The sequence below is a fragment of the Myxocyprinus asiaticus genome, chromosome 2 (genome assembly GCF_019703515.2).
Source record: "Myxocyprinus asiaticus isolate MX2 ecotype Aquarium Trade chromosome 2, UBuf_Myxa_2, whole genome shotgun sequence".
In the NCBI taxonomy this organism is placed as follows: Eukaryota; Metazoa; Chordata; class Actinopteri; order Cypriniformes; family Catostomidae; genus Myxocyprinus; species Myxocyprinus asiaticus.
This window is the reverse complement of record NC_059345.1, coordinates 26,910,010-27,025,903: the sequence shown is the minus strand read 5'-3', so window position 1 is coordinate 27,025,903 and position 115,894 is coordinate 26,910,010. Positions and strand designations below refer to the sequence as shown.

Genomic DNA, 115,894 nt, shown 5'->3' with positions numbered 1-115,894 from the left:
GAAGGGTTGGCAGAGTACCTGTGTCTTATTGTAGCCTATCTATCTTATGTTGGTACAAGGGGGCAAAAGGCACCTTCTGGAAAATGTGCTTTTTTTCTGGTCACAAAGTGTAACAAGACTGAAAAAAAAAAAAAAAAAAAAAACATTTCTTTTTATCAAATATTGATGGAGCAACATAATTTGTGTGGAAAGAAATAATAACAGAAGGTTGTTTTGATTAAAATTCTTTAAAAACAAAAAGGTGGTGAGGTTGCCTTTTACCCCACATTCATCCATGCAGAAAAGGCTTATATGTTATTTTGCCCCTGAAACATGGAATAATATACACCATAAGATGGATATTTATTTACAGTGGCAAGAAAAAGTATACCCTTTGGAATTAGCTGGTTTTCTGCATTAATTGGTCATAAAATGTGATCTCATCTTCATCAAAGTCACAAGTATAGACAAACAAACATAATGTGCTTGAGCTAACTCACAAACAATTATAATCTTTCATGTCTTTATTGAACATATCCCATACTGAACAAACATTCACAGTGCTTTGGAAAAAGTAAGTGAACCCTTGGATTTAATAACTGGGCGATCCTCCTTTGGCAGAAATAACCTCAATCAAGCGTTTCCGGTAGCTGCGGATAAGACCTGCACAATGTTTAGAAGGAATTTTGGACCATTCTTCCATACAGAACTGCTTCAGCTCAGCCATATTCTTAGGATGCCTGGTGTGAACGGCTCTCTTGAGGTCATTTTATAGCCTCTCTACTGGGATACGGTCTGGGCTTTGACTGGGCCACTAAAAAAGGTGGATTTTCTTCTTTTTTTTTAAAAGTAATTCTGTAGTGGATTTACTTCAATATTTTGGGTCATTATCCTGCTAAATCACCCAACTTTTACTGAGCTTCAGCTGGCGCACAGCCATCCAGACATTATCCTGTAGGATATCTTGATAAACTTGGGAATTCATTTTTCTCTCGATGATGGCAAGCGGTCCATGCCCCAAAGCAGCCCCAAATCATGATGCTCCCTCCAACGTACTTCACCACTGGGATGATGTTTTCATGTTGGTGTGCGGTGTTCCAATGATTCCTTCAAGTCTTTTCCGCATTCTGCGGTGTGCCCTTTGAGTCATCTTGGCTGGATGGCCACTTATAGGGAGAGTAGCCACAGTACTAAATCATTTCCATTTTTAGACAGTTTGTCTAACTGTGGACAGATGAATATCTAAGCTCTTCGAGATAACTTTGTAACCAGGATTGGGAAGGTTACTTTTAAAAAGTATTCTGCTACAGATTACAGAATACATGCTGTAAAATGTAATTTGTAACATATTCCATTAGGTGTAATGTAATCTAAATTCTGTGGATTACTTCTTTAGCACTGGCAAATGTTTTCACTTGTTTTGACTAAACAAGTAAATAAAGTAAGAAAAAAAAAACTTATATGAAAAAAACATTATCTGAAAACAAGCAGTTTATGATATGACAAATATCATATGCAGTTTTGCAACTCAAGTAAATGTATCTTGTTTTAAGGATTTTTAGAATTTTACACAAGGTTAACTATTTTTGCTGCTCCAGACTTCAAAACCCCGCAGCGTGTACACAGTGACATCCTTTTCTGATTGTATGTGGAGTCTGTTCATAGAATGAGGTAGGGCTGGGCGATTAATCTAATTATGAAACAAGATAATCGAGATAAAATGATTATTGTGCCACATTCCATTTCGCAATGAAACACCCCGGCATTTTATCTTTAAAGCATCCTTTATTAAAGTTTAAATAATAAGGAAGCGTGTTATGAAAATAAACTCCGAAACTGGCATTTCTCTGTGCGGTCAGCGCCGCGTCTATGAGTTGCGTGAAGTTACTGAGGTAGAGATTGAATCTTCTCCCAGCTGATGCAAACTCTGGTGCGGGGACGCTCATCACTCACATGCATTTGATGCAGCTAGATTATAACGTGATGGCTCGCGATCTAGTGAATCATAATATATGTGTCATGTTCATTGTGTGTACTTATCATGAAGAAAACTACTCTATTAAGAAGAGAACCTTTGTTTTCTTGTGAGTTAATGATGGATCGAAGTGAACATAAATGTGAGATAGTGTAGTCTTAGCCCATTATACAGTGGAACGTAAAACAACGTACATTTACTTTAGGAGCTATACTGCAGAAGAAAAATTGTTATTGGAGAATGTTGAATATAATATCTAATCAGGGCTCGACATTAACGGTTGTCCGGGACAAGTGGATATTTGAAAGTGCAAATGAAAGAGAATTTTACTTGCACGACCGGACAAGCAGACTGATTAAAATGTCAATAACGAAAAATTAACCGGCTATATTTGTGATAGCCTAGGCCTGTATCACTTATTAGAAAGTTCATATTCTTATTCTGCTGTTGAACGTAATCAAGAGCACGTAATTTTATACTTTGCTAGCGATCTATCTATTAGCGCCCTGTTTGATTGACAGGCGGCGTATGTGCGTGTGCTGAAAATGTGCATGTGTTCCGAAAATACTCGCACTAATGCACACCTGAACGGCCAAATACATTTCAAAATTCTGCCAAAATACCCGTCTTGGTGAGGTATTCGTGTAAACACAGAGAGTGATGTCTAAAGTGAACGTAAACAGCGGAGAAAAAAAGCAGATTTGTATAAAAATTTTGAACTTGTAAGTGTAAATGTAAGCTAATAGTGTGTCATTATAATAATCAAACAGCCACAACAAGAAAACGAGAAAACACTCACTGCTCTTGACTGGGTAACTTTAGTAGCTTTAAAAAGTATTGATGTATCATACAGTAAGGACCAGTAGTAGTTTTATGTTGCATTTCATTCTGAATGTTTACTTGAATACTTGATAGCCTCATGCTGTTAAAAACTTTTAAAGCTGTTAAAAAAGCACTGAATTTTCTTAATTTGTATTTTTCTTCTTTTATTTTTTTTTTTATCTATTTCTGTTCATTGCTGTTTATAATTGTTATTTTATTACTGACTGTTTACTAGTCTTTACTAATTACTTAATAACTTGAAACCATTCTTCCATAATTAACATTTTAGGTAGTATTGTGGCTTTGAAGCTGGTATTGAGAATCGTCAAATTTCATCTGTCCAAACTCTACGTGATTTACTTAACTATCCCAGTGACTACAGCATCGGCTGAGAGAAGCTTTTCTTCTTTGCGGCAACTGAAAACTTACCTGAGGATGACAATGACAGATGCTCATGTTTCTAACCTGGAAATACTACAGATTGAAAAAGGACATGCTGTTAACATACTGGACGTTGTAACGTTGTAAGGTTTGTAAGCAAAAAGGACCGACGCCTACAACTCTTTTGACAAGGAAAGGTTTTTAAAGCATGTATATTTATTATTGAATTTGTTATTGTCATTTACATTTGTTATTTTTAGCTAATGGTTAGTTGTCACAAAAATAGGATTAGGTAATATGTTTGTTAAAGCATTTCGTATTGGGAGCCGCAAGGTGGCTTGGCTATGTTTATTATTGTGTGTATGTGTTCTGTGTATGTTCCTACGCCACAACCCAGGAAGTCGCTCTGTTTTCTTTCTGATTAAGAACACCCACTAGTCATCTCATTACTGTGGTGCAGTCGTCGCTGTGTTATTTATTGGAAAACTTGCTATGTGGTTAACAAATATTCGAGAGATTTGGGGTAATTAAAACTACTTTGTCTACTGACCCTGAACACTGCATACCACCAGGAACTTTAAATTGTGCCCCCCCACTATCAACAGTTACGCGTTACCACTGTGCACACAGATGTTATACACACCCCAAAACGGGTTTTAGTCAGAACAAGAAGATGAAATATGAAGATTTGGTTTACTGCATTACCGTTTTTGTCTAGCTGGCAGGGCAGAAAAGGGATTTTTGAGAGTACTGGTCTGTTCACTTATAGTGCTTGTTATAATGTTGTGCAGTGTTTGGAGTGAATGGAACCATTGTTTATATTGAAATGCTCCCTCACCTGACTTTATCAAGCCTGCTTCACAGGTGCGCTTCAGTGGTCGCGTTCACATGGATATGAAATGCTGCACAACGTATAGTACACGTTCAAGCCATATTTAATTTCAGATGACTATATTCACTGTTCCGCGAGTCCACCTAATTACCTGTCATTTCTTGACACTGCTTCAGATCTCGCTCCATTTGAAACCAACTAGGTTCTGTCTGGTGGTATTGAAAGCCCAGCTCCGACTTTGCAACTGGCCAATCATAGTGAAGATTTTGGGGTGGCACCTGGGATGGCCAATGGAGTGAACTTTTGGACAGCACTTATTTAAAGGTAATTGAAGTACGCATATACATTTAAAAATTTAATTTATACTCTCTACTTTTCAAATAAGATATAGTTTTGGTAATGCAAAAATAAAACAAAAAATGTTAAAACAAAAAGATTAATTAAAAACGAAGAGCTACATCAATGCCATATTTTTTTCAATTTTTTCTCCTCTTGTCATCTATGGCAAGGCAGCCAAATCAAAGGTCATAACAGGCCAACTTTGGCCCGCAGGCCCTAGTTTGGGCACCTCTGCTCTAGCCTGACAGAAGACTAGACCAGTAACATGGACCCAGTGGGACACAACCCCACTCATTCACCATAATCCCTCAAGGACACTCTGAGGCAGTTACAGAGCTCCTTGGCTGTCTTGTTGCAAGCACTGCCCGCTGCTTTGCCAAATTCTCCTCCCACTCCATATTTCTCTGATCCCTAGACCAGTGGTCCCAGTGCCACAACGGGAGGTAATAATGATTCAAGTGCTTTTGTGGGTTCCTCTCACTTTCTTCCATCTCCTCCTCCCTCTTCACATCAGTCCTGTTCCCTGGCAACACCAGCCAGCTATTCTGGCTCTGCAGAGGAATGTAGGGAATTCCTACTGCCATGTTCGTTGGTGCTGGAGATGCAGCCTCAACATTTCCTTACTGAGCATGAGAAGATAGCATACATCATCTCCTTACTGACAGGACGAGCTTTGCAGTGGGCCTCCACCATCTGGAAGCAGGAAGGACCTGTCACTCAGTCAGTTGACGCCTTCACTACTCACTTCAGGGAAGACTTCGAGCACCCAGCCGGTGATTCCCACGCTAGCAAGCAGCTGACACGATTAAGACAAGGTGATCAATCCGTTTCTGAGAATGCTTACACGTTCCGCACGCTCGCTGCTGCCAGCCGCTGGAACTAGGCTGCGCTCATCACCAACTATCGCCAAGGGCTGAAGAAGGCTCTGCAATTACAGCTCGCCGGGATTGACAACACTGTGGGTCTCGAGCAGCTCATCCAGCATTCCATTAGGGTGGATCATCGGCTTCAATCATGCCAGTGCGACCGGCATCTGCCTGTTCGCTCCAACTCCCAGCCGCATCATCTACCACCCAGCCATGCATTCCAGCCCACTGGTGAGGAACCTATGCAAATTGGCTCCACCCGTCTGACACTGGCGGAGCGAAAGAGGAGAAAGGAGCACCACCTATGTTTATATTGTGGAGCATCGGATCATCTCCTACCATCCTATCCCATCCGACCTCTGAGATTGATGGTGAGTTGACTCAAGGTCGGCAGTTAACTTCATCACACGCTCCCTCTCCAACCAACTCCACCTCTGAGATCCAATGCCCCACTCCACTACCCATCCACATAGCTGGGAAGCCCATTGGATCTGGCTACGTCACTCATCAAACTGAGCCTATTACTCTCCAAGTTGGAGCTCTGCTCTCAGAATCTCTACCATTACTAATCCTCGACAACTCCACCGCAGCAATTGTCCTGGGACTACCACGGTTAGTTCACCACAATCCCATAATCATGTGGGCTAATTGCGAGGTGTGTGCCTGGAGTGATCAGTGCTTTGTCAAGTGTCTTTCCCTTCCTCACTTTTGCAGTTTTGCTCCTCCACCAGAACCATCTCTTCCAACCATCACACAAACCATTGAAATCCTGCCTGAATATGAGGAGTTTTATGAGGTATTTAGTCCAGAGAAGGCCTCCCAACTACCACCTCATTGATCCTGGGATTGTGCCATTGAGCTACTACCCAGCGCTCCTCTTCCCCCTGGATGTGTGTACCCTCTCTCACTTCTAGAGCAGCAGGCGATGGAAGAGTACATCAAGGCATTTTGCCAGGGATACATTTGTCCATCCACTTCTCCCGTGGCATCCAGTTTCTTCTTTGTGGCCAAAAACGATGGAGGTCTGTGGCCCTGTATGGACTACCGTGCGTTAAATTACATCACAGTCAAATTCAAGGATCCCCTACCAAATGTTCCTGTGGCATTCGAGCTTCTGAGAGGGGCCAACATCTTTTCCAAGCTGGATCTCTGCAGTGCCTATAACCTTATCCGCACTTGCAAAGTGGACAAATGGAAGACTTCATCACACCCAGTGGCCACAATGAATATCACGTGACCCAATATGGTTTGGCTAACACCCCCTCAGTGTTCCAAATGTATATGAATAAAGTCCTTCGAGATTACCTACATTGTTTCATCATAGTATGCTGTATATTGACGACATCCTTATCTACTCAACCAATCTCCAAGAACATATCCGCTATGTGAAACTGCTCCTGCAATGCCTCCAGGAGCATCACCTATATCTTAAGGCCAAAAAGTGTCAGTTCCACCAGACCTCCATCCACTTCCTAGGATACATCATCAGCCCCGACGGAGCGCAGATGTATACCACGAAGATACAGGCCATCTGCTCCTGGCCACAACCATCCTCTGTAAAGCAGTTGCAGGGCTTCCTTAGTTTCGTCAATTTCTATGGCCGGTTCATCTGGAACTTCAGCACGGTAGTCGCCCCCCTCACAAACCTCCTGAAAAACAAGCCCAAGTTTCTCCTCTGGTCCCCTGAAGCCACCACGACTTTCCAATTGCTCAAGGAAGCATTTACCACAGTGCCTATCCTCAGACATCCTAACCCAGAACTCTCTTTATTGTCGAAGAAGACGCCTCCACCACCGCCATCAGGGCAGTTTTGTCACAACGACAGGGCACTCCCCCTAAGCTCCATCCATGTGCCTTCTCCAAGAAGCTGTCCCAAGCGGAACAAAACTATGACATAGGAAACAGAGAGTTGCTGGCTATTAAATGGCCCTAGAGGAATGGTGTCACTGTCAATTCAAGTCAAGTCAACCTTTATTTATAGAGCACATTTAAAAACAACAGAAGTTGACACTGGCTCGAGGGGGCACGCTTCACATTCCAAGCCATTATGGATCATCGCAACCTTGAGTATCTTTGTACCACAGAAAGATTGAACCCCTATCAAGCCTGTTGGGCATTATTCTTCACCCGTTTCTCCTTCACTGTTACTTACTGACCCAGGACCAAAAATCTCAAAGCCAATGCTCTGTCCCATCTGCATTCACCTGACCAGGCTCCTTCTTCTCCTGAGCCTATTCTCCCTCCTTTGGTCTTGGTCTGCCCCATCCAGTGGGACTTGGACCAACAGATCACCCAAGTCACCTCCAACAATCCTGTCCCTGCCTTCCTGCTGTCTTACGGCACAGACTCACGGACTTGCTCCACTCCTCTCCTGGAACTGGACACCCAGGAGTCTCCCAGACCCTTGCGCTTGTTCGTAATCATTACTGGTGGCCCCAGCTCACTTAAGATGTCATTAATTATGTGCGTGCCTGCCCGGACTGCGCCAGATCCAAAGTTCCCTGTCGACTCCCAGCAGGTAAACTAATCCCGCTACCTGTGCCTCAAAGGCAGTGGTCCTATCTGGGAGTAGACTTCATCACTTATCTTCCCTCCTCCAGAGGTTATACATGTGTGTTGGTGGCGGTGGACCACTTTTCTAAGGCCTGTTGACTGGTGCCATTCAAGGGGTTACCTACCGCCCTAGAAACTGCCAAGGCACTATTCCTGCATGTCTTCCAGAACTATGGCCTCCCAGAAGACATAGTGTTTGATCACAGCCGTCAGCTCACCTCCAGGGTTTGGAAGGCCTTCTTCAATCTCCGGGGTGTCACCGTCAGCCTCTTCTTTGGCTATCATCATCAAACCAATGGCCAAATGGAGAGAAAGATCCAGGAGATAGGACAGTTCCTAAGAACATTCTGCCACAACAGTCAACTGGAGTGGAGCCGTTACCTTCCTTGGGCCGAATATGCACAAATCTCCCTCCGTCATCCTTCCACCAGCTTGACTTCATTCCAACAATCAGCTTCCAACCCCCTTTGTTCCCCTGGTCTGGTGAGCCCTTGGACATTCCAGCGGTAGACCACTGGTTCAAAACAAGCTAAAGAGCCTGGAAGACTGCTCACGTCAACTTACAGCGAGCAATCCGCCACCAGAAGACTCAAGAAGATGCCCGATGCTCCATGATAACATCCAGGTCAGAAACTGTGGCTCAAGGGACATCTGGTTTCATCTACCATGCAAGAAGTTAAGTCCATGTTACATAGGCCCCTTCACTATTTCACAGCAGATCAATTAAGTCATTTATAGGTTACAACTTCCTCCTCAGTATTGTATAGCTCCTACCTTTCATGTTTTCCTTTTGAAACAATACATACCTTCTCTCTCTCCCTCTCTTCCAGAGGCTGATGAGGGTCATGATCCACCTCCGCTGCTGCTCCTGGAGGATGGTCTGGCCTACATCGTCCGGACCATTGTGGATTCCCGGCATCGAAGAAGAAGTACCTCATTGACTGGGAGGGTTATGGTCCAGAAGAGCGGTCATGGGTTCCCTGAAACAATATCCTCGATCTGACTCTCCTTACCACCTTTTATTGTGACCATCCAGACCGTCCTGCTCCTCGTGGACGGGGTCAACCTTGAATTCGGGGGTTCCATGCCTCTGGAGCAGCCCATGGAGGGAGGTACTGTCACACCCACATCGGCCTCTTCAGCACCAGCTATCATCCGATCTAGTTCTCCCACATTCTAATCATGTCATTAAGTCATTATCATCTGTGCCTGCCTCCAATCCCATGGCAATCAAGGACTCCATATAAACCCTCAGGTTTCAACACTCGGTGTCTACTCACTGCACTACTCATTCCTGTAGTGTTTATTTGTGTTCTCTCCTTGCCAGTGTTCTTCTCTAATATAGTGTCATGATCCTGCCATTGTGGTCTGGTTTTATTCATTATGTGGCAGGATTGTGACAGTTTCCTCCAACTCTCTCTCAGGTTGTTCATGTGTTTTTGTTTTCCTCCTTCCCTTGTGTTTCCCACAGCTGCTGCTCAGCAGCGCAATCAGCATTGTCATGGCAGCGCTGATTCGCACTGCTTATGATTATTGGCAGCACCTGTGTTCAGTCTTCCCTTCCTCTTTATATTCTCACCTTTGTCTTGTCTTCCCCGTCAGATCGTTGTGTTTTGTTCTAGTCTCCAGTTCAGTTGTGTTGTTCTTATCCTGTCCAGTTCTCTTGTCGGTTCGATTCTTAGTTCCTTTTTTCTTGTTTTGTTTCTCACTTGTGAGAGTTTTGTTTTCTGTTTAGTTCCGTTTTCTTATTCAGTTTTTTTTCTGTTCTATTTTTTGACTTGCTTTGGTTTTGTTTCTCCCTCATGAGAGTTTTGTTTTTATTTTGTTGGTTTTGTTTTGTTTCAATGAAAAACATTTAATTGCCATCCTGCATCTTGGGCCCTACCTCATATATACTGTGACAGAATGATCTGACCAAACTTTTGATGTCTTTGCTGAGGAGTCGCACAAGGCGGCCTCCGGACAGGGTATTGATGAGACTATCCTCAAGCTATTTTTTGCCAGATCTGGACAAGCCTGTCTGTCCAGAGGAGCTGGGTTCGACATTTCATTTTTCCTTTTGGGATTTGGTGGACCACCTCTGCCTGTTGGCAGAGATGGAACGTCTGCTGCGAGGGTAGAACACCAAATCCCAAAATCCCCCTCTGTCAGTGTCTTTGGAGAGGTGCACTGAGCCTGTTATTGTCCACCAGGAGGCGGCCAAGTCAACTGCAGCTCCTTTGGGCATCTCTTAAGCTTCTCGATGCTGTCTCCAGAGGAAGCATGCTACCGACCGCCTGGAGGAGGCGGCCGTTCCCATTGCTGACCATCTGGAGGCGGCGGCCATTCCCGTTGCTGACCATCTGGAGGTGGTGGCTGTTTCCGAACACCAGGAGGCGGCGGCCATTCCCACTGCCGACCACTGACCGCCTACTCTGCAGGCGCTGGCAGCGTCCACAGCCATGGAGGCTGTTCCCCAGTCTCTGCCAGTGTTCATGGCCATGGAGGCCATTCCCCAGTATGTTGAAAATACTAGAAAAGGTAGTGTCTTCCCAACTATGTTCATTTCTACAGAGAAATGGAATATATGAACAATTTCAGTCAGGATTTAGGCCCCATCACAGCACAGAGACTGCACTTTTTAGAGTTACAAATGACTTGTTCTTATCATCTGATCGCGTCTGCATGGTTTAAGTCCTATTTAGCAGACCGCTACCACTTTGTATGTGTAAACGAGGAACTGTCAAATCAAACAAAAGTATGGAGTGCCTCAGGGATCAGTTTTAGGGCCTCTGATTTTGACCTTATACATGCTTCCCCTGGCAGAGATTTTCAGGAATCATGGAAAAAGTTTCCACTTGTATGCCGACGATACTCAACTTTATATTTCTTTTAAACCCAACGAAAATGTGCAATTCTCACAATTAGCAGAGTGTATCAATGAAATCAAAGATTGGATGGCCAGAAATGTCCTTCTACTCAATTCCGACAATACAGAGGTACTAATTATTGGACCAAAAACCTCTACTAATAAGCCGCTAAAATATAATTTGACTCTCGATGGATGTACTGTTACATCATCTTCTACAGCAAAGAAATTAGGTGTTATATTTGATACCAATCTGTCCTTGGAATATCATATTTCCAGTGTTTGTAAAACAGCATTCTTCCACCTAAGAAATATTGCTAAGTTACGACACATGCTCTCTGTTGCTAATGCCGAAAAACTAATTAATGCATTCATGATCTCAAGACTAGATTATTGTAATGCATTACTGGGAGGATGTCCAGCAAGTTCAATAAATAAACTTCAATTGGTTTAAAATTCAGCTGCCAGAGTGCTGACTACAACCAAGAAATATGATCATATTAGCCCAATTTTATCGTCGGTACTTTGGCTACCTGTTACATTTCATATTAATTTTAAAATTCTGTTAACTACATTCAAAGCTTTGAATGGTCTAGCTCCACAGTACTTAAGGGACCTTCTGACATGCTATATTCTGTCATGTTCATTACGATCACAAAATTCTGGCTTGTTAATAATCCCAAGAATATCAAAATCCACAAAAGGAGGTAGATCCTTTTCATATTTGGCTCCTAAACTATGGAATAGTCTCCCTAATACTGTTCAGGATGCAGACAGACTCATTCAGTTTAAGTCTAGACTAAAGACATGCCTATTTAGCCAGGCATACACCTAATTTATCCATCAGCTCACAATTAGGCTGCTTTAGTTAGGTCTGCCGGAACCAGAAACATCTATCATGATCTATAATGCTGCATAAAATTGAATGGCATCTATGCTAATATTATTCTATTTGTTTCCTTATCCAGAGGTTACCAGAGCCAGCCAGATCCAGCTCCGTTCCTGCTTGGTGTCGGACTCCACTGCTACATGTCGCTGAGTGATGACGACAAACTACAGCCAGACTGCTAGCCAGACATCACTTTAGTCTTTTGACTTCAGAGGATGAACTGATGCCAACTCCAACTGTAAGACATCGGATACTTCTGCTGCCTGAACCTTGGACTTAGGTTGGACCCCAACGAACCTCACCGAAATGACCTGCTAGTTGAACTGTGATGCACCTCACTGATCTCTGCCTGCACTGTCTATTGATGGACTACACTCTTGAAATGGAATACATAGTCTATCATTTAATTGCCAACAAAAGCCTTCATCAGCCAACTAACAAAGGACAATGCATCTATGTGAACTTCTGCAGTTAATCCAGGATGGACTTCAAAGACATTAGTCATTAATCTTAAAGTTCATAAATGTTTTTTTCTTTTTTTCTTTTTTAAACACTGGACCTTAACGCTTACTTAATGTACAAATTTTAAACCATGACTTGCACTGCACACAAATAACTAATATTGGCATTATATTCATGTTGTTTAGCCCGAGGGGAATTGGCCCCCACAGTGAGCCTGGTTTCTCCCAAGGTTATTTTTCTCCATTAACCAACATCTTATGGAGTTTTGTGTTCCTTGCCACAGTCGCCTTCAGCTTCCTCATAGGGGTTCTAAATAAAATTATTATTTCATTATTTAGATTTTATACACAATTTACAATCATATTTAATCAAACTACACAATGATCACTCTAAGACTTTATATATATTACAGTTTAATTTATAATTATTTCCTGTAAAGCTGCTTTGAAACTATGTGTGTTGTGAAAAGCGCTATACGAATAAAAATGACTTGACTTGACTCCGAGTCATCCTCTAGCCTGACAGCAACAATTCTTGATTATACTTCTTCTGAGATCTTTTTTTTTTTTTTTTTTTTTTTGCAAGGCATGGTCCATGTCAGCAGATGCTTCTTGTGAATAGCAAACTCAAAATGTTTGAGTCCTTTTTATAAGTCAAAATAGCTCTAACCCACATCTCCAATCTCATTTCATTCATTTGATGCCAGGTTTGCCAACTTCAGACTCAAATTAGCTTTTGTTGTCATCATTAGCCTAGGATTTCACATACTTTTTCCAACCTACACTGTGAATGTTTGAATGATGTATTCAATATGTACAATAACAATACAAGTATTTGTGTGTTATTGGTTAAAACAGATTGTGTTTGTTCATTATTGTAACTTAGATGAAGATCAAACCAGATTTTAAGACAAATTTAAACATAAATGCATGTCATTCCAAAGGGTTCACATACTTTTTCTTGCCACTGTATATTTATACATGCATACAGTTATAAAAATGATAAATCAACCCACAGGTCAAAAGAGGTGTCTGCACCTGGAAAGGCTTTTTCATAAAATAATAATAATAATACAGTCATGTATCATCATAGAAGTGCTGGAGCATAATTTATAAATTATGAAACTAAGGTTGGACTTTGTTTAATATGTAAGATTCAGTTTCTTGTTTGTGCCTACCCTTTTAGGTTTGGAGTGAGGTAGAATTCATTAATACAAGTGTTTTTGGCCAGAGGGAGGGAAGTGAATATAACCTGTGGGCGTATAGCCTGTGAGACTAAATTTCTTGTGCACAAGACCACAGTTGTTATTTTATATTGTTGTTAAATATTTGTGTTTTATCAGTTCACAGTTGGATCACATTTTCTGCAGTAATGCAACTCTGATAAAAGATAGTTCATTGGCCCCTAATTAACTGTGACCCTCAACAATTGTGGGCTGTAATCAGTCTGCCTCTCTGAACTGTGTGTTTGTAGCCTGACCTACACACACTTAGGAGACAAGAATTATCTTAATGGTAACTCATGAATGATGACTGAATCTGCTTGATCTCATCCAAATGGGTCATCTGATACTAAATAAATAGACTGTATACATAAAAATACTGCCTGTCGGATGCTCTATTAAACTGTTATGTTGAAGACAGGACCTCAGTCAGAATCTAGCCATGTCTGAATTGGTGGTAATAGAGTGTTATACCAAAGAGGAAAATGCTCAGCCACTCCCCTGTTATTATATACTTCCCATGACACTTCTAATGGATCATGATTATGGCTTGAGATGTACAAAATGATCAGAAGGGAAGAACCATCTTTCCACAGAATAGGAAAGTAAACCACAGATTATAAGTTCAGACAGCTAATTGTTTTACAAAGTATATTACAAATCCTTTTTAATACAGTCATCACTCCTACAAATCCAGATAATGGCAGTGTTATGACACTTCAGAGAGAAAAAGCTTTGACCTTTAGTTTGTTTTCTTCTGTTCAGTTTAATGTATCCAATGTCTAATAATGTCACTCTCCTAATTTTTGGCATAGACAGCTTTCCATAAAATAACAAAATGAGGTTATGAAATAAAATATTTTTTGCTCTGTTTTAAAGACCTTTGCGAAACAATCTGTTAAGTTCTAGGAACTCATGAATCTGTCAATTGGAGTTTATGTCAAATATTAAAGAAAAAAAACCCTCTGAGATAAAAAAGTAAATACTGGAATCAGATTACTGGTGCTCACATTGGTGCGTGTACATTATTTTCAGGTGTAAATGGCTCGTATTATAAACAGAGGCATGCAGGCAGGCTATATGTGAACTCCAGCTAAGAGGCATAAGTGGGAGTTTTTCACCCTGCTGGAAAGACCAGTTAAAACCAAATTAAGGTGGTAACTGATTTACAATGCTTGTCTACGATGCTCATTAGCTGGTCCAAGGTTAAGGTTGTTGACCTGGTTGAACTGGTAGGCCATCTTGGTCAAGTTGTTTAAACTGATAGGCCATCTTGGACCAGCATCAAACCAACTTTTATGAAATGTGAGACAAACTGAAAGCAGACTTTACTATTCTGGAACAATTATTACAGTATAATAACACAGTAGAAATTGGATTATTGCAACACCCCACAAAAGGCTGATAGAGTGAGCTAAAACTGTGTGACAAAAACCGACCATAGTTTATTGACAGGAAATTTTCATAATTTATACATGAAAGAACTGGAAAACGTCATTTTTGATCAAAGATGCGCAAAAATGCAAGGACACTTTAATGGACCCAATTTAATGCATTTAAGTGCATTGCTTATAATTAACCAAAGATATCTCCATGGCAACAGAAACTCTTACAGTGCAGTTGTGGTCAGATGGGATGACAACCAAAACATAGTTGTCATCCATAACATAAGGACAACAAACAAGTAGATGCAGGGGTGAAGGTGATATTTTTATTCATTTACTGTCATAATAAACCTCATCAAACCTCATCATTCTTTCTAGACATTTTGTCCTATCTGTGCATATGTTTGTCCTAAGCCAATGGACTTTCAGCATATATGAAGACCAATTTCTTCAGGGCTAATAAGGTACCTGTAACAGCACAATTACCCCCAGTTCTGCACTTGTTAATTTGTTATTATTATTTTTTTTATTATGTATGATAAACAAATATTAAACACACATTGCTTATACCCAAAAAGTCATGTCTAAGCTTTGCTTAAAATTGTTAATGTACTTCACAAAAGCACTTTTTTACAATAAAACAAAATATGAAATCGATGTAATTTGAATCCTCCCAATAACATTTTTTTGTGATAAACATGCATGGTGAAGGGTGAAATCCTTCTTGAATTCGTGCTCTGGTAGGGAGTGAGAGAAAATGGTCCACCTCATGTTACAATCCAGAGGGAAAGCATACCCACCGCTGAGAGATAAAATTACCTCAAGTAGAGTGTGTTGAGACTTTGGGACTTTGTGTCTAATTTCCAAATCTTAAAGGAAATTTTACCCTTTTTATTGAACAAAGGCAAATGTGTGCATATCTAAACACAATTCCACCTTAATTGGGTTTGAGAATGTTATATCTCAGATGGTGTCTATTTGCAAGACATGGAATCACATAGATTTACCTCGCCTTCCTTGTTTAGGAGGGATGAAATTCTGTTGGGAAACAAGATACTGATGCAGTCTTTTTCAATTTTGTCTTTTATGTGAAGGTTCAGTGACAACAAATCCATTTTGCCTGGTAAATCCAAACATGACACTAATAATATTAATTAGGAATTGGCAACTGGCAGCCTGCGGGCAGTATACATCCTTCAGTATCTTTGAATTGGTTACTTGCATATGACGGCCATGTTTGATTTCTTATTTAGCGAGTGTGTTCATAGCCACTTCTGGTTTCGCCAGGCTCTTGTCCAGGGACAGCAGAAAATGGCATTTTACATGAGGTGTAAACTTACAGAAAAGGGATTTAAAATGTATTGTAGCATCCCAATGAAGACTCATGATGCCGATCTCATAAACAGTGTGTTTATTTAAGGCTGTTGTTGGCCACAGCTACGCCATACACTCTGTAACTGTTTGGAGAAAAACACTTGAAATAGCTCATATAAGCTTTTGTGAAAATGAATAAAAAATGCTAGGCTTGGATACAGATTTGGTAAGATATATACAAAGGCACTTTTTGATGGGAAATAAATTATATAAAGCATGTAAATATAAATATCTCTGAAAATGTTCCTCTTTACTTATGTCTTATAATATATTTTTCAAAAGTGTCAATAAACCTGCCCTTCGGCACAGTTGAAGTTTGTATTCGAGACACCGTTATTTCAAGATGACCAGAGCAACATTTAAGATGCGATGATTGGTCCATTGGTTAGTCCAGTTCGAGTCATTCCGTCACATGACTTTTTTTTATTCGCATCTTGTATTCCTAATAAATTCAATAGGAGTTTATTTGGTACATGTGTTTCCATCATAGTTTATGTGCATTTCTTCTTAACGAAAAAAAGAAATATTTATCTTAAGCGAGCATATACGTTTTTTATTTTATTGTTTATTTTTTGTTTATATTATTCGCATCTTGGTGTTTCCATCCAGTAATATTTATGCGATATCCCAAAATGCGCATAAAAATAAAAATATGTGGATCGAAAGCCAGCTGTTTTTGTCAGATTTTACTGCTGATTTCAAATAAGTTCTTTGATCATTATCTTGACCAACCATATTGGAGATTCAGGTCTTTCTCCATTTAAGTATTTTGGAGCTGTACTTTTACGCTGCATGTTTACATAGGCTGAGTTCGGAATGGCATACTAACCATACTACTCTTACTACTTCTGCCATATATGTCTATGGCAGAAATAGTAGGACTAGTATGATAGTATGCAATTCAGAACTCGGCCATAGAAAATTGAGAGCAACAGTACCCGCCCAATTTTTCAGTTATCTGGGTTCTGGAAGTATTTTGCCCTTTAATTTTTTTCATAGACTTTTCATAAAATCCTCCATAAAATAGTTTTGAGTTGAATCAAAACATCACAAACTTTATTTTGAGCCAAAAAAGTATTTGAAAATCGGACAAAAAGACAAAGGTACAAAACTGTTTACTTATTGTCTTTCACGAGGGCATGAACTACAATCACATGAATCATTGTGAATGATGTAATTGCATAAAAAAACTATGGGAAGTTGTTGATTATAAGTATACAAACAATATATTTTACATTTATTGCTAAATATTCTGATATGTATGCATAGATAAGTAGTTTAAGGGTGAAGGGAAACCGATTTGATTACGTCATTCACGTTGCTTCGGGGAAGTGAGCGGTCGCTCCTAGGCACTAAACTAAACACGAACATTGTAATAGAAGAATCCGAAACGTGAGTCACTTGAAGCTTGCTCGCCTGCGAGATACAAGCTACGAACTACGTAACTAAATGAAACCCTGCTATTAGATGTAATAAGAAACCCCCGCCTTCAAATCGTGAAATTTACAAATATTGAAACATAAATGGGAATGATGGTTAAGCACTGAACTCACATTTGAAAGGTGTTTTCTCCACAGAAGTGTCACTGGCTTCCACTCCGTCAGCCATCTTGTTTGTTTTTTATCAGGCCAGTATCGCAGCCAGTTAGCCCCCACCCTTCCACTACGTAGAGCAAGCCGAGACTGCTGAATGCAGTGGGCAATTTCCAATCGAAAGTGATTATCCCTATGCCCTACTCACTATGAAGGACAGAGCTGTTGAGGTGGGCACTCTGAATGGAGCATGGCATTACAGTTTGAATGTATATTTCACTAAAAGTTTTGTGAAACAGCCCTTTGTGAAAAAAATAATTTTCTTACTTTTGTTTGGAACGACCCTGAAGTCACACTTAATTTTGACGGTTGTCAAAATTAAATGTATAATCCAGGTATTTGTAGTACCAAAATGAATAATAAACAAGAAAATTGACTACGAAAACCATGTTTTCCAGTCGAAATGGGGAACAGTTTTTCTGTTCACTGAGTTCACGAGGAAACCCATGTGTTTGGAGACTAAATATGTCATGAAAGATTTAAATCTGAATCACCATTACACCACTGCTCATAAAGAGAAGTATGAGAGAGAAGCAGCCCTCATCACATATTTAAAAGGTAAAATACATTAGCAGCAAAACTTTTATCAAATCCTATGAGATGGCCTGTCAGAATATTGAAAAGTCTTGTGAACAGTGAGATGTGTTTTGTGGTGTGGTGCGGAAATGTTTTGTATTATTTATGCACTGAAATGTTATGTTCTTTTTTCAGTATTGTTACTGATTATAATATTTGAATTTAGGTGATAATATTTGGATTTTAACTTTGAATGATTTTTTTAAAGCACCCAAAAATCTTTCTGAGGTTGGTTGAAAGGGTCTTTGTTGTACATGTACAGACAATACATATGAGAATTTTCTTGATAGCTATTGCTTGTCAATTGAACATGAATTTGTCCATTTTAACTACTGTATATATTTATATTTTTTAAAAGTTTTTATTGTTAATAAAACTTTTAAAACACATAGCATTAATCATATATAGATTGCCCACAATATTGAAAAATATGAGTAAGGGTCTGAACAATGTGAGAGAGCAGATTTGTAATCAGCCCATTGGAAGAAAGGAGAAAAAATACTGGCCCTCGTCACCATTGTAGTTGTCCATCCTTGATATACACTACCGTTCAAAAGTTTAGGGTCACTTACTCATTCTTTATTTTTATTTATTTTTTTATATATATATTTTTGTTTTCACATTTTAGAATAATAGTAAAGTCATCACAACTATGGAATAATGGAAATGGAACTATGGGAATTATGTTGTGACTAAAATAATCCAAAATAAATCAAAACTGTGTTATAGTTTAGCATCTCCAAAGTGGCCACACTTTGCCTAGAATTTGCAGACATGTACTCTTGACATTTTCTCAACCAACTTCTTGAGGTATCACCCTGGGATGCCATCTATGTTGGGCACTTAGTGGCTGCTTTACTTAATTATTCGGTCCAAGTCATCCATTTTAAAAACTATATATATATATATATATATATATATATATATATATATATATATATATATAAATAACATTTTAGTTTTGTAATGAAATAAATTAATATGGTGGCACAATTATATTTTTGTCTACAAAACTAATTTCAAACATTTAAGCATACGCCTTCAGATCAAAAGATTTTTAAGATCATGAGAAACATTTCAGGCAAGTGACCCCAAACTTTTGAAAGGTAGTGTACATCCTGAACTAGAGTCCAAAGGTGCTATGACTGTAGTATAAATGTTCAATAACAAAACAGCTCCACCAAGTGGATATGACTGATGTTTTTGTTTTGTTTTTCTTTGTTGGGACCTGTCTTTAGCGTGATTTTGACATAAATTTTACTCATGATAATCTCAGCCATGACTGTTTGACATTCTGTAATGTTGATCTTATAAACTGTCTGCAAGTGTTTGTCTGTCTGCAATGCATATAAATAGAATAACAAAAAAGAGCTATAACAAAATCCCCAAATACTAAGCCATAAAACAAACTGTTGTCGCTCTGAGGACCTCTACAAAGTTCCAGCAATCAAATGACAAAATACAACTAATTTCTCACAAATGAAATGTATATCATTTCAAGTATTGAAAACTGTTAAATAAGAATATGACATGTGTTGGACAATGGCAGTGCAATTGAAATTTTACTGTAACAGGGTTTAAAATGGGCAAGGAGGAGGCGGGAATCGGCTGACCAGTCAAAATAATGTTTAATGAAAACTTAAAAAGACACAAAAATAAACACACACAGCAGCTGGGTATGGCTCTCTCTCTCTCGAACTGCCGCATCCGGCTCGTCTGATTAGCCCGACTGGGGGCCGGCCCCGCCCTCCTCCTCGTCACATTTACATATCTTTATGAATTGTACACCAAACCTAAAGGTCTTTGAACAAAGTATTTACACTTATCTTACTCATTTTACTTATCATTTTAAAGCACAAATGCTGTACTTTAGAAAGTTCTGATCTCATAAAACTAGTTACAGTGAAGACAACATTCAGCTAATATTTCTGTTCTGTTAAGATTTTGGGCCATCAAAATGGGTCATGTGCTATCTGAAGAAAGATTGATGATATCCTTAATGATTTTTGTGTGTTATTATTTAAGCTCATTACTTAATAAAATGGACAGGCCAACATAAAAATAAAAATAATGACTCCTTAATATTCTCAAAAAAGTTCAAGCCTTCCATTGATTTCTACTTGGCTTGATCGACTTAAGTTCTTTTACACACATTTAATTCAATTTATACCAGCAATATTTAGCTTTTTTTAAAAAAAAATAAAATAAAAATAACAGGACAAGCCAGTTCAATTACATGACTTGATATCTGGCCATTTTTCCACTTAGTTCTGGTCAAGAGAGACAAAAAATAAACAGAAGACAACTTCATTGCGACCGGCTATGTTCAGAAAGGAATGCCAGCATACTAATTTTTGCATACTGTAGAGTATGCACAAAATAAATTGCCTACTATTTTATTTTAAATAGAATGTAAAAAGAATGCATTATGCAACGTTAAAGGTTTTAAACATTGTTGTCACATAACCTCATTCTGCATGTTTAATTTAGCGGGTGACCAAGTTATTATCTTGAAAATTAAGAAATGGGTAGTCTACTTTGCATTTGCATTGTCTTTTTGTGTAAAAATGTCTAAAAATGTGAGTACAATCAAATAATGAATCAATAAGTTGTTAAAAATCACAGCTAGTATTATTTCTGGTTAATTTGTCACATGGTAATGAAAAGTCAAGTCAATTGCATTGAATTGTATGTATACAGTATTTTATGCAGCGTGCCCTGTTGTACACTACACATTTTGGCAAATGTAGTAGGTCATCTGAATATTTGATGCTTACAGAAAATCGACATACAATATGTACAATATGCATACTGCAGAAATAGTAGTATTCCAATATGCTTTTCAAAACATAGTCAAAGTGAGGAAATACAAAATCAGTATAATGCATTTCAAAGGGCTAAACTATTCAGTCATTCATCCTTACATTATCCTTTCAACTAAAGCTACTCTCCTTGACTTTTATCAAGCAACCTCCAGCTGCACCTATCAGAGGAAAAACCATATGGATCCAGTGCTTAAATTATAACTACTAAGCAGTGCCGGCCCTACATAATAAGCGGCTGCATAGGGCCCCATGATCACTGGTTCGGTATAGACTAATTATTTGCACTTAGTGTCAATAGCACTGGCCACACAGCCCGGCTATATGCAATAGTTTATTTGCTAATAGTCCGATAGAACCACAAACTATGAAAAAATATGAAAGAACCGTTGAAGAAAAGGCATGGAGACATAAGTTTATTATTTTGACATTTGCATATCTGAGAACTAGTGTGGCAATGTTCAGTGTGGGCAACCTAAGTTCGAGCCTTTTGCCAATTTCCCTTCTCCCAACATCTATCCCATGCAAGCAAAGATAGACAATGGCTGTATGCCACTAGCCATCATTTATTTGTAATAAAATTGAACACAAAAGGTGTAAATAAAGTGTCGAAGGAGAGTGTGATATAATTGAAAGTAAACGAGGTGTCTTCGCCAGGTTCAGGGGGCTTACTGAAGGTTGGGCAGTGCAGAAAAGGGTTTGGTTCAGATAGGGAGGGAATAAACTACACTTGATAGTTTTGTATTTTTAAGATTTATACTTTTGAATAAATTGACTTGATTACTTGCACAATTTTACACTTGCCTAGTTATTGATGTTGGGTGTATTTGGTTAGGCGTACCTGAAGGAGGGCCCCATTTGAAAATCTGCTTAAGGCCCTCAAAATAGGGCAAAAAATATGTTCTAAACTGGATTGTGCTCTCTGGAAAAAGCTGAAGTACACAAGAAAGTACTCAGTTATCACAAAGAACCATCTTGAATTGGGTCCATATGACTCGGTTATAACTCGCTAATAAAAATGTACAATACAGCATGTACTAGACCAATATAAACATACAAACACACAATCTTCAGTACACATCTATTTGAAATTCTTAATTGAGAAGTGCATTAGTTTTTCATTAACATACATTAAAAACATCACAATTTAGACTAAAAACACTTAGCACTAAAAACAACCTAGCTATTAAAGTTAAAAATGTCAGTAAATGAATTAAAATAGATTAGCTTTTTTGGCTTAAAGATCAGCTTTACTTTTCCAAACTTGGTTTGAGAGTAATCTGCTGTTGTCACAAACTGAAAGCAGAAAAACAGACATTTGTGAAAGGGCTTTAATAATCAGCAAAACATGCAGGAACCACATGGTTTCACACGATTCTCATTACGATGAATAAATACAAAAAATATTTGTATTATCTTGGTCTTCTGTCCATTATGTTAACAATATGTAATACAATCTGTACACAAAGACCACATACACTACCGTGTTTTTCACATTTTAGAATAATAGTAAAGTCATTAAAACTATGGAATAACATAAATGGAACTATGGGAATTATGTTGTGACTAAACAAATCCAAAATAAATCAAAGCTGTGTTATATTTTAGCATCTTCAAAGTAGTCACCCTTTGCCTAGAATTTGCAGACATGTACTCTTGACATTTTCTCAACCAACTTCTTGAGGTATCACCCGGGGATGCTTTTTAAACAGTATTGAAGGAGTTCCCATCTATGTTGGGCACTTAATGGCTACTTTTCTTAATTATTTGGTCCAAGTCATCCATTAAAAAAAAATAAAACAAATTTTTTTTAGTTTTATAATGAAATAAATTAATATAGTTGCACAATTATATTTTTGTCTACAAAACTAATTTCAAACATTTAAGCATACGCCTTCAGATCAAAAGATTTTTAAGATCATGAGAAACATTTCAAGCAAGTGACCCCAAACTTTTGAACAGTAGTGTAGGTAAGCACCATTTTTACTTAAAGGATTAGTTCACAAAAATATAAAAGAATTCTGTCAGTATTTACTCCTTAGAACAAAAAAATGATACTTTTTGAAGAATCTTCATGGAGCTCATTCACAAACAACAGTTAGTGACCAGGTCTATCCGGCTCCAAATACAAAATGAAAATGGACAAAATAAATGAATAAAATCCAGTTTCAGAGATTCTGCAGGGGGGAACATTTCCTGCGAGTAACTTAAATTTCAGCATGTTCCTTGGACAAATTTATCGTATGGCAGACTTGGAATATAGGAAATGAGTTGTATAGAGAACATTTACAGTATGGTGCTTTTACTGTGATTATTTTCTCTTTATGGGGCTTGACAGACATGGCCTCCATAAATCGTCCAATAAATTGTATGGAAAAGAGCTACGTGAAGATTCTTTAAACATTATCCTCACTGTATTCCACAGAAAAATTAATAGCATACAGATTTGGAACAACGTGTGGTTAAGTAAATATTTACATTTTTTTTTTTTTTTGAGAGAAATCTTCCTCTACTTAAATATAAAATGATTTATTAACATTTCATTTAAAATGTTGTCACTGCAGTTTAAGGTCCTCAGTGTGTTCCTTGGCAGTCTGAAAGAGAAACATATAGTAGTAAATATTAAACAAGTCAGTAAGATACCATAAAACATTAGAATATGTGGTTTTACTCCATTTAACTATATCCATTATATGGGTGGATATTTGGCCATTCCTTTACCTTAAAACACCTTAAAAATACCTTAATTCAAACAAAAAAATAAACTTAAAAATGTTCCTTTAGTTCAAGATTAACTACTTTCAGGTTAACTTACAGGCTTTGCATTACAACATGGTATTCAAGTTTTAATGATAGTCAAATGTGGGTTTCGTGTTTTGCAATGTAGTAGCAATTTGCAATACTCTTCCCTAGGACATGCTAAAACTGCTATACTAAAGACAAAATAATACATACAAAGACAAAGTGCAATAACGTACGCTTAAAGACCCCATGAAATCAAAATTGGAATTTCGTGGCTTTTACTTAATGTCTGTTACCTCTGAGGCCATCTATAAGCTACAACAGCTTACTCTTAAACATTGACAAAATTCACTTTTAGCAGATTAAGCATTTAATATGTATAGTTTCTCTCTTATGGGAATATGGATATGTTTACCAAAAGTCTTTGCTAAACTAAGGAAATATTGCCATGGTCAGTCAATCCAATATTATTTAAATAATGCCTTAGTTAAAAAAGGTACCAATTAATGTGTTTCCTTAAGTACTGTGCCACAGTGAATTTATGTGCAGGCATATGCATCCAAATGTGATTTCAAATGCATATTCTGTAAAATTAAAAAGTGAAAAATTAAAAGTGTTCTCTGAATTGAAACTGGAATACCTTGGAAGACAGGCATGTTAAAAGTAGAAATAGCTCCACATACACTTACTAAGATGGTGTTGGCCATTGACTTTAAGCTGTTCCAGAGGTCTCAGTGACTTTGATCTCCTCCTCAATCTCCTCCACACCTGCCTGAGTCATGAGGTCAGAGATGTTCTTTTCCAGGTCATCGATTCGCGTGCTCATCTCATCAAGTATTTGGATTAAGGAGAAAATGAAATGAAATTGTCCATTTAGAATAAACCATCTCCTTATCCACCTTATTCCTACGCCCCGTGATGCTTTGTGCGAAATGTGGGAGGTACTTCCGCTAAGAAGTAAACACAGTTGTAGTTGCATCATACGTTCATTTATTTTTTCGTTGCGGTGTTGATCTTTCATTCACACATCCAGATGTGTGAGCACAGCCTTACGGAGCTTAATAAGGACAATATATGGATAGCCGTTCCATCTTTAATAGAGGTTTGGGAGGACGATTTAAAGAAGTGGCCTTAGGATGTATGTAGATCCACGAACTGCACGTTATCCCATAAGGACATCGTAAAATTTTCTAGCCGAAACGACTTGAGCAAAACATAATACAATACTCACTAAGACCTTGTTTATAGCTGGTATTTGTTTTGTTCAATGATTCAAAATAAAATGACTCACTTTTTGTCTCACATCTCAACATGAATCTGTTTATTGACTGATCGCACATTACATGTTGGTCTTGTATGTCTGTTTCTCAAACCAATTGTAACATTTGCTGTAACACTGCCATCTACTGGATTCTTGAAGAACAACATGTATTGTAATTAATGCACATCATCACAGTATTAAGATGTATCTCGGGTGATCCGATCACATGTGTTCAGACGAGACACATCGCTGTTTGTCACACAAATGCATCTCCTGTGAGCACTTGTGACATATAGCATCACAACATCATAAATTAATAAACCGGAAAAATGTCACAAAAGGTACCAATGAATGTGTTTCCTTAAGTACTGTTCTTCAAGAATCCATTGCTTGGAAAAATTGCGCACCAGGTACAGCTCTAATTTCTTCTACTGTAAGTGCACACGAAGACACTGAAGATCTGTAAAGATCTCGTACATGTCAATTTTTCATCTCTTTTTCAATTTTTTTCCGACCGGACAGTTATTTCCTTTTAAAGCCATGTGTCACCAGAATCATGAACAGTTTAAACTCTTGATTTAGCGCAGCGGTTGATTGACAGATAAGGAGTGGCACTTCGCTGCATCCCGGACAGTGTTTACAGTGTTTCAAATGCGTTTTTGACTACCTCCGTATGTGTTTTTTGTGAATCGATCACAAAACGTTTTGCACACCATTTACACCTGTATATAGTGCTGATCACCAGAGCAGTAGCTAGTAGGGTGGAAGTTGGTATCGATTCTAGGGGCCCAAAGGTCCAGGGTGGACCATAACAAATTAAAAACTGTATTATTTTAATAGGTAAGGGGTCCAGAGCAATATATATTCATGGGGCCCAGAATTCCTTGCTACAGCCCTGCTGATCACTTGTCATCGTATCATCAGAATCACATCCTAATACCAGCTGAAAACAGGGTCTAAATGACTGCTGCCTACATTAGCAAATGCTACAGAACGACTTTTGGCGGAAGTTCATCCCACATCCATTTCCCCAGAAAGACCCCCAAGAATAAGGTGGATAATCAGTCTGTGAGTTTGAACTGTGTACATTCTACCAAGAAACAGCTAGTGGATTTCAATCAATTGTAATGGTTACAAAATTAGGTAATTGATATAAACAGATTCTGATCAAAATAAACAAACATGCATAAGGATATTTCTCCCAATAATCTGGTCTGACATAGTCTGGAATTTGTCGTGCATATGCTGCAGTAAGGCCTGTACCTGAATTGAACAGAAAATACACTTTTTAGAGTTAAACAAGCAATCTGATTAAAAGTTCACAAATGTAATAATTTTTTGTATTTTTTTATTTTTATTAATAGCACCATATAACATATCTATTCTAAAATAAATATTTCTAGAAACATGTGGGCTGCCCACACATGAGTAAAACAGCAGTTTAAGGGCATGATCCCCGCCCACGCGCGGAACTGAAACCATAGTAACAAGGGAACCCTCTCAACACTGTGAAGTCACGCCAGTTACATAGTACTGCAGCTAACACTGAACTGCAGAAACCACAATTAGTTCCATCTGTATTGTAATCTAATCTGTCATTTAATATTCGAATCACATTCTATATTCTAAATAAATCTGTTTTGGGAATTGTTAAGAGTTCAAGAAAAAGCTTACTGAATGATGCCTGATGAAAGGCATATCAAACACTAAACAAACACACACAAATATAAATATAATTCACTTTGATTAGTGAAGTGAGCGAGATTCAATAGCATACAAGAGCAAGATCTAGCTAGCATTATACCTCAGTGGAAATCAATTACTCACCACAACAGTCAGGTTCTGAGATGATTTAGGGTCCTTCTCGGACATATCTTCTTCAAGACCTCTTACTCTTGTTAGCCTTGTGCTTGTTGGTTATATCAGTGCAGTGCCTTGTCAAGGCAGTACAGTATACACACTGTGATGCAATTCAAGGTGGAAACTGCCGTGGATCTAGCGTTGTTCAGGGTTTGGTCAAATAACTTAAATCAATAGAGTGGCCTTTTAGTCTTCATTATATGATGATTAAAAAATGATCTCCTAAGGGGGCGCTTGTTGGCTCAGAAAGCTAACTCTAACATTGAGCATCATCTCCAAATTATATTTGGAAACTACCTAAGATTTAAAAGTGTATTTGTTCTGTATTCAAAAATCAAAACATATCAATTTTATGAGCAAAGGCCACGTCTACACAGCCGTCTTCTTTTGTTAACTCTACTACTCTGGTTTTTAACAGTGCTTATGAACGCTAGGTAGGAATTCAACTGCGCTATCATACAGTACCTGTTACTTTTGTCATCGCAGATGAGAATGAACCAATCACACGCGTTTTTGGTTGGATAATAAGGCGCGGGTTTTTACACTGTCCCTTTCACGACACTCTGTCTTTGGGTCATCTTGGACTTACACTGACACCTAGCGGATTGGATGCACCAAATGCCATTGTAGAAACTTAGTGTTCACACTCAGCCATGATTACTTTAATCAATGAGTGAAAGTGTCAAATAACAAGACGGTTACGGAGATTAAGCGAGTAGTATTCGGCAGGTCATGTGACTCTAACATGGAAGCCCCCATATGCAGACCCTCTCCATGTAGAATAAAACAGCTTTTATAAGGTTACTGATATGACTGGAGTATTTATTTTAATGTGAGTGGTCACGAATTCCTACATATATTGCAAAATTACAATTCACGTCTTTAGGAGTTAAACTTTTTTAATGGAGAAAAAAATTACTGAGTGCACCTTTAATGGAATATTCCAGCATTTCTGGGTTCAATACTAGTTACACTCAATCAACAGCATTTGTGGCATAATGTTGATTACTACAAACAATTATTCCGACTTGTCCCTCCTTTTCTGGGGTGGGGGGAGGGGGGGCAGGGGTAAGGGAATGAAATATGGGGGCATTCATCAAAAAAAGGTTGAGAACCACTGAAATAATGCATGAGTTTTAACAGAAGAAGAATTAGAAGAATTAAAGTGCTTTTATAAACTTATAATCTTCACATTTCTGCCTTTTAACCCTCAAAAAAGGGCACCATTCACTTCCATTGTAAGTGCCTTACTCCAACACAGATAATGTTTTTTTTTTTTTTTTTTTTTTTTTTTTTTTAAAGAAAAAAGAAAGAAAGAAAGGGCAAGTCAAAATAAACTTTTGTGGTAATCAGGATTAGTCCACATATGCTGTCAGTTAAGCTTAACTTGTATTGAACCCGGAATATTCCTTGAACTGATTACTGAGTGGAGGTTGTCTCTAAGTCAGAGACCAACTGGTAGAGTTTTGCAGATATAAATAAAAGTTTTTATTTAGTTGGCCAGTTTCTCCAGTGAGCCAAAATATTCTGGGATTTAACAGAGCAATAGATTTTTTGAGGCACTTTTCATCTATTTGCAAAAGCTATTTTGGCCTTCCACTGGTTTCGGTTCAATGGTAAAACGTCACTGGCAACCGAAATGAATAGTAAAACTGCTCTTATTGATTAATTGTTGATTATTGAGTTGTTATTAAAATGCATAGAAAGATTACAGTTCAAAAATGTTGATTCGTTTTGTAAATGCGCAAGCATTAGGAGATTAAACTGATAAACTCAATTTCCCATGAACACAGCGGACCACCGATCAGCGCAATGAGTCATGGGATTTGTTGTTTATTTGTTACTTTTTGTCAATGCCGACCTGCCCGCTGATCTCATAAGCTGAACTACATGTACCATGAACCCTTAATAAACTACTTGTACGTAACAGCGGCAATTTGACCACTAGGGGGTTCTTGAGGCAGTTTGACATCGACGACTTTACAGAGGCGACACGCAGGCGTCTTCTTTTTTTTTTTTTTGTGAACTTTGGCCGTTTTTTTAAATTAGTATAATTGCGCAGCCGTACAATTTATGCAACTATTATTCTTTTTAAACGAAAATAATAATAAAAATGCTGGATCCGGGGTTTTACCGTTGGCTGTCTTTTACTTGGTGGTTCGTTAGGTAATTGAACTGCCAGCTGGATTGTTTTCGCAACGCTATTTGCTGGCCAAATGTAAGTTTATTAATCTTTCCAGAGACTTCGAACCCAGCTTCATTTTCTTCGACCAGTTAGTAAATCATATAAACGTAAGAACACGAAGTTCATTCGTCGTTTATATCTTTCTGATGCCCAGCTAACTAGACTTCAACTAGTCAGCCGAGGCTTGCTGAGCCCTAGCCGGGCGAACATAGACGCTGCTCAGTGTCATCGCAAGTGAAGAGGACTGAGTTTATTAGGCGACAATGCTTGAAATAATGTCCGAGCACCAAGGTAAGGAAACCCCTAAGGCCAATAAATAAAACATTCCAACTTTAAACCTGTTGTGATAGGCAACACCCATCATCGTTCCGATTTAGCAGAGTCAGCTAGCCTGCTAAGAGCTTTATTTCTGCAGCAACTCGAGATACTTTGTGGTTCAGCACACTTATTTCTTTAATAACCTTGATTTATTGCCAGTCACTTTGTGATTTTGTTTGTGGCGATGAAGAAGTACTCGTGATTTTAGAAGACCGCGTTGATTATGCTAGCTTCTCTACACTAGATCATATACGGATTAGCTGAGAAGCTTTGTGTAATGAAGTGAAATTGTTAATCTTGATGCCGGCCGGGCCAAAATATGTTCGATTGTGGTCATTCCAATTTCAGCAACTCGTTAAAATGATTAAAAAGGAGTTCGACCACCGTCATTAGTTCAAATGATTTAACGCCCGAATGGACGAAACCGCAGTTACGCAGCGTTGCGCATTGTCGAAGTTCACCAGTGATCATTTTAACCAGTTGCCTGCGTAAAGTATTTTAAATGAATATACATTTCAGCTGCACTACGGTAGTTTTAATACCCTGCTTTAAAGCAAATATGTTGCTGTTTTAAAGCGGGTAACTGCTTAGCGTGGAAGCATTTCTCTGCCTGACTGCAAGTCTTTGTTATACGCTTGTTATGCCGCGGTAAGTAGATTACCAAAATGTTGAGTGTCCATTCCTCGAACACTTCTTCGCCTGTCTTGTCGTCAGCTTTTAAAATGTAATCAACCAGAAATGCTTTGGACGAGATTTCAAGGCAGTGAAGTCAACCTGATCAGTGTCGACGTCGAGAATAATCCATAAACCACATGCGGCGGTGCCTTCTCGCCTTTATCGCTATTTTAACATCCCGCTCTTATTTAATTAGTTTAGTTTTCTCCACAGTTAAAGTCGGTCGAGGTGTGTGTGTGTGTGTGGATGTAAAATGGTGCCCCTGCGCAATTGAATTGTATGCTTCAAACAGCAGGGTGTCGGGAGTGATAGCATAGTTAGCGCGTCAGCATACTGTCGAAAACGACCTTTCTGTATGGTTTGTACGACAGAAAACAAGGAAAAGACTCGAAGTGCAGCGTTTATCTGACCAGAGCAATTGAACCAGTTGTAAATCCACACAAAAATGTCATTCTTTCCCCCCTTTTTCTCCTACAGATTCATTACTGAAGTGCAAAGCAGAGGCTCTGGTAAGTCAAACAAGGAAATACGACCTTTACCCTACAGATGGCAGTGTTTGTCATAATGCCTGCTAATTCATTATGTTCATGTTTAGCCATCAGAGCGAAGAAAGAGGACAGTAGAGGACTTCAACAAATTTTGCAGTTTTGTTCTTGCATATGCAGGTTACATCCCTTCTCCAAAGGAGGTAAGAACGGTGTCTTGTTTTTACATTTACATGTGGTTTTATATTTAAATAAACATTTACGTTTCCATCTAAGTTTTCACTGTGATGATTTACATATTTTCCTTGATGGATTAGTGCTGATGTTCATTTACCTCTGAATATCCTCCTTAGCCCTGGGTTAGTCTTAAGCCCAAAGTATACTTTGGTCAGACAGGACGCATGATGCAAATCTCGTCATCAGCAGAGTGCACGAGTACCCTTTGAAAAGGCAGAATGCACATGCGCCTGGCATTATTTGCACTAATTAGTTGGTTCACAAGGTTGCAACGCTCACATTTGAGCCATTGCTGTCACGAAGAAGCGCTAGAAGATGAAATCGCTACTAAACATCAGTGCCTATGTCACAAAGCAAGATTAAGCAGCTAGCTAGATAAGTTTAAAGAACACCTATTATGATTTTCAAATATTACCTTTCATGTAGTGTGTTATATAGCTGTTTGTGAATGTAAAACAGTCTGCAAAGTAAAAAAAATCAAAGTGCACGACAAATGGGGTTATTGACTCCCAAAAGAAAGAAAAAATAAGTCTTTATTAGTGCATACCATCAGTCATTTTCCAATTGCTCACATTTTTATTATTCAATAGTGTATTAATGTCTATAGTATTAAAAGATATTAAGTTAGTAAATTAATACTAAAGCTTTTAATTTAAATTTTTTACATTTCAAATCAAGATATGAAACTTAAAATGACTAGCCTGAATGTTCTTGTTGTGTGAGAATGTATTATAGTTATTCATGATATAGTCATCATTCGTGTTGTGTGAATGTGATTTGATTGATCATATTTTTTTAACATCATCTTGTGCTGTGTTATAACTTTAAATTTGTATAATTTATCATAATTTTCATAAACATCTTCAGTGGAGAAGTAAATCTCGCCGACTTTCTCGCAAGACGTGACTCACGCTGTCTCGCTCGCAATTGGCTGTTCACTTCATTCATGTGAGCGCGCCTGTGAACTAATAACCTTGGGATCAAACTCTGAATCGATGAAGTTGGTAATGAGCGTCTTGATACCACTTAACCCTAATGAAGTCTGATTGGATTTGGTGAGTTTTATCAAACTAAAACCAATCCTGGAATCCAGAATTTGTTCAGCTTTTTTTGTGATACATGGTACAGGAGATGAAGGTAAAAACAACAGCTGATGTTCAAGTCAAGAGCGCATATCTGAGGAGGTCTGGAGATACCTGCATTTGTATAACACGAGTCTGAACGAATATAAAGACATCTTTATGGGTCTAAACTCCTGAAGAGAAAGTCTGGTGGCTCATAACAGTTGTAGCATGCATGCACCAACCACCTGTGTATGCACGCACAGTTATATGTAGTATACTTTGACAGGCTCACGTTCGACTGTACGCAGACGCTGACAGTTGCCGTCAAAATGAAAGTATACCTAGGGCTTTAAACCCAAAGTATACTTTGGTTTTGATGCGAACCCTTAACGTATGTTTACAGTCTAATAGCCTTTCAAGTATACTCCATTTGACTGTGAACGCATACACGGCGGTTGGTGCATGCGCACTATGACTGCTATGAGATACTGGACTATTTCTCTTCAGGAGTTTAGATCCATAAAGATGTCTTTATAGTTGTTCAGACTTGAGGTATACAAATGCAGGTATCTCCAGACCTCCTCACATACGCGCAATTGACGTTCACATCCACTGTTATTGTTTGCATCTTCATCTCTTGTTGTTTACCAGCAATTACATCATCATGCACTTCCTGGTGAAAGCAATGGTTCAGTTGTGAGTATTGCCACCCTGTGGACCCACTAATTAGTGCAAATAATTACAAACGCATGCACATACTGCTCATTCAGAGTACGCACATTTAGAAAAATTGGGCCGTACGCGTTAAGTGCCTGAGCACCCTGCTGATGACAAAATTAGCATTTGCGTCTAACCGAAGTATAGTTTGGGCTTTAATGTAGTATTCCTAAATGTCAGTAATAGCTTTGTTGTTGACCAAAAATTGTCAGATCTGTCCAGAGTGAGATTTTGTGCCTGCCTCTGTCTATAGGAAAGACCATGGTCGCCAGCATCGTCCAGTTCTCCAAACAGCTCTGGTGCTTCAGGTGAAGGAAGCATTTTAGGTGAAGCAAGTTCTAACATGACTGCCACCTGGAGTCATGGCACATCGAACTTGCATACCATCCACACCTTTGTTCACAAGGCCCGTGCCAATAAGAGTAACAAGGGCATGCGCCGATTACCTTCTGACAGCACCATGGTTGACAAAATGTGTTTAAAAGACTCTATCTATGAGAGCCAGGTATCCAACAAAGCTGAGCGCAAAAAGGACAAGAAGCTGAAGCGCCTTTCTCTAGGTTTGGGTGTTGGTGACCACTGTAGCAGTGGTGGCGAGAAACGTGCGAGGATCAAGCGCAGTAAAAACCCCAAACAGCCCAAAGCACTAAAGAAGCTTAAGAGCTCTGCCCACAGCGAGTCAGACTCTGAGACTGGTCTCGGCCATGGTGAGGAGCACTCGAGCCAGGGAGCAGGGGCTGAGCACAGGCTACAAGCCCAGGGTACAGCACTGTTGAAAGAAGAGACGGAGGAGGCCACCAGAGAAGCAGAAATGAGCTCCAGTGAAGGAGAGACTTGGATAGCGGATGAAGATATAATGGTGGAGTCAGGTGAGTGGCTTTATTTAGATTGCGATCTGATGAAGATGTGAACAGGTGTGCTTAAAGGAATAATTTATGAAAAAATGAAAATACTGTAATTATTTAATCAACCTAATGTCGCTCCAAACATGTATGACTTTCTTTTAAATGTGGAACACAAAAGGAAACATTTAAAAAAAGACTTTAACACGGCTTGTTGTCATATAATTAAAATAAATAGAGACTCTGCAGTAAACCACAATAAAGGTATCAAAACAGACCAAAATTTAATTTGCTATTCTTTCAGAAGTCAAATCATTGATGAGCTGAGTATGTGGCACCCAAATCAAATTTAGGGACTACGGCACAAGTTTGATATCACGATACAAGGAGGAACCAATGAGGTTTAAAGTTATTGATGTTCTTGCTTGTCTCTTGACCAAACTTCATGATGTCAAATCTGAGCTGTAGTCACCATATTTGGTATGGATGTGGCTAGGGCTGGGCAAAAAATAATATCACTGTCATGGAAACCGGCAATGAGGCCAGATGAAGCTCTGTAGCAGCTAGTTATCCGGCTGATATGATTTCGTTGTGTACCAAACAAGACAGCACTGACAATGCAATACAGATATCAATTTAACACAACGACATCTCCAACATCAACACAATTGCTGTTTATGTACTATTTAGTTAGTTTTTTTTTATGATCCATAGCTGTCACAGGCAAGAAAGGATTTGTTCTTATCCTTGTGATGTTTATTGGTGGTTGGCAATCCAGTTTATGGTGCATTACTGCCCCCTGCTGAGCTGGATTGTGGAGTGAAAGAAAGTGTTTCTGTGGAGTCAAACATCTGCTGAAGATGATGAAATTGTCTAAATTGAATCGAAAAGAGGTCACACACCTTATGTAAGATTAAATCCTAATCTGATTGTACTTTAAAAGGTAGCTTACCCTCTGGAGTTTACTTGTTTCTTGAGGTCTAACAAACCAGTGGAATGCAGTTCTGCCCCCATTAATGGTATGTGTAACAGATAAACAGATGGGCGGGAACCGGCTGGACAGTCAACATAAAGGTTTAATGATATAAATGGCCACGCCCTCCTCGTCACACTCCTCCCCTGCCCGATTCAGGGACAGGGGCACCACAGGTCTGACTAGCTCCTCCCCCCATCTCCAGAGGGGAGACGCTGCCCTTCCGGCCGTTCTGTCAGCCGGTGGTCCACCCCGCCTCCTGCGAACCTGGAGGGAGAGACGAGTGGAGGCGTAGGGAGAGGAAAAGGGCGAGCGGAGACACAGAGAGGAGAGAGAGAGAGAGAAGAACTTGCTCACCAGCTCCCAGATGTGCTGTCGCCTGGTCCTCAACCGCTCCTCTGCCCTCTGGTGGACGCCAGCTTGCTCCTCCCCCAGCGGACGGAAGGAAGTCCTCTGGCCCCTGGCGGACAGAACCGCTTCTCCCCTTCCTGGCGGATGCCAGTGGCGAGGACTCCGTGACAGCGCATCCCTCCTCCCTCCCGGGTTCCGGCACCGCTGTAACAGATAAACAGACAGGCAAGGAGGTGGCGGGAACCAGCTGAACAGTCGACATAAAGGTTTAATGACATAAATGAACTTAAAACAACATAAAACATAAACAGAGACGCACAATGCGGGCGTGTGCATCTCTCTCTCGAACCGGCGTCTCTGGCTGCCCCTTATCTCGCTCTCCCGCTGATCAGCTGATTCAGCGCCGGCCGTGCTCCATCACGGCCTGGCCACAGCCTCTTCCTCATCACAGTATGAAATGTATATCCTGATAAATATTGTTATCGAACGATATGAATTTTTTAAATAATTTTTTGCCCATATCCCCCCAGCCCTGGGTGTGTCATACTTAATTCACTTATAAGTGAATAACAACTCAAGGCCTATTCACACCAAGCCCGAATTTTTTTTAATATACCCTGGTCTTTTGTCTTTATGTATTAATGCAATTCATTTGGACTAAGCTCATCATAAAATATTGCATAAAAAGGTTGCCGAACCTCACTGCTTTTTTAATGACAGGATATTCCTGTAAGGTTGCTCATTTGCTCGTCATGCACAAGAAACTTTGAATTCAGTACAAATATGCAATAATTAAAAGAAAAGACAGTGAACCAGTATTTCCTTTCTAGTATTTTAATGTTCTGGTGCATTATATTTTATACTATATCTGTTTTTACTTAATGTAGATTATTCCAGATGTATTTGTATCACTGTACCTTGTGTTATATTATTCATGTATTAAAAAGAGAAGCTGGGTTTGGCAGTTCGTTTGGAATATACTTTTAGCTAAATACATGTGCAAATATAAAGACATGGGAGTCAGGATTTATATTAATCAACAGCGCTCTTTACTCACTTTCCAACACATGGAAAGAACAGTTATGCCAACATAGGTAAATAACTGCTTTAACCATGTTAAATATATTAATCTCATGCATTGACAGCACTTAAAGGTCGGTGTCGGTGCAGTAAACAAGAATAAATAGGTTTGTAGAACAGTAACAGCATTACTGTACTGTACAGGGTTGAAATAGTTTTTCATTTTATTCATTTCAATCTCAGTGTGAAAAGACCTTGCGTCTGCAGTTCATCTTGCTAATTCGTCATGGATTTGGTCTGAACACGCCTTTACATTTTGTGACTTCAGGAAATTAAATTATTTTTTGAGTGAACTATTTCTTTAATGTAGCTGCATTTTAGGGGCAGTGGTGGCTTGGCGGTTAAGGCTCTGGGTTACTGACTAGATGGTCGGGGGTTCAAGCCCCAACACCACCATGATGCCACCATTGAGCCCTTGAGCAAGGCCCTTGACCCCATCTGCTCCAGGGGCGCGTATCATGGCTGACCCTGCACTCTGACCCCAGCTTAGCTGGGATATGTGAAAAAAAGAATTTCACTGTATATGTGCAAATAATAATGTGTGATAAATAAAATAAAATTTGGAATTAAATTCAGAGTAAATAATGTGCAAGTAGTTGGATTTGGAAAATGGGAAGATGTTAATATGCTTATGCAGAATTTTACACTGATGCTCTGGACTACACCCATGGACTCGTGTTTGTTGTTATCTAAAAAGAAAACGAATTGCCAAACCTCGCTGGTGTTTTTGATGCCGTGAGAAAGTAACAGGCACAATAATAAACATATTAATGTACATTAAGACAAAAAAAAACAAAACATAAGCAGTCTTTCAGAAACAGAATTGTTTGCAGTACAAAGGGTTCTTGAACTGCAATTATTTTTAAGTGTATCATTTTCAGGGGTGTGTATCAGCTGCACGTCCAATGCCTGTATTTGCCAGTTGATTAGCACCACTAACAAGCTGGATTGAGCAGCTGCATCGATTGACAAAAAGCTCATCTCATTGGTCAATCAGTTTTCATTACAGTCGGAAGGAAAAAAAAAAATCTGAACACCCCGTAAAAACCTTCGGATTGTCGGTGGACGATTTGTCAGACCCCGTGTGAATAGCGCCATCAGAATCCATTTGATCCCATTCAAAAGCTTGTTCGAAATGAACAATCACACCGATAAAACTGGTTTGTTGTGAACAGGCCTTCAGTCACAATTCACTTTTATTGTATGGAAGGAAAAAAAAAAGCAGTGTCAACATTTTTCAGAATTTCTCAGCAGAATTTGTGTTCCACGTAGGAAGTCAAGTCATATGGGTCTGGAATGTCATGAGGTTGAGTAAATGATTACATAATTTGCATTTTTGGTGGAACTAACCCTTTAATACATTTCAAGATTAATTTTTAGATTGTCAGAATGATACCTAACTTTATGCTTATAGGAATCGTGACCTGTCAGTCTTTATTTACTTCAATATGAATTTACAATTAATTTTAAAAAAAGTTTACCAAAAAAAAAAAACTCTTTTCTTACAGGGGACGATTCGTGGGACTTGATCACCTGTTACTGTGGTAAACCTTTTGCAGGACGGCCCATGATTGAATGTAGTCAGTGCAATGTGTGGGTGCACCTCTCTTGCGCCAAAATTAAGAAGTCTAATGTGCCCGACATATTTAACTGCCACAAATGCAGAGACTTTCGACGGTCAAGTCACAAAAAAGACACTTAAATGAGGGTGCTCATTTCCTCAAAGCTTTGAATGTTTCCAGTCTTTTTTTTTTTTTTAATTTGACACCTGTTTGATATCCCTCCCTTGGGACTAGTTGCTCCCTACATATTTTGCAGTCAAAGCTCTCCATTACAGGGACAGTTCACTGAGAAATAATGTTTTGAATTGGTCTCTTAGCGAGTTAGTACCCTGTTTAATCTGCATGCTATTTGGCTGAAATGTCCTGAGTAACAACTCCAGCAGAGCAATCAATTGTAAAATATCCTTTGTCAACTCAAATTTTTTGGTGTTTGGTATAATTAGCTTGCATGTTTTGATAAGTGGCACTAAGTGGGACATCCACCCTACAGCTTCCACAGTTGTCTACTGTGTTATGTTATTCTGAGCACATCTTGCTGGGATTTAATTAAAAAAGAAAATCTTGAGTAAAACTATACAAAAAACAGGAACTTTGTTGATTAATAAAAGGAATATTTAAAAATGTGTTATGATTTTGCCAAAGTGATATGATAGAGTTTGTGTTATCACTCAGTTATTTGAAAAATGTAAAATACGTAATTTCTTAGTGAACTGTCCATTTGATAATTTTTATTTTTTTTTATTGGGCCACATGCCTTTGTCTGAAGACAAACACTCATGTAATTTACTAGTCTGAACATTAATAATTTCTAAATCAATTGGTTATGTACAGTTGACTCATGTACTTTGTCGAGGAAGCTATCAGTTTTTTTAGTCTTCAATTACTTGCACAACATGGTGTTCTAATTTTTGTTTTGGATGTGTTAAGTTGACTTGTAAAATTTCAGTTTTGTTTAATGCTCAAGTGAAGGCTAGATTAAGAAGCTGTGCTTTACTGAAGCTGTTGAAGCTGTCCCCAAATTAAATGGTTGTAATTATTGCTTTCAAGAAGTGTTTGTGGGTTTTAGTTGCTGAGATTTGGTGCAGAGTACTCATTTATGCTACAAGCTCTTTCATTTGAATTAGTTTGGAGACTATTGTTTGAATATTTGATTTGTAGTTTCTTTGTGACGGGGGGGGGGGCTTCTTCCCCAAAAGCCAGACCTCTCTTGCCTCACGTTTCATTCTGTAAATATTGCAGATTTTGAGAAGTGTACATATGTGAAAGTGAAGAGAAAAGCAAAGCAAATGGTATATCATTTTTTTTTTTTTATAATCTGATAGTTCTTTACCTAGAGAAATAAAACTTATTTACAGGGCTTCAAATGTCTTATTTTCATAATCTAACTCAGTGTTTTTGTGATTTAAAATGAACTGAAAAACATTTGACCAGATGGAAGTATTTTGTACATTTTATTTTGCAGCAACACAGGTACAGTGCCTGTCAATTTACATCCCGTTAGAAGATGCTAAGATGATAATTGAAAATCATAAATACAAATAAATAAGTCACAGTACATAGACCTGAGATGCAGTAACTTAATAGAAACAAAAGTGAAAATGGACCCAAACAATACAATGTATTAAACTACTTTTTAAGGGTTTAAGTAATCTTGATCACTCTGCATCATATTCCTTAAACTCTCCAGGTTCCTCCTGATACAAAAAAGAAAGATCTTGAGAGTAGTGATGGGATTTATGTTGTCTGTCTGGTTCAATTGCATGTATCTCAGCCTGTGTGGTTTTCAGCAGTTGAAAAAGTTAATGCTCGTACCTTTCTGCTCCTGCCAGACAAGTGTGAGCTGCTAATGGGGTCCAGAGGAGCAGTGATCCTTCGCCTATAGTGAGGTAAAGATTGTGTAAATGCATTTGATCACATGATATATTGGCTGTTATGGAGGACTAGGAGTGACACATGAAAAGAAAATCACTTTACACATTGACATATACAGTACTGTGCAAAAGATGTTTCACAAAAGCATTTGTCTTAAGATTGTTAATTATATCTTCAGCTTTAGTGTGTCAATATGAAATATAAGTGTTAGACTCCCAAAAATTACTTTTGTAAATAGAAATTATTAGAATAGAAGAACAGGGTGATCTGCAACAGATGTCATGGCCCCCATAGACCCCCCCACTGAACATCATGTCAGTCTGGGATTAAATGGAGATAAAGCAATTGAAACAACCTAAATAGAAGAACTGTGGTGAATTCTCCAAGAAGCTTGGAACATCCCATCTGCCAACCAAGAAAAATGTGTCCAGGTGTACCTAGGAGAAATGCTGTTTTAAAGAATTTTAGAAGTAGATAAATATCAATAAAATGTAGATATTCTAACTACATTTTAATGACAAGTTGTAAAATGTGTAAAAGTCAACAGCTCAACAACCCTACTTACCGCTTATCCTTGTTGTGACGGTTGCTGTTTGGTAGTTGCATGTTGATGTGTTCCATAGGGGAAAAGAAAGCAGGAGACTGGGCCGGGTTGGGTTCCCAGTCCTGAGTCATTTCCCATTAGTTTCCTGGGAACAAGTCTGCCAGATCAGAGAGCTTGTGTGGTGACATCTGATCCAACCTGTGATTGCTCTGCAGAGGATTGTCAGAAATAGAATTGTCAAACACAGGACTAGATTCTTGCATTATATAGTAACATTTCACAATAAGGTTCCATTCGTTAATATTAGTTAATGCATTAGGAATCATGAACAAACAATTAACTTTATTTCTATGGAATTTATCATCTTTGTTAATGTTAGTTAATAAATACAATTATGCATTGTTAATGTTAGTTCATAGTGCATTAATGTCAACAAAAACAAATGTAGCTATTACTACTTTATGCTGAAATTAACATTAAGATTAATAAATACTCAATTATTATTGTTTATTTTTAGTTCATGTTAACAAATGGAACCTTATTGTAAAGTGTTACTGATTAAATATAGGAAGTGTCAAAAAACGAATACAAATTGTAGGCCTACTGTTTGACATGTAAGAAATAACATGGCTTGTAAATATACACTATGAACATATAGTCCATATAGATGAGAAGTCATTAAGCATATAATTAAAGTGATATTTACTCTTTTTATTCGTAGTCTGTCCGGTGTCACGAAAGCACATAGTTCGTCCATTAAGTAGACAACCAGAATGAGCAGCAAACACCTGCAGCACATCATCTGAGGGTACAACAGCAGACAAATACTTTTGAAATGTATTTTAATATTTTATGATAAACTGCTCAAAGTAAATAAAATAAAATGTTTCTAGGTTGCATAAAAAGAACAAAATTCACAATTTAATTGAAGTGTTTTGGTTCTGATATTTACCTTCTCAGTGAATTATTTTGAAATGATGTTTCTTTAGGAGTTGTATGACAGTCCTTCCCTGTTTCTTCTTGTGGATGTGTGTTGCCTTGCTGTCCTCTTTGGCAAGGGCATGTCTGTTTTGGGTATTTGTAGACCTGAAGCTGGGGTGGGTTTATATAGGATGACAGAGATTATGGATAACGTATGTCTGTGTGTGTGTGTGTGTGTGTGTGTGTGACTTCACCCTCCTTACAGATTGGAACCTGATTAAAGCATCATCCTTGTTGTGTTGTGCTGTTGTTGGAATGTTCTAGTTCAAACTCAATTTAACAGGTTTTCAAAAGTGTAGCTGCTTTTCAGGGCCAAATCTCCACAAAATCTAAGAATTTGAGAATGAGTCAGTGCTTTATGATGCCATTATGAAATATCCAGAACCACTTTATATTTGGTTTAACTACTATGTACTTAAGAATTTGATACAATGTACTTACTATGTACATACATGTTGCTGCATTGTAATAACAATTAATGTGCACATATTTACAGTTACTACGCCAACCCCACTAACCCTAATCTAAACTTACCCGTAGCTCTACCTCAGTAGCAGCAAATGTGAATCTTGTTAGAATTTTGCAGAACAACATGTAGTTACATAATAAATATATTGTATGTACAGTGCATTCAGAAAGTATTCAGACCCCTTTTTTTTTTTCACATTTTATTTTGCAGCCTTATGTTAAAATGCTTAAAAATGAAAAAATGGTTCACATCAAATCTACAATCCATACCCCATAATGACAAAGCAAAAATCAGATTTTTGATAACTGCAAATTTACTAAAAAGAAAAAACTGAAATATCACATTGACAATTATTCAGAACCTTTTTTTCCTTTTTCTCCCAATTTGGAATGCCCAATTCCCAATGTGCTTTTAAGTCCTCGTGGTCACGTAGTGATTCGCCTTGGTCCGGGTGGCAGAGGACAAATCCCAGTTGCCTCCGCATCTGAGACCATCAACCCGCGCATCTTATCACGTGGCTTGTTGAGTGCATTGCCACAGAGACATAGCGTGTGTGGAGGCTTCACGCCATCCACCGCGGCATCCACGCACAACTCGCCACGCGCCCAACTGAGAACAAACCACATTATAGTGACCACGAGGAGTTTACCCCATGTGACTCTACCCTCCCTAGCAACCGGGCCAATTTGGTTGCTTAGGAGACCTGGCTGGAGTCACTCAGCACGCCCTGGGTTCGAACTAGTGAGCTAGCGAACTCCAGGGGTGGTAGCCAGCATATTTTACCACTGAGCTACCCAGGCCCACTAATTATTCAGAACCTTAATTCAGTACTTAGTTTAAGTACTCTGGCAGCGATTACAGCCTCAAGTCTTTTTGGGTATGATGCGACAAGCTTTGCACATCTGTATTTGGGAATTTTCTGCCATTCTTCTCTGCCGATCCTCTCAAGCTCTGTTGAGTTGGATGAGGATTGTTGGTGGACAGCCATTTTCAGGTCTCTCCAGAGATGTTCAATTGAGTTAAAGTCCGGGCTCTTGCTGGGCCACTCAAGGACATTCATAGAGTTGTCCCTAAACCACTCAATTGCGTTGTCTTGGCTGTGTGCTTGGGGTCATTGTCCTGTTGGAAGGTGAACTTTCAGCCCAGTCTGAGGTCCTGAGTGCTCTGGACCAGGTTTTCATTAAGGATTTCTCTGTATTTTGCGGTGTTCAGCTTTCCTTCAACCCTGACCAGTTCCCCAGTCCCTGCCACTGAAAAACACCACCACAGCATGATGCTACCACCACCATGCTTCACCATTGGGATGGTATTGCGCAGGTGATGAGCGGTGCCTGGTTTCCTCTAGACATGACGCTTGGAATTGAGGCCAAATAATTCAAACTTCATTTCATCAGACCAGAGAATCTTGTTTCTCACAGTCTGAGAGTCCTTTAGGTGCTTTTTTTTAATGTGTCTTGCACTGAGGAGAGGCTTCTGTCTGGCCACTCTGCCATAAAGCCCAGATCAGTGATGTGTTGCAGTGATGGTTGTCTTTCTGCAAGTTTCTTCCATCTCCACACATGATCTCTGGAGCTCAACCAGAGCGACCATCGGCTTCTTGGTGACCTCTCTTACCAAGGCCCCTCTCCCCTGATTGCTCAGTGTGGCTGGGCGGCCAGAACTAGGAAGAGTCGTGGTTGTTCTAAACTCCCATTTAAAAATTTTGAAGGCCCCTGTGTTCTTGGGAAACTTCAGTGCATTTTTATGTAGCCTTCCCCGGATCTGTGCCTCGACACAATTCGGTCTCTGAGCTCTGCAAGCAGTTCCTTTGACCTCATAACTTGGTTTTTGCTCCGATATGCATTTTCAGCTATGAGACCTTATATAAACAGGTGTGTGCCTTTCCAAATCATGTCCAGTCAATTGAATTTGCCACAGGTGGACTCCGATCAAAGTGTAGAAACATCTCAAAGATGATCCAGAGAAATGGGATGCACCGGAGCTAAATTTCTTAGTGTCATAGCAAAGGGTCTGAATACTTATGTCAATGTGATATTTCAGTTTTTCATTATTAATAAATTTGCAAAGTTATCAAAAATCAGTTTTTTGCTTTTTCATTTTGGGGTAAGGAGTGTAGATTGATGTGAAGGTGTCTGAATACATTCTGAATGCACTGTATTTTAATGTTAGTAGCTACATAGTAGTAGAAGACACCCAGTATAAAGTGGAACTGAATATCCTTTTGTTTCATTGTATGAAAAGTAGTATATACACTCTAAACATGTTTTAATCTCTTTATTGCAATGTAAAGTGTAAGATTGCAAAGTAGCTATTGACGTTGTTTTAAGACTTGATCAAATCTGTGAATACATGCAATCCCACTCTAATCTCAGCTCCTTCGCAGTGTTTCATACACATTCTGAATGTTCAGTTATTTGAAGAAACTGTGTGTGGCCTGTTAAGATATCAGATAAATTTCTCACCCAATTTCACAGTACCAGAACACTGGATTACACACCACGTACACCAGAACTTTCTCTGTAAGGGGTACCTGAAGTATTACACACACAAACAAATAAAAAAAAAAAAAGCAGGAGAGGCCTCTATGGATGGCCTACCAGCAGTTGGACATGTTTCTCTTTTCCCTCCCTATACTAATTATTGCTATTTCTGGCAACTGGAGGCACCAGACATAGACTAGCTTTTGACAGACAACTCATGGTGGTGATAAACTATCCTTACTAAACAGGGCCAGTGCAACCCACCCAGATGTCTGTCAACACAGACTGAGAATATACTGATTACTCTAATTAGTGTAAAATGTGTGTGTCATTTTTGCCAATCTCCACCCCTTGGTTTTCTTCCCTGTAAGTACCCTGAATAGTCCTAAAAATCCTAATTTAGAACAATGCAAACTTAGAGTTCAAAGCCAGTCAAATCCATAAGCTGTTAAAAATGAATGTTTTTAATACCATGCTGGAAACACTGTTTAAAATATGTGCTGCGTTTATTATTCAAAGTTGTGCATGTGAGGGTATATAATGATCTTAGTGGATACCGATAGATTTGCCATGCAAGTCTCAGTTTGATGATGGTTGCTCATTTTCAGCACTTCACTGAGTGATTTAAACAGATCTTGAGTAATATGCAGGGGAAATATAACAGTGATAAGAAAGTAAAAGCATGGAAGTCCAGGAAGGTAACTGTAACCTTGTCTTAAGCAACTGCACGCAGCATATACAAAGTATAGTTTTTCATGACCTCGTAAATCTCAGAGATGTCTGTTTTAGATCTTTTCATCTGAAAAGCATCACAATCTAATTAACATCTGCTAAACTTCTTACACATCAGCTGAATGTCTTATTGACATCTGAGACATACTTATTGATATACGTCTTATAGACATATTGCAGATGAACAATCAACCTAAAAAAAATAATCCAGATGTAAACACACATCAAATAGACATCTGGGTGATGTACGTGTGCAATCAGGGATGATTTTGATTGCCGCTGGACTGTTTTCTGGTTCTGATCTCCTTGGAAGTAATGTAAAAACTACCGAAATGAGTGATCCAGACAGAGAACAAAACTATTTTAAGTGTTAGTTGGAGTAAAAATGTGCGGCTCCCATGTGCGGACCCTCTCCATGTAGAATAAAACAGCTTTTATAAGGTTATTGATATGACTGGAGTCTTCATTTTATTGTGATTGGTCGTGATTTACTACATATATTGCAAAATTACAATTAATGTCTTTGGGAGTTAAACTTTTTAATGAGGAAATAATTACTGAGTGCACCTTCAATGGGTGAGGCACTGTCAAAAGACGGTCATCGCGACTTAGTAAAGTATAGACGATATGGTGCCATATGTTTTGTTTTTGGGCAATGGAACACACTCACAGTGAAATCGTCAGGACTCGTACGACTTTTCTAAATTTGGCTAATTCGTATGATATCGTGCGACTGCACTTGTTTGAATTCCTACGACTATCACTACAGCCAGTGATGTCGCTGGACATCGTTTCCATCTAATACATGACAATTATTTGCTTCTGTCACACAACAGCTTCCTATCATGTTTACACACTCTACTGATTGGTTAAGTTTAGATAAGGGGTTTGGGTAAGGGCATAATATTAATAGGTATGTCCTTAACACCTCGTGCACAGAACTCGCGCTTACTTCCGCATTAGACATCCGGGAATTTGCACATGATAAAGCCGTACGAGTTTGTGAACAAAATCGTGCGAAATCATATGAAATAGCCAACTCGTAAATTATGTACGAATTTTCACGAGATCGGGTTGGCAATTTAATTAGTTAAATATCATATTATTTGCTAAAAACATATGGCAGTGCAGGTGAAAATGCTAGAGACCAGAAAAAGAAAACAGCCCAGATAGCATACATACTACATCAAGGTGTCTGTTTAAGAGTGTTTCATCTGGAAAGCATCACATTTTAATTAACGTCTGCTAAACATCTTAAAAATATCAGATTTGCAAACATTCTAAATCATAAATGTCTTAAAGAAATCTGCTGAATGTCTTATAGACATTAGAGAGGAAACATCTTATAGACGTATTGCAGTTGAGCAAACAGTGTAAAAAAAATTTGTCTTCCAGATGTAAACACACACCTCAAACAGATGTCTCAGTGATGTATGTGTGCTAACAGGGAGGCTTCTGTTATAAATTGTGGAACACTTCCATGTTCATGAAAAAGGTGAACTCTAATTGAATTCAAGGTCTTAAAACTTATTGGTGAAGTGTGTAATTTGTGTAAAACCATCAGACCAGCTACCAGCTGGTCATAACAGCTCATAGTGGTCAAGCTGGATTTTAGAACATGCTAGCTGGTTGACCAGCTAAGGGCCAGCTAGAAACCAGCCACCATGTTCTAAAACACAGCTACCAGCTTAAGCTGGATTTTCCTGCAGGTTTCTTGCATGTACACAATCGGCTTCAAGTCACAATTAGATAGAAATCTGGACTTTGGTTTTGCCATCTCAGATCTCTCTATTATATTTGGAGTTATTCCATTGTAAATGTGATTGCATGTTTTTGGTCATTATCATGTGAAAAGGTCCACTTACAGTTCAGCTTCAGCATTTTTATTTACACATGGCCTCACGTTCTCCTCAAGCACTCTTTGGAATAATGTGGAATTCATTCAGCGTTTCAATGGCAAGTTTGCCAACCTAGAAGCAGCAAAACAGCCTCAAACCATAGCACTTCCACCACTTTGTGCTTTATGGTTGGTAAGTGGTTATTTTCCTCAAATGGTTTGGCCTAGCAGGATGTTTGTAACTGTAGCTGTACAACTCCACAATGCTCCAGAGGTCTTCTCCATTAACTAGGTGTTGGAAGGCAAACTTCAATCTTGGCTTGACATGATTTTTTTCTTATTTATTTATTAGAGCAGAGGCTTCTTCCTGGCTTACCTCCCATGTAGACCAGATATTTGCTTTCTCTTTTTAATGGTTGACTGTTGCATATTCACATTGATGGTCTGACTGATATGTGATAACATTTCCTAAAATATCAAGTGTTCAATTCAACAAAATTGTGTAAGGCAGATTTCGGATTTATGGGCAAGGTGCCCTATTACCACAAGAGGGTGCTATAACTAAATATTTATGTAACACTTCACTTGTTTGATGGTTTGTGCTATTGGATGGTTTCAATGGGTTGACGTTTGCCATTGTACTTTTTTGTAACAAAAATGTCAACGGGACAAATAAACACCAGTTTAAATCCGCACACTGCCCTAAAACGTCATATAACGTATATAATATATTAGTTCCACATTCTAAAGGTTGTAGTTTTTAGTCTATAACTTAGAACTCGTCAGTTCAATGAATGCTTGGACTCCGCCGATCTCTTTAACTTAATTGTGCTATTGATAGCTTTGTGATATTGCCGCCTCCAGAAATGTCCAACGAAATCGAACCTACAACAAACTTTATTGCGTTCTGAAAGGCAGTTTCAGCGTACTTAAAGGGATAGTTAATCCAAATATGAATATTCATTAATTATTTACTCACCCTCCTATTGTTTTAAACCAATATGACTCTCTTTCTGTTTTGGTTCACAAAGGGAGAGAAAAAAAAAGTTCTGCTCTGTGATGTCATACAAGAGCAGTGGAAGGTGACCACCGCTTTAAGCTTCAAAAGTATAATTCAGAAGTCTAATAAATGATTGTATGCGACTCATGCGTTGTTCAGTAAGGTTTGGTGAGAAACAAACCGAAATTGATAATTGATTATTTAGCTAAAATGTTCCATCTACCAGTGAAAATCTTTGCGTCCTTTTGAAGCTTAAAGAGGTGTTCACCATAAACTATACCATTGTAAGACATCATTCAGCTGAACATTTTTTTCAACATTCCTCCCTCTGTGTACCGAAATAGAAAGAAAGTCTTATCGGTTAAGAACAACACAAGGGTGAGTAAATAATTAATGTATTTTCATTTCTTGGGTGAACTAACCCTGAACGTACGTTCTATGTGGTGGTTTGGGATACAAACAGGTTATCATCAAAATAATAATAATAATAATAAAATTTAAAAAGGAAAAGAACATTAAGATTAGTCCATTTTAATAGCACAATTTCCCACGTTATTATCACCAAATCCTGTCTGTATCACAGAGATTTTCTGCCAGATTGAATGCTTGTGAGCCCTACTTAATTAAGCTGATAATAGTTCAGCTGATATGATCAGTAGGCACACACTTTTTACTTTATGTGGGTAGCTGACATGAAATAATTTTGAGAAGTTGGCATGTCCTGTGGTGTGATATGCCCTACTCCATCTCACACTTTTAAAAGCATTTTCTAATTTTTGTGTAATTACGCATGCAGCATTTATGAACTAATTGTAATTAAAATACTACATGGAATACTATTTTGTGATAATTTTTTACTTTAATAGCTAGCAGGCATTTCCCTATATTACAAGGCTAAGCACTTATAATGAGGGTGGGGTAAAATGTAATATACTTAATTGTCATGAAAATAATGTCAAAATGTAAACATCTTGTCCTAATGAGTTATCATTTTCTTAAACTGTAATTTCTTATTTTTGTCTTTTGATTTTAGAAAGAAATATGATCTGGATATGCTCCTGACAGGTTTCATGAGATTCATCTACATGGAGGACCTTTAGCCTATCTCTGTCGAAACACTAATGAATGATGATTAAAAACAGCTTTTACGGAATCCTGTTTAATACTGCCTCCTGTCGGAAGATAAATGACGTGTTCATACGTAGGCTACGTACAAAAGGGACGTTTGTGTCATAAAGCCTCATATTTCCATGACATGCCAAAAAGATCACAAACCGCTATTTGCTAAGTATGTTTTCCCTTATAAACGCTACCTTTGAGGATATAACGTAGCAAATCTGGCTGTTTGTTTAGTGAATGATTAAATACACTGTAAAATCAAAGAATTACAAAAAGCCTAAAGCATTAAAAGAATATTCTGGGTTCAGTACAAGTTACTTAATCGACAGCATTTGTGGCATAATGTTGATTACCACAAAAAAATATTTCAACTCGTTCTTCCTTTCTTTAATAAAAAAAAAAAAAAACAAAGAAGAAGAAGAAGCAAAAATGGAGGTCACAGTGAGGGACTTACAATGGAAATGAATGGGGCCAGCTTTTTGAGGGTTTAAAAGGCAGAAATGTGAAGATTAACATTTTAGAAAAGCACTTACATGAATTCTTCCATTAAAACTCATGTATTATTTGAGCTGTGATGTTGTTCAAGTCGGCGTTTTTGGGGATATCATGGTTTACGCTATGTCATAATGACAACGAAGTTGTAAATTGGATATAAATTTACACAGAAAAGGTTAGAAAGCGATTTCGTCATACTAAAAATATGTTAACACGCATATTGTTTATGTCTTGTGGGTAGGCTTTATGTTTGAAAAGGTTAGTAATCTATACGGATTGGCCCCATTCACTTTCATTGTAAGTGCCTCACTGTAACCCAGATTTTAGATAAAGATCTTCTTTATTTATTTCTTTGTAAGAAAATGAGGGACGAATCAAAATTTATGGTAATCAACATTACATTTACTCAAAACCCCTTTTAAGATGATTATATGAGCATAGCCTTTTAAATGTTATTTCCCAGAAACTGTGATCAGAGAAGAGGTGTTATAAAAGGCTATTTATGGTTCTTTGGGTGTTAAATGATTTTCACGCTTATTCTCTGTACAACAGTCTATACAATTTAGGCTATAGTCTATGTAATGTAGGTGTAGCGTAATTTTAAAAGAACAAATACCACCCAAAAATGCAAAATCTTCTTCCCTTTAGTTGACGTTTATTTGACGTTGCAATAATTGTAATAATATCCTAATTTCCTTGTAAAAGTAAAGCTTGTTTCTTAATAGAAGTATTGTGCCTTTCTCCGGGTTTCTAATGTAAATGCGTCAGAAAGGGGGAGGAGAATGATTCACACAAAAACAAATACTTCATGTTTGGGTGTAGTGTGGTTAATGCTATCAACTGCATTTGTAATCGGAAGTTTAAAGCGAAAGTAAAGAAAACTTTCAAAACATATTTTTTTCCCTAATATCCTAACAATCACTGCAACAAGGAACTGCTCTGTGAAAGATTTGTTCCCTAAGGCTTGTTTGTTTGAGGAGTATCAAGCGTCACTCAAGAGCTGGGATGTAAGTGTGTTTTCATGATGGATTATTTTTCATCCCCTTTTCGAAGTCTCGTCTACACAGAGTATTATTGTGCTGAAAGTCACTTTGCGGTATTTTTGTTAAACCTGTAGGCTATAGATATTTATTTTATTTTTTTATTATTTTTGTGCCTTGAGCTCAGAATTATCCACTCATAAAGTGTGTCAGTGACAGACAATAACTCAATTTTATGAAGCTACGTGTGTCGTTTACTCGCCTACTAACATATAGTGGTCGTCAAGTTCACTTTGTTTAACTAGCGACATTTGGATAAAGTTTTTTAATCAATTTTGAGGACGCTGTTATCACCAATGTTTACACTTTTCCCCGTTTTATTATTATTATTATGTTGCGTCATTGGTGTTGTCTTTGTGAGGAAACTTGACACCGTATGATAAGCACAAGCGAATATACGGTTTATATCCGTTGCCACACCCACTTGTTCAACGTCATAGCGTAATTGCTTCAGTGTGTTTCTCACTAACATACTGAGCACATTATTCAAGAATGAATGTCGACTGATTGTAAGATCCCACCTGGTTCATAACAGTTCTCGGATTGTCTCTGCGTATTCCCTTTGCTTTCACTTTTGCATTGTGTCTCGACCTTTAACATTTGGTCTTTTCATTCGAAGTTGGACTTCAGTTCTTTTGGGCCTGTTTTGCTTGTTTCCAGAACTTGTGTTTAACAAACAGAACCTCCCTACATTTTCTTCGCCCACGCAGTGATCCTGTTGCTGACCGACTGATCCTCCTATTGATTGCTGAAGAAGTCACAGACTTGCCATCAACATGTCAGGACCAGGTAATGATAATCTGTTTTTGTTTTTTGTTTTTTTTTACCTAAAACAGGTAGGACATGTCTGTGCATTTTTAGTGGTGGAAATGCATCAGTTAATGTGAGATTTGCAATACCTACATGACCTAGACATAGACTACCCCATTCATTGGGTTAATCTGAATATTATGCTAAAAATCCATCTTAAAATTAAAAAAAAATATCTAGAAGCCTGTTTATACATTTCCAACTGGTATGTGATTTGTGCTATTTGATGTATGTTGCAATGGACAAGGTGTGTGTTCTGGTGGAAAATGTAATTTTCCTAGAGGTCAGCGAAAGCAATGCAGGAAGCAAGGTTTACAGAATGGCTGTGTTCCACATTTATGGATTTCCACTGGCTGTGCAATTTTAAGTTCTTGGTATGAGCCCTTGCGTTATGAAATGTTAAACACATCTGGTCACAAATCTGTCATCTATCTATGGCTTTCATTTTATCAGTTGTTTCTTTTAGTACCCAATGCAATTTGGCTATACGGTCATAAGAGTGAATGTACAATGGTTCTAATGTGTTGTGTCGTCATTTTAGAAGTCTCACCTCACCATAAACTGGTCTCTGTACCTTCCACACTAAACTGCATTTTGCTGCTAAACTTCCTTAACATCAATATGGAGTAGATTGAAAGCATTTGATCTTCTCAACTACCCACTGAGTTTTTACAGTCATGTTCATGTGTCTGTGATTTTTATAATGCATGGCTTAGAAAACCTGTCAGACATAGTCACACAAAGTCTTACCTCAGTCTTTGTCTTGCACAATGGCCCAGTTAACACTAAACTGGAATTGCAAGAAATGGGAGTATCTAAATATGGGTGTGGTTTCAATGGGAAGGGTAGGAGTAGGAACCACTACTATGCATGAAGTCTTTTCTGATGATTGAGGTGTTGACATATATGACTGTGATTTAAAAACTATTTACATTTTTGGCAAGCTGTGAAATAAAGTTCCCACATCCACTTGTTTATTTCAAAATTCTTTCTGGAAACCAATGTATGAGAAGTCACATGATGCTATAGGCTCCAAAATGATGTTAGATGATTCAGTACTCCAAACAGTTGCACTTAGGAGAAAACGTTTGTGGATATCTGCATGCCTGGCTAAAATGTCATCTGTTTGAGTCAGAATAAGAAATTACTCTTTACAATTAGGAACATTACAAGATACTACGAACAGAAAGCTAACATGACGGAAGTGGGTTGCAATTCCATGTGGCAGGTCTTGAAAATCAAATTAGAAACGATCAAGGGCAGAGATGCAGTGGGTGTTTCCTTGGTCTTCCAGACAGCATTTACATTTACTCATTTGGCAAATGCTTTTATCATAAAGGTCATTCAATGGTTACACTTTAGCGGTTGACATAGTCACAGAAAGCATAAGAAAGCACACAGTCCAATCTTTTGAGAAATGCCTACCAGAATACCTTTTAAAACAACAAAGGATGGAACTAGTTCAGACATGCTTGTCTCTTCTTTTTCGCTAAAAATCTGTCCTCAAAGAATGCCCAGACCGTTCATCAGTCTGGATAAGTCGACTTCACCAATAAGTAGTGAATAATGAATGCGGCACTCCACATTAGTGCACATTATATCCATTCAGTAGCAGGGTTGGGGAGTAACAGATTACATGTAATGGGAATACACATTTAAAAAAAGAGCAAAATATTAGTAACTTTATCCCACTGCAGTTACAATTTAAATCGTTGGTAATCAGAATAGTTACATTCAAAAATTATTTGATTACTTTAGAGATTACTTTGCATTATATTGTCATTTGTTCCATTTAATATTTAGTGTATTCAGTTGGAAAACATTTATACATATAAATGATGCGATCCAAAGAGCGTTTGAACAGCGGTGAAACACTTTCTTAAGATGTGCTACATTCATACAACAGAGACGTACATTTGGAGCAGCAGAAACAGAAATAAACCTTGTAAATTGTCATGTGAACATTTAGCTTTATGCTAAGCTAAAATGCTATTTCTAGCCATTTTACATGCACATGTTACCAGGCACGATCGTGTATTTTTGTTTATCAAGAAAATCCACGTTAGATCATAATTTTTTATTTTTTTTCTCTAGTAAGACCTTTGATATTAGGGCAACAATCTTATTCTTGATGCAAATGTTTGTATCGTTTTTCTGTAAAAAATATCTAATCCTTAAAACAAGATCAGTTTGCTTTATCTTGTTTTAGAAGCAACATCGCATATGATATTTAGGTTTTTCAGAGAATGTATTTTTAATGTGTATTTTGTCTTACTGTACTGACAGAGTTTTTAGTCAAAACAAGTGAAAAAAAATCTACCAGTGCTGAAGAAGTAATCCAAAGTATTTAGAATACGTTACTGACCTTGAGTAATCTAACGAAATACGTTACAAATTACATTTTACAGCATGAATTCTGTAATCTGTAGTGGAATACGTTTTAAAAGTGGCCAACAATCTCTTTATTAAAATGATTCCTTTGTGAGCGTAGTTAGTAGTTTTGTGGTTATGCACAAGTATAGAGCAATGATTATTTGTCTTAGAATGGAATTGGGATCTCCTGCATGTTCGGCAAGAAAATTTTGTATATTTGATGTATTTTTGTACATTTTATGTATAATTTTGCATATAGGTTGTTTTGGTTCTTTTATTTATAGCTCAGGTGTCATATCTGTCTTGCTTTTAGAAATATGTCTATGTCTAATTTGTGCGGTTATATAGTTGGATGTCCCGAACTAGGGGTGTGGCTATTCTTGTAAAATTGACTTTTAAAAGTGTTAGGACATTCTCTTAGTAAAGATGCATGCAAAAACTTTTTTTTATTGTTTATGGACTTTTGGCAAAGGCTGCCAATATAATAATTATTGGATGAGATTTTTACTGCTTATTAATCCTAATTAGGCTATAGATTTGTCTGTGTGGTCAACGTTGGTGCACTTTGGCTGGATGCAGCATATTGGTCGAGGCTAAGGGCAGGCCCCACTATCTGTAAAGTGTTTTGAATGGTGTGTCCAGAAAAGTATAAATGTACGTTGTTGTTATCATTATTTTGAGTCTGAAGAGTGGAACTTACGGATAGGATGGATAGCAATTTTATAAAACATTTCAGGTCTTGGAACCATGAATGAAAATGCTTTTAAAAATGTTAGCTAGGCCTATCTGTTTAGAAAGAAGATATATATTAGTTTAATCTGTTTCAGCTCCTACTGAGTGGATCAAACTATTCAGCATATTTTCAGAGTATTAATTAATCTCTCCAAGTCACTGTAGTCTTACCACAAAACCTAATATTAAAACATGCTTCCCTTTTAAATGGTCTTCCTCAGGTTTTATTTGTAAATATTTTTTTGCATATTTTGTATGTTTTTGTATAGTATATGATGGATACAACAAGATGGACCTCATTTCCAATAAGGATAGGGTGTTCACTATTGTTTAGTTTTGTTGAACTGGTTATTTAGGGCTTTATTCCGTTCAAATTCACAACATATTGTTTTCAGATAGGGTGGTGAAAGATTTGAATAGAAAAACTGAGCTACTGAATGAATAATTGCCTAGATTAAAGTTGCTACTTCTGGATTTACCATGTGGAATGGGGGGATTAGGCTTAAAAATTGCATTTAAATATTGTCAGATATTAAGTTATACCAACGTATGGGAATTGGGCATTCCAAATTGGGGAGAAAAGGGGAGAAAATCCCCAAACACACACACAAAAGTTATACCAATGTGTTGACTTCTGAGGTATTTAGGAATAGGTAAAGAGTCATCCCCCAGTGAGCAAGCTAAAGGTGACGGTGTTGAGGAAACTCACTAGAAAGATACAACACAAGTATAATCTATTCTCAAAAGTATGTATGTTGCAAGGAAGGAGAAATAAACACATTTTTCAATATTTTTTCACAAAACTGTATGTAGATTTGTTTTAATTTATTACTGTTAAAAACTATGGCTGTCAATAAAACAAAACAAAACAACCAGCCTTTAGAAAGCAGAATGAAGAAATAATTGTCAAATGTTAACCATTTTATTTTTTATTAACATTCTTCATTGCACCTTTTTTCTTTGAAATTTTTTGCACATCTCCTTGCGGATCCCTGTGGGTCCCTGGGTAGGGTTGCATCTGCTGTGCGTAAGGTCTTAAGTTGGGACGTAAAGTTCACACTAAGGGCTTAGTAACTACTAGTTAATTTGTAACAAATTCAGAGCTTAATTTGGTTGCACCACCTGCTCTTAAGGCAAGACTTAGCTAGTAGGTTGTAAACTCTCCATAAAATAATGTGTAGTCGCATAATATGATGTTTACCTATATTGATATAAAAGGCAGCCTTCAAATTTGAACACCAAAGTGTTAAAATGCAGTGCATTTCAGTTTTATCCTATTACGGTTAATGTTCAAACCCTGTTTTCTCACATAACTGTCAGCTGTATAAATTATATATATAATAAATTATATCCCCATTCAAATACGATATGTAATAAAAGTAGATTTAATAAATAGTATATTTAGCCTATGTAAATAATAATATTCAGGAACTGTATCTAAAATTAATAAGGGGCAATAAATAAATACTAATATAACAGGCTGAAAAATTTACATTTATTCATTTTAATATCCTATATATTTTGTATGTGTTGAAAATTGACACCGGGTGACACACCCCGGAAAGTGCACCGTTAGATCGGTTTCTGAAGAGCCGCTAAGTAAATTTTTTGCATAATGTTCTCTCTTGTAAATGTCAACATCATCAAATATGTCTTTTATGCAAAACATGAGCTCATTGATGTCATTTAATCAGTCTGCTTTTTTATTCTAGCCATTACTCCTGGTCATAGGATGCCGTAAATATATAGTTACATAGGGTTAAATTCTTCCTAAGTTTAATGGTGCTACGCTCAAATATTTAGTAGTGCGTAAATTGTGACTTGGTGCCCATTTACGCCACAACTAGGCTAAGTTGTATCTTATGTGCAACTGGCCCCCGGACCCCAGTTTAAAAGCCCCTGTTTTAGAGAAGAATCCTGTTTTTATTAACATGGTAGGTTGTATGTTGTAATTCATGTGCCTTCTTGATTTTTAAAGATTAAGGGTGTATGGAAAAAAAAAAGAAAAATTTGTAATTACTGTTGACAATGGGAACATATTTGACCAAAAAGTCATTAACATTTAGTCAAACAAAAACAATACATTTAAAAACACTGTTTATATTCCAGTTTCCAGAAATTACATATACTGTATATGCTAAATTTTGACAATGAATGCCTCTTTTTCATGCATATGTCTAAATAAACCCATTGCCTGTTATCATTTAACAGAGTACTGAGCTTTAAATTAGAGATGACCTTTATCTAGAATAATGGGTTGTTCATGATCTTTCACATAAATAACTACTGCCATATACTTCTGTACCCCTCCCCCTCAAATGTATTAAGTTTACTATTTTTATGCTTTTTCTGTTGAAATACTGTATCTCACATGTGCTCTGCTGTCTAAAATAGACCCGTTCAACAGAACATGGGAGACCTATTTGAATTATCAAACTTAAATTAATCTTAAAAAAATTTCCTTACCTTGAATTTTTGTTCCTTTTATACACTCATTGAGCACTTTATTCGGAACACTATGGTCCCAATAAAGTGTCCGACGTGGTCTTCTACTGTTGTAGCCCATCCACCTCGACATGTGCATTTTGAGATGCTGTTCTGCTCACTACGATTGTACAGAGTGGTTATCTGAGTTACTGTAGCCTTTCTGTCAGTTCAAACCAGTCTGGCCATTCTCTGTTGACCTCTCTCATCAATAAGGCATTTCTGTCCACAGAACTGCCACTCACTGGATGTTTTTTGTTTTTGGCACCATTCTGAGTAAATTCTAGAGACTGTTGTGTGTGAAAATCCCAGGAAATCTGCAGTAACACAACAATCATGCCATGGTCAATCACTGAGATCTCCTCCCCTCGCCCCTCCCCTCCCCCCTTGTGTTGGTTGATGTGAACAACAACTGAAGCTCCTGACTTGTATCTGCATGATTTTATGCATTGCACTGCTACCACATGATTGGCTAATTAGATAATCGCATGAATAAGTAGGTGTACAGGTGTTATTAATAAAGAATTAATTGTTTTGTAGTTTGTCTTGACTTAATACCACAAGAAAAACATACAAGATACCAGGGTTGTGTCAATCAGAACTGAATTGAGAATTTGAATTGAATTTGAATTAAGGAAACAAAACGGATGCAGAATTTATACTCAAATTTAAATGAATGGAAGTCAAAATAAATTGGAATGCAATTCAAAGAAATTCAACTGCTGTCAGTACAGTTTTTAATGCATTTGATATTTCTGTATGTATTATCCATATATATATGTTTTCATACACACAACATAATGGGGCATTTACATACATCCTCAGCCATAAATCAATATATAGTCAATATATTCACATTTTGATTAATTTATCTATAAATTCAACCGCAAAGTAGCACATACAGAAGTGTTTAGAATGAAGATCTGACACAAAAATATACACAAACTCAAAAATAAGCATTCAATACACTTCCCTATTAAGAACCTAACACCACAATAAATGTTTTTGACAGTCAACAGACTTGCATGTGATGACTTTGTTGTTTAAACAACACATAGACAAATGCCAAGACCAGCTACTGTATATTATGGTTTTACTTTGCTGATTGTTTGCTTCTGAAATTGCTATATACATTAACACAAAGTGTTAATATTTTATATAGGGGTAAAGCCAAAAAAGCATCAATACTATAATGAAGTCCTTTCTAAGATAACAGTTTGCACTCTTCATTTTTTGTTTTCTTCTAGGTTATCCATCCCCAAACCAGCCTCCATATCCCATGACCCATGTAGGCGGACAGTCCATGCCCCCCTATCCCATGGGAGGTTACGGAGAACCTGGGTATGCTGCCCCACCAGTAGGGTTCCAAGTAGGGTACCAGCCAGTTCCAGATCAGCCAGTCATGTACCAGCCTGGTCCAACTAGTCCAGCATCTCACCAGGGCCAGCCATATGGAGGTAAGCATAGGATAAATATATACTAAATTTACACAAATGATCCTGTTCAAAAGTTAAGGGTGGAGTAAGCGATTCCTGAGAAAGACTGTTAATATTTGAACTCAACAGCCAAACAAATACACCCCTCCCTTCAGTGCTCATTCAGAAGCTCAGTAATGTTGTGTGGATCGGTCCGATCCACTTTGTTTATTTTCCCATTTACAGAGCGAGGGCTGTGGATTTTCTTTTCTTCAGTGTACACAGCTAGCGGACTGTAAAGAGATCTTGGCGGAATTTTACAAGAAGTATATTGGATTAAAATGACATACTCCACCTTTAACATCCCCTTGGTTCTAAATATGGTGTTTATTTGTTGATGATCAATAACTGTTTGTGTCTTTTGTAATAGTTGTGCATGTGTCCTTCCTTTGTCCTGAGTAGTGAAGCGGCCCACTGTTCTTAAGAAAAATCCTCCAGTTACTGCAAGTTCTTTACTTTCCCAGCATCTTCTGCACATTTGCATTCTTCCCAACAGTGGCTATTTGATGTTGATATCCAGCTTTGACATTTAGGACAATTAAGGGACTTATAAACTAAACATTCATTGATGCTCAAGAAGGCAACAGACTATATTAAGACCCAAGTGGATGTAAACATTTGAACAATAAGATTTGTGTAGATTGTTATTGTTTTGTCTTGTGGTATATGTGTAAATGTGCTTCTGAAGGGCAGTACAAAATAAAAATAAAATATGATCTTTTATCTCTTATATTTGTATACATTCTGAAAGGGGTGTGTTAATTTATGAGACAAAAGAGGGATGCAAATTATGCACTTAACTGTATACATAAGTGTTATTGAACCAAGAATCAAGTTTTTTTTATTTGAAAATACTTGAAATGGTAGGTAAATCCACCTAGTCTTAAGCATATACTACACTCAGTTGAAACAAATACTGTACATTGCGAAATATTGCAAAACTAGTTAAAGTCAAGTCTGCTTGCAGAATTAAGTGTGAGCTTTATTTAATCAATGTATACATTCTAATGAACATGAATACTATAAAGACAATCCAAGAGAGTTATTGCTGGATGAAGCAAGCTGGCTGATGATGATAATGTGTCTCTATCTTCCTTGCAACCTTCTCTAGCTCCTGCACCTGCTCCTGCACCAATGTCAGTGCCTGCTGGAGTACCACCTGGTCTGGAGTACCTCACTCAGGTAGATCATTTCTTTCTAACACACATGACCATTTAAGTGTGTCTGTATACTGAATGTCTTTTTATTATATTTTTCTATGCATTTCAGATTGACCAGATCCTCATTCACCAGAAAGTGGAGTTGTTAGAGGGTAAGTCTGCTTCAATGTAGATGATGTTTACTGCATTACTTCAATGCACTGTGCATTGATATAAAGCTAGTCTGTTAACTTTTTCTTTTGTTAGTAAATTTATTTTATCATAAAACATTGTAAAGCAATGTTTTGCCTAGAATTTAACACTTGAGACAAAGTCAAAACATGAGTTAATAACATTGAAATGTATTTTTTTTAAAAGCCAGATAACAAATGTACATATAAAGGTATTTTTATCAGTAATGAGCATTGTTACAGTACATCGGTAAAGCAATTTAAATTACTGCTGCAACAACTAATTGATAACAGAGACGAGTTGAAGTGGAAAAACAAGACCCTAATTTCGTGTCCAGCGCAAAAAAGAACTTTATAAATCCCCTTATCTACACTTACTACTTCAGGTCTATCTGCCCTCCAAAAGCTTACATTCTGCGGGTGAACGGCGCATTCTCATAGAAACACAAAATCACTTTCCCGGACTTTCACTTTGAATGTGCCCCGCAGGTGGAATGACCTGCCGAATTCCAGCCGAGCAGCAGTTTCTCTAGCCTCTTTCAAAAAACACCTAAAGACACCGCTCTTTCGTGAGCACCTACTAATGCACTCTCGGTCTCCTAAAAAAATAAACCTCTGTCTTTCGCCTTCCACACTATGTATACTACTTCCAGCAATTTTGAAACTTGTATTATAGCATGTTGCTTCGTACTGTAATTGCTTCTATTGTTCTTCTCATTTGTAAGTTGCTTTGGATAAAAGCTTCTCCTAAATTAATAAATGTAAATGTAAACACTTTAAAGATCATAAGCATAGAGTTTAATGTGGACAGGTTAGTGTGTTAGGTGCGTTGACAGAGTGCTTGTTCTTTTTGATGTGATAGAGAGTTGTTTCTCTTTAGCGCATAACTTACATTTTACTGCTATTTTCTATATTATATAATGTACCCTATACATGTTATGAATTCAAAATCAGGTGCGCATTTCCATTTCGCAAAACTGATTGTCTTTACCACAAGCGAGTCTCCGTTACATTTCACTGAGCAAGCGAGCACGTGCATCCATGTCAATCAAACTGATTGCAATGGAGAAAGGGAGAGTTATCATTCTGATTAAACTGTGCTTTGCACCACCCCTGGAGTTCGCTAGTTCGAATCCCAGGGCGTGCTGAGTGACTCCAGCCAGGCTTCCTAAGCAACCAAATTGGCCCATTTGCTAGGGAGGGTAGAGTCACATGGGGTAACCTCCTCGTGGTCGTTATAATGTGGTTCGTTCTCGGTGGGGGGCGTGGTGAGTTGAGCGTGGATGGCGTGAAGACTCCACATGCGCTATGTCTCCGTGGCAACGTGCTCAACAAGCCACGTGATAAGATGCGTGGGTTGGCGGTCTCAATCACTATGCGACCACGAGGACTTAAAAGCACATTGGGAATTGGGCATTCCAAATTAGGGAGAAAAGGGAAACCCCCCTCCCCCCCATGCTTTGCAGTTCAGTAAACGTGTAACATTATACCATGATTTCAGTTTCAATGTAATCAATTGTGCTGCTCATGGATGTCACACTGATGTCTCAGAGGTCAAAATGTGCCAGTGTTGTGCCGAAGTCTGACTGCCCACCAGATTCGGACTACCCGCTACCTGATTGGCCCTTATCCCTAAAACCCAACCCTACACCCACCCTTAAGCCTAACCTCATTGGTCTTTACCCCTAAAGACCATCCCTACACCTACCCCTATATACATAAGGATACTAGTAAGTCAAAATTCAGCACTACACCATAATGCGACTTTTCAGTGGGAGAGTGAATCTGCACTTCGTTTACAGATGATTGTACTATATTAAACTATAATAATGCTGAATATAATGTGTGATAATGATTAGGGTCCTGATATTTGATAGTCCTCCTGATAATGCCAAATGTAATGTCTCATTTCACCAGTAATATAGTGTGTATATATATATAATCCCATGACCCATGTAGTATAGTATAGTAGTTTAGTAATATAGGTATAGTATGGCAAACATTATTTTACTGGATAAGCATACACTACCATTAAAAATGTATTTTTGAAAAGAATAGTTTAGAAACATGTAATCAGTGAAAATACTATTTTAAAACTTATAATATTAATTTAAAAACTGAATGTATGTAATCAGTGACAGTGTACAAGCATATGTATCTAACTTAATTATGTTTTTACAGCTGGGCAGAATTATAAATATTTCTATTCTGGTGTCATCACCATTGCCCTCTGCTGGGCTGATTTTTAGTCCCACTCCATCCCCGATAGATCATTTGATAGACTCTTTAATAAGCAGTACTTTTTAATTTTTACAATTAAAGGAAAGGAACTGTTTTGCATATGTCCTGAAAGTAATAATAATAGTAGTATAAAATTCAAGATTGATTCAGGCTTTGTTCAAAGTTTTGAGAGAGTATAGAATCGTGAATTCAGTACTGTAAATCAAACCAAATCCTTACACCCTTTATCATTTCTGTTTTTGAGAAAATTAGTTTTAATAAATGACAGGAAATGACATTTCGAAGAAATATTAGAAGATTAACCAATTATCATAATAATTGATAGTTGCAGCCCTGATTGAAATTTTTCCAGAATCACACAAAGGAGATTTTGTCGATGATCACAGATTTGGAACACTGTAACTGTACGTTTTTTTTTTTTTTTTTTTCATTTGTTTCTTTGTTTAAACTTAAAACACTCTCATAGTTATATTAGAAAAAAACATTGATCAAACTCCCAAGTTTTCAAAATGTAATTTTGTAACTTTTCTGCATATTCTTTGGTCCTCTACAGCAATTATTGGCTTTGAGACCAACAACCAGTACGAGATCAAAAATAGCCTCGGCCAAAAGATGTACTCTGCCAAAGAAAAGAATGACTGCTGCACACGCAACTGCTGTGGTGCACTGCGCAGCTTTGACATGAAGATCAAAGACAACACGGACCGAGAGGTCATACGGCTGATCCGTCCTTTCCGTTGTGCCTCCTGTTGGTGCCCCTGCTGTCTGCAAGAGGTAGAACAGACTTAATTAATATCAGTGATAATGTAACAAATATAAAAGGTTAAAAGCAAAAATTATCTCAGGACAAAAGTTGTAAGGAACAAAAGGTCTACATATTTATAACATGGAATACAGTTTACACGGTATCCTAAAGGTATTATTTAATGGATTTTTTTTTTTCTCATGAAACGATCTTGGTTTTGGCTAGTTTACCCATCTTAAGAACATGTTGTGTGATTACTGGTACAACTATCTACTCATGGGCATATTACTGGCATGGCCAAGTGTGTGACTTGAATTATAAATGGACTTACAGAAGGAGTCTTGGAGACTTCACTCAACAGTGACATGGTTTATTTTGTTTATGTAGTTTAAACATGTACACAAATTTGCCTTTTATTTCTAAAATTATGGAAAAAGTCATTTTTATGCAACTGCAAGAACTTTTGAGCAATAACTCAATCTTTGAAACATTTCAGTCTGGCTTTAGAGCTTGTCACAATACGGAAACTGCTCGGAGTCCTAAATGACATCTATCTATCTACTGATACTGGCGACTCTGATTCTCATACGTTTAGATCTTACCGCAGTGTTCGATACGGTTAACCATTCCATTCTTATTTTTCCGATTAACACTTTTTTTTTTTTTTTTTGATTTTAAAATTTTTATTGATTTTTCAAAGCAAAGAGAAACAAAACATATATACAATGAATCAACATTAACTCCCACTACTTCCCCTCCCCAATCAAGAACCCCACCCGACCCCAAACGAACATCCCAGTGGTCTTACATAAGTACACACATATACAGAGAATAAAATAATAAATAAATATATAATGCATACATACATATTCACACATAATAAACATACAACTCTAAGCTATAACTCTCTCTCCACAGACCCACTCCGAGAGCCACCCAAAAACATCAAATATCTACCCCATTTCCCAATAAAAGAATCCCATATCCCCAGCCTTCTACACGTTACCTCTTTGAAGGCTGCCACCCTTCCCATCTCCTCGCACCACTCCCGAATTGAGGGTGCTCCCACCGACTTCCAACCCCTTAAAACAATCTGCCTTAAAACATCGCACTGGTGAGGACCCAATTGTTTATGTATTTGTCACCTACGTCAATGACCGCCCCATCACCCAAAACACAGATTCTGGGGCAAAACTAAATCCAAATGCCAAACACATCACACACAACACTCTGTACCTTCAACCAAAATTCCTGAATCTCAGCGCACCACCAAAAAACATGCGCCATGTCTCCATCCTCTGATTGGCATCGCCAGCAGGTGGGTGTGTCTTTAAGACCAAGCCTATACAATTCAGAGGGGGTTCAATAGAACCACTGTAAAATCTTGAATTGTATAAGGTGCACCCTTGCATCTCTCGATGCAGTTTTTGTTTTTTAAAATCCTAGCCCATTCTCCCTCCTCCAATTCCAGGTTTAAATCTTCCTCCCATAATCTCTTGAGGGTGGTTGAGACTCTGTCCCCCAAACTCCGAATTAATAAGGAGTAATACACTGATGCCTCATGACCTTTTCCTGGCTTGAGGCAACATTTAGATAAATATCTGAATTAAACACTCTGGACACTTTTGTCCATACTGAGTGCAAATGTGAAATAACGGGGTGTGCTTTAACTTCTCTATTTAGTTTGATGGAAAGGCTTTGCAATGGCAAAATGGGGGCAAGAAGTTCTTATTCAATGCAGAACCAGGGAGGGGCTCTCTCAGGTGGAAGTGACCAATGAGCCAAATGTCTGAGACTGAATGCATAATAATAAAACAAAATCTTGGGTAGGCCTAGCCCACCTTTTTCAATCGGCCTATGTAATTTATTGAAATGTAATCTGGGGCGCTTACCACTCCAAATGAAAGACTTCGCTATGCTCTCAAATTGCTTGAAATAAGAGAGGGGGACATCTACCGGGAGAGACTGTAGCAAGTAGTTAAATTTTGGAATACAGTTCATTTTAATAACATTAACCTTCCCAATCATCAATAAATGTAATGAAGCCCACCTACTCGCATCACTCGAAAACATTTTTTATTAAAGGGTCAAAATTAACTCTGACTAAATCAGACAAATTTGTTGGGAATAAAATGCCCAAATACTTAATGCCCTGTTTGGGCCACTGGAAGGCGCTTGGCTGAAAGGCCGTTACTGGACAGTACGCTGTCAAAGCCAAAGCTTTAGACCAGTTGACTTTGTATCCTGAGAATTTGGAAAAGGAATTAATAATTCTGTGGAGGCAAGGCATATATTTAGTAGGGTCAGAAACGAATAATAAAATATCATCTGCATAAAGCAGAAGCTTATGTGCCACGCCTCTCGCCGTCACCCCTGGAAAATCATCCTCCTTTCTTATCGCCGCTGCTAATGTTTCCAGGGCAAGACAGAACGATAATGGGGAAAGAGGGCAACCCTGACGGGTGCCCCTATCCAGAGTAAAATAATCTGAAATGAATCCATTTGTTTGTACCGCTGCTACAGGGTGTCTATAAAATAACTTGATCGAACAAATAAACGTACTCCCGAACCCATACATTTCCAAAATCTTAAAAAGATAATCCCAGTGGGGCCTGGGTAGCTCAGTGGTAAAATACGCTGGCTACCACCCCTGGAGTTCGCTAGTTCGAATCCCAGGGCGTGCTGAGTGACTCCAGCCAGGTCTCCTAAGCAACCAAAATTGGCCTGGTTGCTAGGGGGGGGTAGAGTCACATGGGGTAACCTCCTCGTGGTCGCTATAATGTGGTTTGTTCTCGGTGGGGCGCATGGGTGAATTGAGCACGGATGCCGCGGTGGATGGCGTGAAGCCTCCACACGCGTTATGTCTCCGTGGCAACGCGCTCAACAAGCCACGTGATAAGATGTGCGAGTTGACTGTCTCAGATGCGGAGGCAACTGGGATTCGTCCTCCGCCACCCGGACTGAGGCGAATCACTATGCGACCATGAGGACTTAGAGCGCATTGGGAATTGGGCATTCCAAATTGGGAGAAAAAGGGGAAAAATCCCCCCCCCCCATATCAAATGCCTTTTCGGCATCAAGTGAGATGGCAGCGATCGGAGTCTGATCATTTACCACTGACCACATGATATTGATGAAACGCCTAATATTATCAGAAGAGCTACGACCCCAAATAAACCCCACCTGATCTATATGTATAAGAGATGTCATAACTTTACGTAATCAGTTAGCCAAAATTTTTGCCAAAATTTTTACATCTAGCTGGATCAGGGAAATTGGATGGTAACTTTTACACTCGTTTGGATCTTTGTCTTTTTTAAGAATCAGACTGATCCGGGCTTGTGTCATGGTTGGCGGAAGCTTCCCATTCTTTAATGATTCAGAATAGACTTCTAACAAAAGTGAAGCCAGTTCTGTAGCATAAGATCTAAAAAATTCAGCAGCAAAACCATCTGGCCCCGGAGCCTTGCCTGTAGGTAAGGACTTAATTACCTCATCAAGTTCCTCCAAGGTTATCTCAGAATCAAGAGAGTTTTTTTGCTCATTCGTCAGTTTAGGGAGTTCTAATGGTTCCACAAAGTTTCTAATATCTTCATCAGTAGACGAAGACGTGGAACTATAGAGATCAAGATAGAATCCTTTAAAGGCATTATTAATATCAATGGCTGAGGTAAATATTTCACCACCAGCAGATTTCACTGAGGGAATGGTAGAAAAAGACTCTCTCTGCTTTATATATCTAGCCAAAATCTTCCCTGCTTTGTCCCCTGACTCAAAGTATGACTGTCTTGCCCTGAACAACCAAAACTCCACTTTCTGCGACAAAATAGAAAATTATATCTGTATTTCAATCGGGTCAATTCTCTGAGACCATCAGACGACATTCGGCGCTTCAGCTCTGCCTCGGCACTTTTAATATTTCCTTCCAACTCCACGAGTTCTCGTGCTTTGGATTTTTTGGTGAATGAGGCATACTGTATGATCCTACCCCTAAGAACAGCCTTAAGTGCCTCCCAAGCCATGCCCACAGAAGATACTGAGGACCGGTTGGTCTCCATATAGACATTGATTTCAGTCTTTAACATTTGTTGGAAATCAGGATTTTGCAAAAGGGATACATTAAAGCGGCAACTATATTATTTCTTTTTCTCTGTATGTGGCAACATCTCTAAGTTCACCAGGGCGTGATCTGAGACTAAAATGTTTCCAATTGAGCAATCCACAACAGATAAAATAAGTGACTTGGATATATAAAAAAAAAAATCTATTCTAGAGTAAATCTTATGAACTGATGAAAAAAAAGGAATAATCCCTACCAGATGGGTTCAAAAGTCGCCAGATATCTGCAAGACCAAGATTTTTACACATCCTGTGAAGTGTCAGTGTTGCTCTATAGGGCTTGCACACCATCAAAAGATTAAAGTCTCCTCCCAATATTATGTCACGAGGGGTGCAGCAGCTTGCAACATCCCATCAAGATCTATAAAAAAGCCCTGATCATCAGCGTTAGGTGCGTAAATATTAGCCAAAATCAACCTTTGCCCCTGAATTTCTCCTAAAACAACAATGACTCTTCCTAATTTATCTTTAATATATTTGAGACATTTGAATTGTAGATGCTTATTTATCATTGTAATGACTCCCCTGCTCTTACTTGAACCAGCACTAAAGAAAACATGTCCACACCAAATTTTTCAGCTTCCTGCAGGGAAAGATGTGTTTCTTGAAGAAACACAATATCATATTTCTTACGTTTAAGAAAAGAAATAACTTTCCTTCTTTTTATGGGGTGCCCCAACCCATTCACATTCCAACTTATTCATATTAACATTTGACTGACATATTGATATAATAATAAAAAAAAAAAATTGTATGTCAAAAACAAGATTACACAGACCACATTCCCCATTAATGCAACAATCAAACCCCAAACTTCCCCCTGAACAAAACAAACAGAAAAAAGAAAAACGCGCGCATTAACCCCGCACCCGACAGCACAAACCGCCGTCAATCCCTTAAAACTTAGAGTCCATGTACGCCTACGAGAACCCCCGTGACAACTTTGCCATCGGATTATTCAAGTCCAGTGTTTCTGCACAAATTGTGAGGCAGAATTACATAACAGAAAATACTTTGTAAAACAGACCCCAGCCAACAGGCAGAATAACAGAAAAAACATGTAGATTCATTCACAGAACTGTCTCGAAGGTGTGTTCCTCCACAAAACAAACTCCAGCTGTTATAAAGCCGTACAGTTTCCTCGGACAGACAAACAGTTGTTCAGTGAGCCGGCTGTTATGAGTGCAGCAGATGACATAATCATTCTACTGTCCCTTAAAAATACTCCACAAAAACAAACTCCAGCCAACAGGAGGCATAAGCACACAAAATGAACAGATTTATCCACAACTGTCCCGAAGTAGTGTAATTCCACAAATCAAGCTCCAGCCGCTAGGTGGAGCCAGCATGAAAAACAAAACCGGCATCCCGGTTCCTCGGATGATCAAGAGCCAAACTAACTCGGAGGCCACGCAAAAAATAAATAAAATAAATAAATAAAATACACCATAACTTGTTCAGCCTGTCAACTTTATAAAAGACGTCCTTTATGTGAGCATGTAGATATTTTGCGGTCATTCATAGTGTCCATTCTCAATCTTCCGTCAATGCAAAAATTTCTTGGAGTCATTCCATAAAACAAACTCCAGCCGATAGGCGGAGCCAACACAAAAAGAAACAAAAATGGCACCCAGCTTTCTCAGATACTAGAGTTCCTCAACAATGAGGCAGTCCACTAATATAAGAAACATCAAATGGCTTACTCCAATGTATTTATGAAGGAGAGTGCCTGTTTTGGACATGTAAATACTTTGCGACCATTCTTCGTTTCTATTCTCAGTTTGGCCGGGAACATCAGTGCAAAAGCGATCTTCTGTTGGTGTAAGAGTTTCTTGCATTCCCTGAACCGATCGCATTTCTTTCTTGTCGAATTCGCAAAGTCCAGGAACAAGAAAATATTATGGTTCTTCCAAGAAAGCTTCCCTTTGCTCCTCGCCTGGCGCAACACGAGATCTTTATCGGATGATTTCAGAAATTTGGCCAGAATCGATCGGGGCCTGTCTCCCTCAGCAGAACCGCGCGCCTGGACTCTGTGAGCTCGCTCGATTTCCAGTTTATGGCCTGTTATGTCGAGCAGACTCGGGAGGAGCTCGTCCAGGAATTTCACCATATCTCTGCCCTCTTCATGCTCAGGAATTCCAACAATTCGTATGTTATTCCTTCAGCTCATATTTTCGAAATATTCCAGTTTTTCTGAAATTAATTCCAAATCTGTTTTGGACGTGGACGGATTAGCGGATAATTCCCTTTCCGATGACTCAAGCTAATCGATCCGTCTTTCAACTTCTTTCACTCTTGTAAACACCTCAGAGAATTTTGTTTCCATCGCCGTAATCGATCGACGTATTACAGCGAGATCCTCCAAGTCAGCAACAACTTCGTCAGCATTACCGAGATGTTGGACAGTTGACGCTGAATTTCTTTTTCGACGTGCCGTCCAAATCGAGTCCCCGGCTCGCAGAGCCGCCAGAGGCCTCAGCTTGAACACGTAAGTGTCTTTTAATGTCTCCAGAGTCTGAGAATTTTGACTTCTTTGCCATGTTTACGTCAAAGAGCATGTATGTAACTGGGTGTATTGAATCTCACCGGATTATAACATGAAAATAATTAAAAAACTATCAAAGTTCGCAGAGCTCGTGTCTCACACGTCTGCTTCTCGCATGGCATCACGTGAACCCCTCCGATTTAACATTTTTTATTGATTCCAACAACTGAAAAAGAAAAACAAAACATATATGTACAGAATCAACTTTTAACCCCCATTTTTCCCTTTCCTCCTCCCAATCCCCAACCCCACCCTGACCCCCAACAAACATCCCTGTGTTCAAAGCTAAAGAACACACACAAAGAAAAATAAATAAATACATACATACATACATTATATATATATATATATATATATATATAATATAAAATAAAAATAAAATAATAATCACACACATTTAAAACTATAAATCTCTCTCCACTGCCCCTCCCTGAGAGCCTTCCAAAAATGTCAAATAATGTCCCACTTCCTATTAAATACCCCCAGGTTGCCTAGCCTTCTATCTGACATTTCTTCAAATGCCGCCACCTTGCCCATCTCCATGCACCACTCTCGAAATGAGGGTGCTCCTCCATCCCCTAAAATTAATCTGTCTATCGATCATAACACTAGCTAGAACCCAATTTCTTATGTATTTATCCCCTATATTAATGACCATCCCATCACCTAAAATACAGAGTCTGGGGCAAAATAAAATTTGAGTGCCCAATACGTGACATATAAAACTCTGAACCCTCAACCAAAATTCTTGGATCTTAACACACCACCAAAAACATGGGTTTTGTCCCCATCTTCTGATTGGCATCACCAGCAGATGGGTGTGTCTTTAAGACCAAGCCTATACAATCTAGAGGGGGTTCAATAGACTTGATGTAAATCTTGAATTGCATAAGACACACCCTTGCATCTCTAGATGCAGACTTGATGTTTTTTAGAATCCTAGCCCACACTCCCTCCTTCAATACCAAGTTTAAATCTTTCTCCCTTAATCTCTTAAGAGAAGTTGAAGTTCATCCCCCAGACTATGAATTAGCAGGGAGTAATACACTGATGCCTCATGACCTTTTCCAAAGGCAGTAATCACCACTTCCAGAGTGTCTGCCACTTTAGGGGGGTGTATGCTATTCCCAAAAATAGTACAGAGCAGATGGCACAGTTGTAAATACCTAAAGAACTGAGACCTGGGAATCCCAAAATGTTGCATTCCATTCTTATTACTCATTTGGAGCACTGCGTGGGAATCCAGGGCAACGTTATCAATTGGTTTAAATAATATTTGACCAACAGGAGCTTCTCAATTAGCATTGCAAATTTTAAGTCTTCTGATCATCTTACCTGTGGAGTATCGCAGGGCTCCATTCTTGCTCCAGTTCTATTTTCTCTTTACATGCTTTCTATAGGTGCCATATTTAAGAGACATGGGGTGTAATTTCATTGTTACGCTGACGATACCCAAATCTACTTGCCTTTGAAACTAGGAGACCCACATGCTATTGAACCACTTTTGGCTTGCCTAAAAGATATTACATCATGGCTGTCTTCTAACCTTTTGCACTTAAATGAGAGTAAGACTGAAATTATTATATTTGGACCTGCGCATACTAAATAAAATCCAAAATTTAACTTGGATCAATTTGCACTTCATATCAAACCGCATGTAAAAATCTGGGCTTTTTACTGGACAGTGAGCTCAAACTCTAAGCAGATTAATGCGGTTATTAGAGGAAGTTTCTTTCAACTCAGGCATCTAGCTAAGGTAAAGCCCTTTTTGTCTTTTACAAATTTTCAAATAGTGATCCATGCTTTTATCTCCTCGTGTCTGGATTACTGTAATTCTCTTTACACTGGGATTAACCAGGCATCCCTGACCTGATTACAATTTGTCCAGAATGCTGCCGCCAGACTTTTGACGGGTACACGGAAGCATGAACAAGTCACTTCGATTCTCACCTCACTTCACTGGCTACCGGTCTGCTACAGAATTGACTTTAAAATACTTCTACTGGTTTATAAATCTTTTAATAATTTAGCTCCTTCCTACCTCACGGAGCTTCTATCTGCTCATAATACATCCAGAGTTCTTAGATCATCTGGCCAAGCATTGCTATCAGTTCCTAGATCTAGACTGAAGCATAGAGGTGATTGTGCTTTCGCTGTAGCTGGCCGTAAGCTTTGGAGTAGTATACCTCTACACATTAGGAATGCCCCATTTCTAACTATCTTTCTTCTCTGCTTTTGACCATCTGTAATGACACTCCTTAAACTTGTTGTATGTTTTCATCTTTATTTTTCTTCTTTTATTGTTATTGTTTTTATTTCCTTACTCTGTTATTGTTATTACTAGAATTTATACTTTAGGGTTTTTATTTTCTGCTCTGAAGCACTTTGGTCAACTTATATTGTTTTTAATGGTGCTATACAAAAAAATATGACATTGACATTATGGACATCTGTTTGCCTAGAAGACAATTTGGGCATTGCTGTAAATGAATAATTTGTGTATAACTAGTAAGTAGCTAGTGGTCACACTAAAAAAAAAAAAGAAGATATTTAGCTGTTTCTTCTGCTAAACCATCTGTCATTCTAAGATGCCTTCTGTTTTGAAGAGTTCAGGTTGGCCTATGCATTACTTACCCTATTTACACAATGTGTATTTCACCTTCAGCTGGAGGTACAGGCACCCCCAGGAACGACCATAGGGTATGTGAAACAGGACTGGCACCCCTGTTATCCAAAATTCTCCATCCAGGGAGCTAACAAAGAGACATTGATGAAGCTTGAGGGGCCCTGCATGGCATGTAACTGTTGTGGTGATGTGAATTTTGAGGTAAATTTTTGAATTGCATGACCTTCTAAATATACAGAAAAAAAATGCTAAATGTTGATCAAGTGTTAATTTATCACCACAAATCTTGTTGCAGGTGTTCTCTTGTTAATACACAAGTCAATCAAGTCAAGAAGTACAGCTGATGCAGGCAAACATTATACAGATTCTTTCTTTCTTTAGCTCAAAGGCAAGGATGGTGGGCAGTCTATTGGTCGAATCAGAAAGCAGTGGAGCGGCCTGTTGAAAGAAGTCTTCACCGACACTGACAACTTTGGCATTCAGTTCCCTCTGGACATGGACGTTAAGATGAAGGCTGTACTTATGGGTGCTTGCTTCCTCATTGTGAGTATTAAGTTAATGGCATATTTCAGTGAATTGTAAATTAGATCTGGCCTATTAAATTAGTGTCTTAGAGGCAGAGACCATTTAGCCCAGAGACAGAGCAGTTGTATTAAAATAAATGGGAGAAATTGGAATGCCCAATATGGTGGATGTAGAAAAGGAAGTCTTGACTTACAGGTAAAAGAGCCAATCAGCTTTTAGATACAGACATCGCCTGTCAGTTAACTCAAGAATGCGCATGCACATTAACTGGACCAGTCTGAAAATAGCATTTTTTAATGTGTTCTGAGCTAAAGAAGCACTGTTTATGATACCATTTTTATCAGATTTTACTGCTGATTTGAAATTTGTTCTTTGATCATAATATTGACCAGCCATTTTGGAGGTTCCGGTCTTTCCCCAATCAGGTAGCTAGGAGCTGTACTTTCATGCTGTTCGTATCCACTTGAAAGTAACTGCCTAGGAGTGTTCCCAACCTGGCTGCCTCGACTGAAAAGGACTTTGATTAGAGGACATTACAGTCCACCTGTAATATGCATGAAACTCCAGAGACTATTTTAAGAGCAGCTCATCTTAAGGGCAGTGCTACACGATACGCCATACACGCAAAATCAGCGCGCATGGACATACAGCAGTGTTGTAGTACTTGAGACCGGACTCGGTTTTGGATTTGTCATGGACTCGGACTCCAACAAGTGAGTAATCTGACTTTTTCCCGAGACCAGTTCAGTAAAGTCCCTTCAAAAAACAAAGAAAAAAGGCTGCTTATTATCATGGGCTGTCTGGTGGCTGCTTTCCAGCACGCATGCAAGAAGAGCGCTCGTGACACTACTGCAGCTGTGTCAAAATGCCTTTCTTGGTGAGATATTGAAAAATGTGTTGACTTGGTCTATCCATGGAAGCAAAGAGTAATAGACAGATGTACCTGGGGAATTTACAAGCTTTAAAACAAGGACCAGGCAGTTTTAGCAGGGGTGGTGGGGGTTTGGGCTGTGTGGGTAAAAATATACAAGAAATATGATGAGTCAATTTAGTTGTTTATGCTGAACAATTAACACATTCATTGAGATTGCATTAGGTCTAAATTAGTCTTGTTTTAGATTGAGCCTCTTCTAGTCTCAGTCTCGACTCGGACTCCGCCATCTCCGGTCTCGGTCTCGACTTGGACTCCACCCTCTCTGGTCTTGGTCTTGACTCAGACTAGGGATGTGCAAAACTACCAGTTTTCATAATCGACAAGACGGTCGGTGGTTTGAACGACTAGTCAACTAGTCGGTGTTAAGGATAATAATGTATAATTAGGCTCTGCTATGGTCACGTGACCCCGATCAGATGCATTTTAGAGGGATATACGGATGCTAAGTGCAGCATTTCAACATGGTGACTAACAGATATTCAACAAATAAAAAGGCTCAATTATTATAACATAATATTGCATTAAACTGTCCAAGTCCGAAATAAGAAAGGCTCCAATAAAGAACAGCACAAAACCACTTATGCGCATCCTTAACGCAGAATGTCTCACATCAATGTAACCAGAGAGCTTGGGAGTCTCGGCAATCCTCGCTGCGCATTCAAAAGCACAGAACTGCAAGAAAATATATTGCGGATATACCTAGTTCATGACATCGAGCAGTTTAACCTTTCTAACTCTCAATTAATTTGAGAAATTGTGTCTCCCATTAAAACCCTCACCACTAAAAATATTAATGTTAGTAGTTGACCCCACTAATCGACTTGTCAGTTGTAGGTGATTAGTCGCCCACCGTAGCACATCCCTAACTTCGTCTCGGTCCTCAGTCTCGGCCTTGACTCAGATTCAACCCTCTCTGGTCTCGGACTGGACTCGTACTCGGATGAGCCGATCTTGAATACAACACTGCCATAAAGTTTTTTTTTTTTTTTTTCGTGCAAGCATGCGCTGAGTCTAGGCCTAAGTTGGTTAACAAAATTGTCCACGCAAAGTGCAATTGAAATGAATGAAGACAGCCCATTCAGAAGAAATTGGTATAAGGTATACCTATCTGACATACTCTTTATATATGCATGGAAAAGGTAGTGCTTATCAGGACCAATTCATTGTTGGCTCCATTAAATGATAATGAATGTAAGTATAATTAATCATATTGATCTACTGAAACACAATACCTTGGCTGGTATTCTCTAATCTCCAAACTGCAAATGCATGGACTGAGTTTAGACTTTGCACCGAGAATAGAAGTGGTTCTCACGTGTGTTAAGCGCAATTATTTATTTCTCACAAAAATAGGAAATTAGGCATTGCAGCATTTCATTCACATGGACTTCCCATAAATTTTTGTAAATACACCCACTGTTTGCGCATATACACTCACAGATAGCCGAACACTCCCATCCATACCCAGCCTTTCATTGCCCAGGCACAAAAATTGCACTGGATTGGTGCTCTCACGAATAAAATGTAGTGCTCAGTCTTTGTGCATTGCTCTGTGCCTCAAGCGTGTATGAAAATAGGGCCCAAGGTCTTTAACCAATATGCAACCACTACCCATAAATTCATGAATGATATACCAACCTGGTCTTCTAGTGAAAACTTGACTCTGTATGTTTTTGCAAAACTTGTTATACGTGTCTCCAGTCCAGGTACAATTCCCTGCAGTTTCCAGGTGAAATGAACACTAGAGGCGCTACAATAACTGTGTGTTTTATTCACTTTCACTCAAATCACGACTTCAGTGGCTGATTATGACTTTATAAACACTTATTTTTCTTTCTATTACTCAGACCCTGCTATGTTATGATATCGAGAAACTTTTACGCTAACGCATCTTTTAAAAATTATACATTTTAATGCTTGTATGTAGTACAGACCCACTTACATAAATACACTTCAATATGATTAGCTTGCACAGTAGCGCACCTCATAGAGCTTTGGACTCGGAGGACCACAGTTCAAAACCAAACAAAAACTTGAGCTGAAACGTGACACCACAGACATAGAAGCAACACAAATTGACGTGTTTGCTTTAGAAAATTTGCTTTTCAGTTCGCTTCTGCCTTTTAAAACACTATCTGTTAAGGTTAGGTGTTGGCTAAGGGTAAGGATGTTTGTTTTGTTAAACTCTCATTTCTCTTTTCGGACACTATTGGTTATGTTTAGGGTAAAGTTTTAGGTTAGGGAGGTACGTTTTATTAAAATCTCCATCTAAAATTCACCTTAAAAACCTCGTCTGAGTTCGCTTGGTTTGGCACTCCCTGCTGGACATTTCACTTGAAAAGTGCAGCCAACCGTGTTATGAAGCACATAATTTCAGTTTTGCAAAAATGTTGCAATGCTCATGTAAATTTAAAGAGACCAGGCTGGATATACTGTGGTTTGAACCTACGATATCATGCATGTGAAGCTTACATTCCACCAATGAGCTGCATTCTCTTTTTGTAATGTCTGCAAGTATTATGTGTGACCTCAGTTTTGAGATATTCTTTGAAAGTTGGCATTTAGTTTAGACAACTCCAGGAATTTCACACAGAGCTGATCAGTTTAATAATAATTAGCATATGACGACGAACTACATCTCTTCACCCGCACAAACAAGGTCTTTTCAACCTCTGCTGCCTTGTGCTTCACAGAAACCTGGCTGAGTGAAGCCATTCCGGACAGCGTGTTACATCTGCCGGGCTTCCAGCTGTTCAGAGCAGATCGCATCGCGGAATTAACAGGGAAAACGAGAGGCGGTGGAACATGCTTTTACATCAGTGAAAGTTGGTGTACAGATGTAACAATGTTAAAGAGGATGTGCTGTCCTAAATTGGAAGCACTCTTTATTAACTGTAAGCCGTTCTACTCGCCGCGGGAGTTTTCCTCGTTTATTCTGGTGAGTGTGTATATCACGCCAAACGCGTGTTTGAATGCGGCGATGCAACAGCTGGCTGATCAAATCACAGACATGGAACAACAATACCCGGACTCAGTTATTATTATTCTTGGGGATTTTAACAAAGCAAATCTCACACGTGAACTGCCCAAATACAAACCGCACATTACATGCCCCACCAGAGACAGGAACATACTGGATCATTGCTGCACAACAATAAAGATGCATATCGCTCTGTCCCTAGAGCAGTTTGGGACTCTCTGATCACTGTCTGGTTCATCTTCTTCCAACCTACAGGCAGAAATTAAAATCAACCAAGCCAGTAGTAAGTACTGTAAAGAGATGGACCAATTAAGCAGAGTGGGAACTGCAAGCCTGCTTCGATTGCACGGATTGGAGTGTTTTTGAGGCTGTAGCCACAGACCTGGACGAGCTCACAGATACTGTTAAATCATATATCAGTTTCTTTGAGGATATGTGCATTCCTACTAGGACTTATTTAAAGTTCAACAACGACAAACCATGGTTTACAGCAGAGCTCAGGCAGCTTCGTCAGGCCAAAGAGGATGCTTACAGGGGTGGGGATAAAGTCTTGTACAATCAGGCCAGGAACACACTGAACAAGGAAATCAGAGTGGCTAAAAGAAGATACTCTGAGAAGCTGAAAAACAAGTTTTCAGCTAACGACCCTGCATCAGTGTGGAGTGGCATGAAACAACTCACAAATTACAGGACTCCTACCCCCAACCCTGTGGTGGACCAACAACTGGCTGACGACCTGAATGTGTTCTTATGCAGATTTGAAAGGCCTAATCTCACACCCCACACCCACTCTGACCTTCACCTCACACAAACACCAATGCCTCCTGCAACCCCCCTCCTGCTGCTCAACCTGCACTTAAGAACTGTGAAGATGATGTGAGCCGCGTCTTTCGGAAACAAAAGACAAGGAAATCTTCAGGCCCAGATGACGTCTCACCAGCATGTCTTCGATCCTGTGCTAATCAGCTGGCCCCCATCTTCACACAGATCTTCAATAGATCACTGGAGCAGTGTGAAGTCCCATGCTGCTTCAAACGCTCAATCAATATTCCTGTCCCAAAGAAACCAAAAATCACAGGATTTAATGACTACAGACCTGTCGCCCTGACGTCTGTGGTCATGAAATCATTTGAGAGACTGGTGTTGGCCCACCTGAAGAACATCACTGGACCCTTTCTAGATCCCCTTCAATTTGCTTATCGAGCAAACAGGTCTGTGGATGATGCAGTCAACATGGGATTGCATCATATCCTGCAACATCTGGACAAACCAGGGACATATGCAAGGATCCTTTTTGTGTGCTTTCATCACTATCATCCCAGCTATACTCCAGAATAAATTACACCAACTCTCTGTTCCATGTCTATCTGTCAGTGGATTACCAGCTTTCTGACGGACAGACAGCAGCTTGTGAGACAGGGGAAACTCACTTCCAGCACCTGTACAATCAGCACTGGTGCCCCCCAGGGATGTGTGCTCTCCCCTTTACTCTTCTACCTCTACACAAATGACTGCATCTCCAAGGACCCCTCTGTCAAGCTCCTGAAGTTTGCAGACGACACCACTGTCATCGGCCACATCCGAGATGACGATGAGTCTGCATACAGAAGGGAGGTTGAACAGCTGGCTGTCTGGTGCAGTCAAAACAACCTTGAGCTGAACACGCTCAAAACGGTGGAGATCATTGTGGACTTTAGGAGAAATACCCCAACACTGACCCCCCTCACCATTCTAAACAGCACTGTGGCAGCAGTGGAGTCATTCAGGTTCCTGGGCACTACCATCTCACAGGACCTGAAGTGGGAGACACACATTGACTTCATTGTGAAAAAGGCCCAGCAGAGGTTATACTTCCTTCGCCAGCTGAGGAAATTCAACCTGCCACAGGCGCTGCTGATACAGTTCTACTCAGCAGTCATTGAGTCTGTCCTCTGCACTTCAATAACTGTCTGGTTTGGTTCAGCTACGAAATCGGACATCAGAAGACTACAAAGGACAATTTGGACTGCTGAGAGGATTATTGGTTGCCCCCTGCCCCCCCTTCAAGAACTATACACTTCCAGAGTGAGGAAAAAGGCTGGAAAAATCACTCTGGACCCAACTCACCCTGCCCACTACCTTTTTGAACTGTTGCCTTCTGGCCGACGCTTCAGAGCTCTGAGCACCAGAACCGTCAGGCACAGGAACAGTTTTTTCCCTCAGGCTATCCATCTCATGAACAGTTAAATCGACCCATTGAGCAATAACTATGTGCAATACACAGTTTAGTCTTTCTTATATTTATCCAACACATCCAACCTCTTCTGCCATTTCATTCCTCTGGGGGGAAAAAACAAAAAAAACATTTGCACTGTACATATCAGATTTGTATTTGCACTGTACATAACAGATTTGTATTAGATTGCACTACGTATGTGTATGTATGTATGTGTGTCTGTGTGTGTATGTACGTATGTGTATAGCAGTTTTTATTGTTATCTATGTCTTGCTGCTGTTTTTGTATTGTTTTTGTATTGTTGTACACTGGAAGCTCCTGTCACCAAGACAAATTCCTTGTATGTGTAAGCATATTTGGCAATAAAGCTCATTCTTATTCTGATATGCAATTTGTTGATACTGTTTTGATCATAAATTTAAATATCCCTTGCAGAATCTGCAAGATGTTTAGCATAAAAAAACAGGATAAAAAAATAAGAGAAGGAATTACCCAAATTATCCTGTTAAAAATTTGACAAACCCTTTGTTGTTCTTAATATTGTTTGTTGCCTTATTGAGTATTAAAAAAATAATAATTATCTGTCTTTTCTATGCTAGCTTCTATACTACAGCCACTTTGAGAACTTGGCAGTGCTATACTGTAGATATTGTTGACTTTTGTGCAACAAATTGCTTGCTATGCTCCTCATTTGTAAGTCGCTTTGGATAAAATCATCATTACTAAATGTAAATGTAAAGTCGGCATGAAATCAGAATTGACCCTATTTATTTTCTTAATGCATGTTACTGGTCTTATTGTGAACGATTCATTCATGCATAAGTGGGTTTTTTTTTTATAATCTTAATCTTTAATCAAAATATTATTACTTGCTCTTGTGCTGAAATGATGTCTGCAAGGCTGCTTGGCAGTTAAGCCAATAGTCAAAAGTCTTTAGTCAGTTTTAACCCCGCCCCTTTCATGTACACAAACCATTTTGAGCATTTTCGGCCAAACTACCTTTGGTTACAGGCCCACTAGCTTGAATTTTCACATTTCAAAGAAGGAAAAATAACAGCAAATTTGCAGTTGTATTCGAGGCATTTCACACCTGAATGCTTCCAGAGGTGATCCCTTCTGAAGGAAAAGGGTAGAGAAAGTGGCTAGAGTTTATTCATATTTTTTAATGCTGGTTTTTAGAATACAATCTTTCCCACTAGATTCTGTTGTGACTCATGGATCTTTGTTCTGTTTTTTTCTCATAGGATTTCATTTTCTTTGAAAAAGTTGGAGACACTAACCAGCGGAACACTGTGTTCTCTTAGGGTGTGAGGATTTACTGTTACTTGCAAAATAACTTTTGTGAACCCATCAAAATCATAAAGTGTACCATTGTACCACAGCAGTGGGCAAGATTTAATAATAACCACTAAACAGAAAAAAACACTATAAATATGTTTTAAATAGGAAAAATAAATCTGTTCAAAGTAACTTTCATGGCTAAAATGGCATTTTGCATGGTCACATGCTCATTTACCAGCCAACTCCCTTTGGGGATTTTTCATTTAATTTCATTAAATTATTCAATACAATTATTACCAAAAATATGTAGTGATGGAATTTTAGGATTTTTACTTCAGAATGGAAGCATCCAGACTTTGTAAATGAATTGTTACTGTTAGACTAGTTGTTTTGCACAGCAATTAAATAAAAATAAAAAAAATCTAAACGTCCATTAGCATTTTATTCTTGCTTGATGCTCAAAGGTTAATATGAATTAATAAATGAATGTGCCATCTGCTTGGATATTCCAGTTGCTGTGTGTTTATTTACAGTATATACAGTATATTAATGTTTGTGTATTTGTCTTAGCATTTGTTTCTATAATATAGCCTTTATAGTTCACATTGCCAGTTGCCATCTCACTAAATGTATGGCTTTGAGTCAAAAGTCCAAAAAGTATTTTCAGTGGATTCGTATGTTCGTTTGACACACCTAGTTCAAAACACCCCTTAATTGTGATGTTTTTTTTTAATTGAATAGTAGGCTAGTTGTTTTGTGTTCACTCATCAGCTATTACAAAAACATGATATTGAAGTTTTAGTTTGGATGAAAGGGTATTGGGTTTTCAACTAGGATAGAAAAAGGTTTTGAACTACATACTTTTGGCTCAAAACCTTACATAGAGATGTAGTCCTAGTGATAACATGTGAGATATCTTCCTCTGGACTTATATACAGTTGTGCTCAAAAGTTTGCATACCCTGGCAGAAATTGTTACAGACACACAAGGTGACACACACAGGTTTAAATGGCAATTAAAGGTTAATTTCCCACACCTGTGGCTTTTTAAATTGCATTTAGTGTCTGTGTATAAATAGTCAATGAGTTTGTTAGCTCTCATGTGGATACACTGAGCAGGCTAGATACTGAGCCATGGGGAGCAGAAAAGAACTGTCAAAAGACCTGCGTAACAAGGTAATGGAACTTTATAAAGATGGAAAAGGATATAAAAAGATATCCAAAGCCTTGAAAATGCCAGTCAGTAGTGTTCAATCACTTATTAAGAAGTGGAAAATTCGGGGATCTCTTGATACCAAGCCAAGGTCAAGTAGACCAAGAAAGATTTCAGCCACAACTGCCAGAGGAATTGTTCGGGATACAAAGAAAAACCCACAGGTAACCTCAGGAGAAATACAGGCTGCTCTGGAAAAAGACGGTGTGGTTGTTTCAAGGAGCACAATACTTGTTGACCCCTCTCCAAACATAGCGCTTATGGTTGTGACCATAAAGCTCTATTTTGGTCTCGTCACTCCAAATTACAGTGTGCCAGAAGCTGTGAGGCGTGTCAAGGTGTTGTTGGGCATATTGTAACTGGGCTTTTTTGTGGCATTGGCTTCTTTCTGGCAACTCGACCGTGCAGCTAATTTTTGTTCAAGTATCGTCGTATTGTGCTCCTTGAAACAACCACACTGTCTTTTTCCAGAGCAGCCTGTATTTCTCCTGAGGTTACTTGTGGGTTTTTCTTTGCATCCCAAACAATTCTTCTGGCAGTTGTGGCTGAAATCTTTCTTGGTCTACCTGACCTTGGCTTGGTATCAAGAGAAAAAGTCATATTTTCAAAATCAATGCCAAAATTTCACAATTTCTGCCAGGGTATGCAAACTTTTGAGCACAACTGTACAACTGTGTTCTTGTATGTGTTTTTAAATTTTTCTTCTGTAATATGCTATATCAGTGTAACGTTATAAATAAAGACCTAGCCAGTGAGCAAGCCATAAGGACTGGGTGTGCTTTATTTTTGAGTAAGGCTTCTTTTGGTTTTGTTTTCAGACCTCATTAAAAACCAGATTGAAAATTATGCTTTAAATTTGTTTTCGTCTTTAGGCCCCCAGTGAGCAAGCCAAAGGCCAACAATATTGTTATCTTTGCACTCTGTTGTCAATCAATCTTCTCTGTTGCGCTTCAGGTGATTACTTTTGCCCTTTCCCTAGCAATACTAAAAAGTAGCTTTTTATTATAAAAGACTGTCCAAACGCAAAAAGATAAAATAGTTCAATACCTCTTCACTCATAAAGCCAATTAGTTTAAAACCACAGTTTGCACACAAAAATGTATTTTTTTTAAAATGCACATAATTACACTTGGAGTTAACACATGCTTTGTTGAAACTCAACAGCTGAAAAAGTGAAGTTATCAAGATGCTCTCATTCTGTCAAACCTGTCCAGATTACAAGCAATTTACTGTAATCACATTTTACATGGTTTAGAGTTATAAGAAAGATGATTATCCAAAGCTGACTAAATAAATATCTCTAACTTTGGAGATATGCAGAAATCATTAAAAAAAAAAAAAAGATTTTACAGCAACTATTTACAGTGTCTGTGTTACTCATTACATAATGTTCAATTTCGTCTATGATTTGTTTTGTATTTGCCGATTGTGTAGTTTGCACTCCGCTATCTGTGTATTATGTGTTTAAACACCACAGATTTAAAGACTAAAGAAATTTGCAATGCCTTTATATGTGTTTAATTAAAGTCTTACTATTTAACTACCTTAATATTTGTTCATAACATTTGAATATCTTTTTTTATTTCCCATTCTCATAAGAAAAATAAGGTGAGCTAAATACCAATGCGTGTGTATATACATATATATATATATATATATATAATACACACAATACAATACAGTGCAATAAAGTATATTTTATAATAATAGTCAGATAATCAGAAGTCATTAATGAGGTTTTAGATTATTAACTGAGGAATTTGTAGATGTTATAAAATCTGGGTCGCAGATTTTGTAGAATTGTGAGACAAATTTAGGTAATAGTAGGGTTAATACACTCAAAAAAATATTTAGCCTAATTTTAAGAAACACGCAATTCAATGTCATAACATCATTCCATCAAACTGAATTTTTTAATGTTTAACATATAATAAATAATACAACGTAAAATATTTAAAAATATATATTTTATTGAAGATTACTCTTCAATTTGATGAAATTTTTTTATGGAATTGAAATGTGGAAAATGATTGTTTGAGTGTAGGAGTGTTGTGCCTTTCTCAGGTTTCTTCATTTAAATATGTCAGAAAAGGGGAGGGATGGTATGAGTAGAAAACCTACTGTAAATGCTTGAAGTTTTCAACACACAGGTACATGCATTCCTTAAGATGAAAAGGAAATGTGAAGGGATGAATATATCTTAAAAGAAAATATAATTTTTTCCTGAATCTCAAAAATAATTCCAGCACCACGGAACTTCTCAGAGGAAAATGTGTTTCCTAAGGGCTTATTTGTGGAGCATCAAGCAGAACTCAAGAGGTGAGACTTTGTGTAGAGTTTTGATAGGTGAGTCAAGTGATAATTTATCTTTGGTCTTTGTGGTTAAATCATGCTTATACTTATTTAATTTTTACACTTTATCTTGTACCCCTCTGGCTTGTTTTCAGCACTGTATTAACAATCAGAACCTCATTCATTTTTTTTTATTTTATTTTTTTTTTTACATACCAATAGCGGCGACTTTGTTTCTCTTATAGAACTTCTCAAGAGATTGCCTTTGCTTTCTTCAACATGTCAGAATCAGGTAATTTTTCTTTTTTTCTTTTTCTTTTTTTGCCTAAATAAAATAGGTGTACTATAATTTTGAGTACTTTCACTTTCAGCTGTATGATACAGTGAAATATGCATCGGTTCTATTGCCTTTGATTCCCATTTATTTGTATTGTGTTTAATTATGCCAAAATGTGGATTTATAATTTCCGCTTCTATGTGATAATAGTCTATTGCTGTCTCATGTATTGTAACCGCTCTTGCTTGAATACACAGGTGCATCTTATACTATGTATATAAAAAAAAAAAATCCTTTTTCCGAGAAGGGGACAGGAATGGAATGCAGGAATGCATGTTTTACCACATGCTGTGAGCACATATTTTGTTTTTAACATTATTTCTTGATTGTAACCTGTCTGTAACTTCAGCTTTCATTTTTGCCTTTGCTGTGACAAAGTGCCATTAGCTTTCAAATCCCTTTAGAAACTACATCCGTCCCCTGGATGCTAGACTGCATTTTGCTGCTAATCTATTTGTCAGATAACTTCCTAAACTCATTAGGAGAAAACTAATTTCTCATTTGAATGAAAAATAATATAACATATACGGATTATCTTTCGATAATTTAAAACTTAAAAACGTTTTGTTTATGAATGGCTCCCAACTTGATATTTGTCTGCATAAGAGCTTTTTTTATGCAAGGTACACACAACATTTTATGATTCCACATCTTTATTATTTGATCAAATTGTTTCATCTATCAAAGTCACTGATGGAAAACATTTCCATATCTAAGAGTAATTCAAGCCAGGTTGTAGTCAGTGCAAGTGTGGTGTTATTGTGCCCTGTTGCATTAAATGAATTGTCCAAAATTGAAAAATCATTAACTCACATGTAGTTCCAAACTCATTTGACCTACTTTTCTTCAGTGGAACACAAAAGGAGATGTTTTGAAAAGTGTTCATGCTCCTCTTTTAATTCAACAAAAGCATATAGTGACCAGTGACTATATAGTGACAAAAAAGAACAAGAAACGTTCAACCAATCTGTTATTGTTAAATATAATGATTATAATGATTTTTTGATCTTTTAATTAAAAAAGAGACTATATGAAATGCAATAGGAGAGATGCAGGTGTTGAATGACAAACATTGGTTATGGCTGGCATTGAATAAGACGGCAGATTGGGCACAGGTTGTGAGGCACCCTTGAGATGTGGTTGAGAAAAGGAATGGAAGATAGATGTTAGGGTCTCTAGTGGACAAAACAAAAAAGAAACGATAGCTCTCTGTTTAAAGAGCTAGAGCAGCAGGATTAAAAGCAGACTCTGGGAATTTAACTATAGGCCTGTCTAATCATAGGAGTTTTCGAGGCTTTTCTAAAGTTTTGGATTCATGTAAGAAAAGGCTCTACCTTCTCTAATTGATTTAGGTATTCTTGGCACCTTAAGATGGGAGTTTTGTGTATGGAACCTAACAGTGATGATAATATTGGACAGATATGATCATGTTTTTGGGTTAGAACTCCATCTAGTGATCAGCTGTGTCTTATTTATAGAGACAGTGGGGCACTCTCTTTATTATTTATTAATTTTTGTCAATTTGTCACCCTCAGCTTGAAGTCCAGGCTCCCCCGGAACATCCATAGGGTATGTGAGACAGAACTGTCACCCGTTTTTACCAGTATTCTCCATCCAAGGACCCAATAGAAAGGTAGTAATGAAGATCTGAGGGCCCTACATGCCACGTAAATGCTGTGGTGATGTAAACTTTGAGGTAAGTGTCTTGAGTAAGGATGAGAGCAAGAACGAGAGAGAATCCAGGCATCCAAGCATCATTAATAGAAAAACTGACATTTGGTGTTAATTTAACCCTTTGATGCACAACATGGATCTAAAGTGACCCGACTGAGATTTTATTTTCTATATCTTTGCAAGAAATTAATTTCATCATTCAGTATTCCAGGTATTCCTCAATGAACTCGTTTTTGATCATCACAAATCCTTATTTTCATTTTCCCTTTTTGAATAAAAATAATTTTTGTATCACTACCCTTCTAATGCACAACATGGGTCTAAAATGACCCGTATTCATTCCCTATGTTATTTAAATCATGGCTGAGTGTTTCTTTGCTGAATCTTTGAAAGAAATGTATTTTATCATTTATTATTCCAGGTATTCATTAAATATCTTGTTTTTGATTTCCACAAATCATTGTTTATTTTTCCTTTCTTACTTTATAAACAAACACAGTTTTGTATTTCTACATCAATTTTACACACATGTGTCAAAAATGACCCATATGTATTCACAATGAAATTTGATAGGAACCTTTGATATTTGTAAATTTTTGCAATTAGGAACATATTTACTGCGGACAACTATTCACCTGCCTCACATTTCACAACTCAACCCGGCTGCTTTTGTATATTTGATGCATGTAAGTCTTATTTTATAATTTTTTTTACCACAGAAAATATTTGATATATTGTGAAAGATAAATGGACATAATATTTGAATGTTAGGCTAAGGTTACCTTGACCTTGAAATTCATTACTAGTGAGAAAGAGAAACATGTCCAATACTGTTAGCTAGCTTGCTGTTGACATATTCTATTCTAGCTAGCTAATGTTAGCTAGGCCAACAAAATAAAAGTTGAAATAGAACGTTATTACTGTATATATAATAAGTATATACTTGATCAACTGTTTGATGTGCATTTGAAAATATTCTTGTGCTTTTGATATTCTTTATCTAGAGTGTTAGTATGGCTGGTCCCAGTCATTCTAGATTAATGGCTGAAATGGTTGTAGAGATGCTGCATGAAGAACAGGATAAGGAAGATGAGGAGGCAATTCATACTCCTGATTCAGAGTCTGAAATATCTGATGCTGATGACCTAGACTATGTGCCACAGGGTCAATCTGGAGTTGTGGGTGTAAACCCAGCTCTCCTAGATGAAGAAGACTCCTTTGATGACATCGAAGACTTGTCTGATGAGTCCTCTGAAGAGGAAACTCAGACCCAGTCCAGTAGATTGAGTAAAAAGGGGTTTTACTGGAACGAGCATCCCCCCCACTCAGGGCAGAACAAGAAGTGATTTTATTTTGTCAGTTTTCTTTTCTTTTATTAGGTCACATTCACCACAATTCACTACAGTTGCACTACAGATACACTACAGTTCAATTTCAGTGTTATCGGTTATCAGTGATAGGTGTATGTTATGTGTGACAAAGTGGCAAATAAACATATTTCAAGTGTTATATGTGTTGGTCTAAATAACTGCTAAAATGATTATTATAACAAAATGTTGTCTTTATTCTTTTGTTTTATCATGCTTGCATAGATGGGGCATTGTTTTTACCCATGTGTGTAAACTTGATGTAGTAACACAAAACCTAGGAAAAATTTAAATAATGATTTGTGGTCATCAAAAACAAGATATTTTGAATATTCATGGTCATGGAATATTAAATGCTGAAATAAATTGATTTCAGAAGATGAAACAAAAATGCCCAGCCATGCATGAAATAACATAGGAAATGAATGCGAGTCATTTTAGACCCATGTTGTGCATTAGAAGGGGTTTGCATAGCTTGTGCATCAAAGGGTTAACTTAAAAGACTGCTTTTCAATATTAGGATATTGTCTATATTCAGATGTGCCATTTGCAAAAACGTTCTCTTGTTAAAAAGTGTTCTCTTGTAAACAGACAATTAATGAGAACAGTTTCTACGTGTTGGCATTGTAGCTGAAGTAACCTTTTGAAATAAAATCCAGGTTTCTCAGCAATTCTCATTTCTGTCTTTAGGTAAAAGGCAAGAGGGGTGGGAAGCCTATTGGTCGAGTCACAAAACAGTGGGGTGGTTACATAAGGAAATGCTTTACTGATGCCAACAATTACACTGTTCAATTCCCTATAGATATGGACGTTATGATGAAGGCTGTACTTATGGATGCTTGCTTTCTCATTGTGAGTATTAAGTTAATGGTTTCAGTGACTCACAGATTAGATGATAAAATTAATTCTCTATGGCTTATAAGCCTTGCAGTCTAATTGTAGTATATTGTGTGCCATTGTTTTTATTAAGGAAGTTATAGTTTAAAACATTTAGGAAATCCCATTAAGCCATCAGTGAACTTTATGAAAGTCCTGTTAAGAAGTAATCATCAATATGATGCTGTGTTAAAATGTAAAGTTATAGTTCAGTACAATGGACCCTTTTCACACTTCCGTGTTCGCGAAGTGGAAGTCGTCATAGTTGGGTAAACTATGGCAGTGATCAGGAAGAACAGTAAAAACAAGTGCCACTACAGTGTTCTTATTTGTACAAATTCTAAAAGAAAACTTTGTGATTTGTGTTTTCATGAATTTCCAAAAGATGCTGAACTTTGATCGAGCTCAATGGGTTCAGGCAATTAAATGTGAAGATGACTTCATTATTAAATGAGGAAGCACTTTCGTCTGTGGACAGTATTTTCAAGAAGGTGGAATCGTGAAACACTTTGAAATCTGAGCTGTGCTGTCACGGTTTCATAGGAATGATTACTCATCACAACCGACACGAGAGTGTGTGTTTGACAGGGTTAGAAGTCGGATGGAGCGGGACATGAGTCTCTCCACTCCTTCATATCCTGTGTCGCCCCCCATCAGGTATTAGTTTCACCAAGTACAACCAGTGTTGGTGAGTCACTAGCTACATGTAGCGACGCTACTAACATAACTACATTTTTCAGTAGCTTGATGGTAGCTCAGCTGCTTTTAAAACAGAATAGCTTTTCCAGTAGCGAACTACTTTTTCCAGCAAGTATTGGTGTAGCATGACCAAACGCTACATCATGTTGGTCAGATTATAACTAATTGCCTTCCTTATTGCATAGAAGCCAAACTTTTACCAGCAAACTGTCCAACGGTCTGGCAGCATATTTGTCTGCTGATCAGAATCAGGCAGCATCGTCGTCTTTTGTAATGGCAGATCACAAACAAACATAGTGAATTACCACCATCTACTGAGAGCTTATTACAGCTCACTTGGATAGGAAGAGATTGTCTGATGGTTATGTAAAGCAAGCAACCACTGTTTGTTTACCTTTACAAGAGGTACAGGGTCAGGTAAATCTGAAAATGATAAAAGAATGTTTCAAACACTTTGTTCTTAATAGATCACACAACAGCATATTTACCTTTACTATTTTAAATAAAATAATTCAAAAAGTTATTATTGCCTTTTGAGGGATTTTGTTTCTGTTCTAAATATGTTTATTTCGTTCTCATCATCTGTGCGTTATTGGGAGCAGCGAGTGAATTATTATTATATTTATAAATATATAGTATATATTATTATAATAATTACTATCATGCAGAACTATTTGATTTCTCCATTCCTTAGCATTTAATTAACCTTTATTTTTATGTAAAATAAATAAAATAATTGGTAAAAGAATCATTCAAAAAATCATTTTTGGCATGTATTATTATGCAACAATCTAGGATGACCATCCGTCCACTTTTTTTGGACCTGTACAAAGCGAACAAATATTTGTAGAGCAACCACTGTATGTGACCTGTAAAGCTGGCACTTGCATGTCAATGGCAAAAAGTCAGAAAATACAATGAGCATGAACCCAGGTGAGGGGAGAAACAAGCCCTGAGTGTTTATTCACATATTATCCAAACTAAATATTATGTGACATGAACAAAAATTGCCAGCCCAAGGAGAGTTTGTCATAAAAATATGATCTTTAGGGAAGTAGGCTACATCTGGCCACAGCAGGACTGAAAAGTGTGAAGTATAATATAAAAACGATTCTTTAATGGCGTCTGATCTTTTTTGTTTTTATTTTATACTGTTGTATTTTATTTTATGGCCATTATTAACTGTATTAATGTTACTATTCATTAAATGTATTAAATACATTTAATATGTTTAACTAAACACATTTAAATGTATTTAATACATTAATAAATGTCATTAGTGTAAATTTTGTCATTAATATTATTGGTTTGATAGTAACATACAAAGAAATTGCCTCATTAAGTAGCTTCAATGTAGCTAACTACTTTTTCAAAAGAGTAGCTTGACTGTAGCTTAACTACTTAAAATTATGAGTAGCTTGTAGCTTGTCAAACTACAGTTTCAAAGTAGCTTCCCCAACACTGAGTACAACTCACAGATTTGTTAAATGTACCCTCTTTTTTGCAGTTTATGATGACAGATTTGTAAATCGTTCCTTTAATACATAAATATGTGCCTGCTGATTGAATGCACAACCTCTCAATAATAATCTGTTTTTATCGACTTGCCTTCATATTCTTGCAGATAACCTCAAAAAGGACTCGTAACCTTTGTTGAGTTTAGATTTAACCGTTGATGGACAATGCCGTCAATGTCTCCAAATGTAAATGCAGGCAAAACTTTTAAGGACTGTACAAACACTTAAACTTCTGCAGCGGACAGTTGCATTTACCCAGCTGTGACCACTTCCACTTTCAGAACGCGAAAGTATGAAAAAGGTCCATTGGACTCCTTTCCTTTCTCCAGTCCTTTGTTTTGACTAATCCCTCTTTATCTCTTTCTTCTCATAGGAGATCTTTGAAAAAGGTAGAATATTATTTTTATATTTTTTGGAAGCCTAGCCTTTGTTTTTATTTGGTTAAATGTTTAAATTAATTCAGGGAATCTAAATCTCAAGTGCTTCTTTATTATCTTTATTTTAATCAGCGTCCAATATCTAAAAAAGGAAGGAAAAAAAAGAAATCAAACTGTTGTTGTTTTTTTTAGTTTTTTTTTTTCATCATCATCTTCTCTCAGCACTGCTTAAGCCACTCAGTTATGGCATTTCTAATCAGTTATTTCTGTTGCTGTTTTTAAACCTGGGCTCTAGATAACAGTCTTTGTTTGTCCTTCACATTAATAATGTTACTAAGGTTGTATTCTGTTGGTTTTCATTTCTTTTTTAGATTTTTAGATTTTTATCATAATCTTATTGTATTACGGCTTAAATGTAAGCATAAGTTGACATTTTATGTACTATACTGCATTGGTACTTTTGTTTAAATGTGGATGTATATGAATTTTAACAAATGCACTTTTCATTTGTACTGCACTTAAAGATAATACATTAATGAAAAGTAGCTACTCTATATATAAAGTCCTTAAGGAATGAATCTAAATTTACTAACTCTGTTAGTACTGCTGCTGGAAGTAAATGCTTTTAAAAAAAATTTTATTTGAATGTTTTTTTTTTAATTATTATTATTATTTAAAAAAAATTAATTGTAATGTAAATTTTTTTTATTTACATTTTCACAGTACTCATGCATTTGGCGGACACTTTTATCCAAAGCAACTTAGTGCATTCCAGGTATACATTCAGAATCAAATGCATGGCCTTGGCCTTGCTACTGCCATGCTCTACCACAAAGAATACAAATCTTGTGCCTGTATTTGCATAACCACACTGTAAAAAATATCCTATTAAATTTACAGTAAAAAACTGGCAGCTGTGGTTGCCAGAAATTCACTGTAAAAAATACGGTAACCACACTTCAGGCTTTACGGGACGCATTTTTCTCTGCATGCCCTCACTTCAATTTAAAAATTGTTATCAGAACATGGAGGAATAAAAGCAGTTATCAGCATATATTTTTGCAGATAACCAGTAGTTCCAAAAAGCAACTATCTGCACTGATTAATCAGAAAAACCGATATATTGGTCCTGTTCAAGTCTAGAGCCTGGTTGTAAATGGTTCCGTTCATAGAGCTATCCTGTTGCTTTGTGATCATAGCCAATTAAATAGCTACAAATACGTTTGACATTTTAGCAATGGATTGTATTATCATAATATTGTGTGATAATTTTAACAAATATTGGCACAATATACAATGGGGGGGAAAATTTGATGGTTTAACTTAATTCAATTGTGGACATTGCTACACACAATTTAAATGAATGCGTTGTGTAGCGAAATCCCAAATGAATTGAATTGACCTAACATCTATTACAATAACTCTTTTGAACCTTGCAGCTTGTTTTGAACATGTTAGCATATTATATATAACTTTTTGTACTGTATGTCAAGTATGGTGCAGCTGAGATTACACTTCCCTAATCAGTCATTATATTTATAATCCTTCAGTATTTGCTTCATGAGAAAAGCAATGCACATTGATTTTTTAGTTGTAATGTACCCAACCTCGACCTAAACATTAGCTCAACTCTTCTCCAAAAAATTCAACATTACAGAAACTTCTCTAAATCCCAACACAACAGAACATTAAACATTAACAGTTTCCTACTTGTTTCATTTTGCATAGAAATACATTAAAATAACACTTAATTTAAAATGTACTCCCAATCTAGTGCCATGCAAAGCATGCTTCAGCAATACATTGATGCAACAAATATTATTTTCATAGTCCCAACACAGTTGGATTAAGTGAACATGGATGGATTGTACACAATGAAATTAAGTTGAGACCAAATGCTAAAGAATTTGATTGCACTGGCTCTTTTTAAATAAGTTAATTAAGCAAGCAGTAAAAATCATAGAGTGAACACTATACGTTAGAAGTCTGAATCCATTTGAACATTTCATAGCAATGTGATCATATCACTTTTTGATTACTGTGTTGAATATCACTTGGACTTAATGCAATATAATTATGTTCTCATCTCAAACATGAATGTAATAAGTTGATTTCAAGTGTAATTATTTAGCATTTTCAATAGAGTTTTTTTCTTCTGGCTTAGAAAAATGTATAAAAATGTGGGCAACTGTCACGTAGCCTATATGACATACATTTACAGTATATATGTGGAATGACTTCCTGGAGTTTGTTTACTGCAGCCTACATTTAAAAAAAAAAAAAAAAAACTGTCCCTCATATAAATTAAAAAGTGATTTGTTTGTAAGATGGACCAGTACTAAATTTTAATAGTTGAGACTTGTTTTAAACTCTTATGTCCTCTTTCCAATGCAGTCTCTCTGACCCTGTCTCTTTCATCTTTGGGGAGTTGGTTAAAGTTTAGGCTATGTGAGCATTGCAATTGTTTGAAAAAATATTATTATAATTTTTACATGATTATTACAGTTTAGAAGTTATTACACATTTACTGAGCATTTTTCTTTGTGTTGACTAAAGGCACGGCACACGTATTATTATTATTATTTTTTTTAGTTGAGATTGACTGAGAGGTCATATGGCTGATCAGATTGCTCCACTGTGATACTTGTTACCCCCAGATGTAGAACAGACCCAAGTCATATAAATGCTAATGTAACATTTTTAAAAGTTTCCAGGACAGAACAATATAAGCCTATATATTGTATGGATGAAGTAGGGGTTCCCAGGTATAACAAGGTAGGCTATATACATTGTTAAATTTATATTGGGTCAAAACATTCAAAACTCCCACCCACCCACTGATGAGGTATGGAGTCTTACAGTCTCTACTCAACCTTTTCTCATACTGCGCTCACTGGGTTACAAAATTAGATTTAAGATAAACTGAGAAAAACGGAGTAAAAGCAAAAGAATTCTAACACCAACATCGTTATCTCTACACTCTTATCTTGTCTGTTGCATTCCAGGCGAATACTTCCTACCTCTTTCCCACCAACCATTATAAAAGCAACTTGGTGTGAAAAAAGGCGAAAAAATTACAGAACAATTAAAGTCACCCTAGGTCATAACATCTACCTTCATTAGGATTAAACCATTGTTTGCACATTCAACTTCAAATTATTGTTTGCATAATAGCTACAATATTGCCTGCATCCTTGTTACAAATATCAAGATTGCATTCTTGAACAATACAAGATGGGATCAGTACAAACTGGACTTTCCCTACCATGAAATGAAAAACTAACAAGCAAAATAAAAGACTTATTACAAACTGATCAGTCAGTTATGAAGTACGAAGACTTCAAATGTCAAACATTAATTTTGGGGTGCTTTTTGGGCATGATATGCATATGCTTGGGAACATTTAATCTGATAATATAAAATGTGAAACATTTGGGTAATAGCATTTTAATTTTTTCCCCACGTGATTTGTACTGCAGTCATTAAATATTACCGTGACTACCACTAACACTAACTTAAATTTGTTCTAGAATCTAGATAATCAGATGTGGCATTATGGTACCTTTGAAGCCAGTCTGAAACCAGTTTCCTTTAGAAGTACCTTCCCCTTGATACTATGACACCTTGTGGTTGCTGTGAATACAGTCATAATTCATTTATTTTTAACCTTGGCCCATTGCAGTTTCAGTAGAACAACACAAGTAGATATGCCTGTAAATTCAGTTCCATTTAGGCGTTGGTGTCAAATGAATTAATTATTTATTACTATCATTTAATGTCTGTTTTTTAGATTTGTACAATTTAAAATGTAAACTTTTTTAATGCCATGCCAAAAAATCCGTTTTCAACATGCTAGTACATCGCAGCTGCTAGAAAGGAGCTTTAAAATTGCAACAATATTTTGAACATTCTAAAGAAATGAGTTGGGCCTCATGTATTCAGATAGAAGACAAAGGCAGGCCTAACACAGTCGTAAAACCTAACTCAGGTCCCCACATACCAAGTCGTAAATCTTACTGATAAAAACCGTGCCAAAATCAAACAAAGGGAGTCCAAAACAGATACAAATCCCATGAAGCCTTGCTCACTAAAGGATCGAACTCTCAACTCCTATTGGATGAGGCACACAACAGAACGTCCCTCAACCATGACATCATCAGGAGTAGAACTACCTCTGAAATGCTTCCGGGATTTGCTTCCAGCAACTTTGCTTGCAGTGGGTAGATGCAGCTCATCGCTGCTTTCAGGTGCAACCTCGTGGCACAAGGAAGTAACATCCGACTTGAAACTGTGGCCATACAATCTCCATCTCGCTGGACGAGTTGAGATTACTCTGTTCAACCGAACACTCTAACGGATCCGAAGGAGACCGCCGAGCAATCCGCATCTTCATCCGTTTGCCTGCAGAAGTGAAGAGATTAAAGATTTCTCTTCCATTTTCAATCAAGTCGACATTTCTGATTTCTCCGCCAGCCCGCCGAGAATCAGCAGCCGTACGCCCGCCGACAGAGCGAGGAAACGGCCTCCCGTCATCATCCGAGCCTCGAGTAACCGAGTCTGAGTTAAAGGACGGATGAACACACATTCTACATCCTCATGCGATTCAAGTAAGAGGTTTACGTCTGGGCAGAGATAGAATATTATAGTATGTTATTCTTGTGTTTCAAGGTTTTTGCTTGTACAGTTTACGGACCCCCATGTCCGCTCATTATTATTACTCGGGGTATTAATTATCACGAATTTGATTTGCTGTATTGTGGTCCAACCAAATTGGACTGTTGTGCATTTTCGCCATCGCAGGTGAGACCGGCAAACTGAGTTTATCCATTAAAGAATCAAAGAACGCGGGACTGTTTACGAGCCGTCCACCGCGTCTCTGAGTGATAAACTAACAGCTGCTTAATCAATCGCGAAATTGGCTTTGGGGCCGTCACTTAATTCTCTCTCTCTCTCTCTCTCTCTCTCTCTCGTACTAACCACACACACACGCGTGCGACCCCTCACAAACATTCTGGCACACATTTTTGGCTCGTAGATAGCTTTGTGATAAAACTCAGCTTTGTCCCTAAGCTATCGTACAAGCGGATACACGCGGTAACTGGTAGATGCCATTGACTGGTTTCTCTCCGCCCACATTCGCGGCCATATTCCCTGGCCGGAAGTCTCGCGTGACATACTCTCCACGAGAGTCACGTCCGCCATTTTGTGCGCGTCCCTCCTTACACACACACACACACACCCTCATGTGTTATAGGATTATTTTGATTTCCATATCTAATCATATCACTGTTTAGTTTGTAGTTGTAAGGCGGAAGTTTTGACTGTATTAATTATTAATTGATATTACTGCATAAATAAACTTTGTTTATATTACAAAGAGAAGTGTTTTGGTTTGTTTTGCATACGCCTGTGTCATGCTGACAGGATGTCAGTGCTCGGATTCAAGCCTTCATTCATTTTTTTTTCCCGAAAATCGATATTCTTCGAATGTCAATTTTCCTAAGAAAACAATCTAATATTGAGACTGTTATACTATCTGGTTATTAGTCCCTGATTCCAGGGTGGTGCCCTGTCAATGTTAATCCTTATTAATATTGTATTGATTTTTGATAATTGATAATAATCTTTGATGATTGTTGAATTTGAATGATCAATAAGCTAGTGTTAATTTTAATTAATGTTTCATCGATGTTAATGATTGGTGATTATCTTTGATAATTGTTGATTTAAAGGATTAAAAAAGCTAACATTGATTCTCATCAATGTTCTATTGATTTTAATAATTAATAATTATCTTTGATAATTATTAATTATTGCTAATAACCAAACCTGCTCCTAAACGTAGCACACTACATTTACTGGAGCCCTATATGAGGTTTTAATGAGTTTGATTCAATTAATTAATTATTTCTGATAGTAACACTGATCTAAACAACCAGTAAAGCCCTACAAATGTTTTAATCTCTGTGCAAATGTAAGTATTTTTAAATGTGTTCTTACAATAAATATAGACTACATTTCCACCTTAAAGTTGGTGCTTGGACTTCCCTATTAAGCCTGCGAGTAATCACCCCTCATAGAAATTTGGAAAGGTCCTTTATGTTGCATGTGAATAGTCACTTCTCTGTCATGGTTTCATTAAGGGCCTGATGAGCCAGCATCAGTATGTCTCTCTGTAGCTTTAGATTGTTACATATAACAGATAAGTGCAGCAAACCCAAATTTTACATCTACAAATGAACTTGAACTGATAAATCTGCTTTAAAAGACATCTGAGTTTATCTGCCTAAATTCTTTAATAACTTCAGAAGCTGTAAAGTGGTCTAGGTTGGTCTGTAGTGCAAGAAACATTTTGTGGTTTTCAGAGTGAGAATGCAAAACAGGCAGCAACAGAAAATGCTTGCATATAATTATTGTATGATATCCTCAAAAATATACATATAAAAATGTTTTACTTTATTAAACAGCTACAAACAGTTATAACTATATATATTATATACAAATTCATCATATATTTACAGTTTCTCTGGAATTAACAGATGCAGTGAAAATTTAACAAATCTGTTTGCATACAAAAATTGTAAACTGCTAATAAGCAGTCACAATGGCAACTGGAATGGTGTCATTTACTGTTTAATGAGAATGATTGTTTTTTTGGGTTTTTTTTTATGTTTTTGTGGTCAAAACTGCACCTTTGAGCCCCTCATACAAATCTGAAATGACTTAATTGATGTCACCAATTGAATCATCAAGCACACAAGGGGCAACACAGAGTCTCACTATAAATGCTTTCACCTTGCAAAACTGGAGGTGGCTTGAAAATTGTTCACAGGTTTTAAGGCATCTTGGATTTTTGTGACCTCAAGGCAGTATTCAGTGATATAAAGCACTAATCCTCCTGACATCTGCATACTGTTGTTCCCATAGTCTTTCTTTAAAATCTTTCTCATCGTCTTTCCTGTGCAGCCTCTCTGGTCCTGTCTTTGACCAGACGAAAGAGGTAACGGCCAGCCGTTTGCAGGTCCCAGTTGTAGCGGGCCAGGATTTTTTGACATTCCTCACGGGAGCACTGATTCATGTAATAAAGCTGGTCTGTCTGAAAATGTAAGACAAACACAAGAGAATGACTACAAGGACATTTTGTGCATGGTATTGGAAAAAAAGCTTTTGTAAGGAGATTAATTTTGAATAAACACGGGTTAATTGTCTATTACCTTAAGATGTTGTTCAGCTCGTGTAGGATTCCAGTCATTGCGATGCAGAGCTCTCTGTACCTCTTCAATGGTCACTCCATGTACCGCCTCCTGAACCTGGACAATATATTCGTCATATTACCAAACAGCATTGAAGAGCTCGAAGAGCATTGAAGATCAAACAGATCGCCCAAAACGCATCTTAATACCAGCTGTACACAAGGCCAAGGATGTCCCTTGCAGGTTAAGCTAGTTACAAGGCACGATGGGAACACCAGCACACCAAGATCCAAAACATATACTGGTCATCGGTCTTTTCATCAGGGTACTTGGAATTGTTTTGCAAGTGAATAAGATTTATAATATCTTGTGTATTACAAATGTGGTCTATACATAATTTGATATTGGTGCAAATTAGAATCATAAAGAAGACAAAGATAAGAAGAAATCTGCATACTTGTGCTATTAGCGCCTCCTTGTTAACTTGCGGTGGGTACCTCTCCTTTGCTTTCTGGCGCTCTCTCTCTTTCTCTTGCTCCCTCTCTCTCTCCTTCTCTTCCTCAAAGCCATCATCTAACTGAGGGCTTGACTTGGCTAATTGGGCCATTCTGGCAAGATTGTTAGCCATTAAAAATGGCTGCTGTGGTTGTTGGAACTGTAGCTGTAGGTGAGGTTGAGATGGAGGGGTCCAGGCACCAGTGGCTGGGTTTCCCATTCTCCGATCATGCATCATCATCTGGGGTTTGATGCGTTTGAAATTGGGGGGTGGTGGCCGTGGAGGCATGGTGACAACAGCATCACTAAGTCTGCGGGGGTCTTGGACCAGTTGACCCTGTATGGGTCTGCGGTTATCGGTTCTTTGAGCAACACTCCCACCAGCTCGACCTTTGACCTGTGAAACACCAAGGACGGACTCCAGACTCTTTGACATGCCTGAGCATAGAGAGACACAACGAGACACTGCTGATTAAGCAAAACATAAAATATTTTTTTAAGCCACTTATAACCTCTTTTATAGTAAGTTCCTGTCTTGCATGCTACTCATATGATAATGGTTGTTATAGTATAAACTGTAAAAAAGAAATTCTCAAGGGACCTTAAAAATGTTCTTTGTTATAACATCTAAATAAACTAGTTTTATTCAAGTCTAAAATGTTAATTTATTTAAAATGTTATTTATAGGTTAAACACACAAAATAAATGTTTATAGGTTAGTTCAAGTACGAATAGGTCCACCAGGTAACAACTGCAGGTTACCACATTTTACAGTGTATTTTAAGTTCTAACCTTCCATTTTCTTTAGATTGGAGCCTTCCTTCTCTCTTCCTAATGGAATCCTCCAACATCCGGGGCTGAAAAAAAAGTAACACATGATGCACACATTTACAAACATCGCTGTAAGGAAATAATTTATGCAAAAATGTGAGGCCACTTGAAAACAACCAGAAATAGATCATAAGCAGGCCTACTGTATTTCCTTACACAACAATATTAAGACATTTTAAGACATCTTAAAAAATAAAAATAATAATAATTAAGATTTCATTTCATTCATATAATTTAGCACAGGTTTCTCAAACTTAAGTAATCAACCCCCCCCCCCCCCAACTACACACATTGAACCCCTTTTAACCTTTATCAGCTTAGTGTAAGTGTGCTATGCCACACTTAGAAAAAAGTGTGGATTAATTATTTGATCTCATTTTTTGTAATTTTCTTTAGTTTTGTAGTTTTCTTTAAATAATTTTTTTGTTATATATCTGTAATATGCCCTTTTTGATGAGGCATTAAGAACTTGAACTTGAATAAAGAACAACAGACTTTTGAAAAAGAACAATTAATCAATGAAGGCAAATAATTGTTTATTATTGTTTTTGTTTATGCTAAATTATTGTCATCTAGAAACAAATGCAGTCAAATGTGGCCTAGAAGTGTGAAGGATGAGCTTGCATTTTTATGCAAAGCAGCTCAGTCCCTGGTTCAGTATTCGTCAGGGACAGTCTGAGATCATCTTTGACTTGTGCTCGGCTGTGGTATTTAGTCTTCAGCACTGTGAACTTTGAAAACCCTACTTCACACAAATATGTGGAGGGCTGGAGGCAGCTCTTTCTTGGTTTTCCTCCTAACTCACTGACAGACAATACAACATTTCTATTCATAATTATAAATCCCCCATAGCCCCCCTTACACATGGTGTCCCCCTAGGCTCTGTTCTTGGACCACTTCTTTTCACAATTTATATGCTTCCCCTTGGTCACGTTATTCGCCATCATGGCCTCAGTTATAACTGTTACGCAGATGGCACACAGATTTATACAGCTTTTCAATCTTATGAAACCCTCCCACACACTACTTTAACTGCCTGTATCAAATATATAAAAACTGGTTGAACTGCAACATTCTCAAATTCAACACTGATAAAACTGAGATCATGATTTTTGGCTCACCAACTCTCACTAGAAACATAGATGTACACTCACTGAGCACTTCTTTAGGAACACTATGGTCCTAATAAAGTGCCCAACATGGTCTTCTGCCATATCCCAAGGTTCGACGTGTTGTGCATTCTGAGATGCTACTCAGCTCACTACAATCGTAAAGAGTGGTTATCTGTTACCGTAGCCTTTCTGTCAGCTCGAACCAGTCTGGCCATTCTCTGTTGACCTCTCTCATCAACAAGGCATTCATCATTTTAAGTTAAAATGACCCAGAATTACATTGAGTATGCACTAAAGAAAAAAGGAAGGTCTCCGCTTTCTAATGATATAATACTTTTATACTTCTATTCCAAACCGTTGCTGAGATATAATCATTTGAATGTTGGCTGTCATAAAACCATGTATTTGAGAAAATGAGCTATAAAGATTCCATTCGTGCAACCACGTGGAGATCACGTATCCACCAGCACTGAAGCAGTTAAATTCTCTGAAATGAGCTGTATCCACTCCACATCTGCTTTTGCATCTCTGACAGTGATGGTATTTAAAATTTTAGCAATTTGATCTTCTCAATAGTTAATTTTATCAAGCTAACAAACTATGGACATCAGGTAACTTTCCTGAGGTAAATGTATATAGTTAAGTGAAGGTTGATGATGTCATTGACATCTTCCCACAGTTAAAACACTGATTTGCTGATTATATGAGATATGATTATTTCAGCCAATGGCACTGTGTCTTTCTACATCCCATCTGATGTTAATTCATGTGTTTTTCATGTTGTAATTTTGTAGTAAAGAGGAATGCTGATCAAAGGAGACCATATGCAGTGCTCCTGTCTGAACTGACAGCAGCGCGATTTGACACCACATTTAAGAGCATAACAACAACATGTGAAGTTTGAATTTCATGATAACATTGACATCACTTGAAAGCTGAGACTTTGTATTATCAAACACAACATGACCCAAAATTGAATTTTTAGGCCAAAATGCATGCTTTTTCAATAACGGCCCATTGTGACATACAACGTTTCAAAATGTCCATGCCCACTAGTTTGAGAACAACTCATTTATCAGACACTTTTATTCTAAGTTAATTATCTGTGTTGCTGCATGTAGCCAAGTACATTCAAGATGTTCCATGAAGGATCATCCATGTACTGTATACTGTATGTATTGACCTTTTCACATTTTTAGATCAGATGGTTATCTTTTAAAGCCAAACATTATCGGCAAAGTTACCCGCTGGGAAATATAAGCATTTACACTACATGTGATGTGTGTTTCTGACTACCCCTGAATGTGGTTTGGGTGATCGGACCACAAAACATTTTGAACCATGTTTTCACCTGTATTTAGTGCTGTCCACTTGTAATCAGATTAGCAGAGACAGATGTTAATACCAGGTGTAAACGGGGCCTATAAATTCATTAAAATATTTCACTCACTCATCTATTCCTTCTGGTGTCCCCCAGCTGCGTCCTGGGTCAGTGTCTCCATGGCCAGTGTGCTGCAGCCTACCTCTAACAGGGGGAGAGATAAGACCAGGACCAGGACCAGGCCCCAGACCTACTGCAGTGAGAGAGGGGGCTGCCAATGCAGGGGGGAACAAAGCAACACTGAGAGTTCTCTGGTTTTGCCCCTTCCACTCATTCATTTCCAGCCTATGAAAGGAGAGGAGCACAGACAATATAGAAATCAAAGGACAGTCCGTTTTGCAGAGTCTAAGGACCATCAAAAAGCACTATTTAGTGCTTTACTTCCTTTGCTTTTAACTATGTATGGAATGTTACTACACCAAAGAGGGCAGGTTAATAGTTACCCACTTTTTTTTATCCTTTTTTGCCTCCCACTCCCCTCACTTACCCATGGTCTATTATGGTCACTAGATCATTTGCCTGTAGAGAGAGTTTTCTGGGCTCTGTAAAGTCTTTCACTGCACGAACCTCCATAGGCTGTGCCTGAAAAATAAATGAAAAAGAAGGTACAAGTAAGAAGGAGAAATGGGATGGAAAATATACCCTATACGTGTATCATTCAACAATTTGTCTACATGTTCATGGTTGGAGTTCATATGTTCATTGTTCATGAGTTGTTTTTACAGGGGTGGAAAGAGTACTGAAAAATAATACTCAAATAAAAGTACTGTTACTTCTTAAAAAATGTAGTTTGAGTAAAAGTACCTGTCCTTAAAACTACTCAAGTAAGAGTGAAAGAGTAGCTCATTTAAAAGCACTCACGAGTAGTGAGTATTGAGTACTGAGTTGCGAAAGCTATGCCCCTTTATAATAAAAACTCTATGCTGCAATTTAAAAATGTAGCACACATACCGTAATTTACACAGAAAATTTGCCAGAAAGAATAACAATTATAGGTATTTTATAGGTGTTTGTGACTGACAACTTTTAAAATACATCACTTATCTATGATACTGTAAACACTACATGAATCTGATGGAAACAAATAAAAGGGCAACATGATACCAGAAATGAAAAGATGAAAAATATATTTTCAATACAATGATCCCTATTTTATATCGTAATGTATGAAACAATTACATTCAGTCCCTTAATGCCGACAGAGAGAGTTACTGTTGCACATAAACATGTTCAAAACAATGCAAGGAATGCAAAGAATAAATAAAATAAAAATCCCACTAAAAAAACAGGGTCACTTGGCGTGTCATGTCCTGCACAATAGAGGGGGTAGAGCATTTGTTTGGTACAGGGGCCACATCGGGTTGTAAAGGAATAATTCACACAAAAATGAAAATTCTCTCATCATTTAGTCATCCTGGGTGTGTATGACTTTCTTTCTTCAGCAGAACACAAATTAAGATTTTTAGGAGAATATTTCAGCTCTTTTGGTCCATACAATGCAAGTGACTGGGTGCCAAAATTTTGAAGCTCCAAAAATCACATCAGGAAAAATCACACCCAAAAAAGCAAGTCAGCATAAAAGTAGCCTAATCCATGTGACTCCAGTGGTTAAATCCATGTCTTCAGAAGAGTTATGATAGGTTGAGTGAGAAACAGATCAATATTTAAGTCAATTTTTACTATAAATTCTCCTCCCTGCTCAGTCAATCTCCACTTTAACTTTCACTTCTTTTGTTTTTGGTGATTCACATGCTTCATGTATATTGCCATCTACTGGGCAGGCAGAAGAATTACTAGCAAAAATGGACTTAAATATTGAACTTTTTCTCACCCACACCTATCATATAGCTTCTGAAGACATGGATTTAACCACTGGAGTCATATAGATTAGGCTACTTTTATGCTGCCTTTATGTGCTTTTTGGAGTGTCAAAATTTTGGCATCCATTCACTTGTATTGTATGGACCTACAGAGCAGAAATATTCTTCTAAAAATCTTAATTTGTGTTCTGCTGAAGAAAGAAAGTCATACACATCTGTGATGGCATGAGGGTGAGTAAATAAGATAATTTTCATTTTTGAGTGAACTATTTCTTTAAGTAGCACGTGGGGGGCCACATTGCCTCCTTTTGAGATACAATGTTCCACATTGATTTAGTTCTTGTATCTTTTAAGCCCAGCAATAGTTGTGTTCTCATTCTAATGCATGATGCACAATTTTCTGAAGTTTGTGACTGGTGGAATGTTCTGCGGATACATGTACACTTCAAGTCTGACATTTTGTTATAAATACTCTTTTTGTCCCACTGTTTACGTTCACTTTAGACCAAACCGACTGCGTTTACATTAATGCCTCACAAGATGTGCACTGGTGGAATTATAAAGTGTATTTGACAATTTAGGCGTGTTCCTGCATTAGCGCACAAACATTAGCCGCCTGTCAATCAAACAGCACGCAGCTACAGACGTCAGTAAATAAAAATTCAAACTTTTATATTTTATCTAGATCAACCAACCAGTGGCTGTCTTGTTATCGCGATCGATGAAATGAACTCCCCTGGTCTAGATGTAGAACATAGGCTAAGTATAGAAAATTACTCAAAAGTTTATCATCGATATCGAGGACATCTCTCTCTCTCTCTTTTTTCAGATAAACATCAAGATTGTTTTATCGCCCTGCCCTATTGATAACATTGCATTAATCTCTCACATCAACCCAATAATCTCCGTGATAGATAGCTAAATTACAGGCTACATTATAGACACACAGAATCTAGTAAGCAGAAATCTGAAATTTACCTCAATATGTTTCTTAAAGGTAGAGGCAGGATTAATGCTGATATCTGGCTTGAGCAAGATAAACTCACGACACCGTCAAGCAATTGGCCTTTTTCACTGCGAAAAGCCCTTTCATGTGCGGCCATGATGTTCAGGTGTTGAACTGTGTTTGAGGCATCCTGCACATCCATAACAGTTGGCGCCAATCTACAGCTGCCATTCAAGTTTTTTACGTGTGATTTGATTTGACGGGAGTCAGGAGACTCTCCCTAGCCAATCATGTTGACAGATAAAAATAAAATCAGGACAGGGAAGTAGTGAACACAGACGGTGGGAAAATAGCGCATTAAAAGTAAAGTATACATTTATGACACTACTTAAAAAAGTACAATTCCTGGGAAAACTACTTAATTACAGTAACGTGAGTATTTGTAATTCATTATTTCACACCCATGTTTGTACAATGAGCACTCTTAAGGAAGAACTAGGTCACTGGTTTTGCCAAAAGGGCATCAAATGAAAGTTAAATAAAATGAAAATAAAATAAACTAGATATCAACAAGCTGTGTATTGTCCTTTGTTTTTGATTTATGTTTCTGAAATAATCTGTACTTATTACATTTGGACAGACAAAATATCTGATTACAAAGTCTACACATACAGTATGTCCACTATTTGTATCAGTGTATACTGTACAGCTGGTCACACTCACAGACCAACACTGCTGTGCAATTTAATTTTGCTCCAGTCTATTATTGTGGTATCAACTACTGTATTTTGATAAACTCGCCCCTTAAAGGGATAGTAATTCTCTCATAATTTACTCAAGCTTATGCCATCATAAATGTGTATGACTTTTTTTCTTCTGCAGAGCACAAATGAAGATTTTTAGAAGGATATCTCAACTCTGTAGGTCCATACAATGCAAGTGAATAGTGGCCAAAATTTTAAAGGTCCAAAAAGCATATAAAGGCAGCGTAAAAGTAATCCATAAGACTCCAGTGGTTAAATCAATGTTTTCACAAGCAGTATAATAGGTGTGGTGATAAACAGATAAAAATGTAAGTCCTTTTTTACCATAAATCTCCAATTTCACTTTCACATTCTGAAAGTGAAAGGGGAGATTTATAGTAAAAAAGGATTGAAATATCGATCTTTTTCTCACCAAAAGTGATCAGAAGAATCAGAATCAGAATGAGCTTTATTGCCAAGTATGCTTACACAAACAAGGAATTTGTCTTGGTGACAGGAGCTTCCAGTACACAACAATACAAAAACAGCAACAAGACTTTTAAAAAAGAATTAAAATTGAATAAAAATTAGATAAATATCAAAAAGAAAAAAAGTATATATAGAATACACAATAGACTATATATATATATATATATATATATATATATATATATATATATATATATATATATATATATACACACACACACACACACACACACACATGCATATATATACATACACATACACACACACACATACATACATACATACACACATACATATACACATATGAATATATATACATACATACACACACACACACACACACACATACGTAGTGCACATCTAAAATACAAATCGGTTATATACATTGCAAGGGAATGTAATGGCAGAAGAGGTAGGATGTGTTCGAAAATATAGATAAAAGACTAAGCTGTGTATTGCACATTAATTATTGTTCAAAGGGGCAGTTTTAACTGTTCATGACATGAATAGCCTGGGGGAAAAAACTGTTCCTGTGCCTGATGGTTCTGGTGCTCAGTGCTCTGAAGCGTCGGCCAGAAGGCAACAGTTCAAAAAGGTAGTGGGCAGGGTGAGTGTGGTCCAGAGTGATTTTTCAGCCTTTTTCCTCACTCTGGAAGTGTATAGTTCTTGAAGGGAGGGCAGGGGGCAACCAATAATCCTCTCAGTAGTCCGAACTGTCCTTTGTAGTCTTCTGATATCCGATTTCATAGCTGAATCAAACCAGACAGTTATAGAAGTGCAGAGGACAGACTCAATGACTGCTGAGTAGAACTGTATCAGCAGCGCCTGTGGCAGGTTGAACTTCCTCAGCTGGTGAAGGAAGTACAACCTCTGCTGGGCCTTTTTCTCAATGGAGTCAATGTGGGTGTCCCACTTCAGGTCCTGTGAGATGGTAGCGCCCAGGAACCTGAATGACTCTACTGCTGCCATAGTGCTGTTTAGAATGGTGAGGGGGGAGTGTTGGGGGGTTCATCTCCACCGTTTTGAGCGTGTTCAGCTCAAGGTTGTTTTGACTGCAACAGACAGCCAGCTGTTTAACCTCCCTTCTGTATGCAGACTCATCGTCATCTCGGATGAGGCCGATGACAGTGGTGTCGTCTACAAACTTCAGGAACTTGACAGAGGGGTCCTTGGCGATGCAGTTGTTGGTGTAGAGGGAGAAGAGTAGTGGGGAGAGCACACATCACTGGGGGGCACCAGTGCTGATTGTACAGGTCATTGCAAAGTGATTGCATCGTTTCAGATGACATACACCGATCAGCCACAACATTAAAACCACCTGCCTAATATTGTGTAGGTCCGCATCTCAGAAAAGTATTACTCCATTACACCATAATTTTACAGAGCTGTTATCTGAGTTACCGTAGACTTTGTCAGTTCAAACCAGTCTGGCCATTCTCTGTTGACCTCTCTCATCAACAAGGCATTTCCATCCACAGAACTGCCGCTCACTTGATGTTTTTTGTTTCTGGCACCATTCTGAGTAAACTCTAAAGACTGTTGTGCGTGCAAATCACAGGAGATCAGCAGTTACAGAAATACTCAAACCAGCCCATCTGGCACCAACAATCATCCATGCAATTATCTAATCAGCCTATCATGTGGCAGCAGTGCAGTGCATAAATTCTGCAGATACGGGTCAGGAGCTTCAGATAATGTTCACATCAATCATCAGAATGGGAAAAAATGTGATCTTAGTGATTTGGACCGTGGCATGATTGTCGGTGCCAGACAGGCTGGTTTGAGTATTTCTGTAACTGCTGATCTCCTGGGATTTTCACACAAAACAGTCTCTAGAATTTACTCTGAATGGTGCCAAAAACAAAAAACATCCAGTGAGCGGCAGTTCTGTGGATGAAAATACCTTGTTGATGAAAGAGGTCAGCAGAGAATGGCCAAACTGGTTCGAACTGACAAAGTCTACGGTAACTCAGATAACCACTCTGTACAATTGTGGTGAGAAGAATAGCATCTCAGAATGCTATTCTGAGATTCAGGTTGGAGCTGTTTTGGTGGCATGAGGGGGACCTACACAATATTAGGCAGGTGATTTTAATGTTGTGCTGATTGGTGTATATTAAACCACTGGAGTCATATGGATTACTTTTATGCTACCTTTGTGTGATTTTTGGAGCTTCAAAGTTTTGGCCACCATTCACTTGCATTGTATGGACCTACAGAGCTGAGATATTCTTCTAAAAATCTTTGTTTGTGTTCAGCAGAAGAAAACTTTATACACATCTGGTATAGAATGAAAGTGTGTAAATGATGAGAGAATTTTCATTTTTGGGTGAACTATCCATTTAACAGCATGCAAGATCAAAAAGAAAGTGTGGTTGGTTGTTTTATATGTTTGTCAGACACTCTCTTCCTGTTTGAGTGTGTGGTTCTTAGCCAGAGTGACAAAGCTGAAACACTGACCTCTGCTACCATGGTGGTGAGCTGTGAGAAGGTCGGTCGGTCAGTAGAATTGCAAGCCCAACATTTACGCATCACAGAATACAACTCCTGCGGACAGTCTGGAGGCCTCTCCAACCGCTCACCCCGCTCTACACGATACAGGATCTACACAAAACACAACCCCCATCATTAAGTCCTTAGCAGAGTCAGTCGTGATAAAATCAAAAAAACCATTTAACTGTAAATTATTTTATGTAATTTTAAATCGTAGTTCTTTGCAATGACCACGTTTACATCCACTTAAGAAAACGGTTTATTCCAGGGTTTCAGCAGAAATCGCAGAAATTGGTGTTCTGAAATGTCATGTCAACAAGAACCGTTTAAGGGATTAAGAGAAAGTGGTTTAACACACCCAGGTTTCTCCAGAGAACGCACCTGATGTGGCCATGTAAATGCATTAGCGGCATTCTTACAGGTTTTTAAAGAGTGCGCATATGCGTGGAACAGACCGGACAACTGACATCATAGGATGGAGCCCAACAACAAGTCAACATAGCGGAAAGAATTCAACATTTCTGGGAGTACAGTGGGAAAAGGTCATACACTACAAAATATACCCAATTATACACACCAATTTACAATATTGACTACTGTCCCTCACATCCACATATATGCGCTCAAGTACATTGGGGGAATCCCAGAGTTTTAATTAAGAGAGTAGCTTCACTATTGCAGGGCAATTTCGCTGAAGGTTGTGATGGCAAATTAAGGGAACAAACACAGCAACAACTCTGGAATATCTAGAAATAAAGCAGAGTAACAATAAAAAAAGTGAAGTCTTCTTTGGATCCCGGGGTGTCGCGGGGTGGCAAAAGCTGCTAACTGACCAAGCCGCACGTAAACGGGAGTAAAGAGATATCACAGTGCATGTAAATACATACACCAATTTTGAGACTTAAGCAGCTTTCTTGAAATAAACTGTTTTTTGGTGTCCATGTAAACAAGCTCAATGTCTCACTATTGACATGGGTCATTTAATGTACAGTAGGTGACTAACCTGTCTGCCAGAGAGCCCCAGCCAGGGCTCCTCGCAATAAGTGAACATTTCCCACAATGTGACACCAAACATCCAGACATCTGAGGCATGAGAGAAAGATCCCACACGTAAGCTCTCAGGGGCACACCTATAGACAGGAAGAAAGATAGGCTGGAATTAAGATCCTTGACCACAATATACCAAGTAGGTAATAGTGACAACTGCTCTTCAATAAGCTCTTTGTTTCTACTCTTTTGCTTCTGAAAATCTATAATAGCTTTTTCTAGCAAGCCTCTCACCATGCAAAGGGTATGCGTCTGTGTGCTGTCATGACGTAGTGGTCTCTGTCCTGATCCAAGCCTCTCATCAATCCAAAGTCTCCAATCTTCACTTGATCTCTAGCAGCCAACAGCACGTTCCGGGCAGCAAGGTCTCTGTGGATGAAGCGTCTAGACTCCAAGTACTCCATACCTGCAGCAATCTGTGTGCTGAATAGCCAGAGTCGTGAAAGAGAGTATTCTCCCTGTCGAAGGCGTAGTGTGTCATATAAAGAACCGAAAGGAGCCAGCTCCGTTACCTGATAAACAAGCATGAAAGTGTAACAACATCATCGGTCATTACAAAGCATTACCAGCTATGCAACTTTCTCCATATTTTTAAACAATAATAGCACATTAATACTCACCCTACTTGTTACATTTTCAAAACTAATTGCTAGGATTCAAAAGTCTCGCAGCAGTTATGCAATAAACAATTGAATAAGTAAAATAATGAAGCAATAACACAGTTCACTACAGTGAAACAGTTTTTTTGTTTTTCAAGCAATGTTATATCATATTAAAAAAATACTGAAACAAAAACAATGGTCTTCCACTATAGATTTATTAAATGTATTAAAAATATGCTCTAATATAAACAGGGCGTTGAAAGTTGTTTATATACAAATAATCTGATCAGACACATTAGTAAAGAATATGTTAAGATCACCATTTTAAGTGGTTGAGTAAGGACAACACCATAGAGGCGTATAATGTTGGGATGATCCAGAGACTGCATGGTCGTAACTTCCTGAAGGAAATCGGCCACCATGTCTACCTGTCTGGATGAGCCACCCCTTAAGGTTTTTACTGCTACATGCAGCTTAAAAGAGGGAAACAAGACATGATAAAATAATTAGTTATGTTTTAAGCATTCATCTTGAAGGTAAAAAAATATCAATGCTACTCATATTTGATGTGTAGTTAAAAACCTATTTAAATCCTTTTAAAATCCATTTTGGTATTCTAAGGAAAAGGGATCTTAATTTTCAATGTACTAAAGCAAACATTCCAAGGTAATTTTTATTGTTTGAATCCTAATGAAATATTCAAAGGTGATCTTTCTGTCATCATTTACTTACCTTCATGTTGTTCCAAACCTGTTTTTTTTTTTTTTTACAATTCATTTTCACTGGATTCCGTCACAATTTTCATTGAATCGGAAAAGATCGCAATGAAAGCAAATGGTGACTGAGGCAAACACTCTGCCCAACTCATTTGGAATGTGTGCTTTAGTAACTGAAACTTCAGATCCCTTTTCCATAAAATACCAGAATGGAGGCAATATCAAATATTCAACAAATACAACTGCCTTCAATTTCCTCTTTTTATTTTGGGTATTATTGGGTGCTATTGTAAATGAAAAACCAAGTGGGAACACCAACTGACCAACAAACATGAACTTCTCAAGACCAGGTACAAATAGCAGGAATATCAAACACTTTAAACAGTACTAACCGAAAGGAGGATATTAGTGATTAATCGGCCGATATTTGACCATTTTACGATTATCTGCATTGGCCAAAACTATGTTCGCTTGTCCAATTTGCAGTTTCAACTTTCACTTGTGTCAATTCTAAAATCTGCCAATAGATTTGTCAATGGATAGTCAACACTTTCCGTTTTCAAGGATTTTTCTTTTCAAGTTTATGCACATTTGAGGAAATATTCCATAAAATAAGTGTGTTTCACGTTAGAAATTTGATTTGCTGTTGTTAAATTGTGTTATGTTTATCTGCATTTATATTGGCCATCCTGCTCTCTAGATATCGGTATAGGCCATTAAAAAACCCATATTGGTCGACCACTAGATGATACTCCTAAATTATTGCACTTCAAGACTTCAGCTGCTCTGTGATAGAGTATTTGGTCACTAAGGACAACCAACTCACCACTCGTCCAGTTGCCGTGTGCCATTCTGCTTTCCTAACGACCCCAAAGGAGCCTGAGCCCAGCTTCTCCCCAAAGATCAGTTCACTGTCCTGGATAAGACAGGTGAGAGCACGCCCTGTGTCCGGCCCCTGGCTGGGTCCAACAGCATTTAACTGGTCACTTCCCTCTGGGGTGCGACCATTGAAGACCTATTAGAATATAGCCAGTAATTAATATAATTGATGGGTCAGGTAGGCTTGTTTATTAAGAGAAGTAATAAAAAGAGAGGGTCTATAAAGGTGTGAAATACTCTACCTTGGTCATCCATGAACGTGGTCGTATGTTGGTTTTATAACGTTTGGCAGCTTCCCATAATCGTCGCTGTCCTGTTGACAAACAACAATCGAATTCATCAGGTACAATAAATCACAAAACTAAGAAGATAATTTAAACAATGAACTAATACACCAACACACAAACAACATTATATCAAAGGTACTAATTATATCAGAATCATCATAATTACCACTGTAAGGATATGTAGGCATTTGGAATTTGGTTGCTCGAGTAAATCAAGTCATCCAAAACATATAACATGATCATGAAATAATCAAATGTTTTACAAGACAAACCTGGTCTACTAATGCCAATCTGTTCAAGATCTGCTTCTTTAACATAGTTCAGGTGCTCAATACGCGTCACATTGAGTCCGTCGCGTATCCTTATGTAGAATCTCTCCAGCTGCACTTCAGCAAGGAGTTGGTACAGCCACTGAGTGTCATGATCCATCATTATTACACTCTCATTCAGCAACCCTGTACCTGATGGTCAAATAGGGCAATGATAAAAGGCGTTTTTCCACTGCAGGAACTTTTCCTAGTTCCTAGAACTATTTCAGCTTTTCGTTGTTTTTCTACCACATGAACTAGTTCCATATGGAACTAAAACCTGAACCTTTTTAGTACCTGCTCCTGAGATGGTACTTTCCTTGCAAAGTGGAACTATTTGGGTTGAGTCAGATCAGCAAACATTTCTCGTTGGTCAAGAAAAATGCGTCATCAATCATCAGACAGCCGATATTGGCCATTTTTAAAGTCCCATTAATAACCTTTGTTAAAACTTGAGTTGTTGCTATTGTAGGCTTTTCAAATCAAAATGGATAGATGGACAGACGCTGCTGTGCAGGATCTGCTGAGTATTTATGGAGAAAAAAAAATGCAGCGCGAGTTTGAAACATCGACCAGAAACAATGCGTACAAATAATTTGATTGTCCATGAAGATATGCTTTGATGGCATTAAACTATGATGGAAACTATGATGGAAAAGGAAAATTAAACAAGACTACAAGAGAACTAAGGATCATAAGTTTGTTTGGACCTTTTAAAGGCTTCACTGTTTGTATTATGCACTAATATGGATTTTTTTATCTTAGTTTCAAGTGGTATTGTTTACTGGAAGGTATTTATCATGCAAAGGTATGAAAAAGCAATCAAAATGCAGTTAACTACAGATGAAGGTAGCGTTAAAGCCGTCTCTTTTCTGCTCTTGCTCTCCTGTTGTTTTCCATCTCTTACAAATCTGAGTGCATCTTGTCCATGTTAAGTTTTCCACAACAAAACAGGACGAAAAAAATCAACACAAAATCTTTCACGGAGTCATTCAATGTTTATGTTTTGAAGTGAGTCGGCTCGGCTGTTGTCGCATCAAGTCCAGGCACTGCCGCCACAACAGCGTCACATGCTTACGTCAAAGTTTATTTAAATAAAGTTCCTGATTTCATGTCCCTGGTGAGAAAACGACGTTTGGAATTTATTCGGAATGGGTTTAGTTCCACAACAAACTGATTTTAGTTCAGGTATTAGTTCCATAATAGTGTGAAAAAAATGGCCTTGCAAAAATCGAGAATTCATGAAAAATTTGCTGTAAACTTTCCGCAAATACATCACTAATTATTTTCACATGCAAATAAGCTTTGCTGCAAAATTGTGGCAAATTGTCCATTGTTGCCAAAGTTTTGCGCAAGTTCAGCAGTACCGGTGAAGAGCTGCAAACTTCTGGCAAACATTTGCGGCAATCAAAAGCTCATTTGCATGTGAAAGTAACGAGTGGGAAATATGCGTCGTCTACTGCAAATATGCTTTGAACTTTTGATTTTTGTAAGGGTGCCTTTACATAGATAGAGGAAGAAATTAAAATAAACTATTTAAATGTACTTAAATATTCACTCTAAATAGACACTTTGCTGTTCCTTACAATTAGAGGCCTCATTGGGTCGTTATGGATGCCTGCAAGGAATATGCTGCAAAGCCAATGGGCAATCAAGCAAACAAGAGGGAGCTGAGAGCTGTGCACTCCTCTTAAAGCACATGCTACCCTAAATGAACTGTTCCCACACAAAAATTGTTACACATAGTACAAAATATTAAATAAAACTGTGATTTTCAATTAATGTTTTTTTATTTCAAGGTGCCCTCACTGACCAAAAATGCTTTCCTTTTAGAAGAGAAAACAGACAAAAAGAAGAAAAAGAAAACAAGGAAAGAGAGGAAAGTGGGAAAAGAATACAGTACAGAACGGGGCAGAATACAGGCTATACCCCGCTTCCTAACAAGGTGCAAAATTGAGGAAGCAGTGGACCTTATAAACCAAATAAACTACTTTTTTTTTTTTTTCAGTGAGTGGATGCCAATGAGTTCAAAGGTATGCGGCCAACCACTACTTCTGGCACATGTGTGTGTGCGTGTGTGTAAACGAGAGAATGATTTACCTGCTCAGCATGATCAAACTCATAAAGCAATTAGCAATGTTATGAATGACCACTGTGGCAGCACTGATATCAAAACACATGTTTGTGTTGGCCAGGAAATCCCCTTCTAAATGTTTCATACCTTAGAGAAATGTCTGAAAAGCATTGGTTGGAATGATATGTACAAAATTAGGATAAAACAGGATAAAAGATTGTTTTTTTGTTTTTTTTTTTGGCCTTTGTACTTTGTTATTCGAATGTCTATGTTCAATGAATGTTGTATCAGGACATGTTCAAGGGGACTGAGCAACTACTGTAAGTTCTCTGCAATCCTATATTTGAAGAACCATGACAACAAAAAGACCTACACAGACACATGACCTTTAGTGAATAATCAGCCAGACAGGTCTAAAACTATGGGGGCTAGTCTGAGCAAGTAACTCAAAATAGGATTTTCCAGGACAACACACCCAAAGTCCACACCCCGAATGACAAGATAAAGAGTAGACTCTGTGGGAAACTTCAGGCACCACAGTTTAGTTTATAGGGTCTGTAAACAAATCCTTAACTAGTAGCCTACTACAGAACCCATGCAAATGTTTTATTTTAACCAGAATATCTTGTGAGGACTGTAAGAGAAAATATATTTTTTTCAATACTATCAGAATATTTTTCAAACAGAATATAGATGATCTTCCTGTCAATAGAACAACTTTCAGGTCTGAACTCTCACAAGTCAACTTACATGATAAAGCAGTGCACAGCTGTTTCTGTTTACATTCGATACAGAGCTCCTCTGAAACTGGGTGTGTACTGAGAGATCAGACAGATTATCCTTCGGCGTGATGGTAATGAAATACATTTCAAACATTTTTTAAAGTCTTAAAAGCAGAAAGTGGTTCCACAGTGGCGCATTTTTAAGAGTTATGGGGAAATGACAGTGCTTTGAAATGTGCAACAAACTTTTTAAAACTGATATACAGCACTTTCTGTTTCCAATATTCTAGGTTCAAAAGAAGCTCAATTGACAGCATTTGTGGCATAATGTTGATTACCACAAAAATGTATTTTGACTTGCCCCTCCATTTAATTAAAAAAGCAAAAATCTGGGTTACAGTGAGGCATCAAACAATGGAAGTGAATGGGACCAATCCGTAAAGATTATAATATTCAATATTTCAAAAGTGTAGCCACAAGACATAACATTATATGTTAACATGATTTTAGTGTGATAAAATCGCTTACTAACCTTTCCCCTGTAAAGTTGTAGCCAATTTTCAACTTCGTTTTCATGACAATATAATGTCAACAAACCCTAAAACCCTAAAAGGACTGTAAAAATGACAATTTAAACAACATTATGCGAAATGCTATCGATTGAGCCTAACATGTATTGAATTCCACACAATTAATGATAGAAATGTGTCAATTTGATGCACCGATGAGTTATGACTGCTGACGATTTGTTGTTGTGCATTAGGTTGTCTGGCAACTTTTCAATATTCAGAATGAGTGTTAAGTCAAAAGTTATTCTCAAGTGTGAAACACTTTCAGTGTAATCCATTTTTTCCTGTATTCTTCAAACAAAGAGTAAAGATACCTGGCACGGTGGTGTGATCTAAGCTAACATGAATTGAAAACACATACCCTGGGCCTGTGTGAAAGGTATACAACACTACAAAAAAATCCATACATAATACTTACAGCTCATAATATAATATAGAGGATTTATTATAACTGACACGAACGAAAGCCTTAGTTAATGCATGTAATACTACTCTTCATCTTGGTTTCACTTAAAGGTGTCACCTTGTGTTATAAGTCAACCATGACAGCAGATAAGGTTTGATAATTGTGCACAGGTAAGATTAAAGTATAACAACAAAGCGGAAATGACGCTATTTGAAAAATAATTTCATGGTAAATCGATAGCTTTGACCACCCAGCTCTTTCTTTCGACTCTTGTACTCTTTTGATTAAAGATCAAACAAAAGCTTATACTTACAAATCAACGATCGACGTTTTTGCTCTGTGTCGTGTCACTTTTTTAAGCATATGTCCATTATAAGAAGTCGCTTTTTGTCAGTGAGTTCAAACTTGCACGCATGTTTATCCTAACCCCCAATCTAGTTTTCATTAATCTCACGCTCGTTACCAGTCGTCTGTTAGCGTAATTTTATATGAGAGCAGGTGTTTGACTTTGCGTGATTTCAAAGCCTTCGTACTGAACTCTTCCTCACTTCCTCCGCCTCATACAGATCTCCGCCCTTAGCACCAATACTTGAATACTTCCCCCTCTCCACCTGGATTTCTGCCCTCTGTTTGATCATACATACCAGACTATACAGTCTTTTTTCACAATTGATTGTCATGTAGATTTTTGTCAATTAATTTAGTTGATATTCCCTCTTTCCCATTTGATCATGTTGTATTCACGTGTTAATATGCCTACTGCATCCCTATACTTAAAAAACATCACCCAATGTCTTTTTTATTCACCAGCATAGTAATAAAATATATTGGTAACACTTAATAAGGTTCTATTTGTTAACATTAGTTAACAACATTAGTTCACATGAACTAACAATGAACAATACTTTTACAGCATTTATTAATCTTGGTTAATGTTAATATCAGCATATACTACTACATTTTTTAAATCAAAAGTTGTATATGTTAACATTAGTTAATGCACTATAAAACATGAACTAGCAATGAACAATTTTATTTTTATTAACTAACCTTAACAAAAATATGAATAAATGCTGTACAAACATATAGTTAATTGTTAGTTCATGATACCTAATGCATTAACTAATGGAACCTTGTTTTAAAGCATATTTTAGTAATAAAGACTTATAAGTGATTC

General features: G+C 37.8%; 4 protein-coding genes and 1 long non-coding RNA gene across 10 annotated transcripts; 3 read left to right on the top strand and 2 right to left on the bottom strand.

The window, feature by feature from the left end:
• Positions 1-22,230: 22,230 nt before the first annotated feature.
• On the bottom strand, positions 22,231-27,000 carry LOC127455656 (heat shock factor-binding protein 1-like). 2 transcript variants are annotated; one of them, XM_051723694.1, is made up of 4 exons: positions 26,748-27,000; positions 26,117-26,183; positions 24,343-24,493; positions 22,231-23,511 (listed from the first exon to the last, which is right to left on the bottom strand). In XM_051723694.1, exons 1-3 carry the CDS (start codon positions 26,790-26,792, stop codon positions 24,372-24,374), a joined length of 234 nt encoding a protein of 77 aa, XP_051579654.1. In that variant the 5' UTR covers positions 26,793-27,000; the 3' UTR covers positions 22,231-23,511; positions 24,343-24,371. The 2 variants fall into 2 exon arrangements, with proteins under 2 accessions (XP_051579654.1, XP_051579645.1); XM_051723685.1 differs by having other exon boundaries at positions 24,349-24,493; positions 26,748-26,989.
• A 1,730-nt stretch (positions 27,001-28,730) lies between these two features.
• LOC127411812 (PHD finger protein 23B-like) lies at positions 28,731-41,007 on the top strand. Of its 4 annotated transcripts, XR_007892349.1 has the most exons (8): positions 28,731-29,256; positions 30,436-30,467; positions 30,554-30,646; positions 32,715-33,330; positions 37,216-37,251; positions 39,099-39,155; positions 40,407-40,493; positions 40,872-41,007. XR_007892349.1 is itself a non-coding variant. In XM_051647632.1 (7 exons), the coding sequence occupies exons 1-6, from the start codon at positions 29,229-29,231 to the stop codon at positions 39,149-39,151; spliced, it is 858 nt and encodes a 285-aa protein (XP_051503592.1). In that variant the 5' UTR covers positions 28,731-29,228; the 3' UTR covers positions 39,152-39,155; positions 40,407-40,640. The 4 variants fall into 4 exon arrangements, 3 of the variants coding, with proteins under 3 accessions (XP_051503592.1, XP_051503585.1, XP_051503575.1); XM_051647632.1 differs by lacking the exon at positions 40,872-41,007 and having other exon boundaries at positions 40,407-40,640; XM_051647625.1 differs by lacking the exons at positions 39,099-39,155; positions 40,407-40,493; positions 40,872-41,007 and having other exon boundaries at positions 28,732-28,998; positions 29,120-29,256; positions 37,216-38,472.
• An 8,578-nt stretch (positions 41,008-49,585) lies between these two features.
• LOC127409767 (phospholipid scramblase 2-like) lies at positions 49,586-79,757 on the top strand. 2 transcript variants are annotated; one of them, XM_051644549.1, is made up of 9 exons: positions 49,586-49,805; positions 50,549-50,627; positions 57,485-57,694; positions 58,824-58,894; positions 58,982-59,024; positions 61,837-62,057; positions 71,358-71,519; positions 71,700-71,861; positions 79,217-79,757. In XM_051644549.1, the coding sequence occupies exons 2-9, from the start codon at positions 50,615-50,617 to the stop codon at positions 79,274-79,276; spliced, it is 942 nt and encodes a 313-aa protein (XP_051500509.1). In that variant the 5' UTR covers positions 49,586-49,805; positions 50,549-50,614; the 3' UTR covers positions 79,277-79,757. The 2 variants fall into 2 exon arrangements, with proteins under 2 accessions (XP_051500509.1, XP_051500520.1); XM_051644560.1 differs by having other exon boundaries at positions 50,499-50,627.
• A 2,918-nt stretch (positions 79,758-82,675) lies between these two features.
• Positions 82,676-84,927, top strand: LOC127456700 (uncharacterized). Its single transcript, XR_007899875.1, has 3 exons — positions 82,676-82,784; positions 83,003-83,049; positions 84,630-84,927. It is a non-coding gene; the product is annotated as an uncharacterized LOC127456700 (long non-coding RNA).
• An 11,112-nt stretch (positions 84,928-96,039) lies between these two features.
• On the bottom strand, positions 96,040-115,259 carry LOC127415359 (activated CDC42 kinase 1-like). Its single transcript, XM_051654090.1, has 14 exons — positions 115,031-115,259; positions 110,911-111,099; positions 110,594-110,664; positions 110,299-110,487; positions 109,077-109,229; positions 108,389-108,666; positions 108,111-108,237; positions 107,075-107,218; positions 101,104-101,198; positions 100,686-100,901; positions 98,085-98,149; positions 97,255-97,730; positions 96,819-96,914; positions 96,040-96,700 (listed from the first exon to the last, which is right to left on the bottom strand). Exons 2-14 carry the CDS (start codon positions 111,068-111,070, stop codon positions 96,551-96,553), a joined length of 2,220 nt encoding a protein of 739 aa, XP_051510050.1. The 5' UTR covers positions 111,071-111,099; positions 115,031-115,259; the 3' UTR covers positions 96,040-96,550.
• Positions 115,260-115,894: the final 635 nt, after the last annotated feature.

What these genes read in the sequence shown, in the direction of transcription:
- LOC127415359 (XM_051654090.1), bottom strand. Translation starts at nt 111,070, where the DNA reads ATGATGGATCATGACACTCAGTGGCTGTACCAACTCCTTGCTGAAGTG. An exon ending in TCACCACCATGGTAGCAGAG is followed by an intron (nt 101,199 to 107,074) that starts GTCAGTGTTTCA and finishes TTTATTTTTCAG; the next exon opens with GCACAGCCTATGGAGGTTCG. An exon ending in GAGCTGAACAACATCTTAAG is followed by an intron (nt 96,701 to 96,818) that starts GTAATAGACAAT and finishes TTACATTTTCAG; the next exon opens with ACAGACCAGCTTTATTACAT.
- LOC127455656 (XM_051723694.1), bottom strand. Translation starts at nt 26,792, where the DNA reads ATGTCCGAGAAGGACCCTAAATCATCTCAGAACCTGACTGTTGTG. An exon ending in CTCAGAACCTGACTGTTGTG is followed by an intron (nt 26,184 to 26,747) that starts GTGAGTAATTGA and finishes TGTTCAATTCAG; the next exon opens with GTACAGGCCTTACTGCAGCA. An exon ending in AGACCAGATTATTGGGAGAA is followed by an intron (nt 24,494 to 26,116) that starts ATATCCTTATGC and finishes TAATCCAAATAC; the next exon opens with TTGATGAGATGAGCACGCGA.
- LOC127409767 (XM_051644549.1), top strand. An exon ending in GTGGTGATGTGAATTTTGAG is followed by an intron (nt 71,520 to 71,699) that starts GTAAATTTTTGA and finishes TTCTTTCTTTAG; the next exon opens with CTCAAAGGCAAGGATGGTGG. An exon ending in TGGGTGCTTGCTTCCTCATT is followed by an intron (nt 71,862 to 79,216) that starts GTGAGTATTAAG and finishes TTTTTCTCATAG; the next exon opens with GATTTCATTTTCTTTGAAAA.
- LOC127411812 (XM_051647625.1), top strand. Translation starts at nt 29,229, where the DNA reads ATGCTTGAAATAATGTCCGAGCACCAAG. An exon ending in AATAATGTCCGAGCACCAAG is followed by an intron (nt 29,257 to 30,435) that starts GTAAGGAAACCC and finishes TTTCTCCTACAG; the next exon opens with ATTCATTACTGAAGTGCAAA. An exon ending in AGATATAATGGTGGAGTCAG is followed by an intron (nt 33,331 to 37,215) that starts GTGAGTGGCTTT and finishes CTTTTCTTACAG; the next exon opens with GGGACGATTCGTGGGACTTG.